The sequence below is a fragment of the Haliotis asinina genome, chromosome 7 (assembly GCF_037392515.1).
Source record: "Haliotis asinina isolate JCU_RB_2024 chromosome 7, JCU_Hal_asi_v2, whole genome shotgun sequence".
Classification (NCBI taxonomy): domain Eukaryota; kingdom Metazoa; phylum Mollusca; class Gastropoda; order Lepetellida; family Haliotidae; genus Haliotis; species Haliotis asinina.
Genome location: NC_090286.1, coordinates 40,843,489 through 40,987,667, shown reverse-complemented (window position 1 = coordinate 40,987,667; position 144,179 = coordinate 40,843,489). Strand labels below are relative to the sequence as shown.

Sequence of the window (144,179 nt, the reverse complement as noted above, 5' to 3'; positions counted from 1 at the left end):
GCCTAAATACTGCAGTTTAAATTGAGTGAGTGAGTGAGTTTAGTTTTACGTCGCTTTTAGCAATATTTCAGCAACATCACGGCGGTGGACATCAGAAATGGGCTTCACACATTGTATCCGTGTTGTGATTTGAACCCGGGTTTTCGGCGTGACGAGTGAAAGTTTTAACCACTAGGCTACCCCTACTGCAGTTTGAAACAACACCGCGTTGCGTGACACCAGTGTCAAGTACATGTATATCATCATGGAATAACTACTTCTTGTTTGTTTCGATTTCAGCCACCATCTGTGTGCTTTCTTTTGTCTGATAGTATACCAAATAAGATCAAGCATAATGTTATGGCAATTTATCAAGGATGACCATGCATACATAAATATCAAAACCGCTTAGAAACAAAAATGGACTATGAGCTAAGATCTGCAGTGTACATTCTATTTAAAAGTGACTGATTAACACAAGAAGAAAGTCTGCGAGTTAACGATATTCGTTCGGCGAAAGGAAACAATAACATACAAAATCATTTCGACGCATGTTGTAGCCGCATGAACTCCTTAACAAGCAAAAACTTTCAAATGATTGCAATTTAACAACTCATTTTGTTCCTGGCAACTTCCGTGTTTCAGGGTTCTATCAAACAAAGGAACATCTCCCTGGAAAAGCAAAGCTAGAATCATTAAACAGAAGAAATAACACGATGCATTCTCTAAAAAGGTGTCTTCGTGAGGTAATCTCATGAAAGTGACGCAAGTAACTAGGCTCTCCTGGGCGCCCTGTACGACGGATATTACAGATAGCACGTCGACCCATAAAAAAGGACCGCATTGAGTTCGGCAGCTGCATCCGGTCTGACAACAACTCCATGATTGTCCCACAGCAAAATCATTGCCTCCGGAGGAAGGTATTGACCGCATTTGCGTGTCTGACATATTGGTGGAGCACCTGTTCATACTTGCCTCCCTAGCAGAGCAAGGATGATAGGGTCAAACATTTAAGTAAGGCCATGAAAATTTGGACATCCACGCTATTTAATGAAGTCACTACTGCGCCATGAGGTGGCCAACTGAACAGTAAGTTCGAATTAGTAGAGTAGAGTTACGTCCCTTGATCGTGTTGTATTCCAAAACCTCTGAATCGTCCTTGCTTTGTAAAATGCATTCCAAAGCGAGTTTCTGTTGACGGTACTTATCCTATCACACCCCAAACTTGTTTATCAGACACTCAAACACCATTTCTTGAGCCAATAAATTACGTAATATCCTATGTTTCTAATTTCACAATTTCTTTAATCAGTTTTCGTATATACAACATGAAAAATGATAGTGTGAAGTAAGAATAATGGAGGTTTGATAATCGATGTTTTCTTGTGATGCGTACGAACCGCACGTATATCTCCATGGCAACTACTGGTTCTTGGATGCTGTATCTACTGTCCACAAAGAACAGTATCGGGCATATTGACACTGGAACAACTCCAGCAGACATAAATATTTAGTAGGTTATTAATAACCTAAATGTAAATAACATATATATATACTCCCGAGCAGTAATCGACTTCTTTAATGACGCAGAGGGAAATCAAAGTGAGAGCAGTTTACGTTATCAGAAAAATTTCTGACGAGAAACATTTAGATAAAATAAAAGTATTGATCAAATAAGCATCGATAAAGCTCATGACCGAGTAATGTTTGAACAAAAATATATTGGTTACAGTTGTATCATCTAATCTTCCGTCTGTATCTCTTTCCACTTCCCAATCATTCAATTCGAGTCTACTTCATCTGCTCAACAGCCTTCTCCTTCTGCACAGGTCCGTATCCTTCTATTCGAACTCATGGGCTTCTGCTAGACACTATAGATAGACTCATCCTCTTCACGAAACGTGTCGTCATTGGTTTTCATTGATAAATTCATGCTATTTCACAAGTATTGGAAGTTTCGGCAGGTATTTCAGACGGGGTGTTGAGCATATATTAACACTTACCTAACACTGATAGTTTGGGATACCTCTCTAAAGGGAGGGTTATGTCGAGGTGATACAACAAAGTCAAGCTTGTTTTCTGCCCTTATTCGAAAATGGGCTTTCTACATATTCTTACTGTGCTTGATTCTTTTTCAACGCAACATTCGGCAGTTCTCCAACTATATCTGTAAATGTCTGGTCCAGACAATCACGTTGCATAACCAGTATCGATCTACGCAACTGGGATACGACCACATGCATCAAGCGTGCGTCTGACCACACGCCACCTCATCGCGGGCAGTTTCCTTATGCAATTGTTAAAATTGATGACAAGTCATGTGCACGACTCCTTGAAAACGGGATCGTCCAATTTGTCCGGGACTGTAAGTCGCGAATGGGTGACTACAGTTGGGAAAGTGACAACAGAAACTGTGCTTTGGTCTATCCTTACACCCTACGTGTAGGTTTCTCACTAGACAGGTGATATGTTAGAAGTGCGCCTCTGATCATCTCCAACAGTGAATTCGGATGAATGGGATGGTATGAGACTATTCACCAAAACCTCGATATATACTTGTCTATAAGGACACGTGCACCGGAAGTTTATGAAACGAGGCCTTAGTCTCTGACCAATGGACTTCAGCTCAGCATCTATCACAATTCGCAGAACTAAATCTAAACCCAATCAGGTCCAGACTGACGTGCCTCCATTTTCTATTCATCAAATATTTGCTTTCATCAATGCAGATTAACAACGTGGATGTACTCTAGCGGGGTCAAGTTAATACTCGCTCTTGTTCCCGCCCTAAGCTGTCTTGCCGACGGCCGAGGTAATAATTAGAATCTATTGAATGTGTATATGGCTCTATTGATTATTGCCGGGAAAATTTCGTCTTGTTAGAGTTGGTAACGGACACCTGACACTACGCTCGACTGTATCTCAGTTGAAAGCAAATGTTATAAGGGGTCCAGTCGTTTCCACACCTGGTCATTTCGCTACCATGTCAGTTCCCCACCCGGACAATACTCCACCCAAACATATACCTGGCAGTTCATGACCTATTCTTCCCGTTTTTGCTTGATATTTCACTCAAATAAACGAATGAATGAACAAAACGTAGTGTAAAATACATTCACTCTTCAAAGTTCAAACAGATTTTCTTTGCAACAATAGATTTGGTTGTTATTTTACTCACGAAAGAGCTTGTTTTGAATACACATACTCCCGGTAGTTAATACCCAGTGTCCTTCGGTTAATTTCGAAAAGCGCTACGTCTGTAGGAATTCGTTTAAATGCATGTTTTGATCATTTGTCAGTCGACTGTCGACATACTTACAAATCTCGCAATTTTTCAAACACTGTTTGATTATATGGTTTATCTGGCGTGGGTTTAACTGTACGGCTGAGTCGAGCGTTGTAATTCACAGGAAAATTAACAAGGTTTCCGGATTGTGGGTAACTTGTAAGTTTCCGTTTTCCGGGAAACTTGAAGGAAATGTACAGAAACGATCCGGAAACCTAACTGGAACTTAAGTTTCCATTTTGTTTCAGTTAGGTTTCCGGTGTCCGGAAACGAAATTATAATTTCTGTGCTTCTTTGTCTAACTGTACTTCTCTGTCTGACTGTACTTCTAACTGTGCTTCGGGGCTTAACTGTAGCTCTCAGTTAAATATGATTTAATATGGGTTGCAAAGCATGGTTTGCTGAAGATCAACTCTGACCTTTACCTTCACGGATCTTACAAGCTTGTCCTTAATTCGAGCCTATAGGCCAATAGTACAAATACACTACAGTTACATGCACGTGGTGGTGGCGACATTTCTTGCAATGAAAACATGCAACAGATTTGATAACGTCAATGTTCTTAGAATTTAACATACTGGGCATTATTAAATTGTTTGTTACGGGCGCTGATAAAAAATGATAAATATGTACAGGCTTTGATTTACATCTGAGGAATGCCTCTGCATTAAGAATTGGAAATGTGTCACTTGTCTAAAGTTGTTATATATTCAGGGCTGAAAAGTATTATATTTAGGGCTGAAAACTTTTATGCAATCATTGCAAGTATAACAGATCAAGTCTTCTCTGATACTGACATGACAGCTTCTATAATGTCGCTTTATGATCAAATTTTATATATACATATGGAAATTAATTAAGCAACACCAAATTCAAAGACACATAAAAACTTAACAAAGTTCAACGAAGTAATTTTGATGATTGATTATTCAATTTTGATGTATTGACATACAGCATGAGCTTTTCATGGGTTGATATGACGCGCGTGAAGCTTGCACAGCGCACGTGCATTGCTTTAACCTCAACTTTCGAAAAATGCACTTTTTCCCTGGGGTGTTTACAAGCGCAGGTTGTCGATTGCATTCGGTTTTTCATTCATTTCAATGTCATGGCACGTAGGAAATTATCAGAGGCCACTCGTTGGCAAATAATCGGCATGAGGAATGCTGGTATGTCTCTAAGACAAATCGGGACTCAAATCGGACGACATCATTCCATAATTTCAAAACTTTTGAAAAAATACCGGGCCACTAATGAAGTTAAAGACCTGCCTAGACCAGGAAGACCCAGGAAGACCACAGTCCGGGAGGACAGAGCTTTACTGAGACTTGTACGGCGCAGGTCCTTCGACTCGAGCTCTCGGTTGAGACAGGAGTGGCTTCCAGGGAGACCCATCTCGAACAGGACTGTTCGGAATCGTCTGAAAGCTGCAGGATACCGGGCAAGGAGGCCAATCAAGCGACCCAGACTGTCTCCAGCCCATAAGGCAGCCCGACTGGCCTGGTGTAATGACCGTTTGCACTGGAACATTGCCTCTTGGAGGAAGGTCCATTTCTCAGATGAGAGCCGGTTCTTGCTGCACATGGTGGACGGTCGTACTCGGGTCTGGATGCAGAGGAACACAGCAATGGCTCCACGGAACATCCAGGAGACTGTGGCCTTTGGGGGAGGTTCCGTTATGGTATGGGGGTGCATTTCCATGAACTGCAAGTTGGATATCATTACCATCCGTGGCAACCTTAACGGTGTTCGTTACCAACAGGAGGTTCTTGACAGGGCTGTGGTACCTCATTTTGAGAACCATCCTCTGGCAACGAGACCCATATTTATGGACGACAATGCTAGACCTCACAGGGCGCATGCTGTAAATGATTTTTTGCGGCAAAATGCAATTGACAGAATTCCATGGCCTGCCATGAGCCCTGACCTCAACCCCATTGAACATTTGTGGGACTTTATTGGCCGTCGTGTGAGGCAGAGAGACCCACCAGTCCATAATCTCAACGAATTGACGGCTGCCCTGCATGAGGAGTGGAACAGGATCCCCCAGAATCAGATCCGGAGACTCATCCAAGGAATGAGGAGGCGTCTGGAATCGGTGGTGCGTGCGCAGGGAGGACACACTAGATATTGATGAAAGTCGGTGTGCAGACTCTCAGATGACTGTTCTTTCTTTCCATGTGACATTTGTGTTAATACACCTGACAACAACGTCTGTGGATGAATAGTAAATTGTGTCCATTTTTTCATGAATTTAAGACAGTTTTAAGAATTTGGATTTCGTTGCAATAAAGCAAAGTCTTGATACTTTTTCCCTTTAAGTTGTTTGTCAGAGATCGTCTGTTGAATAAAAAAGTGTCAAACTATATCAACCCGGCATATTTTGATTGTCAGAACACTTCAAAGTTGCTCCAATAGAAAAAATTGGGGTGTTGCTTGATTAATTTCCAGGTGTATACAAGAAATAGTAATCCTCACGAATTAACTTGAAATATGTAGTATTTCCTTAATAATGACATGACATCACTTGTAATACATAAATATAGGTTGTGAGCATAGACATGATTTCTTTGGAAGACCGGAAATGCCGTTTCCTGTGTAGCGAAGCATTGATCATGGCTGTGTTGACGGCAATTACAGTAATTGACGGGGATCATCTCATCATAAAAACAATCGATAATCACTAAATATAGACAGTTGATAATACAAGGTCACAGATTGATTTACTGGGAGATTGTTGCCCCTGGTGGCCATCTGCTACTGTGGATTTGTACCTCATGAGATTACACGTTCAATAGTTTACACAGAAAGTGGTGGACCAATAGCTCGCTCGCTTTACTTGGAAATATAGCTTTTGTATCGACCATATGAATCAATAAGATGGCCTAATCTATGGTAATGTCCTGAATGCGGTTGTAATCACATTCGGTGTCAAATAACTTTTTGGATAACAAATACAAACGACGTGGCACTTTCCTTAACGAAGACATGAAGCGCCAAAGTAAAGGCATAGTGGAAGTGTTATACAAATGAATCATGATACCGTTTCAGCTGAAAGAAATATCCAGTTTGCGACTGCATCACTGGCATGCGTTCATGTATCCTTATATAGTAATGATGACACCGTGTGTCCGCAAAAATTCAGGCTTTGAACCATATGGAGCTGACGGGCTTTGTAAACTGACTTTAGACTGAATTATCATGAATAAGTACTGACTTTATTAATTTTACCCAAAGATGGAGTAATGCATCAATGTTAGTGAGTAATGTGGTAGAAACAATTGCAAAAGTAACGGCACAGTCTTTAAGTGTGGTGGTGGTGGTGGGTGTTGTAATAGAGAATGACCATGGTGTGGTCATAAATTTAGTTAGCCATGTGGTGTAGGTTTCACATAGGTTGCACAACTCATCCCCTTCCATAACCTGACCTGAGTGACATGAACGACTGGTCATGTGCAAACATTGAATTCGAACCAACGCGTATTGGTTCCCGACACACCCAAGGGACGTACATCTGTTCAGCATAAGACTGTTAGGGCATTTCAAAAACATTACGAAATGAATTAACGACCAATGCAATTCCGTGTTTCCATTTACCAGAAATACACATTATAACTGCTTGATACTTGACACATGATACTTGTGTTTGAGACAGAATCTCCGGCTCGGCGAACATCTAAGTGTATAACGATTTGATAGCGATTCAAAAACACGGTCTCGGCATATCTCAAGATTCGAATGTGGTTTTAGAAGAGATTTCACAGGGATTTTTGTCCCTCTTTTTAAGCCGACAGGGCCAACGTCTGGTAATGAAAATATACACAGTATTTGATAGCGATTCAAAAACACGGTCTCGGCATATCTCAAAATTCGAATGTGGTTTTAGAAGAGATTTCACAGGGATTTTTGTCCCTCTTTTTAAGCCGACAGGGCCAACGTCTGGTAATGAAAATATACACAGTATTTGATAGCGATTCAAAAACACGGTCTCGGCATATCTCAAGATTCGAATGTGATTTTAGAAGAGATTTCATAGGGATTTTTGTCCCTCTTTTTAAGCCGACAGGGCCATCCTCTGGTGATGAAAATATACACAGTATACAATGTGCTGTTAGATGCTAGCTACATGATCATTGTCGCTCGTCACAGCGCGTGGGGTAGTAATATATCTTGCATGTGTTAATCAGTTTACATGAAGTTCACATTTTGAGAGATCCCCACGGGCGATTGTTTTATTTGATCTCCTCCTTTTGTGCACCCCCAATTTGTGGAATATAACACCCTCATCACAATTCCATGATAGATATTATTACATAATTACAAAACAAAACTGACTTCAAACGGAACCCATCGATTATAAGATTTCGCCATTTGACAAATAATTGCAAAATAAATAAATTTCATTTGAGCATCTTACATTTAAATATTGTTATCATAATTTAAAAAATGATCACGGATTTGGTTTGGGGAATCTGTCGCGTGTGGAATAGTTATAACATCAGCGCATTAATGGGGGAATTGGTGGCGGAGAATTGACTTATTATCATGCTCAACGCAAGGAAATGAATTTGCCCGAGGACACGCCTACACATGGCAGTGCTGTTGTTGGGGGTTTAATGGGTCTTAGAAACCATTTCTATAGCAATAACATGTTTAATTCATAAAAAGAAAACTATTTTCATCTTCTGAGGAAGTTTTCATTGTCCAGGATCGACTGGCTGGGTATACGTTTTACATCACTTTATCAATATTCGAAAAATATCACGGCGGATTACACAACAAAAGGTTTTCACAAATTGTAGCCTTGAGGGAAATCGAACCGTTCGGCTTGACGAGCAGGATCTTTAACCATTGGACTACCCACGGCCGTTGAGCGATAACTAAATATTGCATTTATCTGCATTTCTATTGATACTATTATTCTATTTCTATTGATAAGGTAAATGATTTTGAGTCCAAGGCGTAAGTTACGTCAAAACATGAACTATAATTATTTCATACTTTGTTACCGATGCTCGGATAAATTATGCCATCAGAATACCGTCTGTAAGTAGCATTTAGAAGCTGGTATGATGGAGAGAACCATAAATATGTGTTGCTCTTCTCTATCAGAATACTTAGGGATGAATACTTAGCGATGCATGATGAACACTTACCAATATGTCTCCCCATAAAATGTATGAACATTTGCAATCGAAGCTTTGCTGCAAATGGACATTAATCAGTTATTATTCCCCGGGCAGTTACAACCGTATACACATGAATAAACCTCCGGTTCAGCTGGTATCCAAATGTGATCACGAATTGATTCATCCTATTTATGGAGACTTGTTTACGACTGATAATGCAGTAGATATACTCCGATCAAAGAATGTCGATCGATAAACAGTTACGCAAGAGCGTGGATTCAAGTCAGTACACTTAAATGTCTCCTCGTAAGTGGAAATTTTGGGTTTGGGGGGGGGGGGGTTTCCATCTGGATAGACTGTTATTAATTACGTGTTCGCCGTTCTCGTTCCATCTACACCGGATATACGAACAGGTCACGTGGTGATGTGGGAAGCATCCCTAATCAGACTGGTTTCCTATTAGGGCATGCCATTTTGTTCTCATTTCAACGAAGACGCCAATTCATACCTAATGAAGGGAGCAGGGGCCCAAAGACCGTTGTAATCGAGCCAATTTGCTTTGATTTGCGTCATGTCAATGTTTCTGCCAATTTGGAACCACAAACAGTCGTACCCGAACGTGTGACGTCGGTATAACATGAATGGGATAAGAGCCTCATTCATGCACACGAACTCACCTCAGCCCAACAGGAACGTGAAATACACGGCAAATCATGCGTTCGCTCAATAATCTTCAGGTCTACAACGGGTAGTGATCTGCGACCACAAAATTATTACATTACAAGAACAAAATATGGAGGTGATAACCATAGAAAACACTAATATAATGTATGTATGTGTGTGTGTGCCTATCTGTCTGCGTGCGCGTGCCTGTGTTTGATGCATATGTGTTTGGTGAAATCTGTATATGTTTCAGTGAACATATGTCAAATCAGAGACTTTGCACAATCATATTTTTTTTATATAAAGTAGTATTGTCAAAACAAAGACTGAGAATGCCACATATTCATTTCATGGAATATTGTACAAAGTTGTTGTGATTTTCAGGGATTTTGTTAAATCCCTAAGATTTTGTGAACCAAGGAGTGAACCAGGAATATAATAACATCCCTGAAATTTTTCAGTGATTTTACAAAATCGCTAATTTGACATATTCACTATAACATATGTACAGTCAACAAGATTATATATATATATATATCAATCTTATATATATACAAGAGGATACAGATGTATGTAAATCTGTTCACAAAATCAACAAGCTGGAAATCTGTACACCAAAATCTTCAAGTTAGATACAGATGATGTGAATCTATACTCCAGAACAAGTTTGATATAAATCAGTACATAAAAGCAGTAAGCTGAATACACGTGTATCTAATTCTCCATACAAAACCAAGCATATGTACCTACATCTGTATACAAAATATATGGTTTTTGTTCATGTGTTCATATCTACAAACGCCAAATGTTCATATGCAACTAAACCTGTATGCATAATGAACAAAAGGTATATAGTATTCTATACCTATGTCACGTTTCAACACTTCCATGACATAAACATCAACCCTAGTAGACGCGGACACGTTCCAACACCTACACGTCAACGATAAACATGGAAATTGAAAATCCATTCAAATTCTGCAGTCTCTTATGACTCACAAAATGTCAGCTGCAGACAAATCCTGCTGTCCATTATCAGTGATCAAACGGCATCAACGACTCCCCGACGGCCTGCTGAAGTATACACACACGACGACAACCAGAGCCGTCGCTGACAAAGACGTCATCCAAGACAAGCCGAACCCTTACAACAGGAATACAACATATATGGGCTCCTCATTGATACTGACAGGCATGGGAAGTCAGACAAATTACACCAATTATGGTTCAGGTGATACCCCCATTTTGTGAACGTTCAAAGATGATGTACATATCAAGACGAGCGGAATACTCACCAGGAAGACCCATGACTGGTGCTTGTCAATGTCAGTAGCAGATGATAAGTATGCGTCAGACACTACAACAAGCGTTAACAAAGACTTCAGTGACGACAGACACGCCCACGACGCGTATTGACTGAGATACTCTCCTGCAGATGACAGGGACGGTGCGTTTATTCAACTCTGAAGGACAATGGCGGAGTTGAAAAGTGTCCTCGATAACTGGTTTGTATACGCACCTGTTTTTAAAATGATTAAAGTGCATTAAGATGTTCCAGCTAAGATTACACATCTGTTATATAACACAATTTATTTAAATAGTGCTAAAATTGATCTATTCAGTCAATATCTGACCGCATTTTTAGATCCTACGTGCCGGTAACCGGAGTCATCGTTGACAAAGACGTCATCCAAACTATATCATCTATATCAGTCGTGAGATTTATTTATATATTGTGGCTTGGTCTGAGACGCTTTGTTTGTTGTTCAAGTATCGAATTTCCTTTAGGTTTTTACAATCAGTGAAATATGTAAATGAAGATGGATTACTGCACAGATCTACTCACACCTAGAGAACAAACTTTGTGCATGGTTTATGATCTGGCCTTTGTTTAGGTTTTGGTAGAGGCTCCACATTCTTATATACCAAACCGTGTCTTCCTTCGGTAAACGGACAGGACCGAGGTATGCCGATTGCATGGATTTCCAGGTAACCGTGACACACAGCCGGTTTGTTTTTTGGGTTTTTTTGGTTTTTTTTTTTTTTTTTTGGTTTTTTTATGGTGTTGTTGTTGTTGTTGTTTTTTGTTTTTGTTTTGTTTTGTTTTGTTTTTAATTCTACCCCTTCTGTATCCGTATCCTCATTGCCTCCCCTATCGAGAAAATGGCAGGATATATGAATCCTTGGCTCCCTCAACGGAGTTCTGCGATCTCAGAGACTGACTGTGCACTCTATGTATAACAGTAATTCTTCGTTAGCTCAACCTAAATGACGGACGTGTTGACAACTGCTGACATAAGATATCGTAACACGCAAACCTCCCTTACATTTATGACGGTATCCGCGACGAACAAGCACACAAACCCATAATTGATTTTTGAAATAGTACCCTTTGGGTAAAAAAATGCAACCAGTAATCTGAGCGTCTGTGTTTAGCTATTGTCAAAGGAAATGTTTTTTTTAACCTTATCTCATCAATCAGACTCCCTAGAAGAGGATGAAAAGTGTTCGGGACTCCATCAACAGCTGCTGAAACTAACCTTCGTGTTGGAAGTCAAACGTGTGTGAAGTTACATGACGAGCCATGGCGATATCTTTGGGCTACAAAATAATGGGGGTTTGCTTTGGTTGTTGCTTAACGTCTCAGCTTAGCAATATGGTAGGTTGGTTGGTTTGTCGCACTCAGCAATATTCCAGATACAAGGCCAAACTTCGTAAATGATCGGACCTGCACCAGACAATCCTGTGATCAACAGCATGAGCATCAATCTCCGGAATTGGGATACGATGACCAAGTCGGCGAGTCTGACCACTCCATTACGTCGGGTAATGGGTTACTGAAAACCAATTCTAATCTGCATCTTCATGAGTTTGTTAAAGAAGGTATGGTGGCCCAGCAGCCTAATACAGTGTGGCAGAGTTGTCTGCCTTAGCTATGGTTTCCTCTGATGCTTGGTTCGAATCACGCATTCATTCACTATGTATTATGGTCACTGGACACGGTCTATCGTTAATGAATGCACTGATGTAATATAGGTTTGTCTTGTACCACTGGCTTTAACATATGAGATTTGGCGATATTTTGGGCGGTAGAGATGGTGTTCGCTCTTCATGTCCAGGCAGTGACCTGATAATCTGCATGAGATAATGATTGTACTAGTGTATTCCTTTTCACAAGTTAAATAAAATATGAATCAAAACAAGTTCTTCATAGCACTACTGGGTATGACGTTTTTGTCAAATCTTATGAACACGGTTATGGTCGAGTGGAGATAAACATACTGTTTTGGAAAATCAGAAGCATATAAGGAAATTATAATAGCTCTAATTTTTTTTCAAATCTAACACTACGCTATAATTGCTATAATTGTCTTCAAGGAGGACTGCAAACCCTGCTCCCATCTATATCTAGACGTTTTGAATCTTTGGTGCTTTTTCATATATTTCTAACAACCTTTTTGTGAAATTTAGACATTTCTTACTATGATATGTCCTAAAAGTAAATTACTAAACAAACACTCAAAACATTCAAAGATGTTTGAATGGCAAGGATGAAATTGTCTAAGACTCCCAAAATCGACTACAAACCCGAGGATGCTCTTTAATGAAACGATTAAAGGTATATAAATACTTGTACCTAAAGCAAGCATGGAGAGAATAAGGAATGCAGTCTTAACTGCAGTCAGGTCCTCGGTGATGTTGCAGACTTCGATCTGTCATCTAAACATTAACGACATGAATGCATCATCAGTGGTTTGCTAGCATCAGATCTAAACTTCTTTTTTCGACTTACACTAAATTACATCTCTCCAGTCCAATTCCATTTAGCAATCGGAACTGATTACCACAGTCAATCCGACACGTGCCCAGGAAATTGAATTAAAGACAGCCGGAACCCTTCATTTGAAATTCAGATAAAGCATCCACCAGTAGCAGCATAAAAGACAGAGGCGTCTCGTGTAACTCCGTAAACCAGATTACCTCAGCCCAGAGTGTAAGCAAGGTAATGTTCTTCGTTTCGTCTCAGAATAGCCGCTATAAAATGTCTCGAAGTCAACACCAAGGACTTTTCGTCATGCAATAAACGTCCAGTTCACTGTGCAAGTGATGCATAAAAAGTTGTGTTTGTTTCTTAACCCCTGTTACGCTTTATATGAAACCTGTACAAATTAATAGTGTGAAATTAATGTTGTTTTCTACAACTGGGATAAAAATTTCATGAGTGACGATGAAATGTATTAGTGTGTGTACTTGTAAGCTATGGACACACACGTTTCTCCGTTGTTGCAACGTCAATGAAACTTAATACTCCGTATCTCTCCAACCCAATTCAGTATTAGACACGTGAAGATCAGATTAGATTTGATCTTCGGTAACCTATGTTTATTGTATGAGTCGACTAACGGGGATCGGGTGGTCAGTCTCGCTGACACGGTTGACACGTCATCGGTTCCTAGTTGTGTAAAACGACGCTCGTGGTGTTGAACCTTGGATTGTCTGGTCCAGATTCGATTACTTACAAGCCAGAACTTAAGACCTCTAGACCCATCCATTACATCAAGCTTTCGACTGAAGTTTCTGCACCGACATGAAATTGAGCAGGGAAAATGAAATACAAATTGACTGTTATTATGATTATTATTATTATATGTATATATGATAGATATTAATCAATAATCATGACAATAACAAATGTAGCGACATGTTTCAGCACTACTGCGATTATAATGATTACATTTTCAAGAAAGAAATGTGCACTTACTTTTTCTTTAGAAAATGTCTTAAATGTCTTAAAATACCAGTTAAATATATCAAATGTCTTAGAGTTACTCCCTTGCTTGAACTGAACAATACGTAAACCACGCTTTCATGCGCGCCGCGTTATAGGGTGTGTGGAGAAGAGCGATAACGAAGACGACACGAAAACAATCAGCCATTGATATATACACGTCAAATGTTTGTGTCAAGAACGTCATCACAGTTATTAACAGCATATCTGAAGGCGAGGTTCTGTCACACGTTGTAACACTAGCGTCATAGTTCCATTTGCCTTATCCTTGACGAATACCGCGGCTTCCAAAACCATTTACGACCTCCTTGTCGCACTCACTTATCCCAGCTGTTATAAAAACTGTGAAGGTACGACATAATCCCTGAACAAAGGAAAGCGTTGATTACAGCGTCGACTCATATGTAAACAGGGCCCCGTTCCTCAAAGTCGATCGTAACTCTAAGTCGATCGTAACTCTCATGCTTTAACATTGACTAGCGCTACGATTGTTTTGAGGAACGGGGCCCAGGTAATTACTAATAAAATGTGGGTATACTCTCCGTTGTACCATATACTACAGACAATCCACAACCGTAGACCATCCGTAACTACTCGCCTCTTTCCGTGACCGGAATGACACGAGTAGTTACGAATGCACCGAAGACCAAGCTTCCAGCTATATACGGACATCTCCTATTACAACTGTATATTGATTGGGGTGGACGCCAATCCCTTCAGAACAACGTTTCTAATGGTTGTTTGGTGTTGGCTGACACTCAACCCATGTAAATACGGCAGATGGCAAAATAATAATCGAGAGGGCTGAAACGGTTTTTGATTAACATGCGATGAGAGGTTTTAGACCGGCAAATCTACATGTAATTCCGTTTTAGTGTTTGACGAAGATTAACTTTCTCTACGATGCTTTGCGTCAATCTGATTCAAATAGTGCACTTTGAATCCTCTTGGGTATGGAATTAATTCAAATGACAGGAAATCGACCGATAAAATACACACGATTATTTTTATATTAATTTGCTTAAAGGTTGGTTTGTCCTTTGAGCTAAATCACAAAGCCAGAAAAGTATGTAATGGTCACTTGGAACCAGAGAAAAATATTATTTGGTTTGAAATTGCTGTGACTGTGTTGAGTTTCATTCGATCACCTTCACCAACAGTTAGTCAGGGAAATATATTAATTATCTCATACAAAATCATATATCTACAAAATGCTTCATATTGTCCCAAAGAATCAAGTCTTAATTGCTACAGTTGAAGCTATGAAGACTATAAATATCCCGAAAAACAGTTTCCCGCAAACATTCCTCTTGAATCCCTCAGATATGTTGTAACCCACAAATATCAGCACCACCGTTTCCCATAAAATGTCACACCACTTCATTCCGTAAAGATTCCGTTCCATCACATCCAACAAGCATTTCGCCCCCGTATTCGATAATTATGCCGAAGCATACTATCCCATACCACTGCATCGCGCATCCCACAAATATGCTGTACCACCGTACTGGACAAATATGCCAAAGCATACCATACCATACCACTGCGTCGCACAAACACGCCATACCAGCGTAATGGCGCATCCCACAAATATGCTGTACCACCGTACTGGACAAATATGCCAAAGCATACCATCCCATACCACTGCAATCGCGCATCCCACAAATATGTTGTACCGCCGTATTGGACAAATATGCCAGAGCATACCATCCCATACCACTGCGTCGCACAAACACGCCATGCCACCGTAATGGCGCATCCCACAAATATGTTGTACCACCGTATTCGACGAATACGTAAACAATGTATCCCACGCCACCGTGTTGCACAAACGTCCCACACAAGGGCATCTCACAAACAGGTTGTACCGCCGTATTCGACAAATGTGCCGGTTCACCGTATACCACAAATATGTCGTTTCACTGTCCAAAAACTGTATAGGACCTGGTTAACAGATCAGCATCTGCTTACATCCCATTGTCATATATCAAGCAGGTGTAACCCTAGTAAACAGTGCTTCTTGATTACAGGGATTTGAGGTAGTCGATGTTTGTCATTGGCTACACTGACAGAGTTAAAACATATGGCTTGAAGAAAGCGGTCATGCTAAGTGGCGGATACGGGGGATCCGCCATCACAAATATTCAACAAGCCACATCAATAATATTATAGTACAGGAAACTATAAATGTGCATATCACTGACAGATAGATCTACAGCTACCTGAATAATGAGTTCATTGAAAACACAACGATACTGCTGCAGGGAAGCAATTTGCCTGCACATATAAACATAAAAATGAGTCAGTTACATGAATTTTGTTAATTTTGTTGAAAACATGTTATCAAATAATCAAGATCTGTTTTTATAGCGTCGGCGTAATAAATTTGAAAACAAGACCACGATAACCATACATTCTTGTGAAATGTAAGTAACATCATACAGCGAATGCTATCAATGAATCTACATACCATAATGCCTCTACAGTAAACAAGCATGCGTTCGTCTAACGTCCAGTGCGATCAGTGAGCCTATATAGAGGGTGTTGTAGAATATCCCTGGTGCGTTGAACAAGGGGAGAACAAATAGTGACACGTCGTAACCATTGATGGTAAAACCAATTCACAACGAATGACACCTGCCATCCAAACAATAACCTGTTTTCAAGCGTGATTGTATTGAAGGTCGGACTTGTCACATAAACGAGTACTTTATTATTGATGCGTGTCACGTGAAGATGTAATTTTCGGCCAAGGAACTAGCGAAATCTGTCAGGATGATTCTAGTGGGCACTGGAATTGACGAAAAGGTCGTTAACATTCGCGTTGGCCGCTTTCTATCGTGTCTCTCACAAACAAGTGAGATTTCCACGAATTGATCACATTCTGTGTGACTTAATGGAACTGGGATCGAGGGGAGCAAATGATTGATCAAAGCTTTGGGAATAAAGAGATGATAAAAAATCGAACTTGATTTACCAAAAGGTTAATAGCGATTTAGCCATCAAAACAAGCTGTTGTTTGTGGTGCCATCCATCACCATGGATACGGTTCTAAGATTTCGAATATTATGAAATCAATTAAAGGAATCTCTTACCGGCATTATGATCCTGGAAATTCCTTGCGGTACAACCCACAGTTACACACGTGAATGAAGTTCGGATCACCATACCGTGGTCAGTTCCATGACTGCTGCTACCGTTATTATTCGCCTGGCACTGACCGTCAACGGCACGCTTCTACACCACAGCGAGCGCTCCCGATACGGAGGCCATGCCACAACTTGGCACTTCCAGTATCACAGCAATATCGATTAGGCAGGAGGTTTCACCGCGCATGCGCCACAATGTCCTTGACAAAGGGCGAGGCGTGTGGCAAATACGGCGGAGCTCACTGACCGCCGGCTTCTCAGCGACGCCATGTGAGGTGTTTGTTACAGTTGGTGGTCAAAGCTGGAAACGCGACAGAAATAATTCTCTTCTCACGTCTGTCCTCCGTCATCGGTCAGTTTATGAGTATTTAGCATATTAGGCTGTCACAACAACTTGGAATCCGTTTGGGGTTGGGGTGATTATTTCGGACGATCAAACAAATATGACAGGCTGTCAACAAGAAGGATTCTCCCGCTTCCACGTTGCCCTAATACTGGCAGAGGAAGCCCAAATAAAGGCCCAAATCTGCGATATCAAAAAGCTTTAATCAATAACACAGACCTTCCTTATCAGCAATGAAAACTCGTTGACTGCACACAAACACTTAATGACGTCACAGAGACCCTTGGCAATGTCATAGTAACCGATCGCTATAACAGTGACATATTTCATGACATTCATAATTGCACGGAAATCATTGGAAACAGAACCAATCTCCTCGATAACGTCAAGATATGTAGCATGTATAATCAGTAACAGAACTATCCTTCAGACCCTTCTTAAAGGGTTTTTGAGGGGAGCATTTCCTACCAACGGTTGATCTCAAATGAGTGTCGGCTAGGGCAATCTTACTGCCATACAGTTTTGAAACCAAGTTTGGTTAAATAAAGTGCAGACCTTGGTCAAGCGCTCGTACTGCCATGGCAACGACTTTCGATCAGAGGTACCTTTGTTCATGGAGAGCTCACACTTGTAACGGGGTGATAGGTTAAAGCTTTCTCTCACCAAGACCAAAACCTAGGTTCGCTTCTCACGTTGGCACAATGTGTGAAGCACGTGAAGTCATTGTGTGAAATAAGGTCCGTCTGGCCGCCGAAGACGTCATCACGTCTCGAGGTCCCGGGGTGACTGCTCGGCTCATCTCCCTCTCATTATCCCCAATTATACGGCACCACCCCTCAAGCCATTGTAGACAATTGTGCACCACCGCTACACTGTACTTTCAGCAACTACATGGAGTGCCGTGCAGTATGTCTCCAATATGACGATGCCATGCTCCATGCTCGTCTATATTGTTACCTGGGTGATAGCGCTATGATACACACCTACACGTGCACATCGTGCGTCCATATTCGGAGTCAGTATCAAGAATTTTATTTGGCCGAGTATACATGGTATTACTTACAACCAACCAACTAACCACGACAGATGTCAGTTACCTGTGTGAGTGAGTGAACATGGTTTTAGCAATATTCCAGTACTATCACGACGGCGGACATGTACCCATGTAGGGAATCGAACCCCGGTCGTCGGCGTGACGAGCGAACGCTTTAACCAATACGCTACCCCACCACTTACTTAGACTATCGGAAACATCAATTCAAACGTACAGAGAGCAAGACACACTGATTGACCAGTGAGGATCCGGATTTGAAATTAACATCGACAGTCCATCCAGGTCCAGGTGAAATTGATCGGGTATTTTGGTTCGCTAAATCTGATTTGATTGATGCTTAGGTCGTTACAAAGGTATGAGATACTTCAGATGTTTAGCGAGATTAGGTGTATTTGTTAAAGTGACCTCTTTTGTTATTTACTCGTTTGTTGTTAAACATTACACGCAGCTATCTCCAAGTTCTGTAACGTTAGTCTGTAAATAACTGGGTCGGGACCACATAATCCAGCGATTGACACCATGGCCATCGGTCCCATTAGATGGGGCATGCATCAACCAAGTGAATCAGTGTGATCACCCGTTCCTGCTAGTTACCCCTGAGGACAGACACCGAAGGCCAGGGACTCATTACACGAAGCAGCCTTAACCAAGGTTAACCTGAACTCCCATTCTTTAACATTGCACTACGGTTGCCTTAGTGACTTGCGATAACATATGTCTTTGTAAAAGGAGATCCTGCTCAATGTGACAACAAAGTGACGTTGTTAAGTGGGGGTCACCTTATATCATCCTGACGGAACATGATGATGCTCATAAATGTTATGATGATCATATCACTCCATGGTGCATGTTTTAACACTGATATCACTGTTATTGGTTGTTAACTCCTTTCAGGCCACTATTTCACTCCGAGCTACTATCTAACATTAAACGTCAACACATAATATTGACCATGCAGAACTCAACACCTAGCACTAACAAATTCCTGTTTTTCAATATGGGGTGAAAAAACTACGGTCAAAATCTAGTATACGTTTGAATGATTAGGATCAGACAATAAAACGATAGTAAACTGAACTGGGTGTACCTTTAACTCATCTAATTCTCAGGTGGACAGCGTCTTTAATCAGCTGACGTACACAACGACATCAGCCACGACTTCACATGCGGAAAGCGGGGACATGGTTGGCTTCCGTTTTAACGTTTCCAGCTCCAGAACGGAAATAATATGACACTACTTCCGTTCCTTGAAGATGATTCGTACTAGACGTCCAGTAATTGACTTTTATCACTGCTAATCATTCTCCATTTCTGTCTAGTTGCGGCCCTGAAAACGACCTGGAATATAAATACACGTCAATCAAAACCGATGATTACTTATTCATTGGCTAGTGGTATCCATTCATGAGGGGACAAGATAATTGACTGAGCGTGTGTGTAAGAGTTCAAATTTCCATTTGATTGTATTCTGAAGCTGCTAGTGTAGAATTTTGCTTATGTAAACTGCAGGTCAGAGGAAAATAAACATTTTGAAAAATAAATATGTATATTATTGATAACCATGGGTATCAAAGTTTGGTTTCAGACCCTAAGTGAACAGTATTTCAACTTCAATTATAACATTGCGGCTAAACAATATTTTAAGTGCACATTGTTTTCTGTCTAGCGGGACATTAATAAAAGATATTTCCAACTTCACTTTCGTTACATTAATGATTTGAATATATCTGTAGGACGCGAACCATCAGTTCTGTGTGGTATGACTGTGAACGGGGAGTATATGTCACCGCGTTAGGAAGAGTATAGTGGTATGGACCCACATACAATGAATGTTTAAGCTTAATAATGCTTAATATATCTCTCGTAAGTCGCTGAGAGACTGGTTGCAGCATATTCTATTTATTGCATACGTATACGAAGTCATATATGTTTTATATGTACCACTATTGAGACTTTAATAAACCTGCTTATCTACAATTACCTGTAAGAGTATAGCTAAGTGATTGGGCCTGTCAAGGACGGTAACAAGACTCTCATCATGAGTGGTGTGGCGTGTTAAGCCTGGAGAATCCGAAGTCTAGGTTTGTTGCCACAGGAGACTTATTAGATTGTTTGGAAAGGCTCGGTGACAAGGTGACGTGCATGTCACCGTACCCTAATTATAGTAATCGATGTTCATAATGTCAGTCACGGAATTTTCTGATCAAAACTCCATTAATTACGGGCCACCGTTGAATTATTACGCCCGACGAAAGTTGGATCCTACGGGTGCACTATGTCACATGAATAGCTAAAGGGTGAGTTTCAACACTTGCTACAGACAGTGCCTCTACAGTTTTGCCGTTAACGCCTTAAATTAAATTGGTTAAAAAATTACGTGCAGCTTTCGGATTCCCATCGCACTCTATGGTGATTTCTAAATCTCCATTATCCTGACGGACTCTAGCGCGACTTCTCGGCATTACATGTATAATCTCCAGGAACCGTTGGAGATTGGAACGGAATGTTATGCTTCACATGCCGGAAATAGCCTCCTTGCGTCATGTTCTAGACAGTATTTTTTTTTCAGATAATCGCACACAGCCAGATAATATTTCGGTGTCATATTGTCTGACCGTCCCCTCTGTATGAGACAGTTGGCACGATTATGACTTAAGTATATTTAGGGGGACAGGAAACTATTAATACCCTCCCGTTGATATTACCATGTTTGATTTTCAGTTTAAACGGTTAGCCAGTACTTAAATGATACTTCGACATGGTTTGCTTTAGAAAGTATTATTTTGATTTTAAAGTTAACGAAATTTAGAAAATATAAATAGGCTTATTTCATGCACTACTTTCCACATCATCTACTTCAAAAGCAATAATTTGGTTTTTTCATGGTACACTATAGGGAAATTACAAATTAATATCTTAGCTCGGTCTTTATCAAACCAATTCATTTTACACGCAATTCAACATCCACCGTTACATACTAAACCACTGCTGGAACATGTATTCTTTCAAAGCCCCTCAGTGTATGTGTGTAGATATTCACGATACTGTATGATTTATCCAGTCGTACGCATACAAGAAATACGCATACGCACGCTAGCACGCACCACAGATGTATCTCAGTATATACAGTGCGCACTGTGATTGCTATCGAGGATACTGCAATGAAGTGGCAATGCCAGACTGCTGATGTCAGTTTGGGCCATCAGTTTCCAGTCCAATCCAATCCAGTCTCAATACCACATATCTGAATTCTGGTCACAGCAAGCTGCTTTCTCGAACATGCATCCCGACGAAGACAGATCTCAGATCTCTTCCTGCGAGTAGCTGTGAATACATTGCGTCAGTCAGGTCGGTCAGTTGCGGCCATGGGACTGTCTGTATTTCCTGGAGTGACTGTCTTCTGAGAGTAATGATAAATGATATTCTACACTGCTTGTTCTACGCATCAGATTATCTGTCTGATTCATGTTCTACGCATCAGATTATCTCCTCAGTGTTGTGCTTGTGTCTGCTGTCCGTGCGTGCGAACGTGCGAACGTGTGTACGTGCATACGTGCGTATATACTTACACACGTTGGTAGGCAGGCAGGCAGGTAGGTAAGTAGGTACGTGAAATAGTGTCTGTTTGTCTGTCTTGTGAACCCATTGTGAACATACCATCACTTTTTCTGGTTATTCACGTAAATCCCTTAACTATTTTGCCTTACGCTTTGTGGAACATGTGTCTTACGATAAGCTGTTCTCAAGCGGTGAAGATATATGTTAAACCAGCTCTCTCAGTCTGTAGACGGTGATTACCGGTGTGCTCTTAGAAGATTGGTATCACGCACCGAGCGATCAGATTGTCGAAAGCAATTTTCTGGAATTGACATTAACAGTATTGCTCCATGGCTGCGACATAATAATTTTACTTTATTTGGAGAGGCTATTGTGTTTCAAGGAGGGGTTGCTTTACCGTTATCCTCTTTCACTTGGTATGGCTGCAGTAGTCCAGGGGATACCAACATGACTGTTAGGTCAATATACTGACATGCTTTCGCAATCAACAAGCATCATACATATATTCATAAATATAACTTATCAAACACTTACATACTAAAATTGCTTGATAATGCATCTTAATTTTAGTTCGAATGGGATTCGAATGTCCATTGCAGTTTCAAATGGCACCAGAAACAGGATTTGGTTATCATGTTGTTTAAAAACACTCACCAAATTCCCAGCTGTGTATCGGACACAAACAGGAAAGTGCTGAATACATTACATATCTGCATAGAAAACATGCATTGTGCTCAAGTGTAATGACCGTCAGCGGTTCGGTCTCCACTTGTCTCGTTTCATAAGGGAGTGAGTGAGTTTAGTTTTACGCCGCACTCAGCAAATATTCTAGCTATATAGCGGTGGTCTGTAAATATTCGAGTCTGGACCACACAATCCAGTGATCAACAACATGAGCATCGATCTGCCAACTGGGAACTGATGACGTGTGTCAACCAAATCAGCAAGCCTGACCACCCGATCCCGTTAGTCGCCTCTTACGACAAGCAGAGTCGCCTTTTTTGGCAAGGATAGGTTGCTGAAGGCCTATTCTACCCCGGACCTTCACAGGTCGTGTCGTTTTATAAGACGTTAAAAGATTGTATCTGTTCTACCTGGTGATCGGCATTAACTGGACACAACAAGGAAGAGACAGCTATGTGCCTGCCTGGGTCATCTCAATGTATATTATTTAGTTTACACCGGTGTACGTAGAAACAAACACTAGCAGACACAAATCGCACACAGCATGAAAACGCCATTTCCCTTTGCTTCATGTTGAACAGCCACTACTCAACTAGGCAAGTCAACAAAGTTATCAGCATCACCGTTCACCCAGCAAATAAACACGTAACCAACAAACCCGAACAAGGAACATCCGTATTTAATAATAATAACCCTTTTGACAGCAATGTGATTGGCAAGATTCAGGAAAAGTATCATAAATATGCGGACCTTTGAAATGTCTCGCTTGCATCCCAAGTACACTGTCGTCAGGCTCCCCATTGTTCTCGGTGCCCTTGGTTTGGTACCTCCTGATCTCTTGATGCAGATCAGGAGAGTGCCCGGGTTCTCCACCGGAAGCACAGCCCTTCTGACAATCTGGGTAATGCAGAAGGCTGCAGTGTTGGGGAGCCTCCATATTCTCCGGAAAGTTCTTGGTGGGTTCGACTAGGCAGTGTTTCCTGGGAGAAGTCCCATTCGCTATCTGGGCTGCGTGTAGAGGGGGTGAGGGTCCTAAGCTGATGATGAGCCTTACCGGCATGACTGTGCCAGGATCACCCAAACCCTCTCTGCTGCATATCAATCTTAATCTGTAAAATATGATAATAATAATAATGTGCATTTCTTTAGTGCATCTATTCACACAACAGTATGCTCTGTGCGCTGCTCAGACAATGTGGTTGTTAGAGAATGTCCTTTGAAAGAGATAAGTCTTAAGATTGTTTTTGAAGGAAGTGACAGTTTCAGACATTTTGATGGATGCAGGCAGCTCATTCCATAAGGTAGAGGCAGCATAGGCTAAGGTTCTTTTTCTTCTTTTCTTTCCCCTTAATAGTAAGACTTCCCATCACCTCAGCCGTCTCCTGACGCGACGAGCAGGCATCCAAACCCTCTTACCCAGCTGTACACCAGTGAAAACCTTACTGACATCTAATGGCAGGAACACCTCCAAACAAAAAACGATCCAAAGATGTTGTCTACAAAATCACCCGTGGCGAGACATATGAAGGTGCAACTTTCGGTCTCATACACCTCAGAAACAAAGAGCCCTTATCATCTGCCACAAAGGCAGATCGAAAGTCGGGCATCTCAGACCATCATCCACTGTCCTAACAACAGCATCACGTGGGAAAATGTGGAAATACTATCCAAATATACCTCAATGACTACACTAAAAGAAAATCGACATCATCACATTATTATATTTTGATCCCTACCCACTCATGTCCCCAATTCAATAACAACGGTAAATGGAAACCTCACCTCCATCAAACTCCTCCCATCCCCATCCCTCTCCCCCTCCCATGCCTTTCTCCTTACAACAACGGAACAGTCATCAGAAGGTAGCCTAGGCTTCACAATTTCACTTTTACCAGATGAGTAGTACATGTTCAATTCAGCTCAATGCATGCGAATGGACCTCAGTCATTAGGAAAATTGGATCACCTTCATTCAAGCAAACGTTGTATTCATTGAAGCGAACATTGCAAGTCCTAATTTGAAGTTGTAGGTTATCGTCATACCCGTCGTAATGATCTAACTCAACAATGACCATCATTATCTCCTGTCTGAGTGCTTGACGTTCTCTCCATATGCCAGCCCTGCCATACAGCAGCAACCAGACATAAAATCCCATTAGAAAAGACCCGACCGTCTCTGTAACGCGACGGAGGACGTCAAGACGCTGTATAAATGTAGGAACCTAACTAAAGTGTGGCGGCGGTACATAAGCGTCTACCCTGACTTGGGGGTGGTGCCGTGTAATTGGGGATATTGAGAGGGAGGTGAGCCGAACAGTCGCCCCGCGGCATCAGGACGTGGTGGTGTGTTTAAAACGTCGTCTCCTGCGTCCGTGTTTGCTAAGACATGTTCACACGGCTGCACCTGAATAAAGGTATCCGGCTATAGGAGATGCGAAGAAAGCGTCGGTGTAAAATTCGTGTTGGGAGCGGAAATACTGATTAATGGACACTCTTGTGAAATGTTCCCTTTTTCAAGTGGCTACTCTATGATGGTCGCTTAGACTAAGTTCTTGCGTGGCCTGCTAAAATGTCACTTAAGACTTTACTGTTTATTCTGGTTTGTATGTTTCTACTTATGATTCGATTCATGAAAATCCGGGTTACGACTGGCCTTAAGCAGCCCATGCTTGTCGTAAGAGACGACTAACGGGATCGGGTGGTCAGGCTCGCTTACTTGGTTGACAAATGTTATTCTATCACAGTTGCTGAGATCGGCGCTGTTGGTGACTGCATGTTGTTGTGTGCAACATTAAACACCAAACAAACAAACAATCAAAAACAACATTTATTAAACTGAAAGTTATTATATATAGAAATAATCGTCAGAATTGATCTTCAGCAATCCATGCTTGTAAGAAGCGACTGACGAGGTCGGGTGGTCAGGATGGCTGACATTCTTGACACACGTCATGGTATCACAATTTTAGATCGATGTCCATTCTGATGATCACTGGATTGTCTGCTCCTGGCTCGATTATTTACCGACAGCGCCTTATAGCTGGAATATTGCTGAGTGCGTCGACGACTAACCAACCAAAGGAATGTTGTAGGGAAGACGTGCATTCCACTCTCGGTCGTAAGGTTGATACGCCAAACAACGGCATACCACAACGGAATCTGACGAGCGTTAACGGAAACGAGCTGGGTAGACACGGTGGAACATGTTTTAGGGATTTGAGAAAAACACGATTACATTCTATCCATAGCTATCATGCATTGTAACCACTAAGATCTGTCAGTCCTGACACAAAAAACTAGTGTACAGGGACAAATTTTGTTCTGGACTCCACTCGGGCAGCATTTGTTTTATTCATTTATTTATTTTTACAACATATGTCATATTTGGGATTTCACTTTCTTAGTAAATATGACATATGTTGTATTTGACCATTTTCTAAATGGCATTGTGCATGTGTAATGATAAATCATATGTATTTTTAATTGCGCGAGAGTCCAGATTTGATCCACTTTGAAATAGGAAACCATTGAGCTGATTAAAACCATTAAGTCAAACTAAGTCAAATGTTGGTTATGTCTGTGAATGTCTTCTCACTCTGCTTGGTAGGGTAACATGCTTAAGAGTGAGTATCATGGATGGAGGTCAGATAAAGAAGCGGGTGAGAAGTACGATGGATTATATTGCCTGCATGTTCAAATGTCTTTATCCGCTTCTTCGGACAAAACCGGGGCTTGGGTAGGCCTAGCGTAGTGTTCGTTTCCAACGACTGGCGTGGAGTCTAAAGGCCTATTCATGGGGTCACCTGCCATAACATGATTATAAACCGTTACAGTGAGCTTAGTGAGTGAGTGAGTTTAGTTTTAGACAACAGAAACAATGGCCGTGAAGTTGGAGCAGAAGGTGACATGTGTCGATATCAAGTCAGCGAGCCTGACCACCCGATCCCGTAAGACATCAATAACGTGCCTGATGAGTCTTTCAAAGTATTAATTTAAAATTTTGTTATTTATTTTTGTCAGGTGTATCACAACTTGTCAGAATGTTCAGACATTTCATAAATAAAGTAACAGGTGTTCTAAAATGTCCACAAACATGTCTTCCCTACCAAATCTGGATTCGTTGCACCGCAACCGATACACTATGTAGAGTGTTAATCTTAATAAAAGATCAATTACAAAGACCACCTCTGGGTCGAAATGTGCTTACCACCCACGCCCTACTCGTTACCGTGGTAACCAGTGGGTTAGACAGGCGGAAAGGAGACGTTACGTCTCGTTCTAACCATGCCCTTGGAATGACGAACGAAGACTTTAACCGTCTCCGGGTAGTGTGAGTGATGGGTCAAAGCCTGCACCCAGCATTATTTCGGTAGTAAGCTTGACGTGGGATCATAATCTGTATGGGTTTTGAATTCGAACCCATGATCAACAAATCCAGACAAGTTACTAAAAGAGAAAACGAAGTATGACTGCAGCCATGGTTGCAAGGAACACAATGACCGTAAAGTTGCACCAACCATGGAAGTAAAGTCGCAGTAAGAAGGGAAACAATGCCTGAGTAGCCGAAATAACAAGGGAAACAATGTCTGAGTAGCCGAAGTAACAACGGAAACAATGCCTGTGAGGCCAAAGTAACAAGGAAACAATGCCTGTGTAGCCGAAGTAACAATGGAAACATTGCCTGTGTAGCCGAAGTAACAAGGAAACAATGCCTATGCAGACGAAGTAACAAGGAAAACAATGCCTGTGTAGCCGAAGTAACAAGGGAAACAATGCCTGAGTAGCCGAAGTAACAACGGAAACAATGCCTGTGAGGCCAAAGTAACAAGGAAACAATGCCTGTGTAGCCGAAGTAACAATGGAAACATTGCCTGTGTAGCCGAAGTAACAAGGAAAACAATGCCTGTGTAGCCGAAGTAACAAGGAAAACAATGCCTGTGTAGCCGAAGTAACAAGGAAAACAATGCCTGTGTAGCCGAAGTAACAAGGAAACAATGCCTGTGCAGACGAAGTAACGAGGAAACGATGCCTGTGTAGCCGAAATAACAAGGAAAACAATGCCTGTGTAGCCGAAGTAACAAGGGAAACAATGCCTGTGTAGCCGAAGTAACAAGGAAACATTGCCTGTGCAGACGAAGTAACGAGGAAACGATGCCTGTGTAGCCGAAGTAACAAGGAAAACAATGCCTGTGTAGCCGCAGTAACAAGGGAAACAATGCCTAGTATGTAGCCGAAGTAACAAGGGAAACATTGCCTGTGCAGCCGATGCAACAAGGGACAATGGCCGTAAGTCAAATACAAAGGAGTGAAGTTGCTACAACAAGAGGAAGAATACACAAGTCGCGTCAAAATATACAATGGCAGTGAGTTTCTAATAGCAACATAAACAATGTTTGGCATGCCTCAGCAGCAAAATACACGATGACGGATGCACAGCAGCAAGAGAATCTGGCAGTTGAAATAGCCGTTCTGTAAAGATAATATTGCCAGTGATGACACTGAAAGGAGCGAGGTAAACAGCGGATGAGTTATTTATTACCTTCCAAGGACCAACATTTGTTTATCACTTATGTTTATCACATGACATTATGTGGGGCTTAAACAAGCAGTAGAAATCTTTGACTCAGACGCCGTCGTTGATTCGCAAGTCCTACACTAATACATATATAGGACTACTGTTTTTTATCCTTTGTTTTAGTGCACTATTCGTTCGAAATGAACTGTTGTCAAATTACCATGACGAATGGTATTTTTCCGAGTGTCTTTCCCGTTCACCCCTTATACGTTTACCTTGATACTCAAAACACCTCGTTTCAACCTGTGGCCTTTGAATCGTGTCTGATCGTTTCGGTGTTTAATACAAGCGCCCACGTGCGAAGCGTCTTAATAACTAGGCCTTTCCAAGCAGTGTAAGACCAGTCTGTCTATAAGCTCATTGTGTGCTTCAGCAGCTCCAACAATAATGTGTATCGTCATTTGGCAGCTATTATCATCCAAGACTCTATGTCCGCCAGCTTATTTTAAGTATCTACGGCAACGAGCATGGTCGTTCCAGCCGTCCAGGAGGCCGCGGGAAGGGAGAACGCCGACGATTGCGGGAAGGTTGCGTTTCAGAGATTCAGATTGTGAAACAGATTCAATACGCATTTGTTCCATGAGTGAATGAGTGAATATGGTTTTGACCGCTTTTAGCAATATTCCAGCAATATCACGGGGAGAACACCGAAAACACATTAATCCCGTGTGGTTAAAAAAGAGGGTTTTCGTGTTGTGGTATTACTTAACTTGTTACCTGTCCCTAACGGCAATAGTTCCTTGTTGTTACGACTTCACGGCCATTGTTTCCCTTGTCACCGAGCCTTCACGGCCAGTGTGTCCCTTGTCACTGCGATTTCACGAGCATCGTTTCGTTACCAGAGCGTGTTTTCTGTGATCTGTATTATAATTGATTTCATGATAGTTATCACTGGGTCGCAATGTTTAGCGTTTTGAATTATAGTTACTATGGGTCAGATTTCACATCACGGTACTAGTATTTTAACGGCATGCCTCTTATGGCAGTGCTTTAGAGTTGTCTCTCTTTAGGCACTCTTCCGTGTGTTTTGACTGATGGTAAACACGAGGCCGAACGCAAAAGTCCTAAGTTAATAGCGATGTGGTGGCACAGTGCTCGAACGTTCAAGAATCTGTGACTGTATATATAAGGCTGGCTGTTGTGTTGACGGCACACACACTGACTGACACCAGAGACCATATAATAGATCTCTGCTGACACTCGGAGTCATTCTGGAATTGTGTCATCATACGGCCTGTCTACATCTGTCTGCGTCTTCGCCAACGTTCGCCCTACATACAAGAAAGCCGGCTGTGAAAGATTTTGTAGAACTTTTTCTCACTGAAAACCAAGCCTTTGGTGAGTTGATATTATATTTCTGATCCATTACTTTAGATTTGACTCAGTTGCATTGTCCAAGAAACCTCTATTGTGAATCGTTGTATCTTGCTACTTGCCTTATCAATTATAATATTGAATATTTTAGGCTTTTCTGTGTTATATTTTGCTGCTTCATGTTGGATTTATTATACCTTTGGTCACGGCAAATCATTAATCATAACACGTAGATCAATGTATTTCGTTCATACGTGTTTGTTTTTAAAATATTGCCAGTTACAAAAAAAATGAAAACGATAGGAATTATCTAGACAATAAAGAAATAACGAAAGTACTGTCGGAAATTGGAAAAAAATCTGTTTTAGGATCTTACTCTATGTCGCTGAAATGTACACAATTGCAAATAGCACATGTCGACATAACACACATCGGCATAACTGGGCATTCAGAATATCCAGAAAAGCATGTTTACCCGTAAAGTCGGACAAAACGTAATTACAAATAAATCCTGAAAACATCAGATCGGACTATAGATGGCAATTTCACTTTAAGCGAAAACGTAAAAGCTGTTTAACAAACGAATCATAGATTCAATTCGCTATTATTTGTTTGTATCACACGTTTTTTTAACTAATCTCTCCTCAGTGAAGTACTTTATCTACGTTCCCGGTCGCCCTACCACCCAGACTGTAGTTAGGCCAAACTGTTTAATTAACAGATAATTCACACTTTAGCATATTTACTACATAAAATGCACATATACCTGCGAAATAATAGGGCTTTACTTTACTATAATTATTTTAACACCACCTTTGATTTCTAGTTTCACCATGGCAGTACACGTGAATTACCTTCACCTCTTTCCCAGAATCTGACACTTCGTACAGGGCAATAATTACTCGACACGAATCACATGCTATTTACGAATCGCATATCCATATATGGATGAAACTCCCGATGGTGATGCTTTCACGGAAATGTTGGTTCACAGAAATCGATACATATATTTTAAGTGCTATGCTTTAGTTCAAGACCCGTGTTCGTTTTCCCACATGGGTGCAATGTGCCAGTTCCTGGTGTCCCGTCGTCGTTTTAATGACTAAGTGATATTAATGGAATATTGCTAAAAGCGGTGTAAAACCATGCTCATTCACCCATTCACTTGTATGCCGACATAAAGCTTTCTGAAATGAAACTAGTAAATCGCTCGAAATATCAACACTAAATGGATGATTAAATAGCTCCTTACGCCAAATATATCCGACAGTGGCAACCACTTGCTGCACGGTGCTTCTCCTGTGGTCTATATTATCTGAAACGCATATAGTTAGCTCAGCAAGTGAAACAACACAGTATTGGAATATATCATTTCTGAGATAATAATTGTCCCGGATACATTTTATTCTGACTATTGCATTAAAAACGTATGACATGACATTAATTGGCACTCTCATCACCTGTAGATGACGTGTGCACAGCTGTTTCTTGCATTGTTTACGAGAAAACACGCTGAAATCTTACTCCCTGCCTTTGAAACAATGCCTAGATAAGCACGAAATACAATAAATGGTAAATCATTGTATCACGTGAAGTTTAATCGCAACATTCTGGGTTTCTTTTCACCTGATTGTTCTCCCGAATTTGGCAAGCGGATTGATGTACAGACCCGTGCAAAAAGTGTTCGGACACTTGACGTAATTTTCATGGACTTACATGTTATTTCAGTGTAGCATAAATAATTTTCATGAAGTGAGTTTACGGTGGATCTTTGTTAAACTTGACCGGCAAATCGGAAATCATCTGTGCTCTGTGCACATACTTTCAGTTCAATTTTCCGACCACTATTTAACTAATGACATCACATTTATCATTTACGTATGGTTCCACAATACACAATCCCCTAGGCCGCCATGGTAAAGGACTTCACGGCACTGTTCACGTTGATCAAATTGTCGCCATTTGATAAATAAGCAACGGAATATAATGACAGAAATTATGTGATTGTAGGTAAGATGATTCCCCACTGTGCAAAATTTGACTTGGGTCTTAAGAAAATTAAATCCATGAACATTATTCTTGAAAGAATCTTAATCAACTCCTTGATTAAATATCAACAGTTGCTTGTCTCGAAATGTTATATATTCTTAGTGGTGAGAAAGCAGTGTTTAAAGTGTTCGCTCGTTACGTCGAAGACAAAGGTTCGATTCCCGACATGGATACATTGTGTGTGTGTGTGTGTGTGTGTGTGTGTGTGTGTGTGTGTGTGTGTGTGTGTGTGTGTGTGTGTGTGTGTAAAGCCCATTTTTTTATGTCCCCCATAATGTTGCTGGAATATTGCTAACAGCCACGTAAACCCCAGCTCACTCACTCACTCTTGTATATTCACTGGGGAACGATATGATCAATGCATGCCTGTACAAGTGAGATCAAATTAAAATTTACCATCAGATCCCGTCTATTCGTTCAACCATAACGAAACACTTAAAATATATTAGCTGGATATATGAAAATAGACGCCGTCACTATTTGGCCCAGTCAACACGCTATGATATAAAGCAGTCATTATGCTATATTTGGCATTTCGCGTTCACTAAACAGAATATCAGTGTTCCCGGACACGGTATTGATTGCATCGCCCAAATGCATCTAGTAAACCTCAATGAAGATAAATAGTCATAGGTACGTGGGCGGATGTGTCGCACGTGGATCACTGTTACCATGGAAACAAAGAAATGGTTTACTCTTAATGCGATTTATTCTACAATTAGTTCGCTTCAGCCCTGTCCATCTCTGTTTTAGCTGACCGTGCTCGCCAATACAGGTGTCAGAGATTTGATGGAGATCTTATGTGAAGAGGAGGTTCAAAGGCCGTAGTACTCCGCGTGTATAAGCAGATTGCTCGATGACGTCAGTCGAAAGACAAAAAACCTTTATGTCGGATTGGTTTTGTGGCCATGAAGCAACCGTAAATAATTTCTTATTCGTTTTTACGATATTGTTAGTACTGTATACTATCCGACGTCTTAAAGGGATATTGAACATTCTTCATACTATAGACATTCACAAGATACATTTTGGTGCAATGTAAAGTTTGAAGAATACACGTGATTTCACCAAAGCTCAGACACGTTACGGCTGAAGTCAGATGTGTCGTTTACGCTCACCAACTGTTTTTATTTCTATCAGAGTAGTATCTGCATACCCCAGTATATTTCCTTCGTGATATCATCCATCCGTCAGCTTACATACGTCCTTCACGTCACCATGCACCATTCACCTTAATCCTGTCCTTCATGTCACCATTCACATTCTACTCTACACTTGTCCTTTACGTCACCATGCACTTCTTCACCCTAATTCTTCCCATCAAGTCACCGTCCACTCTCAACTCAATCCATTTCCTTCACGTCACCATGCAGCCTTCACCCTAATTCTGTCCATCAAGTCACCGTCCACTCTCTACTCAAGCCCTCTCCTTTACGTCACCATGCACCCTTCACCCTAATTCTGTCCATCAAGTCACCGTCCACTCTCTACTCAAGCCCTGTCCTTAAAGTCACCATGCACCATTCACCCTAATCCTGTCCTTCCTGTCACCATTCACATTCTACTCTACACTTGTCCTTTACGTCACCATGCACTTCTTCACCCTAATTCTTCCCATCAAGTCTCCGTCCACTCTCAACTCAATCCATTTCCTTCACGTCACCATGCAGCCTTCACCCTAATTCTGTCCATCAAGTCACCGTCCACTCTCTACTCAAGCCCTGTCCTTTACGTCACCATGCACCCTTCACCCTAATCCTGTCCTTCATGTCACCATTCCCTCTCTACTCAAGCCCTGTCCTTCACGTCACCATGCACCCTTCACCCTAATTCTGTCCATCAAGTCACCGTCCGCTCTCTACTCAAGCCCTGTCCTTCACGTCACCATGCACCCTTCACCCTAATTCTGTCCATCAAGTCTCCGTCCACTCTCAACTCAATCCATTTCCTTCACGTCACCATGCAGCCTTCACCCTAATTCTGTCCATCAAGTCACCGTCCACTCTCTACTCAAGCCCTGTCCTTTACGTCACCATGCACCCTTCACCCTAATCCTGTCCTTCATGTCACCATTCCCTCTCTACTCAAGCCCTGTCCTTCACGTCACCATGCACCCTTCACCCTAATTCTGTCCATCAAGTCACCGTCCACTCTCTACTCAAGCCCTGTCCTTCATGTCACCATGCACCCTTCACCCTAATTCTGTCCATCAAGTCACCGTCCACTCTCTACTCAATCCATTTCAATCACGTCACCATGCACCCTTCACCCTAATTCTGTCCATCAAGTCACCGACCAATCTCTACTCAACCCCTGTCCTTCACGTCACCATGCACCCTTCACCCTGATTCTGTCCATCAAGTCACCGTCCACTCTCTACTCAACCCCTGTCCTTCACGTCACCATGCACCCTTCACCCTGATTCTGTCCATCAAGTCTCCGTCCACTCTCTACTCAACCCCTGTCCTTCACGTCACCACGCGCTTCTTCACCCTAACCATTTTCTTCAAGTCACCATCCACTCTTTTCTCTACTTCACCCTAATATTGTCCTTCACGGCACCATCCACCCTAAACCCTACTTCCGCCCACTTTTTACCCGAGAAGATCAGTGCTGGTCTTCAGCAATCCATGCTTGTGGCAAGAGGCGACCAACGGTAATGGGTAGTCAGACTCCCTGACATGGTGGGTCCGACTCATGTCATCAGTTCCCAATTGTGCTCATGTTGTTGCTCATTGGATTGTCTGGTTCGGACTCAATTATTTACAGACCGCTGCCATATAGCTGGGGAATATTGCTGTGCACGGCCTTTAACAACCCTGTACCATACTCATGATCCGAGTTACAATGGTCTTCAGCAACCCATGCTTGTCGTAAGAGGCGACTAATGGGGTCGAGTGATCAGGATCGCTAACTTGCTTGACACACGTCATGGTATACAATCAGTAGATCGATGTCCATTCTGTTGATCACTAAAAGGCCTGACTCCATTATGTGCTGACGGCCGCCATATAAAGCAGGAATATTGCTGAGTGTAGTGCTCAGCACCAACAAAAAGGAAAACAATAAAACAGCACCCTTACCCATGTCACATCCATTATTCGTCAAGCGATTTATATATTGTAGAGAGGTCGGAAGCACTATACGGCAGTAGGCTGCAGAAACATGAGGGTGCCACCTTCCGGTCAGACGACTGCAGACAGAACCAGCATGTTGCACTATATTTCGGTCAGAGGACACGCTGGTTGTTTATGTTTTGGGTTGCTCTGAAATTTAGGAGAAGCTCAATATCTTCTGATCTGATATGGACGTGAGCGGACGGCCTCCGGAAATCGGCCAGGGCTGTAACCTTCATCTGGTTATGGAGGACGAGAGTCTCATTACCGCCATGGGCGCCATCCCGTGTCCTTCCCCCTCGTCTGAGATCGATCACCTTCATCTGCACCCACACTCAATCACGCAAAGGTTGCGGACCATGGATGTGTTTACACTGTAAACCCTTACCGTACATATTACAGAGAACGTAAGGCGATAGCTGGAAGTAATGGCAGTATAAATGCTTCGTAGCTCGAGTCATCTTTTAGAGTGTGTGAGTGAGTAAGTATGGTTGAATATGCAATGTTCCAGCAAAATCAAGGCGGGGACACCAGAATTGGGCCTCACACGTTACCTATGTGGGGTATCGAACCCGTGTCTTCGTCGTGACGAGCGAACGCTTTACCCACTAGGCTACCCTACCGCCCCTCATCTTTGAACGTAAAACCATTATAATTGTCCGATGGTTTGTCATTATTTGTGGTTTACAATAATTGTTACTGGACCGTAATAACGAATACTGGAGGACACGATGCCTCACAGCTTGATGTTATTTTTGATACGAGGCAGTGGAACAGCACGCTAAAGAGCTGGGTTCAATTCCCCACTTGAGTACATTGTGTACTGGCCCGAACAATTGACTTGCTTGTGTGTGTCACGTGACACCAGGGAGGCTCTCGTTTTCGTGAACACCGGGTTTCGTCACTGTTTGATTGTGATTTATAATTGCAAGCTTTTTACGCTTTATTTTCGCTTTGTGATTCGTATTGCATTACATATGTGGGTGGGGGTATGGATATAAAATTTAGGGATGCAAGACCTCAAATGTTTCGAGAATGACCCGAGAATGGGTTATACGAAGCTTGCTTGGGGCATGTTGGCAAATGGAAATAATGATCCTATGTTCTTTACGAAACTTTCAAGAACCATTAATCAGACATCAGATGTACAAGCGAACATGCACTCTCAACGAAGGTGTTAGTAAACATCCAATAGTGTTTATTGAGAGTGACTGAGTTTTGTTTTAGCAATATTCCAGCAATATCACAGCGGGGGACACCAGTAACGAGCCTCACACAATGTGCCTATTGGGGAATCGAACCTGGCTCTTCGGCATGACGAGCGAACGCTTTAACCACTATGCTACACCACCGCCTAGTAATAATATGGAGTAAAATATATTGAGAATGAAGTTTCTTTTGTTATTTCCTCTCACAGGTTTGTGGACTTTAGGGCAGAACATCTTGGTTTGATTTCCCACATTGGTACAATGTGTGACGTCCATTTCGTGTGTCCCCCCAGTGATATTGAAGCGGCGTAAAGGTAAACTCACTCACTCACTCATTGTATAGAACACTGGCGCAATTAGCCGTTTCACTCAATACCTCCCCTGACAGCGAAGATGTCTCTTATAAATAGTCTTGTGGTGGCAGAATTGTGGCATGCGTACTTTCCATTCACGCTACGCGCAATGCATGTCATCTCGGGTGCAGACATCTCCAATACAATGTTAGATATATCAAATCAGATACAAGCTATCTGCTAATAGACATATCAGTTACAACCTGCTCGCCAAAGGCGCCTCGACATATACGTACTGATTTCTTTTCGGTTAACAAGCTTATTTTGATCTCAGTATGTGACGGTGAATACGGCGCAGAATAGATACCATTCCTAAGTACGTCATACAGTGACTGGAATAGGAATCGGAGAGTGCATCTCAACTCATGGCTGATTGAAGCGCGGACTCACGCTTTGTCTGGGAAAATACATAATTTTGACGGAAACAAATAACTCGACCGGGTAAGCTAGGATTTATGTCCTGGGACAGACTGAAGCCTCGTCTCTGAATATATATGATCTTGATGGTACAAATCATTCTCTTCCTATGACTCAAGTCATGTCTTCCCCTGTAACATACTAATATATTACCCATTTAAATTAAAAGGGAGCCCTAGATAGGCTGGCGATTCTGAACCTGGATAAATCTAGACTTGCTTTATGTAGGACTTTACCATTGCAGGGCGGGTTAGGCTGTAGCTAAAATAATTTGGTTCGTGGACTGTGAGACGGGCTAAACCTGCGAGGATCTAGCCTTTTTTTCATTTTGGGTTTCCTCATTTCAGACTTATTGGAAATTGATGTGGTTCAGAAACTGAGACAGACCAACTGAACCAGTACTTTGATCGATCAGTTACCACAAGCTCACCTCACCTCGATATAAGGTCTGTTGAAAATGTTCGGTTCCGTGAAATAAACAACCTGTCGGGGAAATATCCCAACATTGTTTTCAAAAGATAATTCCACGTGCTACCATATACAGAGTCAGATTACCAGACAACATTACACCGGAGTTCCGTCTTCTTCTCTTTTTTAAAATTTTCATTTTTGTTATTATCATATATATATATTTGCCAGTGGGAAAAGAATACAGTCGTGGCTCTAGATAAAAGCTGTTACGTTTTGCTGTGAGTTACGTGAGTGAGTGACTTTAGTTTTACACCGCTTTTAGCAATATTCCAACATCACGGCAGGGGACACCAGAAATGGCCTTCTCACAATGTACCTATGGGGAGAATCGAACCAGGCTCTTCGACGTGGCTGGCGAACGTTTCAACCACAAGGTTACCCCTCTGGATATCACAACAGGGAAACACGAGAAATGAGCTTCACGCAATGTACTCATGTCGAGAATCGAATCTGGGTATTCGGCGTGACTAGCGAACGCTTTAACCACTAGGCTACCCCACGGTTCCCAAAAGAGTACAACCCAAAATGTACTTTGTACTTTACTGAGAAATGGTAATCCCATATATATGTATAATCTTTGTTACATGTGACAACTTTCGGGAAGGCAGTGTGCATTGATAATCAAAGAACAAGATCTCGGTAATTTCCGGATGAATCGTGAAAACTAGAACCTCTTCCCGAGCGCGATACTCAAATTGTTTCTTCTAGACAGAACTCAGTCATGTCATATTTGTTTCTCCACATTGCTTGCATTTATCAAGTTGAATCTAGGTCGATGTAACACGTGTTCTGATTGGACAGAAAAAAGGGAGATACATCTGCTACCATTTTTTGCCACTACGGTATTTTCTGAGAACCGATAAATATGGCCGTATTAGAACAGAGGTTCGTAGGAAGATATGAAAGTAACCTCTGTGGGAAGAGAATGGGGTGGGGTGTGCTTGGTGCGGACGTTAAGAGTAGGTGGGGGTCATTTACTTAGTAATACTTATTTACATAAATCATCACTCCCTAGCCTTAAATTATGAACGCTTCCTAAAGGGCACAAAGGCAATTTGTATATCTGTCCCACATCGTGTCCCCAAACCCCGGGTGAGAACTCTACTATGTTTAACTGCGCTAGTTTCTTGTCCATTTGATATTTACGCAGCCAAGAGCGCCATCCAAAGGGAACATTTGTCTTCAGGCTTACGTAGGGATGAAAGTGAGGCATTTCCAAATATGTATCCCTTTCTCCACGAGAACACGCTGTCCGGCATTGTCCTGATTAGCCAAACTCCTTAAGCTGTATGTACCAGCAGGGTGGCTAAACAAAGACTAAATAGGCTCCCTGGTGCCAGTAATGATGTGCCCCCACGTCAAGGGGTGTGATTATAATAGGTCGGGGGTAAACACTTGTGGAGGCATTAATATATATCACAACATATCAATACATCAGGCATGTCGTGTTAATTAACTGTGTTTTGTTTGCCCAAGTAATAACAAACATACCACCCATCAAATTAGGCTCGCTGGTGTAAATGTAGTCACTTACTTCTGTCAACTATTCTAAAGTAGATTTTGCAAAATATTGAATACTGTTTACACATGAACGGATGTACTGTAAAACAAATTTGTAACGTTGAAAAGATTACTGTTATGAGTTCAATAAATGATGAAACTGGGCGAATTCTTAACAAAACTTCACACCATATGCATATGCTTTCCAGCAATTCCAGTGGAGAAATTCACCTTCGACGTAACCATATATAAATAACATATAGTGAGTGCTTCAGGTCACTGTAAGCTTTTGGCGGGTAGTATACATATTAGTATTATATTTGAAAGTATTGGAACAGTGAAGGGAAAAAATATTTCAGATCGCATATGTGGACTAGTTTCTCTATATGGGTAAGGCGATAGTTCAAGCAGTAGTTCGTCAAGTCGAAGTGAGCGAGTATGGTTTTGCGCCGTTTAGCAATATTCCAGCAATATCACGGCGGGGGACACCAGAAATGGGCTTCACACATTGTAACCATGTGGGGAATGGAACCTGGGTCTTCGGAGTGACGAGCAAAGGCTTAACCAACAGGCTTCCCCATCGTCCCGTTGCCGTAGGTGTGTACAACATGGGCAGACCATTCTCACTATCTACCGATAGATTATAGTTATATTGCTGATAGCTCCAGCTGGCGTAACACGATAATCACACGTACGGGGTATGTATATTCCACCACCTATTACGCAGTTGCATATATTGTTAATATTTGTTTCGTAAATAAAACATACATGCGTAGACGGTTGTACTCATTGTAATCGGCTTGATGGAAGAGTCCAACTATCAATTCGTATATTTGGGAGTGAGTGAGTGAGTTTGGTTCTACGCCGCACTCAGCAATATTCCAGCTCTTTGGCAGTGGTCTGTAAATAATCGAGTCTGGACCAGAACAACAACATGAGCATCGATCTGTGCAAATGGGAACCGGTAACATGTGTCAACCAAGTCAGCGAGTCTGACCACCTGGTCCCGTTCGTTGCCTCTTACGACAAGCATGGATTGCTGAAGGCCTATTCTACCCCGGACCTTCACTGGTCTCGTACATTTGGAGGCATATGTAATGATTACAATTATATTGTACATAAATAACGAGTCATGTTGGTGATGATTTGCATATTGTATCTTCGACTTTGGAGGGAGACAAGACTGTTTGTGTCCATGTGTGAGACCCGGCTAATCTGGGGTTATTTTCTGATTAATTACCACATTCCTCGGTCAAACATCATTCCGCCAGGCTTACAGAAGGCAGATAACCCACCATATCATATACTGTTGGAACGGAGGTTTTGCTGGGTCTGCTGACGAGGACAGTGTTTATCTCACTCTCTGAGTCAGTGTTCCTGTTTAGATTGTTCTCGCTGACATTAACAGTGGTTAGTTGGGGGTGTTCTTTGTACTATGCCACAAGCATAGTTGGTGAAACGTGCTTTGGTAATCAATTTAGTAATTATATTGTGCAATTGCCTATAGTTGTAAATTTGTGCTCGTGAACTTCACTTGCGCTTTGTGCGTGCGTTTGGCACGTTTTGTTCGTGCAGAACCTACTTCGCGGATTACGTTGTCGACAAAAGTGATAGTGTGTGAATTCAGATTTTGATGGGGAATTTACAGCCGACTGGTCGGCTCCTGATGATTTTGAGGAAACTTCCACTCTTGCCAAATTCGCTGAGAAATATAATGCTATGTTGGCTAAACGTCCGAAAAGAAAACATGATGACGATGTTCAGACAAAAGTGAAGATAATGAACATAATCTGAGACCCATTGTTAGTTTGGAATCCGTCAACCCCTTTGCACTCGCTAAGGACATTCAAAAACATGTTGCTGATATCCATTGCCTGAAGAGATTGGATAAAGGTGACATTGTGTTAAACTGCACACATGCGAATTTGTGGGAAACAAATCAAAGCTTATGTCCCCAAAAGTCTGCGAGAAACAAAAGGTGTTATTTACAATAACGATCTGGATATTTCTGAAGATGAAATAGTAGAGCATTTGAAATCGTTCAAAGTTACCGATGCTAAACGTTTGACCAGAGGTAAGGAAAAAAGAGCAGACATTATCAGTTCTGTTAACTTTTGCAAGTACTACACTCCCTAAGCATGTATACATGTACAATCAGCCCCTCAAGGTAAGAACGTATGTATCACCAGCCCTCAGGTGTTATAAATGCCAGCGTTTCGGCCATACATCAACCAATTGTAAAAGTACAGTCCAGGTTTGTGCTCGCTGCAGTGGGGATCATGCCTATGATACCTGCCCATCTAAAGACACCTTGAAATGTTCAAATTGTGGAGGAAAACACAGCGCTGCCTACAGAGGTTGTAGTAAATACAAGGAAGCGGTTGAAATCCAACGTGTAAAAGATGAGAACAAAGTTTCTTATGAAGAAGCCGTACAAATGGTCAAAGAGAACAACACCACTATGCCTATGTCATTTGCAAATGTTGTCAAACGTCGTCCTAAACAGCCAGTCGTTTCATCTTCTCAGCAAGTTGCAATAAGTCAGCCTTCAGTGACGGTTACTCGGGGTTCGAACAGAGCAAAGAAATGCTCCTGTCAGTGTCCTATCAATGATGATAGATCGTTGGATCATTCACTGTCTACACGTCTATCTGGCGAACGCAGCACATCCAGAGTTGAATATTCAGCTGAAAATTGTTGCATTCCTGTTAGAGGTTATCAGAGTCATCTTTGGTGCTACAAACCGTGATGACCAAATATATCGTATTATGTCCGCTGCAATGTCTCATCTTCACATTGATATATCTCAAGATATCTTCCTTTTCCACTGATAAATCATAATGGATAGTGCCATCTTGCTACTAACTATTCTGCAGTGGAATGCAGAGAGTTTAGTAGCACACGGTCCACATCTTAAGGCGTTTCTTGGAAAATTAGAATTCAAACCGGATGTAATATGCATTCAGGAAACCTTTCTCTGGCCTGAGTGTCATTTCAAAAGTAATGGTTACGTTTGCATGCGAAAAGACCGAATTGAATATGATCCTAAGACTAGAAATCCCAAACGTGGTGGTTGTGCCATTTTTGTTAAATCGGATTTAACATATAATGGCCATTCCTTGCCGAAACTTAATTTTGAGGCAAATGCTGCGGAAATTGTCTCAGACGAGAAACAATTCCTAACCATTGTTAACATATACAACAATGGTACGACATCTTTAGATGATTATAAAATGCGCAAAGTTATAAGGATTAGTGGGAACCGCAATAGATCGGCTATTCCTGTTTTGGATCAAAGTGCTATTTCCCGTGAAGAAAAAGACAATCTTTTAGCAGATCAGTTTGAGGCTGTTAGCATCTATGAAAACCTTTCTACTCAGTTTTAAAACGAAGTCACATATTTAGAGAATGAGATTGTCCCTAAAATTTCAGATTCTTTATTGCAACCTTTTCCTGAATATGATTTATCCTTCCACCTGGGAGAATTGAAATCTGCAATATCAAAAGGCAAGAATACATCTCCTGGTACCGATGAATTGTGTTACAAACAGTTTAAACATATGCCAGTTTCATCTTTAGAAGTCATACTTAATATCATAAATCAAAGCTGGATATCTGGAAAGTTACCCGGCCTGGAACTGGAAACATGCTGTTGTTATCCCTGTTCCTAAGCCTGGTAAAGATCCATCTAGCTCTGTTTCATACAGACCAATAGCCGTAACGTCTAATCTGTGTAAAATCATGGAAAGGATGGTCACAAACTGTGTTTCTACTTAGAATCAAATGAATTATTAGCGAGGCTACGGTGTGGGTTTAGGAAATCTCTTTCATGCATAGATCACCTAGTTCGACTACAAAATGAAGCACAGAAAGCACTAGGAAACCAAGAGTATATGCTGTGTGTATTTTAAGACATTGAAAAGGCATATGATATGTTGTGGAGAAATGGTGTTTTATTTAAACTGTAAAGTTTGGAGGTAAAGGTACGTATGCTACAGTGGATAAAATCCTTTTTAACTGATCGAACCGTACAAGTCGTATTGGAGAATACGTGTCTGCCATGCGAATTGTTGTAGATGGCACTCCACAGGGCAGGGTTATGAACCCTTTGCTCTTTAATATTAATCATGATGAATGATTTCTTTTCTGAACTTCCGTTAAATATTGACGCATCACAATTTGCAGATGATGGTGCTTGTTGGAGACGTTTTGGAAACATTGAGTTTGTTCACAAATCTATTCAATTGGCTCTAAATTCTATCGATCTTTGGTATTCAAAGTGGGGGTTCAAGGTATCAACTTCTAAATCAGTTGCTCTGTTCTTCACAAGACGTAAACTTCCCCCAAATCTGAAGCTACACATTGGTGGTCAGGACATAAAATATGTTTCTGAATTTAAATTCTTGGGTGTAATCTTTGATAAAAAACTCACATGGTCCTGCCACATCAACTACAGTTTCATCAAAATGCACTAAAGCTCTCAATTTACTGAAAAGCGTGTCTGCCACAATCGTCCTTGCTTCTTTTGCACAAAGCACTCATTTTGTTTAGGTTAGAATACGGTTGTCAAGTCTTCATGAATGCTGCAAAATGTCATTTGGCTAAACTTGATCGTGTTCAATTTAAAGCTCTTCGGATATGCACTCGTGCCTTTCCTACTACACCAGTTTCTGCCTTGCAATATCACCGTTTTAAAGTGGCTCTTAAGTACTATTTATCTTTAAGAGCTTCATCTAGGTATCAACCAGCAACTGATATTTTGTGTGATTGTGTGGAATATGTCATGTGTGATTGGAATCATGGACAACCACCATTTGGATTACTCGTTCAACAATTTGCATCGCACTACGAGTTGAACAACCTTCAGCTGAATGCTGGGCAATCTCTACCTAAAACATTTCCATGGACTTTAAACACTCGATTTCTCATGATTTATAAGAACTTGTAAACAAACAAATGTCACCAAGTGTTATTAAAATCCTAACCCAAGACTACATTCACACCAAATATAGCAATTTTACTCGTATTTACACTGATGTTTCAAAGGATCCCAGAACCGGTCATGTTGGTGGGGCCTTTTATATTCCCGATCTTGGTTTATCTAAAAGGTTTAGATTGACCGATCATCAGTCTGTGTTTGCAGCAGAATTGACAGCCATACTTCAAGCTTTAAAATGGCTAAAAGATGAGCTCGAAGCAATAATTCTGATTCGTTATCAGCTATACAAGCAATTCAATCAGGTGCCCAAGGTCCACACAGTGACATTATATATGACATTTTGTATCTTGATACTGTTCTAAACTCCATATACATCAGCTATGATATTGTTTGGATTCCTGCACATGTTGGTGTAGCTGGGAACGAAGTAGTTGACACACTTGCTAAGGTGGCTTGCAACAGCCACAGCCAGATATTCAATCGATTAAGCCCATTCCAAGAGATTACTGGTTTGTCATTTCATCGTCAATAAATGCCTCTTAGCAAAATACATGGGACAATGAAACTACAGGTAAACACATGTACTCGACGTGCAGTAAACAAACATTTTGAAATTCGTCGGCGTTGCCGTAGAGATGAAGTTGTTTTAACTCGCCTCAGGCAAGGACATTGTGGATTAAGGGCATATTAAAGCATTTTAGATACAGACATTTCCCCTATGTGTGAAAGCTGTAACTTACACTGCCTAGAAACAGTTCAGCACTACCTCATTGAATGTCCAGCTCATGAAAACCCACGTAAGGCTCCTAGAGACATTGTGCTTAATAAAACCAAAACTAATTTTACACTGAACGCAATTCTTAGCGACAATTTAATGTATGGTTGCATACAAAGAGCTGTATTAGACTTCCTCGTTAAAACGGAAAAGTACGACGAAATTTAACTGGACAAGAATATAGCTGTTTGTTAAGTGTTGGATGCATATAGGCCTTTTAAGGCCAAGGTCGCCCTAAAACCTTACCTACCTACCTACCTACCTACCTACCTACCTACCTACCTACCTACCTACTGTTGGAACTAAGAGGCGTAAAATCTGTGACGCCATGAATACTTATTTGCAACAATGCACAGGTAGAAACTGAAAACTCGGAAACTATTACACAAGGAAACAATACTGAAGTAAACGACTCGACATCACCTTTTTGTTTATTGCATAGAGCGACGTTTCGGTGTGTACTCTTAGACTGTTATCAATCTCTTCCTCTTGACATCCATGCTACATTAATGACTGACCCGTGAAGGTCCCGGGGTAGCATAGGCCTTCAGCAACCCATGCTTGCCACTAAAGGTGACTATGCTTGTCGTGAGGGGCAACTAACGGGATCGGGTGGTCAGGTTCGCTGACATGGAAGACACATTTCATTGGTTCCTAATTGCGCAATCGATGCTAATGTTGTTGATCACTGGATTGACTGGTCCAGACTCGAGTGAGTGAGTTAAGTTTTACGCCGCTTTTAGCAATATTCCAGCAATATCACGGCGACACCAGAAAATGGGCTTCACACATTGTACCCATCCGCCCCGTACAGACTTGATTATTTACAGACCGTCGCCATATAGCTGGAATATTGCTGAGTGCGGCGTAAAACTAGAATCACTCACTCACATTAATGACTGACAACTTCTAGAATGCCTTTCAAATAAACAAAGAAGACAGTATGCGTCAAGACTGTTGCTGTCAAATGAGACTGAAAATAATAACCATGCTTCAAGTTAGAATATTCTGAGATCATGTAGATGATGTTATCGGTTGTCTAGTTCAAGCCAATAATTTTAATGGCATGCAAGTAGATTATTATAAGAAAACGTAGAGCAAAATGTGTTTGTCTGATTATTCGTGAAGACAACTCCGCCGTACTGTAGTTTCAAAATGTTGTCAAATAACTCGTCAGTGATGTCATCAACAATCAATATGGCGTAATCTTGCGACTTGGCATGTAACATAATGGCTCTTCCTGTGGACTGTTTCTCTCAATACAATGGGACAATCGGGGTGGGTACACCAGTAGTAAAGCTACAATGATGAGCGGAATTTCTATTTCGACCCCCAACGGGTACTGTCCAGAATTCTCCACCACTAGATGCAATCGCCCAATAAACGTCATAACACCTGCCACCGTGTTTTCCATTACTCCTTTCGTGTTAAAAAAATATTAGTTTTCCATATTTGAGTTTATGTTGTTAAATTGACCATCGATCTGGCTCATTCCAGTTTATTCACATCCATTGTATTGTTAAGTATTACCTTGGCCTATTCACATCTCTAGATTCGTTTGGAAAATCTCACGATCAGTAACTTGATTTTATTTTTATTTATTTTATGTGAGTAGAATTTGATTGAACAGCTGTTTGTAACGTTTGGCATCTCACTCAAAACAAAAGAGAGAGGCAATGTAGTATGGCCGGCAGTGAAATGCGGCAGTCGGTCGCCGAATTGGAATTTAGATGTTGTTTTTAATCTGCAGTTGCCATGTGGTACTTTCTTCAAAGTGAGTGGTTTTCGTCATCGTCACCGAAAACGCAGTGATAACCATGTTGCATGCCGATGCAACAAATTCCTCGTCATCGCCAACATTTCCGCCACGTGAGTCTCATGAACACGTTCCCTGAAATCTTATTTCAACAAAGTGTGGATATTTAACGACCGCATCTTTCACTTCACGTCACAACGGTATTCAGTGATGCGGCCGTTAAATCACCCAACACAATACGACCACGCAAATGTCAAGAGCAAACTGGCATGAGGATATCGTCTCAGAAATTTATCGTATTTCCTCTATTTTCCCCTTATAAAGACAGGTAATTAAACGTCTTATTAGAGACCTGGAGCGTATTAGACGCCCGGTGCATTGCGTAAAACCCCGCGCTTAATAGAGGAACTATGGTAGTTATCAACAAAACAGAATATATTTAAAATGGGGAAATGCAGAAAAGAGCTGTGTTGAACTCGTGATTCAACAAGAGTTGGATTCCTCTTCAGTTTATTTTATAGGGACAAACTTAAGTAATGTCGGTTTTTAGGCTGTTACTCTGTATCCCTCAAATTTAAACAACTGCAATATGTCGAAGTACATATAACTCACTAAGGCCTGACTGGGCATTCAGTGGGATGCGTAAGAGGGTATCCAGAAAAGCATGTTTACTTGTAAAATGGGGCAAAAACGTACAGAAAATACAAATAGCTGCTGAAAACATTAGGTCAGACTATGGATGGCAATTAGATGGCTCAGCCGGGTATGACAATGGACCGTCGACATAAAATGCATGCGCTGCCCACCAGTGCTCATGTCTGCACTAATCTCTTCTCAATTAAGTCCCTTTTTCTCGAGTCCTATCTCCCTTTCATTTGAACTGTAGTTGGGTCGAACGTATTTTAACAGATATTTTACGCTTTCGCATATCAAGTACATAAATTGCAGAGATAAACGTGAAAAATCAGGGGGTTTTCATATTTCCGACAGTACTATAGTAAAAGAATTCTTATTTCCGCGAGACAGCGATGATAATGTAAAAAGTTTACTAATACCGGACACACAGCTCATAAATGTACTTCAGATAACAATCAAACAAACGAGGACATAGTCTGGTGAATTTACTATAATTATTATTGTTGAGAGAAATATTAATTGTTTTCAAGGTCAGGGTCGTGACCGCCCAATTAGAATGATGCCTTATAGATAAATTGTGTCAAACACAAATTGCTTCACACATTCAACATACCGTTCAAATGTGACTGTGTCAATTAACTGTTGCTAAGACATTCGTGGGCTTAATATCATTAAATCGAGCAGGCGTCTTTGATATTTTGAATTTTGCAATATGATTGTTGATTCGTGCACATGCCTATAGGATCTGATGGATGATAATAAGATTTAAAGCAAGATGTGCACGTGTACTATAAACGCAAATATTTCCATCAGGGAAATGATCTTCATCAAGTATCCAAAACAATTACTGTCCCATAGAAAACATGCCATTCATGACGCTTCGATACAGTAACTGGGAGATATAGTATGTATACGGTAAGTATGTGTATACGGTAAATATTTTTATAACCTATCCATGTTTCGACAATCAATCACACGTCACCTCAACCGTAACAACGTACCGAACCGTGCATTTCTCGCCCGGTCCTTCAGCGGACATTCACCGGCCATAGTGGCTGACCGACGCTGTCGTGGGTCATTACCGTTGTTAGTGGTACTGCATACGAAACAAACAGTAACCCATATCGGAGCGGTCAATCAGGCCACTCTAGAGTCAGTGCTCCGAAATCCGTACGGTGTCCTAAGTTCCGTACACTTCATATAAATAAATATACTGAATAAACCCTTGCCTCGATGTTTTTGTTTCAAGCCGATTACTTTTCCGGGGATTCCTGGTGTTATTTATAGCACGCAATCGGTCAACTATCACGTGATCACACGAAAGATTTAATTGGTTAATTTTACGGTCGCCTGCGCAGGCTCGTTCTTTTCGCTCGCACCCGAGATTACCAGAAGCCACGCCCTCGTATCCTTGGACACCTGTTGATTGATAACGGTATGTACATAAAGTGAACACAGACACTTGAATACAAACTAAAACGACCCGTTTGAATAGGATTAGATTATATTAACGGTTAAGGAACTTTCATACAGATGAATGAAACATTTTTGAAAAAAAGAAGTGTACGGTTTTAGGCGGCCGGTTGTGGCGAAATAAAAATACCTTCTCCTAATATCGTACACTATTCTCTAGCTTTAATTATCATGCATTTGGTTATCTTATTGAAGAACGTACAGGTAATTAGTGTAAAATATGGTTGACAGATGCTCCATTAGAATCTGAAAATGAAATTGAATACTAGCAAATTTAAGGCATATTTATTATACATCAATGTTCTTTTAACGAAGACAATATATATGCTATATTGCAGATGGCAATGCCGATCAAAATTAGAGAGCAAGAACTGCATGGGAAAATCTTTACGGGTGTTGATTTTGGAAAGATCGCTATCAAAAACATTCTAATTGACGATGTGTATTTCGAGTCAGAGGCTGAAATTATAAAGGAACTGCTTCTGCACAGCATGGACAACATGTTTTACGGAAATGCTGTGGCCCTTGTAATTTGCCATATACTAAAACACCAGCAGGAGATACACGGTGAAATGTCTATGATGCACCTTGCGCGTCAGGTCTTGTATTATATACAAAACCATTATGATCTCCAACAGGATATGAAAACCATTATGGAAGTTTTACAACACTGTGGTTGTTACTGAAATAAATGAATATCTTGTTCAGTCATGAAGGTTTTGGTCTTTTTATTAGAATTAAGCTACTATTGTTACTTTTCTAGATGGGGAAGAAAAGAACATATACAAAAGAGGACCTTCAAATGGCAATTAACGATGTACATATGGGCATGTCGTTCCGGAAGGCGGCCAAAAAGCACGGTGTGCCCGTCATGACCATATCAGACCGCGTCACAGGAAAATCTGAAGGCGACTTGCATCTTGGGCGTCCACCAACCATCTCCGCAGACCTTGAAAATGACATTGCTAGAAAACTGAAATTAGCTGCGTTGCAGGGTTTCGGAATTACTCGACGTCAGTTAATTATAAAGGTGTCTCGAATTTGCAAACAGCTGGGTATTAAAAATCCATTTAAAGGGGGTATTCCTGGCAAGAAGTGGATAGCGGGCTTCCTAAAACGTCACCCTGACGTGAAGCTCAGAACTCCAGTGGCGTTATCCACAGTGAGAGCAAGGATGTTGAACCCCATCATCGTGGACAAGTATTTTGAAACTTTAGGTGGTATCATAGATACCCTAGGTTTAAGCCAGAAACCACAATTAATCTGGAACATAGATGAAACTGGGGTCCCTCTGACTCACCGGCCAGCGAAAGTTTTTGCTGAAACCGGCATCAAAAACATTCCTGGCCGAGTCGGAAATGACCGAGACCGAGTTACGGTGCTGGCCTGTGTTAATGCCACAGGGAACACCATACCGCCAATGGCCATTGTGAAAGGGAAAACCCAAAGAAGTTTGGGTGCCTATAACACAAAACTCGGTGTTCCAGGTACTGTGTATACATACCAGGAGAGAGCATGGATGGAGGATCAGCTGGGGGAGAGATGGTTTGAAGACCATTTTCTCAGGTATTGCGGCTCAGAGAGACCCCAGCTGATCATCCTTGACAGCCATTCATCTCACGAGACGCTGGGTTTTCTGGAGAAGGCACGCGAGAATAATATTACAGTTCTCGCGTTCCCTCCCCACACGACCCAGTGGCTCTGTCCGCTAGATAAAACTGTATTTAGTTCGTTTAGTAGGGAATGGAGCTTTGGATGTTCGGAGTATATGAGCAGCAGCCCCAACAACATCGTTTGTAAGTGGGAGTGGCCGAGGTTATTCAGAGCTGCTTATGACAAAGCATTCACCGCCAGCAACATTATCAATGGCTTCAGGAAATGTGGGATATTTCCCTTCAATCCCACAGCCATCCCCAGATCAGCCTTTGCACCATCTCAACCATTTGATAAAGCTTCCACATCAAACTCCAAAGTAGCCAACCCTGAAACCCCCGAAGCTGCCAATGATGCAGTTACACGTAAAGTTGCAGCGACTCCCGATCAGACACCATCAACATCCGCTCCGCAGGAGCCTGACCTTCCTGAGGGAGCAGAGGTCTTGACAGCTGAGGAATTTATACTCTCTGTTCTCAGTGGAGACGTCCCTTCTTCATTTGATGAATCTGGCAATATGATTGTAGAGATTGCAAGTGATGAAGGGATGTCTCTTAGACAACTGGAGGCAGTAAACAAGGAATTTTCTTTGCCTGAAACTAAAACTTCAGAAGGCAAAGTCAATCCCAGAAAGCTGACCTCACACAGAATATTGACAAGCGATCATATCATTGAAATGAAAAGAAAGAAAGTTGAGCAGAAACGGAAAAATGAAGCAGAAAAAAAGGCCAGAAAAGAGCAGAGAGAACTTAAACAAAAACTTAAAAAGAATGATAATTGATTCTCCCACAGTGACTCAAAGTGTGTGTAAAGTATGATGACGAGAAGAAATTGCTCTGTTTTATCGTTTGGGATAAAAATTATTATCATCATCATTCATGCCTCCACGGTTTCATTTTGTACATGTATTTCACTCGTTATTAAATAATGTATGATACGAATTTTGTTTGTGTGAACACAAAAGCTACCTATAGCGAATTATTTCAAGTTTCGCCATGTCATCATTGGCAACAACACTATTACAGCTCCTTGATTAGTGGGTGGGCATATTATCCTGTCAGTCAATGAAATATCTATGCACGCCTCCAAGAGAGACACTGTGCGCTTTATTCACAAACGCTTACAAAGTGCAGTACAAAACATTGTTTTTGTATAGAAATTCAATATTTGATAATATATAATTCACTACACTAGCTGTGTGTACGGTATTGAGCACCCTGTACGATATTGAGGGGTTAGGTGTACGGTATTACGGTGAATCCGTACGGCATTAGGGGCCTATACGTTTGCGTAGAAAATTTAACAGGGACGATAAACTGAAACCCATATAATGAACCGGTTTCTATGTTCAGACTCCCCATTGGATAAGCTTCATTCTGGTATACGACGCTCCCAAACTGGTACTGCAAGTAAGCGGCGCATTCGTTTGACAACCTAGACCGTACGTACTTAGGAGCACTGACTCTACAGGTTCACTGAACCAGTGACGCTCTCCACCTCTCCATGTGATAGTCAAGGTTTTCTCCACGCGCATGCGCATTATCAAGCCGGTCGTGAGGGGGAAAATATCAGCCCAACCCATAGAGATAACCTGAAGTGCAAATTCCCAGACCTTTTGTCAGTTTTCATCAAGATTTGGTAAGTGTTCCAGTCCTAGTATTATTTCACCACACGCTAGAGTTCCCATCATGATAAAATGAAAAGTAAACGACAATGATTGTTCGTTGAAGACTTCCCCACGAGGACGAATCACGTTGACTTGAAATGCCATGACGATGCCCCGTTTCTCAGTGTATATAGCCTGAGCAGTGATAGTTCAGTTCGTACACTGCAAAGGTCGGTTTTCTGATTAAGACATGTTCTGACCCATTTTGCCATTGAAGGCTGGACACAACATTCCAGTCTCTTGTAACCCAGGAGATCTTCAAAATAAACGTACTCCGGTCTGCTCAGCGTTGGCCTACATCTAAATTCCAAAGCGGGAAGATCAATTTTTCAGTAACAGTTACTTTTTTAATAGTAACAGTTTTGTATCAGTTAACCTATTTGTCGTTGACATGGTAACCAGATATGTAATAATTGTTTTGTGCCCCGACATCAGTGCGCAATATCCATCATTTATTGCTTAGTAACTAAACTAAATATACATTCATTCACCCTCTGTCTCTGGAGGCACAAATGTTAAAAACAGTAGATGATTTTATGCAAAACACCCCATCGCTCTTGACTGTCATAGAGAATACTAAAATGACCTTCAATGTAATTCCATTTGTATTAAACGAGTGATTAATTTTTGTAACTAAATCTTTCATGAGTTTTATAAAAGTGGTATTTCAAAGCAGCAAGTTTAGTATAATGTCTGTTATGCTTCAACATAATTTGATAGAAACTGCCCACATTGTGATGACTCAGCTCTCTGCAAGTCAAGCAGAGTCTAATACCATTGTGACAGATGTTCCATGACATACATTCAAATTGTAACATCATAACAGTAAACCATTATGACATCATACATCTAGCGGTATTATTACTGTAGTGTACTATTGCTGTAAAAATTACATCTGTAGTCATCAAGAGGTCACATACACATTGTGTAAAACAGCAAACCCAAGCAAACAGTACGAATTGCTAATATTTCTAATGTTTTATGTTGTGTCCTCAGATTGATCGAGTACTTCTTGACAGTGGTGGAAATAACCACTGTCCCGGTCTAGTGGGGTTCTTTTGGCTTTTTTTTTCGTTGGGCAAGCAGATTTGTATATCATTTTGTACCTGTGTCCAGTTGACTTTAGAATCTTAATTATGTTGATTTTTAGGAAATCAACAAGAAAATCCGCTGGTATAGTGGAAAAGTTATCAAGGCAAGTGATTTTCTGTGGGCCACTGTACTGGAGTACAGGAGCAATTTCAAAGTTATTTCCACCCATGCCTCATTCTCTTTCCTTTCATTAGAGGCAGCCATGTTGTAACAATGTGTGATCGAGCTGATAGTGAAAAACAACAAACTCATACAGATGAATAACTAACGATTTTAATGTTTTCTTTATCATTTGTGTATGTATGTATAGTGACTCATGACAAAAATGAGTTTCAGTCATCAGATTCATATTTTATTAGCCCAAATAGGGCATCTGGTGGACACACACTGTGGCTGGGCTGATTGTGTTTTATCACACCCTCATCGGGTAGAGAAAGGGAATTAGGAGATAAACATACTCTGTTTCAAAGTACATACTGTGTTACACTGTTAGAAAAAAATACATACTGTGTTTGAAGATCAGAAGTATATAAAGTGATTATATACCTGTGACTGATTTGGATTAACAAATCACAATCCAGTATTTACAGAAGTCATAGTAGAATAAGATTTTACCCTGCTTTTAGCAACATAACAACAGTATCACAGCAGGGGACACTTAATATGGGCTTAACACATTGTAGGGATGTGTTGAATTGAACCTGGGTCTTCGGCATGACAAGCGAAGGCTTTTACTGCATACCCCACTATTGATGCATCTTAAATAGATTGATAGTAACTGATTCAAATATGATAAATTTAAGATATTTGGTGCATTCTGTGATAAGTTCAATATCTGATGCATCTAAGGTGAATGGATGATATTTGATACAAGGTGAATCACTGTTATCTTATGGATCTAAAGGTGAATCATTCATATCCAATACATCTTAGGTGAATTGCTGATATTTGGTACATCTTAGGCAAATCACTGATATTTGATATATCTAAGGGGAATATCTTATGCATGTGAGATAAACTGTTCATGTATACTAAATCACTGATATATCTTGACAGATTACGCATGTGAAATCTGTTCATGTATTTGTATAACTAACATATGATATAGTTGTACATGTTGCCTAGTTTATGACCAGAATACCCATGAAGGTCCCGAGGTAGAATAGGCCTTCAGCAACCCATGCTTGCCATAAGAGGCAACTAACGGGATCGGGTGACTTGGTTGACACATGTCATCGGATCCCCATTGCGCAGATCAGTGCTCATGTTGTTGGTCACTGGATTGTCTGGTCCAGACTCCATTATTTACAGACGGCCACCATATAGCTGGAATATTGCTGAGTGCAACATAAAACCCAACTCACTCACTTATGACCAGAATCTGTTAAGTAAGCAATAGTGTAATTAAAGTAATAATTAAAGTAATGCAGTCTAGAGCACCTATCATGGTGGTGTATGTAAAGTATGCTACAGAAAACCCAATAACCCATATTGTAGTTAGTGACATATGAATGCAAGTAGAGGTTTCATTGTAGTATTCAGTATGAATTATAACACTGCCTAATTACTAATACTGTTACAGTTCACATATAAAATTTGGTGAATCAAAGTGTATCACTCTATAAATTCAGTTTGTTCTTCAGGAACTCTAGAATGAAATATTTACAAATTATTTTAAAGAGATTTTATTGGTTTTGGGTGTTATGTATGAACACAATAAGTACAAAATAGAACATATCCAAGTCAGGCTGTATGAATACCTCCGCTCTTGTGTATATAGTTTGATTGTACCATGCTCACTGACCATTGTCATGATAAACTACTAGTCAGCATGGTCAGAACACATGAAATACTTTAATTTCTTGTTATTTCATGGAATATAATGAATGCTGCAACAACCGCTGACTGGTTATAACGTTATTGTATTTTTTTATACAGTACTGCCATATAGCTTGAATATTAATGACTGTAGTGTTACACAACAACTAAATTGGTATAGTGTATATCATATATTCACCTCATTGTGTATTCATTTCTGGCCGTAATATAATAGAATAGAATAGAATTAAGTGCCCACTATCCTTTCACATCTGTATTTATTATTAATAGAGGTATTGTCAGTTTATGAACTCCACTGCACAGAAAGTCTTTGTTCCTATTATAGCTGAGACATGTATCACTGTCATGAGCCGAGGAAACATATGGTTTGGATAGCTTATGATCAGAAGCAAAATAGTTCTACATGAAATGTCATTGTAACTTAATATATGTAAGCAAACGTCTTTCTAAAATGGCTTCATATTGGTTTCATAATGTTCAATAGACCAGTACCAAATATGTGGAACTATAATGAGTAGTGGCAGTGTGATTAATTGTAATAATTGAAGATTGGTTGCAGTGCCTAAATGGCCAAGCAATCAATGATGTTTTCTCATAATCAAGCACAGGCAATTTTGGAACACATATTTGCATTAACAATATTTTGTCACAAGTTTAGTATTGTCTGTTATATTCTTTCTTGTGCATTAACAAAAACGAGGAAAATGTTTTGATAAATAATTCTAACCAATTATTTTCGATAACTGATCAGTTGTAATCTACCAATTATCAATTTTGAGATTTTAACCAATTCTAAATGCTAAAACTGAATACTGAAAGAAAACCATCAATACCCAAAGGAAATAATAACATATGAACAAAAACACAATGACATAAAACAATATCTGTAGCCCAGGTATTTTTATCCCTAATGTTTTGTTTTACTCGCAGCAAAATCACTTGAAAATCACTAAAACACGGATTGTAGGTTCGTGAGAAACCCATATATTATGTGCTGATAAGTCAGCATAAAGGTGGGCTGTTACTCAAACAAACAATATTGATGTGGTGACCATTGATCGTTGATAAGGTGTGTTGACAAGGACGTCCAGCTGACTTAACCATAGGTCATACCTAGACACACGTTTCTTACATAACTGACCACGCCACACCATGCCAGACCACGCCACGCCACGCCACACACATGCTTTTGAAATTGATTAAATCCACATTGAAGTTAATGTTTATGCTCCTCCTCCCTGCCATTGAAAATTCCTAGATCCAACTATGTTGTGATTTAATTTCCCATATGGCTACACAGTGTGGAGGTCATGTCTAGTGACACTAAAAGTGTCTGAAGGATGTATGCATTCATCCTCTGCAGCACAACATATTATCATTGTCCATGTTTTGTGACACATACGTTGTGGAGCAGAAACATTATAAGGTCTGACAGTGAAATATTCAGCCAACATGCTAGGCATCTCTTATGTGCAGCCTTTTCATACTTTATTGCTTTTAGTGGCAACATCTGAGATGATAACAGCTGGGTATCATCATACCAGGCAATGGCGTGAATTGAAGTGAAACTTACAATCAATAACTTTGTATACAGGGGTGGAAATGTTTCACTATGTTAAGTCAAGGATCTTTTTTGTGATGCATGTGTGTTTAATTAGAGTTGACAACATAGAGCATAGGAGATCACTGTAAACATGGTAAAGAGAGTGGCATATTCATAAAATGTATTGTCTTAATTAGCTTTCATGATGATCTAATGAATGATTATTGTGTCTTTATTTTTACTAAATTTTTTTTAAGAAAAAATGATTTTATTATATTTGTTTTATTTATGAAGCACACATATCCATGCAACTAGTACGTGCTGAAGGCACTAAATGTTTTTCCTTGATCACTGAATTTCAGTTTCATCAGCACATCATATTGCCAATCTCAACTCCCAGGGGAGGATTCATCTCTTGCAGCCACTAGGCACGAGTTATATCCGCAATAACTCCAATGTTTCACATTTCATCACCATGCCTAGAAATGCCAGACTCATTACCCAGATCGTTGCTATAATATGATTGTGCGAGTAAGATTAATTTATCGTTCACCTGTCACTCTAAATGTGTCTTCAAAGTACTATTTGTACGAGTTCTGTTCTGCTCAGTGGACATAGACTTGTACACATGGTATTGCATCTCATGACTCCATTCATTGTACAGACAAGGTTTTAAGACACTGATGAAATTATGGTTCACCAACATGTTGCATATTATGCAGAGTACCTCATCTTACATTTGAATAATTTCGCTGTTTTTTTTCTAATTTTATTTTTCTGCTTGTTGCTTATCATCATGGTTAAAGCATCACACTATATCATAGCTATATATCACATTACGTAGTTTGATTGTATTGTTGCAATTTGATTCATGATTTGATAATGTAACCATGGCAACATTGCTTTGTCATCCCGACAACTTCCGCCAGGTAAAACCTGTTTAATGAATGAAAATGTCACTGAATACCTGAGATAACGTGACTTGGAAAGAATTTTCATATTTCTACTAGTCACCTTTCCATATACCAATAGTGAGTTTTTTAACCAACCGTCTATATGCTAAAATTGTCCTGCTTCATATAGAACCACCAAAGAGCCAATGCATGTTTTGCTGGTCAGTGCCAGATTTCATCAGTGTTGGAATATTGGTAAAAATGACATTAAAGTAAACCCACTCTCTCACTCTCTAATTTTGACCAAAATCTTCAGTTCTTGACTTACAGTCACACTTGTGGCCCAATAATAAAGCACAGTGATACATCAGGACATGACTGATTTCAGTGTGAAGTGATGCAATGGTTTGGGTGACACTGTCAACATGACGTGTAGTTTATCTACAGGTCACATGATGCTCTCTGTGCCTATCATGATGTCCATGTGTCCTTGCAGGCTTGACCATTGCTGAGGGTTGCTGGTGCCAGTTTCAACATGGCCAGTCTGATAGCTGAAGCTGTCAAGTCCTATGACAACATGATGTTGAAAGCAGGTGAGTCTGATTTTGAACTTCAAATTTTGCTGCAGTCAGAATCTGTAGCCACTGTCTGATGCAGTCTAAGTAAACTTATCTTCAGTACTTTTCGTTACACTCCACCACTGAGTCTAACAAAACCTTATGGGAGGTCGCGTCATGTAACCTTTGAGATTGACCAATCAGAACACAGCTTACCAAATCGCGAAAGTGCACATTCGCACATCCCTTAAGAACTTTTTTTCTCAAAAAGGTTCATACCCGAACGAATCCGAATGATATATAGCGTACCCTCACTTCCGGGTGCTGCACACTGCGTACGTACAGCCATGACAACTGTGAGTAAACAGTCGCTGAAAATGGTGTTTTTTGGCTATATTCAAGGATGTCATCTTGCTGAAATATTAGCTAATGGTAACGATGTCAACAGAAACCCCAAAGCGTATATACTGCAGGTCAAATAATTGTGTTATATGCGGATTTTTGTTTGTGGAGAGATCTGTGTGAGTGACCTGAATATTTTTAAAGTCCCTCCGACCCCTAAATAGTAGCTGTTGTCTGATTGGTTAAATCTATTTATCCATCTCGCATTTGATTGGACTGTCATTGGTCGCTCAAAGGTTACCTGACACGACCTTCTACTAGGTTTTCTTAGACTCAGTGGTGGAGTGTAACGAAATACACTGAGACGTAGTTTACTTAGACTGCTGTCTGCTGTCAAGGGTTTATTATTGTCCATTGGTAGTATGTATATGAAGACAATGTGATTGGGACCATGTTTGATGACAGTATTTGCTATTCTATATGCCGATCGTGGATATGTAGCAGCTTTTATTAATTTATTGTCATTAAACCATTGAATATATTGCTGGTTAGGCATATATCTGGGCCAGGGCAGTGCACGAATTTGGTTTTGTGGTCCCTGGCTAGTGAAAATTCATTTGGACCACTAAATACATTTGTAATGGTCCTGGTGGTCAATGCATTTTGAATTGATACTTAAGTACTTCTTTGAATGTTACTTTGGACCAGTGAAGTGCAGACAGGATCACTGATTATTGCCCTCTCACCGGTCCTGTGGTCAAGTGGGACATATTTAAAGGTTTCTTTCCCTGCTGAATCAATCTACTGTGAAGGGTTATGTGCCCTTGACATGCCAGAAATGGGCTTGAAGCTTACTTCGCCTCAGATTATATTTACATGTTTGAGACATGCATCGCTGCATGATGAGACCCTCCCATGTGGGGTTGACATGCTGTAGTATGAATTCAAATATCTCTCACAAACTAGACATCTCATCTATACTGAATGCTCTTGCTTTCCAGACCCGCGTGTGGCGGACTGGTTCATGATGTCCACACCGTGGCCCAGTCTTTTCATCTGCATCATGTATTTCGTCATCATCAAGATGGGGCCAACCCTGATGGGCGACAGGAAGCCATTTGAGTTAAAGAAGGTCATGCTGGTGTACAATTTCTGCATGATACTTCTCTCAGCATATTGTTTTATTGAGGTTAGTTGATAACAGAAAAATATCTTACGCTGTTGTCATGATATACAAACATGTCTCTGTGTTTCACCTAAATGTTGGATACACTCATTGCTATGATAAGGCTCTTGTCAGGTTTTAAATAAGATCTGTGACAGGACACTACTGAAGACTGATGCTTCTGTTTGAAGAAAAGAAGATTTTGAAAGAAACTTCATTTAAACTGAAAAGGAACTCCAGTGAGAAGGAAAATTCAGATGTGGAAAAATAAAGGCATGCTTCACTGAATCATTAGAGCTGCAGCACTGCAATGAAGGCAACATGCTACTGGTGCAGACTGTCAATATGTCATGTGAAGAATCTTCATCATTCTCAGCAGTATGCTGGTGTCCACCGCCATGATGTTGATGGAACATTGCTACTAGTGGCATAGAATTAAACTCACTCAGCATTATGATCAAAAGCTCATGCTGTCGACCACTGGAATGCCTGTCTCATATTTTATTATTTACGTTGTGCTATGTGTAAATTAAAATATACTGTGTGCTGTGTTAAGCCTCAGACAGTATCAGCCATTCCCCATCTAATTTACGAAGTCTGTTCCAGTTTGCAGCATCGGGTTGGCTGGCAGGGTACAGTCTAGGTTGTCAGCCTGTCGACTACTCCAACTCTCCTCAAGCAGTCAGGGTAAGCTTGTGTCATGTTTACATTATGTAGCACAGGACGATGCGTTGGGAGCAGTGGGGTAGTCTGATGATTAAAGCATCTGCTAGTCACCCTGACAACCAAATTGATTCCAAAATGGGTACAAAGTGTGAAGCCCATTTCTGGAGTCCCTCTACCATGATATTCCTGTGATATTGCTAAAGCTGTGTAAAACCTTACTCACAATCATGGATTGACCATCATCCTCTATGCATATCATAGATGTTTATAGACTGTATGGCTGACTGGAGTGATAGATAATCAGAAATAAAATTTATCGGTAATTGTCAATGCCCCCTGATTGTTTACAATTACCTGTATATTGTTGTTAAACTTTGACCCATGAAATAGTTTAAATTTACTCAGATTGTATGCAAAGATAGGTCGTTATTCAATGCTTTGACATTCTGTTCATGATGGTATTTTGTTAGTAATATAAATATTCACCTCTCACTAGTGATGTAAACTATGTTGATTTCTTTGAAATTTCTGGGGCATTTTTGCTCAAATTTCCTAAATTTATTGATAATATGTCAATTTTCAGACATCCTTTGACTGTTACGTTTGTTTCAGATGGCAAAAGTGTGTTGGATGTTTTACATCTCCAAGTTCATTGAACTTCTAGACACGGTAAGTATGTCTCTAGATATCAGCTGAAACTACAGTGGGACTCTGATGTCTGACCCCTCTGTAACTTTAACCTAGAGGTATCTGGCCATTTGATATTGCTTAGCATGGACAGCCAGACTCATGAAGCATGGAGGGAAAGTAATCTCCACATCCCCACCAAGTATTTTAACGCCACACGCCCTTGGGATATCTTTTACCTTCTGAGTAAAATACAGATTCTTCTACTTTCGTACCAGTGTGAAGGTCTGGGGTAAAATAGGCCTTCAGCAACCCATGCTTGCCATAAAAGGCAACTGTGCTTGTCGCAAGAGGCAGCTAACGGGATTGGGTGGTCAGACTTGCTGACTAGGTTGACTCGTGTCATCGGTTCCCAATTGCACAGATCAATGCTCATGCTGTTGACCACTGGATTATCTTGTCCAGACTCGATTACTTACAGACTGCCGCCATAAAGCTTGAATATTGCTGAGTGCAGCATAAACCTAAACTCACTCACTATAGTTATTTTTATGTTTCCTAGATATTCTTCATCCTGAGGAAGAAGTACAAGCAGGCATCCTTCCTTCATGTCTTCCATCATGGCATCATGCCAATCTCGTGGTGGTTCGGAGTCAAGTTTGTTCCAGGTCAGTATTGCTATCTCTGTCACTTGGTCGCTGTGTTCTTGCGTATTTCTAAATGAAATGGGTTGAGAGCTGCAACTCAAATTTTTGAAGTCCTGGGATTATGTAGCAGTCAACATTTGGCGTAAATCATCCAGCTTAAAAAAAGGCAGACTAGGGGTGTCTGTCATCAATTTTGTCCACATGTTTTTAGGGGTCACAAACCTAATGTAGGAGTATTGTCATTGATTTTGAACATAACTTCTTCAGAATAATCATCATCACCTCCCAAGCCATAAGTTATGATAGGTTTCTAAACGTGAGTTAGGGTTTTTTTCTGGGCAGCAAAACTTTAGGTTTATTTTGTTATTAGGGGACAACAAGTGATTTGGCAAAATGGTAAAGTTGGTAATGCTTGGGGACTTGAGGAATGATCAAAACATATTTGGTTATCGCTCTATATGTGCAGATTTGCATAACTGAGGTTCAGTTGGCAAAGTGAGTGTTTGAGTTAGGTACGCAGTGTATATTCAGTGTATATAAATCATGGGATGATTTGGTAGCCCGGGTTCCCTTCCCCACATGGGTAAAATGTGTGAAGACCATTTCAGGTGTCTCTTAGCTGTGACATTGCTGAAAGAGGCATGAAACTAAACTCAGTTTCTCATGTGAAAAAGGCATGGGAACAGAAATTTATACCAAGGGTTAACACACTTGTATCAAGCCCTGTATTTGGTAGTGAATGAGACATGATAATTAACATGTTCTCATTCTAACAAAAACAGCCGTTTACATAGTCCCTAGATGTTTTTCATACATTGCAGAAGGGTTTGGGACGTTCCACTGGCTACTGAATTCCTTTATTTATTTTATGATGTAAATAATCCTTGGATGTTTTTCATACATTTTGCAGGAGGATTTGGGACGTTCCACTCACTACTGAATTCCTTCATTCATTTTATGATGTACACATACTACTTCCTGGCTGCCCTAGGCCCTGCATTCCAGAAGTACTTGTGGTGGAAGAAATACATGACTACCATGCAACTAGTAAGTCAGTCTTCATGTGGTGATCACGGTGAGAGATGGTCCTAAGCAGCATGTCCCCTTCTGTGAAGGTCCTTGCAAGAGGAGGTTCTCTTGAAACCATGCTTCTTTCCCCTCCCTATTTAGAACCACACCATCCACGGTGTCATCCCACTTCACCTAACTTCTACCTGTTACGTATGGAAAATTAAATAGGGGTGATGTGGGTATGTCATGCCTGGTTGATTTCTCAGGATTAGGTGAAGTGGGTATGGGAGAGTCCATGTATTGTGATCAGAGGCTGTTTAGCAGCCATGTTTAGCATGACAAAACTGAGATAGAATTAATGGATGTCTTTTATATGTCATGTATGTATTTTATATATTCAGTTGATAAATGTCTGCATCACTGGGCTTGCCTCGCTTCCTGCTCATTCTCTCTGAACATGCACATTTACGCCCCCATTTAGGAACTTAACCTTCTCTAGTGAGATGTTATGGTTCAGTGGTTCAGAGAGCATTCTGGGATCTCTGCTTATTAGGTGATGTGGGAGAAGGTTAGGAGGAAAGTTTGGTGATGTGGGTATGGTTCATGGCCCGGAAGGCTAAAATCATGACTCTTCTCAGTTCAGTGAGTGTAGCCTACATTGAATTTCCAACGCAGTGTGATGGCCAAACAAACATGGTGCACCTCGCACGGAAGCTCTGACAAATTACAAAGAAACAGAATTAACATGGACGCTCTTTAATTGGGGAACATTTAAAAATATGAATAAAGTTATTTACACATTTTCATGTCAATTCTTTGTCAAATTTTGTTGTCAATTTTTGTGCAAATGGGATGCAGGAATTTGTGTCCTGTAAATCCCTGTGCGTTATTTGATAAGACAACCTGCTGGGTGTCTGTGTCATAATTATCATATTTTGATCATAATTCTTTCAGACACAGTTTTTCGCTGTCACCATCCACTCAACCCAGCTGCTCTTCCGAGAATGTGACTACCCCATCCTATTTATATACTGGATTGGAGCTTATGCAGTCATTTTCTTCATCCTGTTTGCTGATTTCTACATGAAGGCTTATATTAAACCCAAACCTAAATCAGAAAAGGTGGAAAATGGCTCCGCTGTGAGAAATGGACTGAAGAAAGAAAGATGATCAAGGCACTTTTACAATGAAAAGTCTAAAGATGTTAAGTCAAGATGCGCCATCCAGTTATATCTGTTTCATCATGTCCAGTCGTGTGTTTACCGGTATATTTGTTATTGTATTTCTCCACTGGTTCGAGTATAGATCAAATTTGAGTTTGTGTGATTACCTCATTATCTGGTATCGTTTGTTCATTTATAGATGGGCTGATTGACTCAGAACATGCAGGGAGTACAAAAGTGTGTATAGTTGGTACATCACTCTGTAGATCGATTTTAGTATATTAGTTTCACTGGGCTGTTGTCGAGTGCTTGAATTACACGATACTTTTTCTCAGTTTTAGTTCAAGGGCTAATTACTCTGTGTTGACCAACACTCTAAAATGCCAACAGTTAATCAGTAACACTCTAGATTCACTATCATGCCAACCTCAATATCTCCAGGGTATACGTTCCGATAAGTCTCTGCTATACCTTGGATGCATCAACTACTCAGTCTGATGAATTTATTACCTCCCTTGGCTGGCTTTTTATCCAATCAGGCGTCTATACTGGGAAATTGTTAAGACTAGTCACAAGTTACTTTCGCTTTATATATTATCTAACCAATTAGACTAGGCAACAAGTATGATGTAGCGGTACTCTGAAAGAGGTAGAAGGAGTTCTTGCATATTTGTAAACATTTTGCAGCTGTCAGTGTGTCTGTATTATTTCCCCCAAATCTAAGTCTCACTGCGAACAAACCTTCACAGCTGCAACTGATATCTTGACACTGGCAAGCTCTAACAGTGGCTTAGCTGATTAGCCACTGTGAGAATGCAGAGCCAGCAAAGGGAAGAAATAAAATATTGGGCTGAGCCATAGATGCATCCAGGGTATAGTGGGAATTTATCGCAAGGTATACCCTGGAGATACTGATGATGTCATCATGCCAAAATGTTCCTTATCACCTCCCATTTAACATAATTTGGCATAATGTTTGCATTTATTTTCCATTCTAAGTAAGCTACTCAAAGGAAGTTCAGGACAATCCCATTCTTTCATATTATCAAAGGAAAAATCTGTCCTTACATGACAGCATTTTTTGGTTTTTAAAAAAATGAGTAATCTTTAACTCTTAGTAGTATATATTTTGGTTACTTTAGCTGCCATAGACAATGCCATTGGGTTGGGTCTGGAAGCAGGTACATCTCAAAATCATCATATTCCCTGTATACTATATTTTTGAGTACACAGAGGCTTGTAACAAGGAAAACTGGCATCAAGGTATATATATGTATATGTATATATATTGTCACTGACAGGTCTTAGAATGATTAAAATATTGTGCTAAGACTCTGTCAGTGGCAATATATACCATGCTGCATTACACACCCTTGTGTCTGAGTATAGTATTTAGTCCAGTATGTGCGTTTACACCTGTCTTGTCATGCTAATGAGTACAAATCATTGATAAACATGAATTCAAACTCCACAGAATCTTATTAGAGGACAGGTACAGATGACAGCTAATATTTTATAATGAACATGAAACAGTGATTCCCAGTTGTTTTGTCTTTGTGGTTTTCAGAAATTTAGAGATTCATTTACATGAGTGGTATAGCTCAGAGCCTTGCTTTTTATCTTTTCTCTTGATACAATTGACTTTTGAAAAAATGGACTATACATGTCATAGCCCCTTGTGGGAATGAATACTGAAGCAATAAGTAGCTGTTTGGGCCTCTTCATGATTAATATTTTGAATAATCTTTGTATCTTCAGATGTGCACTAAGTGCAGAATGATGGCTACAGGCTTGACATAATATTACAAGCATATACAACTGATGTAGACGCCAAACATTGTGAATACAGTGTGTTGTATTTTGTACTGTTATATCTATCCATTATACCGGTGAACATGCTTGATATATTTATTTATACACCATGAAATGTTTATTGTTGTATTGCATCATATACCATTGTTCTGTGTTTTGAACAGTTACCTCTTATCACCTGATTAAAGCTGTGTTGAATTGTCACAATGGGCCATACATTGCAAGACATTTGAACCTACCTATTAAGTTTGTATTAACAGTCAAAGCTTGGGAAGGGTGGTAGGGTAACCTGGGGGTTCTAGTGTTCACTCATCACACCTATAACCCAGGTTTGATTTCCAACACTGACACAATGTGTAAAGCACATTCCTTGTGCTAGAATAGAAGTCAGCAACACATGTTTGTTTGTGGATGTAACCAAAGTTGTAAACAGCAAAAGTCAGCTGTTCAGCCTGATCAGGGTTAGAATTGATCTTTAGTAGCCAATGTTAGCATAAGAGGCAACTAACAGGATTTGGTGGTCAAACTCGCTGACTTGGTTGATATTTGTTATCGTATCCTAGCAGTGTAGATTGATGCTTATGCTGTTGATCACTGGATTGTCAGGTCCAGACTCGATTATTTACAGGCTGCCAAATACCTGAAAATGTTGCAAAGTGCAGAGTAAAACCAAACTCACTCGCTCACATAAAGCTGACACTCAATAGAACTTGAATACTGTTCAAATAGACATTACACCCAGTACCAACAGGACTGTCAGCTTAACGTGTGGTTGTAAAATATATTCAGTGGTTTGTCTGGACCTGTTTAAGCCGACCTTGGTCAGCTGGAATACTGCTGAGTGCAGTGTAAAATACCCCTACATCTCCATGTCCCTTTAAGATCACAGTTGGAAGAGGTTTCAGCAGCCCATGATTGTTATAGGAGGTGACTATCAGGATCGGCTGGTCATGCTGACTTAATGTTCATGATGTTAGTCACTAGTTCGTCTGGTAAAGTCCAGTTATCTCACAGACCACCAGAATACAGCTGGAATGCTACCAAGTGCATCAATTATAACAAACAAATGAACCTTTAAGGGCCTGTGCCTAGATCTTCAAATCTCTTGTAATGGTAAGAAAGCCGAAGTTAATGTTAGTGTATGGCACTTACGACTAAGCAGCAAATGTAAACATATGAACCAATGTAAACATATGAACCAAAAGGTAGTGTTTAGGGTAAGTTCGGCACTATATCAACCATATCATAACTCATAGACTGAATTAATGAATAAACCTGTTACCACTAAAACTGACATAGTATCTAAGCCCTAGTGCTGAATAGAATGTTGCCTTTGCTCACCCAGTGTTTAATGGGCCTTAGTTTTAGGTGCAGGGTATATTCAATTAAAATATGTTCTGCCAGGAAAAAAAAATACATCTGTTGATCAAGGGGACACTCAAGCACCTTGAGCATGTACTAGTTGCATGGATATTGTCTGCAATATAAATAACCTATCCTGTTAGTTACCTCTAAATGTATTGTACAGTACCATACTTCACTACAACGCTGACACATTATCAAGTTCTTGTATGTGTTCTATGTGACATTTGATATTGTGTTCAAAGATAGTTGGTTCCCCTGTACAAGTGCAAAAAACGGGATCGGGTGGTTGGATTTGCAATCTTGATTGATGCATGTGATTGTGCTGTGACTACATAATGACCAGAAAACAAGATTAGGTAAAAATAATGTTTTGTAGTGGTACGAACTACCAATAAAGCATTAAGGAAATATGTTTATTTTGAGTTTTGCTGTAGATGAGCTGCCCATGACATTTGGCAGGTACATCCACAGGGGCATTCACTGTTACCCAACTTCTGTTGAGATGGTATTCACACTTCACTATTAATTTCATAGACCTGCAATTAGTAACCATACACAAGTGAAAAAAAGGACATATAAACTTTACCTCAGCATGTTCAAGTGAACAAATATTCACATAAAACTTTTTCCATTACTCATCCTACCATGAAAGGAGTCTCTGTCCAAATGCACCACTTGTGTATTCAAATTTAATATGAGTATGTTCATTATTTCATTACATCACCAACTGTACCCAGTATTTATTATCTCCTTTGATCATGAAGATTTGCTATATTATGAGTGTGTGCAAGAGGCAAATGTTGAAACATGTTTTTGGCTGGAACCACTTGTCTTATGTACTTCTTTTTTACTTGGCTCATGTATTGATTTTGTTAATTTGTAGATCTTTGCCTTGAATTAGTGTTAATGGCAATTGTAATTAAACTTATTTTTCTACTGAACTGGGTCTTTGTTTTCTCTGTTAACTGAATGATTGAGTCAATCTAGTTTTACGCAAAACTCTGCAATATTACAGCTATATGGCGTCGGTCTGAGAGTAAATAAGTCTGTACCAGACAATCCAGTGATAAACAGCATGGGCATCAACCTGCAAAATTGGAAACCGATTATATGTCATCAAAGTCAGCCCGGTTGACTCTCATACGACAAGCATGGTTACTGAAGGCCGGTATTCTAACCCGGACTTAAACGGGTTTGTCTGTTAATAGTGTTATCTACACTTTAGACATGTTTTCTTATATGTTCTGGTGCTAAGGTTCTAAATAGGTTAATGACACAGCAGCTTGTTGTATACAGCACCATGATCTAATGAGTTCGGATTTGAATTCAGGTTGGATTAGTAGGCATAACTGTTCATATTCTTCTGAATGAAACTGTCTAGCTACGCCCCCTTTCCTTACGGTTTCTGAATAGATCATGTTTTATCTATAGTTTGGTGATCCAGATCAGTGTGGTTCTTGCCCATGAAGATTCGAGTCCCATTTGGTATTCAACATCCCATACTTGTCACAAAAATCAACTAGCAGGATTGGGTGGTCAGGGTGGCTCACTTGGTTGCCACATGTCATCATATACCCACTTCATATCTCAATGCTCATGCTCCTAATCACCAGATTGTCTGGTCCAGCCTCAACTATTTACTGACTGCCGACACAGCTAGATTACTGCTGAGTGCGACGTTAAACGTTATTCTAAAATGGTAATTATGCAAATCAACATGTTAAAGAAATTACATATTGAATCGTTTTTTAATCTAAAAAATCATAAAAGAAAAGGCAGATAATACAAAATCACCCTGCAAAGAATGGAATGACAAATACTAGTCTAAATGAGATGCTAACCACAGCACAGAAGTTGAGTGGACGATGGAAATATTGACTTCAGGTGGAGTTGGGAATAACAGATGTTACATTTGCCTGAATTGTGTCATAATAGGTCACAATCTATGATAAATCAGGAAGAAAGTCACAATAGCTTGGGAAGTAATACAGGGATCAGTTTTAGGTCGGGTACTTTTTGTGCTGTCTGGGAAGATCCTTAAAGGTTACGTGGAACCAAAAAATCAAACATAATTAAAACAAAATTATCACTTATTCACAACATATACATTACAAAATGTGTGAAAAAAACTCCTAAATTATAAGCTTACCATCGCAAATCTAATGGGTAATATTTTGTCCTTGGGTATAGTCCCCTCAAAATGAAGCACTCAGGAGACAGAACTGGTAGGTGTGTACTCAAGAGTAACAAAGTCTTTGGTTCATTTGCTGATATGCAGAGGGCTCATTGATATGATGTTTGATTGGGTATGGATTCACATAACCACACCAAAACTTTGAGTTTGTTATTTGGGACTTTATTAACTAAGATCCTGAAACCGTTGTGATCCTTGTGGAAGCAAATCTGTGAGTTGTCATCTCATTCTGGCATTTCTATGATATACACAGTACTACTGGCTCTGGTGGACACCTATTTAAATGTTCTTACCTACAGACTTCAATACTGTCACCCAGTATGTGCTTTGAGCATGTACCTTGTGGATAGATACCAGCCCTACTGGGTTCCTCCACATCATAATTATCATCTCAACCTTTTAATAACAACTTGTAGGAAATGTTGACTAAAGAAAAAGAAAATGATGTCATTGGCAACAACACCAGCCAGTGATCATGGTTATCAGTGTTCGAAAACCTGGTCAAGGTAAACTCCAGGTGTAAGGGCAGTGGGGTAGCCAAGTGAATAAAGTGTCCACTCATCCCACTGAAGGTCTGGGTTCGATTCCCCACATCGCTTCAATGTGGGAAGCCCATTTCTGGTGTCCCCTGATGTGATATTGCTGAAATGTTGCTGGAGTAGCATAAAACCATACTCACCAATTCACTTACTCCAGCTACACAAGCTTGCACGCTAAATGGAATTTATACTCCACATCAATACAGTACAGATCATTTATTCACCACTGTGATTGCCGTCTCTCTTATATTTCCACAATTAAGAGGGATAAGTATCAAATCCATGGTAGTAGTCCTTAAATCACATGCAAATGACTCAATTCGACTTTGCAGACAAAGACAAATGTCAGATAAGCTGGGTCTATTTCCTGTTGGTAACAGACAGGCAGACACTTATGTTATTGTCGAGCCAGACAATTCGATGGGTGTTTGTACTTCCAGCCATTTAATATGATTAACATCAGTTTCCATTGTTTTCCCATTTATCTAATATTGAAGAGGCATCATGATGAACATGACACTAAAATCATCACAAATGCGGTCATAAGTTCAAAATAATATATTTAACAGCACTGAAGAAACTCCAAAAACTATCCAGTTTCTCTGTGTCATGTCCACATATAACACAGAGTGCCTGGATCTGACAGTCTACACACAGTCTCATGTATACACTTGGATATATCCTGTATGTACAGTTCATAAAACAGGTGCCCAGTCCTAGCATCAATCTCCTAGTTCCTCTGCTGCATCTTTCTGTTGTATCCTCTTCTGTCTTTCCAACAATCGCTTTTCTCTCTCATATTCCTTCATCCTCAAGACAAAACTGAAACAATTTATCAATAATTTCAGTCATAAAAATGCCCAATCAGATATCAAAACACTAGACACATTTTGTCATCACATACCCCTTGTACAAATTGTTTGGTGATTTTAATGCCAGAACAGCGAGTGAGCCAGATTTTATAGTAAATGACGGTTCTGACTATATACCCGTTGGTGACGATTACGCGCAGGATAACTTTGATAAACCTCGCAGTTCATATGACACTGTCACAAATATGTATGGAAAGTGTTTACTCGAGCTGTGTAAATCGATGAGTATACACATTGTGAACGGTAGAAGTTTGCCTGATATCCCTGGAAGTTTAAGTTACATTTCAAAGACTGGCTGTAGTACTGTTGATTATGCGCTTATTTCATCTGAGATGTTCAACAATATTGATAGTTTTGAGGTTAAACCTCGTACAGAGTCGGATCATCTCCCGATTGTTTGTGTAATCCATGACATAATCGCTTCCACGCCTAGCGTAAGTATTGATACAGTAATACCCATGTTCAAGTCCGTAGGGTATAAACTACGGGAGGACCAGAGAGATAGTTTTCATACGTACTTGGTAGATGGCATAAAGAATGGTATCCTGAATGATTTCAGAGATCTACTGTATATTGATGTTAACTCTGCCATTTCAAAAATTACATCCCTACTTCAATTATCCGGCGTTAGAGCAGGAGCCATCAGACTCACTTCACCTTATCACCGTCAATCGCGCCAACCTCCTTGGTTTGATCAAGAATGTGGCAAACTTAAGTCTGAAAAATACAGACTTTTAAACTGTTTCAGAAAGCATAAATGCGATTCTAACCTCGATTCCTATTTGAATGCAAAACACAATTTTAAAAAATGTTGCGAATTAAAAAAAGATAACTATTTAGCCAAAGCTGCAGATGATATTAAAATAGCAGCAAGAAATCCTGACTGTAAGATATTTTGGAGCACGTTAAAACGCTATCTTCAGAAAACAGTTCCCACAGATAATATTTCTCCGTACCAATGGTATCATTACTTCAAAGGTCTCCTTTCCTGTAGAGATACAAAACAGCTTTCAGATTTTGATAAATCAGTGTACGATTTCGTCTCAACGCATAACTGTGACGATTGTGAAGAGCTTTCATTCTCGCATGATGTTTTGTCAACTCCAATTACCGAAGAGGAGGTAATAAAATCTATAAATGAATTGAAATGGAATAAGGCAGCGGGGCATGACGGTATCCCTCCCTCATTTTACAAATGTACTTTTACTTCTTTAGTGTCATATTTGAAAGATTTATTTAATGCAGTTCTTGACAGTGGTAAATTCCCATCGGTATGGAATATAGGCATGATTGTCCCTTTATTCAAGTCTGGAAGTGTATCAGAACCATGCAACTATCGTGGAATATCTCTTCTAAATATTTCTGGAAAATTATTTGCTAATATATTAGAAAAGCGTTTACGTCCCTGGGTTGACCTAAACGAACTACTTGACGAGGCTCAGGCTGGTTTTAGATCCAATTATAGTACAACTGATAATTTATTTATATTACAGTCATTATGTACAAAGTACCTCTGCAGACCTAAAGGGAGATTCTATTGCGCTTTCATCGACTTTAAGAAAGCCTTTGATTTTGTTGACCGTAAGAAATTGCTATTTATGTTACATACCAAAGGGTGCCATGGCAAAATGTATAATATTTTAAGAAGCATGTATGACTCTGTTGCAGCCTGTGTTAGAACTAATTCTGGCAACACTGAATCGTTTAATACTTCCGCTGGTGTGCGACAAGGCTGTGTATTAAGCCCCGTACTCTTCATATTCTTTATTAATGAACTTGTAGATGATATGTATAAATCATGTAATAATGGAATATTTGTTACTCCCCAAATCAAAGATTTACTTTTGCTTCTCTTTGCAGATGATATTGTTACGTTTTCATTTATGGTAAACGGACTGCAGAGACAGATAAATATTCTTCAATCATTTTGTGACACATGGGGACTAGAGTTGAATATGGAAAAATCTAATATAGTTGTCTTTAGAAATGGGGGCATAGTGGCACATTCTGAAAAATGGTTATTCCGGGGCAAAAGTATGAATGTTGTTTCATATTATAAATATTTGGGTCTTTTATTTTCTAGCCGATTAAATTGGTCCATGGCATCTAAAACTCTTGCAGCACAAGCTAAGAAGGCATTATTTCCCATTTTCAAACTCTTTAAGGCTAATAAATTTATTTCATTTGACTCAGCTTGCTTACTTTTTGACACTAAAATAGCACCAATATTGTTATATGGATCTGAAATTTGGGGAGTAAACTACTTCGAAGCCATTGAAAATGTGCATGCATCATATTTTAAAAGATTTCTTACTGTAGGTAAATTTGCTTCCAACAAAGCCGTACTTGGCGATACAGGACGCTATAACATGCATATTGAGAGTCAAATGAGAGTTATCAGATACTGGATTAAACTTATCAGAATGCCCGATTACCGCTACCCGTATCAAAGCTATCAATTATTATTATCCCTAGACAAACGTGGAAAGTATTCTTGGGCTTCGGGTGTGCGAAATGTGTTATTTTCAAGCGGGTTTTCTTATGTTTGGTTTAAGCAAGATGTTGGTGATATAAAAATGTTTCTGTCAGCATTTAAACAACGAATAAAGGATATATACATTCAGAATTGGCACGCATCAGTAAATTCATCGAGTTTTCTAAGTCATTATTCACAATGTAAATCGATGTTTGGACCTGAAAAATATATTAGGGTCCTTAATGATAAGTCCCTTTTAAGACATTTTTGTAAATTTAGAATCTCTCTACATGCCTTAAAAATACAGCGTTATAGAAAAGATAAAAATACACTAGAAGATTTATCATGTTCTTATTGTTCTTCTGGTAAAACTGAAGACGAACGTCACCTATTATTAGATTGTGAGGCATTCTCTGCCGGACGAAGGAAGTATTTAAAATGCTTTAATGATTCCCCACAAATGATATATAAAATACTTAAATCTAAAAACGATGACACTATTAAATCAGCTGCCAGTTTTATTAAACATTTGATGTCCATCCTTAAATTACATGTAAAACCATAATTTCGTGTCACGTGACCAATATTTGTTAAAAAGAAAAATTAACTGTACTATGGGCCACTGGGCCTTCACTACTGAATAAAACCTGTCTGTCTGTCTGTCTGTCTGTACAAATGAAAGTTTTATGATGATTTCGGAACTGTGTCCAAGATAGCTATTAGAAACATTCAGATTTGTTTGTCAACCAAACTTGTTTCTAGGTTATAAGAAATGTGAGTGAATGTTGTTTTGCATTGTGTAATATTCAAAATTGACAACAAGAGCAAACAGCCACACTACTATGCACCAGTGCTTGTAACTAGCCTTGATGTGTACAAACACACATCTTACACTTTGGTGCCTTGCACAGGGCAAAGGTTGCCCATTCGAAGGTAATCTGCCCATACACATCTACAAATGTCACATATGGCTCTTGAACACAATCTCTGGAGAATTTAGTACTACTAGTATTACATGAACTAATATTCAATAGATCATGAAGGTTACATTTGTAGAATATGTTTATTTGAGATTACTCTTTCTTAGTACAGTACAGATTCTAGTATTTACACTGGGAAAGTGTAATCCTTGATAAACCATGTTACATTTGGCCACTTTCTAAATGGCATTGTGTATTCTCAACAGATCTCAACCTACTTATCAACATAGTTAACTTTACATAAAGACATCAATTCTTTACCTGTCATCCAATCAAACGAGTTAAACTAGATACTCACTCCTGGTATTCACACTCCTCATACACATGCCTCTCATGAGAACACTTTGAAAGGACAAATGGGAAGTTGCTGTCTCTGCATTTCATAAACGCCATGAAGTCGTCTACACAGTAGTCCCTTTTTTCTAGGGGTATCCTGGCCTGATCCAATTCCTCCCTTGTTGCCTTGACAGCTGAAAAATCATTTTCATCTGAATATCTCAACTCGGCAAGTTGTAAGATAAAATCATGTGTTTTCAAGATAGGATTGCACAAAACAACTGTTTGTCTAAGAGCAAGATGAGATATTTCCACCAATGGTCATTATCTATAAATTGCCAAGGCTAAGTAAGACTCTTTGCTGAATGTATGTCATGTATTACTACCAGTAGCTATGCAGCAATATTTATCAAACTCTTACTGTCATCATGGTTGTTTCGGGCCCAGGATCACCTAAATGTCAGCAGTCTGTGCCAGAACCTGTTGATTCTAGGAGGCAAATCCTTGGCAGGAACTTAGTGTTGATTTCAGGGTTTTTTAACTTCATTATTATTGACTGATCTTACTACTGGTCAAGATGTAACTGAATTATACTAGAAGTGGGATTTGAACTTCTGGTTAAAGCCATATTTACATAATAACAACTGATTAACTGGGAAAAGGAAGAAATAATAGTATCACAATTCACAGTGAATTCTAGCAGGATGCCAAAGACATTTTGGAAATTTATTAATAAGTTATGGTTATCAGCCAGTTATTTCTCTCAGCGCTAAAGATAATACTGTGAAAACTATACTGGCTAGCGAACAGTTATCACCATATTTTAGCGGTATTTACACAAAATTAGTCCACCTATAGTTAATTCAACGAAACAAGATTAATGATGATACCTAATCAGCTGTTCACCAATGTGTACAGCAAATTCACTGCTGCCGATCTGCACATGTATGATACTGATGTATGGCGATAACTGTTCGCTAGCCATTAACATTTTACACCCACATCATCATTCAGTATGAGTACTGATATTTGTAGGCAGTACATTTGTACTGCACTGGTCAAGTCCATTGGACATGTTTAAAACATTTAGCTGATCTGATGGTCAGTAATTTTATTAATTTCACAAATAATCATCATAAAAATATTAAAACATTGTTCCATGTGACTTCTTTCATCTATCCATATTATGTTTGTCGTCTAGTTATATATGATGGACTAACAGTGAGCCAGTACATGTCAAAGTTACAATGATCAAGATGTAGCACTTTTGTATTTATAATATACGATGACATGCACTTTCAAAGTCTGACCACCAGATCCCCTACTCTCACGACAAGCAATGATTAATCATTTAATGAAGAGCAAATCTAACCATGGTTATTTTATCACCCGATAACTCGAATAAACATTATCAGTGTCACTAATATGCAATGACAAATACTCACTTCTTTCTTTCCGTCCGTTTTCAAATCCCAAAAGGGGATCAAATGTTGGAGGTTTGGTGATATTAGGAGCTGTGTCTGGATGCGAAACATATGCATACATCATATTCCCCATTTTTCATGGAAATAATGTTCTCAATATCTAACCCCTATCCGTGTCCTCAAAACTCTCTGGCGAAGGGCGAGAGTTGAATAGAAATCTCGCAATCAGCGAGACTGCAACTTGATGTCCTCTAAGTAACTGTAACAGTGGCACGCTGTCCCTTCAAAATAATAGAAACTTAACTGTATGTAGTGGAGTGTTGTGATGAATAGTAGTGGCAAGTAACACACAAAAATAAATTATTATTGACAGGGACGCGACAATATTAATTATTTATTTAGGACATTATTTGACAGTTCTATTTCCGCTTCCTGTGTTTTCTTATTGCACGTGTTTACTGTTTTCCTAGTCGGTCTTCTCCTTAGGGGGTTTGTACGAATACGACCGCCATCATGTCAGATTCAGACTCTTCAGATTACGAGAGCATGGATACGGATGAAGAGGTAAATCGAGTAAAATTTGCGTCTCGCTTGGATATTGGCCAACTGGGTACCGAATGGACATGGGTAGCGTAGCTTGTGGTAAAAGCTTGCTCTCGTCACTCCGATGACCTGACCTGGGTTCGATTCCCCACATGGGTACAGTGTGTGAAGCCCGTTTTTGATGCTCCCCGTCGTGGTGTTGCTGGAATATTGCTAAAAGCGGTGGATTGTGGATTATGTAAACACTGGGCTTTAGTGCAATCCCGGCAACTGCCTCTTTGTAACTAATTCTTAAGCGATACAAAGAATCTATCTCTTGAATATTCCTCTGTGAAAAAAGAGACATAAGCCGGTTACTCGGTACAGTACTTGGCTTATCTGCCTTGCTGTGTAGAGCTCCATTGTTGTGATGTAGGAAATGAACTGTGTATGTGTAATGGGGTTATTTATTATAGGTGTTTCTGATGATATAGTGTTAGTTTTGTTAGCTTACTTGGGTCAAAAATATTATAAATTCTGGTAATATTAAATGGATATTCTTACCAATGTTTGCGGAGACACGTGGGTTAAGGCTATCGCTGGATTGTTTTGGAGTAGGTTGCATGCACTGGACGGTTCCATTCCAAGGGTAGGGGTGTGCACTGCGCTTAGTAGGATAGGCCTGATATTGTGTATATAAGGAACACAGATTTAATTGTCTGAGTTGGAGACACCAAAGGATAAGTGAGCCCTTGTTTCAAGATGAAACAGCTTTCCCATTTGCTTTGTGATGAAGTAGAATTTGTTCCGATACGGACCAGTCCTGATTTCGTGATAAAACAGATGACCCCCACCCAACACAAACACTCTCACAGCAAAGCACTTAAGTCATAGTAAGGTGGACATAGGTATAGATAACTGGGCAGGAAATAAAGGCATTTAGTGTTAGGGGTACATTTAGCAGTAGTATTGGTTTGGGAATGGGAAATACTGAGGTGATCTTTTCATAAGTTAAATTGCAGAGTTATCTCCCTTAGACCATTTAACCCTTTGTCCTGTGTGTTACATAGTTCTCCTTGCCTTTTCAGCTCCAGGCAGCTTTTGCCAGTGGTACACTAAAACCAGGCTTAAATGTGGTTGCAGAAGAGCCGAAAACATTCATCAATGACACAGTGAGCAATCTATAGCTAAGATTCTTGATTCCAAGCTGATACCAGTAACTTGTCTTAAAAAGTAGTGTCTCATTTTTTTATTTAAGATTTTGCTTTGGAATTTTGTTGCTTTAAGTTTCCCCACAAATCCGACCATGTGATTTGTGAATAGTGAATAAAATCAGTGTTATAACCTGATGTTCCTAATGCGTTTCTTCCTTCTATTATGCTTCTCTGATGTAGTGTCCGATAAATTGGACATTGCAGGCAATGGCTTTACTAAACTCCATTCCTTTGTTGTAAATATTGACAACCAATCAGCTATTTTGGGTTCACTTCAGAAATGGCATGGAAACCTCCTGTTCTGTTAATATCACAACCACCCGTGAAGATCTTTTGTGGAATCGGTCTTGAGGAACTGAAGGCACCTATGCTTGTAAGAGGAGACCAACAGGATCGGGTGGTCATGGTCCCTGACATGGATGACCTATGTCATCAGCTCCCAGTTGCTCAGATCCATGCTCATGCTTTTGATCACTGGATTGTCTGGTACAGATTGCCGCCATATAGCTGGAATATTGCTGAGTGTGGCATAAAACTAAAAACTAAACTCACTCACTCGCTCACTATTATCACAATTATAGTGTTTCTTTTACAGACTGATCTTGAAATATTTCATGAAGATAAACATCTTACTGTTGAATTATAGGAGGGCATGGAGACAAAGCTAAAGGCTTTCCAGCAAAATTTGGAATGGATAGAAAGACTGGACTTGACAAATGAACCAGCTCCACCTCCTCCAGGAACAGACTTTGATGGTGAAGATGACGTAAATGATGACTTCAGGAGGGAAATGAAATTGTAAGTTTCAACTATTGTCATTTAATTTCTGATATTTCTTGTTTCCTTCTTGTTATCCCATGCGTAACTTATTTAACATAATCAGTTTTCTTTACTGCATCTGTCTTATGACAAACAATGCTACGAAAGAACTGTTGTAACAATTATAAATTTGACTGTAAACAACCATGAGTATAATATTGATGGTAACGCCTGCATTAAGCATGGCACATTTAGCATCCTAGTATTACAAACATTGTCAAAAATATTTGATGATAAAACATATATGTCAAAACAAATACCTTGAACTTACCTGATGAAAAGGCTTGTATGAGACTTATACTGTCGAGAGTCAGTGGTTAGTATTTGAATGTTAACATACAACTTTTAAAGGATGTTCCTGAAAAAGGTGACGAAGGGTTAACTGAATCATTACAAGATATCAAAATAGTAGACTTCATGATGCATATAACAGATGTATTTAGTCAGGTAATAAATAAACACACAATCCAGAGTGTCAGTTGCTGTCTTGTGTCTCTCTGTCATTGAAATTATCATCTGCATTATGCTGATGGCTTTGAAGCATGTTTAAAAGTATGACATCTGTGAGGTTCTTGAAAATCCAGTGAAGTGTGCCACATGTCTCCAGTTTGGGACTCTTCTTGCCTTTAGTCCTTTAAACTTGAAACTAGAAAGACCTGAAACAAGCAAGGGCAAGGTAGATCCCTACATCATCATTTATCAATTGCAGTTACTGCCAGGCTCAGGCATCAGTTGTGAAAGGTATGGCCAAGCTTCATGATTTGGGAGTGCCCACCAAGAGACCAGAGGACTATTTTGCTCAGATGGCCAAGTCAGACGACCACATGAAGAAGGTGTGCATTGTATCTCAAGGGTGTACCTACATCCTCTGTATCTCCAGTTTGCACTTTGGTAAACCTACAGTGCCCCCTTCATACATTTGCCTGGTTCTTGCAATTTCAGGTTGCCTGCCCTTGATTTTCATCATCCAGATAGTTCAGATATGCTACTCAATCTAATGGACACATAAAAATTGGAACTACAAAACAGCTTCAGCAACATGGTGCTCAATCTTTTTTCTTAGTAAATGGACAGGCCATGTATTTGCACAGACATGATGTAGCTATGTTTTGTTGGTTTTTTCACCAGGTCCGAGAAAAGCTCCTTGAGAAGCAGATTGGTATGGAGCGATCTGAGAAAGCCAAGAAAATGAGGGATCTGAGGAAGTATGGTAAAAAGGTAACCACATGAAGCATGGAGGATGTGATTACTTCCATTTTTAGCTCAGCAGACGAAAAGTCAATTTACCTGTCATCCAGATTTGTCAAAATCATCTTTGGTTCACTTGACAAAGTGTCAAAGTAGCAATTGATCTCTTGAAAAGTCTTTAATGGTTGATTACATTTATAATATGAGCAGGACATGACTTATGTGCCACATAAGAAATCAAAGCTTTTGTCTCTGCTGCTCTCCCTGGCTCTAAAGTTGATTATACCAAACAGATACCTAGTGTACTTAGATTTTGTCAATTTGAATGACTCCCATCCTCTTTCCAGGTGCAAACAGAAGTTCTGCTACAGCGACAGAAAGAGAAGCGAGAGATGCTACAATCTGTAAAAAAATACAGGAAAGGTAAGTTTGATGAAACTCACTCACTCACTCACTCACTCACTCACTCACTCAGTGAATAAACTGTGTAGATCATTGACTGATCAAACCTGGTTAAAAATAACTCAAATTTGTAATTAGGAGTTTTATGAAAGTACTGTGATTACTGTGCCTAGAGAGAAGCACTATATGACCATTTGTACCGTGCAGGTCAGTTGAACAAACTGGACTTCCTGGATGATGTGGAGAAGGCAGAAGGGAAGAGGAAGCAGACGACGGTACAGAACTTGGACAAGAAGAGGAATCAGTATGCATCTTATTCTAACAACTCAAACTTTATGTAGAGAGAGTAAAGTTTGGGATAGATGTGTTGTAAATATTTGAGATTTCTGAGACACTGATTATAGTTTGACCATTCTTAATACCCATCACACAAACCAATTTCATTCAGTTATCTGTTTCCTTGCCATTCACCAATTCATGTCAGTAGTGATGTCAACGAAGTCCTACCTTTTTCTGTATGTAACCAAGAAGGATTTTGAAAATCAACAGTTTGGCATGCAAAGGCGAGGTAACTTTGAAACAAATTTTGCATTATGTTTTTCTTGGGCACAAATAGACCCCTTATTGGTCAACATTGCCCTAAAGCTATCAAACCAACTTGAATGTTTTCTCAAATAGGTCTGCCTTCACTTTCTTTCTCAGACCTAACAAAAAGCGCCAGTTCAAGAACAAAAAGTTTGGATTTGGAGGTCAGAAGAAGAGGTCGAAATACAACACTAAAGACAGTGCAGCTGATGTTTCCGAGTTTGCTGGAGCGAAACACACCGGAAAGTTTGGAAAAGTGAGAATAAACAGAATAATGCTTTTCTGATTACCTTTGGTCATCTCAGTATGGCTGTGAAACTGGGTTTCTTTCCACAAAATTGTTTGCAATGCCGAGAAAATAGGAGTACAGATAGTCAATCAGAGCACTGAAATGTCTTTGTGGAAGGATTGTGTTTCTGAATAGAGATATAACATCTTAGAAATTTGTTACATATAATTCATTTTGAAGTAGAATTTCTGAAAGAGGGCACTTAGCTAAATGGCAGTTAGCCAGTCTGATGATGGACTTAGTCATAATTGTAGCATATATGTTGTAATGGTGAACACAAAGAACTTACGGAATTATACAGATTGTTTTTCCCTCTTTTTTTCAGAAGACGAAGAAAAGTGGGAGACCAGGGAAGTCCAAGAGAATGAAAATGAAGAACCGAAAGAAATAGCTTCTGTATACTTGTCTTGTTTTGTAAATAAATGTGTATCCATAGTCATTAAGTTTGTTATTCTCAAGTTGGCCTGGTTTGATCTTTTTCTGGAAACAGTACCAACCCAATCACCAAAGTTGTACGGGACCAGTTCTAACACAGAATTAATACATTGTATCCCAGTTGCATAGATCAGTGCTTATGCAGTTGATCACTGGAATGTCTGGTCCAGACTCAATTATTTACAGACTGGACAATCCAGTGATCACCAGCATGAGCATCAATCTATGCAAAGGGGATCTGATGTAGAAAACGTCTGTTCAAACTGCCGCAGATTTGATTGCACCATCTCTGCAGACAGCCTGTGCATGTCATTAGTGGTCATTGGTCATTTATGGATAAGGATACTCTGATGTAGGTATGTGTCTGTTCACAGTATTTGTCACAGATTTGCCTGGTCCAGATTTGATTACATACAGGCCACCATGTTGAAAGTTGAGTGTAGCATTGGTTGGAGTGATGTTGTAAGACCCAGAGCCTCCTTTCTCAAAGCACTAAGGTGATGTCAAGTCACTTAGGTGACCTAAGTGCAGTGTTAAAGAATGGATGTTAAGGTTAACCTTAGTAAAGGTTGCTTCATGAAAGGCGTCCCAAGACCACAGGCCAGTGATGCAGTTATCAAGGTGACTTTTCAAACTCTCAAACAGTTGTTACCAGACCTGAGTCACCATAACTCGCAACTCACAATTTTTGAAAATTGTGTTCCTTTTTCTGTTCAAACTATGTTCCCCTACAACTCCATCAAAAAGCGATCAGGGGATAAGTGATGAAGATATTGGGTTTGCTCAGAGGTGATTAATCAGAGGATGGTCGTGCCTGCAGACTTATCTACCATAAATCAGGAAGTTTGTGTGACATCAAACAGCAACCAAACCAACTGGAGTTGAGTTCTATGATACATGTGCCCTACCTGCTTTTAGATTAGGTGTTCATATGCAGCTGAAACACCATTATAACTGTACAATATAAATCACTCATTGTCCAAGCAGCATGTGTATGTATGTACTGCCCAATTTTTGTTAACGCAGTATCTCATGAACTGTTGCACCCAATATCTTCAAATTTGGTGACAGCCTATACTGGGGGATTATGCAGTCATCAGTCAGTTTTGGTGGCCATGACCTTATTTCAAGGTCACCAAGACACTTTGGCCACGTTTCAGATTCTTGTTAACGCGATATCTTGTGAACCATGATACCCAATATCTTCAAATTTGGTGACAGTGTACATTGGGGGATTACACAGATGCCAGTCAGTTTTTGTGACCTTGACCTTAGTTTCAAGGTCAGTGTTATCAATATTTCATTGTTCTTTAGCTACAGGGGACATTGACATATTTGTGGCAAACACTTAGTTCATGCTGAAGTACTTAATGCTGTGGCATCAGCCCTGTACTACTGCTCAAACCAAGACTAAAATCTACTTAAAATAATTTTTTATTTTTAAAGTTTGGATAAGAAGAACTGAAAGGTTCTGGCACAGAATGTAGTGTATGGAATGAATTTAAACCAGGGTATGTAGACTTGTCCTTATATCAATACTCACACAAACATACAGTCAAATGCTAGACTATATGTGATGGACTACATGTGAACCTACACTAGTATCAGTAAAAAGTCATGATGGGAGCTATCAGTGTACTTTTACAAGGTAACTTAAATTTCAAAGGATTATATGAGTAAGGAACAGTGTGGGTAAAACAAGACTCCACATGGTGCAAGATGAAATTAGGTTAAGATCATGATAATTGCATTTATTTAGCAATGTGAATGCATTTAGTGTGTTGCTACTGGAATAGCCCACCTGTCTTACATTGTTTGTTTGTTTGTTTACCCACTCCAATACCATGTCACAGTTTATCATGGACATCAGACATATTACTGACTGTCCAATCATTTTTTTTCCCATTAGTAGCTGGCACAGTGACAATAAGAACCATCTTTATGGACAAACATTTTAGGTAACAATTACTTTTGTCTTGTGAGTGAGTTTTAACACAGTTGTTGAACTGTTGCAGGCAGGAAATATTTCCTGCTTGACAACAGCACTACAATCTGTATAAAAATGTCGCACTAATGAAATAAATGAAGTTATCTGCAAAGTTTGTCTAGATTGTTACTAAATTGATACTCAAAGGAGTACCATCCTGTTTACAGGTCACTATGATCCTGATGGTATGTTGCAGACTGTGGCATTAAACCATGTTCACTCTTTTGTGATACTCTTTCAAAATCAAGTATGAAATTGCTCTAGAGAAACACCACCGCAATATTTCTAAAGTTCAGCACAAGGAACCCTCAAGTATCACCAACATTTCAGAAGTGAGGTGAGGTGAAACTGGGTTTAATGTTGTACTTAAGAATATTTGATCATATGACATGCATACATGTGTACGTGTGGCTGTATCAGTTCAGCCAAGCTAAGTTTATAGAGCAAGCTCACTGAGATACCATGCTGCAGTTATGCATGAATACTCCACTCAGACACATTATACTGACTCCAAGCCGACCAGTCCTTGTTTTACCCATTAAATGCCTAGCACCAGGCAGGATAGAATAAGTACCATATTTTAATGTCTTTTGGTGTGATATGACCATGGATCGAACCCGCGACAGCACACTCTCCGGACGGATGCACTAACCACTACACCGCAGTGCTGGTCAAGATTTCAGAGGAGTGCTGTCTGTACAACCTAAGCTGCAAGTTGAAATGATCAACAGAAAGACAACAACAGCACCAAGTCTGATAAAATGTATTTCTTTAGTTTGACAAAAGTCCTTAAAATGGGAACTAAAATATACATTCACACAAGACATACAATCAAGACTTTTCACACAGCATCAGTATACACACAAACACGTAACAGCTGACCAGTGCTGCCTGAACCATATATACAGTTGGCATTGTTCAGAGGAAATAGTCATCTCGTATCATACTATCTACATTACATAAGTGAAGACAAAAAAACTAAGTAATTCAAGGAAACATGCTCTTGAGAGCCTTGAAAATGAAAAATTATTGCAGATTTAACTTGAAAACCTGTAACATTTAGTATTTTATACTTCCCAAATGATTGTCTGAATACAAAATACATTGTGTATGATTCAAAAAGAGCTCGATCAAATAGTACACTAAGTGTGATGTTCTCTCACAGAGAACATGCAGAGCTAACATTACATCTAAAACTATAACCCTGCTGACACCAAGTGTGGCGACACAACATACTGGCTATTTACCCGAAATAACATACTGGTATGTAAAATATCAGGAATATTTACTGACACCATTTTGGCATTAGACCAATTCATGATCAAAAACACAGGACATAAACTACAATGAGGTACCTAACAAATTGCTGTATATTAATTTTTAATCTATCGTCATTACTTGCAGTTTGTACTTATCTGCAGCCTAATTCACAAGTAACTTGCTTACCAAGATTTTACTAGACTATAATTACCAGTTCCTTTAAAGAAATCTGATTTTATCAATTTGCAACATGGTAATGAACTAATAAATGTTTAGAACACAATATGTGTATATTTACAAAAGGAAGGAGCTACATTGTGAACTATAAATTATAATTGCATGCGTTACAGCTAGTTCATGTTCTCTCTCTGTTCCTTCTCGCCCCATGCCTTGTCATTGTACTTGGTGATGGCAGTGTTGCACTTGTGGAAAGACAGCCTCTTGTCTGTAGTGTCTCTCTCAATCTAAAATGGAAATTATGGTGTGATATATAGTGAGCTGAGTTTCATGTAGGTAATGTAGCTTGTATTACAGCATGTAGGATCTCATCAGTGATGCATGGCTGAAACATTTAGCGGAGTGAGTGACTAAGTGAGTCCCAGTTACATCACAGCATGACACCTTCATGTCAGAGAACAGATCAAAGTGGTGCAATGTGTCTGACATCTACAACTGTAGTGAAACAGCTGCTCCATGTCCCCACCAATATAAGGAACATACAAGCATGAGACTATTTACTTCATGAAAAACAAGAAAACCTCTGTCTCCTACATGGATCACTCATTTGCCTGATTACATTTTTAAAAAGGAGAAGAAAACAGATATTTTTGGTCCTATCAGCAAAATAAAAAGTGCTGCAACAAGCCTATAATCAGTTTCATTTTCAAAAGTTGGACAAGACAGTTATATATGTGTAAAAGAATGGTGTTTGTATTTGCAGTTTCTTTCATGTACCTGTAACCAAATATTTACAATTATTAAAACTAAAAGTCTAAAACAACCATACCAGTGACTTTGATATCCATCCATACTCCTGCGACTCTGTTTGAGGAAAGGAATATTTCTTCACCGGTTCCAGTGATGCTCTGTTGATGACTGACAAGAAATGACCTGAAAATAGAATTCATTCAGCTTATTTAGCTGTCAAGAGCACAGTGTTTAACACACTGACTGCTTCTCATATCTATACTTGAAGTTTCAATACTAGTCAAATTTGCCACAACAAGTTATCTCACAGTTACAACAGTGGTATTTTGAAACAAGTTTCACACGTTGGCAAAATAGGCACAAGAAACAAATGTCTCCTGGCGTCCTTTGTTACTGCCAGGAGACAAATGCTAAAAAATGTTTAAAAATACCACGGATATCGCAACATGATAACTCGTACTGGCAAATTCTGCCAGACATTGATGGTACGGTTTAGTCTGACTAATCGCCTACATTTCTATTTGTCTATGTCTCCAATCGCCAACAAAAACAAACCTCACTAATGAGGATGAAAAAAATGCAGTGTTCACGAATGGTGTTTCTACTAAGTAACAGGATATTGGGTCCTGTAAGTTTCAGATGTCTGTCTCACCCACTGAAAATTCACAGGACCCACAGAATAAAATTAAACACACATTTCAGATTAACATTTGTCATGACTGACATTGAAATTATTAACATTATATAATGAAAAACATTATAAACATAAATTTATAAACAGTGAACAAGTGTCACATGCCACAAACAACAACTTCAGACAAAGTCATTGTGATATATTCAGTCAGACACTGGGGCCAGCAGGTTGGGGACTAAAATCTGTCTGGCCATTGGCAAATCTGGCAGATTTCTAACAATGAAACTGCCTTACCAGGGCTATAGTGATCTTGACTGACCATTGTTATAGGAATATTTGGTGAAGTAGGAAGATAAGTATATCAAACATGAATTCCATTGTTTATTCAGATGAAGAGCATTGAGGAATGAACGTTCTTCTTTTAGTGGTAACTATTTTAATATTAATGGCCTAACATGTCAAAAAGCAACCAACTTTTTTATCAAGTTTTTATTTCCAAGAGACACATGTTAGCTTTGTCACTGTGTGCAAAGGCAATATATTTACAATCTGTAGTATTTTTTATCTCACTTTTAATCTGGTGAAAGTTTTAAGGTTTAACTCCTTTTCTGCTCATAGCGTAAATATTCCTCTTTACTATTAAGCAGATAATGTTTACAGTGTTGTTATTTCCCCTCTTAAAACCAAATAATACATTTTCCAATGTTAATTCAGTTTGTCCTTCGCCCAGTATCCATAAGGACAATTCAGTCCACACTCCCTTTACAAACCTACACTCAAACAGTAGATGCCAATTACAAACTCTTGTGCCTGTTTACAAAAGGTGCATAATGGTGATTCTCTAATTACAATGTTGTGTAAATAAGCATATATTTTTTGGTACTCTTTTTATCACTGCATATGAAAGACTTAATTCTGATTAGTCATAAATGGAACATCATTCTTTTTTTAAAAAAAAACTTGTGGTTAATTAATACCAAGTGCTTAAAAGCCGTCTGCTTCTCTCTCGCCCCGCAAACGAAACCATAGACAGGTTACGTAACTCTGTCGCCAGAGCCCTGCATTGACGTCATAGAAGAAACGATTTTCAGTTAGTTGTACAGAAAATGTGTAGGAAGCTCGTCATTTTGCTGATTTCTTGACGTCAGCAAAGACATGTCGAATTGTTGTGTTCCCGTCAATTGCTCCTTAGGGTCGGGTGATGGTGTCACTATGCACAGATTTCCACTTGACCCCGTAGTTTGTACTTAAATTGGTTGTTTGTGTGTGCGAAGCGAGCGTTGTGGAAGCCTGTGGTATATACTAAATTGGATGGTTCGCCCCTTACCATGCTTCCAGGACAGAAAATGGAGTTCAAGTTTCATCGAGTTTATAAAATCAAGACTGCATACTATACATTGCTGACCAAAAAGGCTTTTGCATGAATATAACGCTTTCTTCCTTTGAAAGAAGGGTGTTGTTTTCACAGACACAGACATGAGAGAGTGTATTCAGTATAGATTAGTAAATGTACATAGATAAACACTACCTTTTGACAAATCCACATAAAAGTAATTAATCAATCAGCATGTTATTGGTTAATCCTTTGATTGATCCAGACACAAAAAATGCCAAATGGGGACCTTTGTCGGGTAATTAGTGGCGTTACCACTAATTATACCTGTTATAAATTCAATAACTGAATGATGACAAATAATGTGTAGGTTAATACCACCTAACATGGATTACAGCTTAGCAACACCAAGTGATTTTGACAGAATCGTCTATGAAAACATTGGTTTGCAACTCGGAAACTAGGCAAAGCAGGAGACAATTAACTAAATGATAGTAGATTGAGAACATATAGCTTTCATTTTTCAGAACAGCTGTTGCGATTTCAGGTTTGTACAAACCCTGAAACGAAATAGTTTACCCCCTTAAATGTGAATGAATTCTTCATAGACCCTCACATCTGTACCTACTACTACGTCATGGAGACGTGCCACTCTGATTAGTTGAAATTTCATTTGCGGTTGAGATTTGTGCACTGTTGACAAAAACGTCGATTTAAGGTAATTAAAGATCAAAATGGTCAGTTTTAATGACGTGGTTACATAACGATGTCAATGAGTCATTTATGCATTTGCATCCCCTAGAGTATGTGTGATCTGAATGTAGGTGAATAGAGAATAACCAAAGTACGAGAATACTGATGATGGCAGTGAACGTTTTCAGGATGCTTGTGTAGGTCACATATAACTTACACAGGTACTAAAGACAGTGTGAACCAAATATATTTAGATTTGAGTCTTAGCATGCAGTTCAGGGGAAAATACTCATTTTCACATGAGAGCTAGTAACCCAATCATATAGGCACTGGTCCCCTCAATTTGTTCATTACCAAATATTACAATACTTTGCTTTATTCCCTTTAAAATGCAATAATGAGTATACTTGAGTATAAAATGCAATAATGAGTATAATGAGTATATGCCAAATGAATATTGGATAACAATCAAATTTTTCTCTATGTACTAATTGAAACAAATTTATAAACCCCACAAATGCATATACAGATCCTGAAACAAGTTTGGATAATTTTTGTTTTAAACATATTTTATTTCAAAAGAGAGAAAAGGAATTGGCAAACAAGCTCATTGGGCTTATTTAAATGCCTCTCCCAAACGTACACATTTATGGAAGCTAATTTACAAACAAATCAATTGCCAGTAAAGTAGTAGAATGGATTGGACTGCCACACATTTGTTCTTTGAATAAAATTATGGTATTTAATTGTATAAATTTATGAATACTTTCTGAAGTCATTTTAAATCTTTTTGAAAACTTGATAAAATGGTGAACAAAAGAGATCAACTTATTGCTAGCTTCAGAGCCTACATTAGAATTACCATATAATACCGAATATATGTCATATGCATGTTGATAAAAGTACACTGGAAACCATAAGTCATTATACATCACACAGGTGAAGAAATTAGGAGATGAACCTCATGTGTTGCCCAGTTTCTGAGTATTATTGAGTATTTGAAGAATGGGAATCATTTGGTACCGATGGCAGAAATTGGCCAACACATGATGTTTATGTAAACGAAAAAAATGTAAGCCATAGGGTTTTACTGTCTGCACTTGTTTACATCGAGTACAGGTACAGCAGTGAAATGTTATCAGCTGGCCGTTTCAGCTGGTTCCTATGGGAGCATCTGGAGCTGCTCATTTGTGACGTCATTCTGACTTTACATCACACCATAATTTAATTGACCTCACCACTGTTGATGACACAACAAAACAATTGTTTGCAATATTTCTATGTCTCAATACCCAGCAAATAACCTTGCAGATTCTGGGAATCAAATACCATTTGATCATGTTTTTCAAACAATCAGAAGACAGAACACAGTGACTTCGAACATGAAAGTAGAGAGCATGTATTTACTAAACCCAACATCTCCATACACATTATTTATGGACAACAACTTCTTTTTAATTGTATATGATGCCATATTTCGGTACGGATTCTTAAACCATTATCACTCTTGCTTGACAACGGTTATATGAATCCATACCAAAACGTCACATCATATACAATAACAGAAGATGTTTCCCACAAAAATCTTACTTTCTTACCACTCACCATACTTCTAAAATGCCAATCATATAGATCATATCTATATACACACAATGAGCCCTCTGCGTATCGACAAATGACCCAGCCAATGAAAAGACTTTGTTACACTTCAGTGCACACCCACCCGCCCTGACTGGGTTCAGGTGCTTAGTTTTGAGGGAAGTGAAACCCAAGAACAAAATATTGCACTTTTGATTCACAATTGTACGCTTATATGCTTGTTTATTTGATTTTTCACAATCAGTAATGTATACTTTATGTGATGAATAAGTGATAATTGAGTTTCAATTAATATTTGTTTGTTTTTTGTTTTCATGTGTCCTTTAACTGGTACCCATTTGCAGATTGTTAATGGAGTATGGATTCACAGCAAAAGGATATATTATTTACTTAGCCCCTCATTATCCATAAATAATATCTCTGAATTTAGGAAAACTAGTTTTGTTTCACTGAAAAGTAGATAGTGTGGATCACAGATTCACGGTTTGTCATTCACTGGATGTTCTACTACAAACATTCAGAAACCATACTTACTGTCTTCTTCTCCTTCTTCAGTGTCATGTTTGGAGTTAGGTTTCCCTGTTATTACATGAACTGAAAAGAAAGACAAATTGTTATCTTGTAAATAGATCTCTGTCATTCAGGGACATATAAGGGACCCTTGATTCGCAGGGGGATGGGGGTCATGTGTTTTGTAAATAGGATGCATGGGGGCTATTTGTTTTGTCCCAAGTATTGAAGGGGGGCTACCAGATTTGTACAGAAAAAATAGAAAAATCCTCATCGCCCCCCTAGTGATAAATTATGAACGGTCCCTAATCATAGTCACTGACCTTACTAGTAAATTTCCATGGAGTCAAATTGTATAATACCATAAAACGAGTAATTTTCCGGCCTTTAAAATTTTGCGACCTGGATACCTCATCCAGTTTTGAGAAGTGTTATTTCAAAAATGAGAGGCACCCATCTACCAACCAAGGTGAATTTATAGCAGATCAAAAAACTATGTTCAAACAATCTCTAATCACACCACCTAAAGCTAGAAGTCTTAAAGAGATGAACTCAGCAAAAGTAATGTCGGAAATAGAAAAAAGGTTCTTAGGCTCTTTGGCCTAACTTTGCAATCAGTGGGGATGTATAAGAGGATCTCTAGAAAAGCATGTGTACTTGTAAAATCGGGCAAAACTTAGCAAAAATATTACTAGCTACTGAAAACAATAGATCAGATTATAAATGGCTATTAGGTCACTCAGCCAGGTCAGAGGACAGAAAGTCAACTCATCTGGCATGGAATGCACGTGGTGCCTACTGGTGCAATGGGTCATCTCAAAAATATTTTGTGCATTTCATGTGTGTTGAATGTGTTTCATCTATTGATTAACTTGTTATGTGTTTTTCATTCATGAAGCTAATGTCAAGATACATAAAAGAGCATGATACCTGATACACATAGTAAAGCATCGTATTAAGTATCTCAAAATATTTTATAGGTGGAAGATCCACAGAAATGGACATTGCTATATGTGTCAGGACATGCCACATACTTCCCTACTTTAATTCCTCTATGGGATTATCTTGTATACCTTAGCTGATATCTGACCCCTCAAGGTCCCAGGGTAGAATAGGCCTTCAGCAACCCAATGATGCTTGTAATGAAAGGCGGCTATGCTTGCCGTAAGAGGCGACTAACGGGAATGGGTGGTCAAGTTCACTGACTTGGTTGACACATGTCATCGGTTCCCAGTTGTGCAGATCGATGCTCACCGGATTGTCTGGTCCAGACTCAATTATTTACAGACCGCTGCCATATAGCTGGAATATTGCTGAGTGCGGTGTATAACTAAACTCACTCACTCACTAGCTGATATCTCTGTCGACTCGCCCAACCCCAACCATCATCTGCTTCACCCATCCTGGATTTGCTTTTGAGACGACCTCTCCTACCTGTTTCATTTTATACTGACAGCAAGACTCCATGGCAGCTACATCCCTAATAGTTTCAGCATGCATTGAGTTATTATATTTTACAACAGCTATCATTTATAACGAAGCTAAGTCTAATTTCAAAATGGGCACTTTAAAAGTGTCCTTTGTAATAGTATATCACTGCACACTAATTTGCCATGGTCTGTTCCAAACAAGTTGCATTGGACTTTGAAAAAATCTGCATTGATCATTTCTGCACTAATGTCTCCGCAGTAAAGTACTTTTTTCATGTTTCCTATCTGAGGACCCTACCACTGGAACTGTAACGTTAGACCAAAATTATTTTAACAGATATTTCACACTTTCACATATCAACTACATAAAATGAAGAGACAAACGTGAAAAAACATTTATTTTTCTATTTCAGGCAGTACTTTAGATTGGTAAACTCAGTGTCATAACATTGTTTTAGTATGTCTGCCAAGAAATCTCTGCTCAGTTCATGCAGTGGTACGTTGACTGTGTGGCCTAGAACATGAAGGACAAGACTGACAAATATGTTGATTGAAGGATTAGAGAAATGAAACAGATCCATGCTCGATGGGTTGTGATTAGCTATGACTAAATGAAGAAAAACAAAGAGACTGCGCTTCTAGTGAGCATCCAGGCTCCTCAACAAAATGTCTGCAGACAAGTGACTGAGGGAATGAAGACAGTGTTGATAATGTTCTAATAAAGGATAGTGCTTAGTGACAATATGTTTCAAGTATGCTGCATTTTTTTAATATGCTATTTTATGGTAAAATATGGAAAAATGTTTTAAAAAAACACAAAAATGTGTTGCCATTTCTGCATCTTAAAACTTTTGCAAGGTCAGGACAAGCACAAAATTTGCAAAAAATATCCTGCTCAAAAGATTTTCTCATTCTAAAGTATATCACTCTCTCCTACTTGTTATGTTATACTACACTTTTAAATCATGCAGATTATGACCTTATAAAATTGTCATCACATTAACAGGTTAATGATGAAACACATATCATGCCAACAATATCCTATTCTAATATTTTTGCAATCTTTTGCTTAGTTTCTTAGTGAATGATTTGTGGGCATGGTTAGCCCAACCAAACACTTGGCAAATTCATGGGAATGCTGTGGGTACAGTGAACATTCTTGTGCATCCCTCTGGACACAGTGAACTTTGTTTTGTGTCCATTCACTACATTTGTTTGTACTGGATGTACTGATGTACGCCTCTTTGCAGCAATGTTACTCATGATAAGGTATTTTGACTGGAACCCATTGAACTGAATTAGGGTTAGGGTTACCTACCCTAACCCTAACCCTAACCCTAAAGAGATTTCCAAAGATAGGAAATTGCCACCTAAAAACACCAACCTTGTCAGTCAGTAAATAACGATACGCTGGAATCACTATACATGTCTTGGCAGCATCGCGGCTCTCTGCTATTAATAACATAAGTTGTCTCAACAGGTGATAATGCTCGAGGGAAATATAGTTTAACTTGACAGTGAATAAATATGGCTGTATTCTCTCAGAGTAACAGCGGATCGGGAGTGACAAATTCCTACAGCGAGCACTGCTAAGACATGAGCTGCTTATCCAGGGGTGCAGGCTAAAACGTCACCACAGCAAAACGGCACCAAAACGGCACCGTTTGGACAGAACGGAACCTTCCCTTGGCGAAAACGGCTACAAATGTTATGGCGAAAACGTCACCATATACAATTTTTAAAAAGGATGAACATTGATATGATGACTTTATTGTATTGTGAACTTTGGATAAACATTTAGTGTTTCGTAAATAGACTTTGTGAAATAAAAACAGATATATTAGGTAAGTAGACGTTATTGGATTGTGAACTTTGGATTGATATAAATATAAATATAAATAAATAATATATTAGGAATATATCAGGTAAGTATGCCCATCAATATATAACACTACACTCACCAAGCTGCTTGCATCATGTTTAGATAATAAATGCGTCTACTCTGTCGACATTGATTGGAAAGTGCTTCTCGTACCCAAGCTGCATGTAGTATGTTTAGATAATAAATGCGTCTACTCTGCCGACAATGATTGGAAAGTGCCTCTCGTGCCCAAGCTGCGTGTAGTATGTTTAGATAATAAATGCGTCTACTCTGCCGACAATGTTTGGAAAGTGCTTCTCCTACCCAAGCTGCGTGTAGTATGTTTAGATAATAAATGCGTCTACTCTGCCGACAATGATTGGAAAGTGCCTCTCGTACCCAAGCTGCGTGTAGTATGTTTAGATAATAAATGCGTCTACTCTGCCGACAATGTTTGGAAAGTGCTTCTCCTACCCAAGCTGCGTGTAGTATGTTTAGATAATAAATGCGTCTACTCTGCCGACAATGATTGGAAAGTAAAAATATTTTTCTGTTTAGGCTGGCACAGGCGGATGAACAACAAGGTAAGGGAGCAGTCTCTGGGAATTTACCGCCTGGTCCCAGAACTATATCAGGAGGCTAAACTCCTTCCCCTCCAGACCAGGCTCATCCAGGAGGGACGTCTGAAGGCCTATGTAAGAAAGACGTCATCGGCAAGGCAAGATGAGATTTTCTCCCTCTGGAACCATTTCAAGGATGGCGATCTTTCCTTGTCCCAACTCCTGACGAGACGAGATAACAATGTTTGATATATGGTGACGTTTTAGCCCTTTAATCAGTAGCCGTTTTCGCCAATTTGGTGCCGTTTTCACCAAACGATTTTGGTGCCGTTCTGCTGTGGTGCCGTTTTAGCTATAACCCCTTATCCAGCACATGTAGAGATGGCTCTTCTTCGCGCAAATTCATCAATAATCTCAATCATATAAACTATGCTCTTTTCAGTAGTCTTTTACTTACTCTTTTTGTATGGATTTACACTGTAGCTCGTGTAAATCTTCTGATGTCTTTGCTCTTTTCTAATAGTTTCACATAATATTGCATTTTGGTGAACAACGTTCTGGGGTTCTTTCACTGCGCCCTTCCCTGCTGCTGCCATCTTGGATAATGATAAACGTTGCCACCTTTGGTTGCTAAGGAAGTGCTTTTGATCAAAATTAAAACTAGCATATTTTCATACAAGAACAATCCACGTATTTCTTATAATGCAAGAAATATTCAAACTCTAGTATTTTAGTAGCAAAGTAGATTCAGACGTATTTAACGAAAAATAACAAACTCCCATCATGCATTGCAACCGACGCCATCTTGTTGGAGTAGAACAACAAACTTTGTCAACGTAGGAATATTTTTTGTTTTTAGCACATCTGGATTATCAAATAATCCTTTTGGTAAGTTAATAAGGTGTGCATTTGAATTTACTTTTGATCAGTGGGAAGAGCACTTTTTAAAAATGCACTTGTAAATGTGTAATATCTATTTTTCACCCGTTTTCACAGTGAGAATTCAACTTGAAAAACAGAAACACTCTGCAGTTATATTCGATACCGACAAAGTAACGCCTTTTAGTGTTGTGAAGTACTCAGGAAAGATGAGACTGTTTCTTTAGCATTGACGTAGGGTGCATTACGCGTAAAATGGACAGATATTTGAATCTGCTGCATCTGTTTCATATCCCTGTATTTCTGTTTGTTTTTTAAAATGTTCTATACCACTATTACCAGGGAATAGACGCCTAAAGTCTTTTAGTAAAATGTCTAAACCTGAACCCTAGCCATAAACTTAAAACCTAACCCTAACCTCTCGAAATAATCACAAAAAATAGAATACGTTTCAGACGGAACTCTAACCCCAAAACTTGATGTCAACAGTTGCTTCAGTGTATCATCTGATGCCATTTTCATTCACTGTAAAATAGTGGTGTACCCAAGAGTGGCATGTACAACGTTATCAAGTTTCATAATGCATGAAACAGTGCAAAAAATAGCTCTTTCCTGTTATCTCTTGCAATCCTGATGTTAGAGAAATCTCATGCAAACCTGAAGTTTGTGACGTAAATAATACCATTGTCACAGCTGATGTGATTGCGTATTCTTAAAATGTACATATTTTATACCCCCATAACATTTGAGGTGGAATGAGGTGGAATGCTGTCTGATTGAAAATTCCTGGGCATTCCTTGAAATTTGAACTGCACTCTAAAACCTCTACTGCATTCCAAATACATTCCATTTATTCAGGGTATTCTTGAATGTAATGTTACATGGGCAAATGCTTTTAAATGTTCAAAATGTTTGAGATAGAATTGATTCTTTGAAGTGGAAAACATATTTGAGGAGAATGGAAAACACAAGTTACTTAAAATCCTATCAGAAAGTCCTGAATGTGTCTCAAATGAGTCGGAAAGTATTTCAATTGCTGTTGGAATACAGGTGGAATATTCATCAAATGTATCAGAATATTTCAATTGCAGTTGGAATGCAGCATGAATGTACCTTGAAATGGAATACATCTCAAATGCTGTCAGACTCTGAATGACGTGAATACTCTCTAAATGAGCCCTTGCGTCATCAGACTTGTAAGAGCACCATCAGATCACAAAAAAAACCATGTCCACTCATCACTGAAACATCAGATAATATTTTGGAGTCACCAGTGAAATAAGAAGTAATAATAATAAGTGCATTTATTATGTACTATTTTCCATCTGTTGCGGTTGCTCAAAGTGCAGGTATTAAGGGTAATACTTGGAGAAGAGGTGGATTTTAAGTTTGGATTTCAAGAGACCTGAAGATGGTTATGTTTTGATATCAGAGAGAAGGAGCACAGAATGAGAATGATCTCTGGCCGAAGGATTTGAGATTAATATTGGGTTAGCAGATGTTGATCATTGGATCTGATTCATTCTCAGATTTTTGCTTGAAGTATAATTCTAGAGAAGTTCTTTCAGATATCTGGGGCAACATCATAGTAATAGCCTTATGTCAGAGATAGAATTTTATTGTAGCTTGTACTGAGAACCAATGGAGATTCATCAATATTGGTGTTATATTGGATGTCTTCTTGCAGCAAAGTATTAGCCGAGCTGAGGCATTTTGTACTCACTGAGGATTCCTGTGTAGATCTTGCCTTATGTTGATAAGCAAACTGTTGCGAAAGTCAATCCTGGAGAGACTTTGCTAGCTGACTAGTGGCTTCCTGTGTGAACAAATGTCAATCTTGTTTGGGAAAGGATCTGTTTAGCTGTGAGTCATCAGCGTACAAGTGATGAGTAACATCATTGGCATCAAAGGCATCACTAAGAGAGGGTGTAAAAGAGGGTGAACATGATTGGTTAAAGGGGACATGATCTGATGAGGCTTGATCAATAACTGACCACTGACTGGCATCTATGATGAAGATAGGATTCAAACGACTTGAAAGCAGTTCTTGATTATCCAATTCGCGTCTTGAGGCAGTGGATTAACTTGTCCTGTTCGATCTTGTCGAATGATGTTGTCTGGTCTAATAACACTAGCAGATTTAGGTTCCGCTCATCTGTAGAGCATAGTAAGTCGTTTGTAACCCTTAGCAGACATGTTTCTGTAATACCACAGGCTCTACATGTCATCTGATATGTATCAAACAGATCAAATTCTTAAAGATTGAATGTCAGTCGTATTGTCACTGCTGTCTCAAGTATTTTTCACATGAAAGATATATTCGAAACCAGTCAGTAATTTTTTTGAATGTTCACATAGAGAAATGAGGACATTGACGGTCCTGCTAAAAACAACCTGAGGCATGTTCAACAGAATGAGTATTCGATTAGCAAGCACACATGTACACACGAACGGCTGTTGAACAGTAACTGTGCTCGGGATAACCCAGGGAGAACTCCCGTCAGTCCCTTATTGTTTCTTTTGTGACATGGAGCTTACAGTCAGGTTCTTAAAATAAAAATATCAAATAGCAATTTTCCACTTTTTTCATACCGTGTTTATTAGAAGATGGGTTAATAAGTTACTATCTAGCCACATGGTAAGAATGTCGAGTTTTGTTTGGTCCACGTGACTCTGATAAAATACCATGTACATCCATCACGATCCGTGAGCCGGGGTATAAAAGTTGTGTACTCCCTCTATGAAAGTCATATCACCCTGCTACGCCTCGATGACAACGCGAAGTGAGAAAATTCGTGTCTTTCCCGAATTACCATTTATTATGGAAATATCACCTACCAGCACTGGATGCCATGTTAAATCGTTTGGCGTGACTGCTCTAAAGTGGTGATGTGTGTATTTGCTGGTGCGCAAGACATAATTTTCGTTCAGCAGCAGATATCCGCAAATACAAGTATTCATTCTGTTGAAAACACCTCTGGTCATTTGTCCAACACAATTCTAAAACCGTGTGCTTGCAAACTTGCTGGTGTCCTATGCACTCCCTGTGGAGAAGGTACAGAAATTACTTAAGCACGTGTTGAAAGTGAACCCAACAGATATCTAGGTATATCAAATATAAATATATGGTGAACCATTGACCATGATCATGCTTTGTTGCCTGAAAATTAGTGGTGATCTGGTTAATTGAAATAATCGAAGATTGGTCACAATGACCTAAAGAACAAGCAATCAATCACATTTCCTCATAATTGAATACAAACGATTTTGGAACTGTTGTTTTAGTTTTTAAAACGTGTGACGAAATATTTCTTGAACATTCTTGGAAATTTCTGTCGTTGATAGAACTTTAAAGTAAGAAGTTGCATAATTTTACATTAGATGTCCCTTGTGCAGTTTCTTACTTAGTATAACACACAAAATCTCAGAAAATATTTTTTCTTCTACAGCTTAAACATCAAATGGTGACAAGAACATAAAGTTACAGCGCTGCCATTTGCTTGGCAATTAAACACTCTAGACTCGAGAATCTGCAGTGAAAATGGATCCTGATTATGAGAAGAGACTCCTGAGACAACAAAATGGACAATTATCACCATTCTCATCAGTGAGTTATTGTTATCTTTTCATGCATTATTAATATTATGTTTATGGTAAAATGACATGTTATGGGTTATGTTGGTAAACATATCCACACAAATGTTGAGACTGTTACTGTTACTGATGCGAACATGGCAGTGTTAATAGCCACCTGTTTACTGTTTTCTGATTTTCTTTTGTATAATTGCTCATTGACATGCCCAATATTACTATTACCATCAATCAATTTGTCCTGACCTATATTTTAATATCAGTAATCAGCATGATCAATGAATATTTACAAATTATCTTGAAACACACTCTAGGGGTTACGATTTCACATAGGATAGAATGTGTCAGGTAAGTGGACACAGCAGTAAGTAGTAAGTTATATATCATACATCAGTGTACTCCAGGATGTCCAGAATGTGTGCCTGCCAGAGTTCTTTAAAATGGTTTTCAGATGAGACTGGAATACTTCTGGAAGTTGGCAGGAATGTTGTGTACTTGAATTGATTTTTATGCCTTCAGTATCTTTCAGCAAAACTTGGTAGATATATCAAACTTAACCTGAAGTGTTGCCTTTTGCTGTTTACAGATTTTTGTCTTGTTTGTTTGTCATGATTCCCATGAATGTTCTTGACTTAGTCTCAGAAGGGAGCTTGGCATTCATTTCCAGAGAAGAACTAAAAAAAGTGTTCAATATCTTTGAGCAAAATTTGGCAGATATCTGAGGCAGACCCCAAAGTTGTGCCTTTTGCTATTTACAGATTACTACCAATAAGAAATGACAACAGTCTCCCATGCAGCACAACACCATACTCACATTTTGATTATTACTTTTTCAGCCTGTTAGCACAAGTCCAGTAGCATCCCCTTCTAAAGAGAAGTATGGAGACCGCTTCATCCCAAGTCGAGCTGGTGCAAGCTGGCACATCAACTTCAATGTTCTGCCGGTAAGTATGTAATGTTTCAATCACAATGGTTTTTCATATGAGCAGTGTTTTGACACCAGTACACAGTGTGGTACTTCTTGTAGTCTCATGCTTGCTCACCTGCAGTTTAATATGATGATCATGACAGTTATCTTCTTAACCATTTCAGGAAAACACAGTTCAGTCTCCTAGCCAAACAAGGAAAGGAAAAGAAACCAGTACAGAAACGAGCAAGGATGGTTTAGCATATTCATGTTTGTTGAAGAATGAACTACTCTCGGCTGGCATTGATGACTTGAAGGTTTGGTTTCATTCTCACAATTACGTTGTTCATTTACTGATCATGTATGGAGGTTGTCATTTGTCATTATTACAAAAAAATGAAGTATTGTTCTCCTGTTGATAAAAACAGTTTCCCATGCAGTACTATTTATTTCTGTCTTCTTGTTATAAAAACTGATATTTACCATTTATAGGTAAAGATTGTACTGTGTATGTAACTAGTTATAATCATCATCTGTAATACAACTAGTTTTCATTCCTTTTCCTTTTTGTAATGTTTAGGATCAACAAACAGATGAGAGAAGAATACTAGCTCCAAAAGAAAGCAAAAATCTCTTTCGGGTAAGATTGCCTTTTCACATGGTTATTTTGAAGTAATAGTTGAGTATTTTGCTATTTACAATGACCATATTTAAAAAAAACACTCCGAACTGCAAAAAACTTTGGACACTCTTGATATTAGCGTGATCAATTACAATGAGCTACTAGCGACAAGTAATAAGAATCATTCTAATCAAGGTAAAAGATATCTCCCATGTGTTTGTGTACAGTTCTCAATATATTTCTGTCTCTTGGATGAATGTATATGTTGATTGATTACAGTACCATGTTCCGCGGCGAGGTGGAGACTCATGCGATTCTTCACCATACTCTCTATCACCAGTTGGGAGTAAAAGTCAAAAGCTTCTTCGTTCTCCACGCAAGGTCTGTCTGATAAGACAATTTATGTTCCATGTTTACAAATATCAACATCGGTCTGTAGAATCCTCATATGTGTATCAGAACCTAGTCCCAGAATATTGTCTAGTTTCATCTGATATTAACAGAAAACATCATCCCCTGGCTGACTTGGAATATTTGCTATCACTGACTGAAACAAGGGCAAAGACTAGAGGCTAGATAATCAATTGTATACTGACACAAGAACAATGACTAACACAGTATTAGACAAAGTGTTGAAAAGTTGTGTTGGTGTGAGGCTTGGTATGAAGAGCTGAAACATGTTGCAATACAAGCACATTAGGAGACATGTATGTTTATACATAAAATTTAACAATTACGGCCCCAAACAATCTGATGTGTTGGGGAGAGGTGTGATGTCCAGAGGGACAATGAACATAATGTAGCAATCTCACACACTGTAAGTTTCAACAATATACAAGAAAGAGTTCTTCTCTCACATATATATTAACATACTTTAATGTACAGATTATATTCAGTGCTGGTAGGTTTCTGCATAACTGTGAACAGGAAGAAATCTTTCTGTAGGTGAGGCTTAATGTGATGTGTTTGCAGAGATTACAGTACTGAAATATTCCAATTTTTCAGGCTGTGAGGAAGATATCCAAAATTCCCTTCAAAGTGCTAGATGCCCCGGAGCTGCAGGATGACTTCTACTTGAACCTGGTTGATTGGTCATCTCAGAACGTCCTCAGTGTTGGGCTGGGGACCTCAGTGTATCTCTGGAGTGCATGTACCAGTCAGGTTTGTGTAGTAGATGTAGTTCTGAACAGCAATGAAGTCTGCCCAACTACCAGAGAGTTGATTAAGTTTGCTATGCAGACATCACTACCTGTAGTAATGTTTGTTTGGTTGAGTGGGAATACCTACTCATTGTCGAATTCTGACATTTATTAGATGTACATTGCTGGCCCTTCAGCAGCTCTGAATACGTCATTTAACAAAAGATTTCACTAACATACTGTAAGGTGTAGTTGGCAGACTTCAATGTTTTTTTTCAAGGGATTATATGTCAGTCAGTATCAGGATCTATTCAGTTAAATAATGAGTATGAAGAACCTAAGGTACATACCAAGCTTTGTGTTATTGACTGTGGATGAACTGTTTCAAATATCCCCACTCCTAATTTTGCTTTATGCAGTTATATAAATCATGAAATATTTAGAATCATTTTGGTTTCATTTTGTTCATGCTGTACTAATATATTTTGACCCTGTTATAATATCATTCTATTTACCATGTTCAATGATAGACTAGCACTTAACCATCTAAACTTAATACTAACAAGACTGCAAGCACAAATATTGCCCTTTAAATATATCTCCCAGTGTTTTTGTTAAAATCCAGAGTTCATCGGATCATCCAGTAATGTACAAACAGGTATGTACCTTCAGTTTCAAGCTTTGGATTGGTTTGGGATTGCAGGCTTTATTGAAAAGGTTGAAAGAGTCCTCATTTTGTGTATCTAGTCTCTTCCGTATGTATAATGTATGTATGTTTGGTTCAAAAGAGTCCATATTGTTCAGACAAGTACATGTATTGTTACAAGTTGAAATTTTATGTTTGGTATATTGTTTTACAGGTGACCCGATTGTGTGATTTGTCTCAAGATAATGACACTGTCACCTCCGTGTCATGGTCAGAGAGAGTCAGCGTAAGTCATAGTGCATGGGAAGATACTTGACTTAATTGTTGCAGAGATACTTATTATGAAATATATTCTCGTAAATTTATCAGAAACTTATTTGTATACTTCCTAAAGTTTGTATTTATGCTGGACAGTGGGGTAGCCAAGTATTTAATCCGTTTGCTCATCATGCTGAAGACCCAGGTTTGATTCCCCACATTAGTACAGTGCGTGAAGCCCATTTCTGGTGTATATTGCTGATACATTGCCAAAGCAGTGCAAAACAAAACGCACTCACTTGCAAGTTGTATCCATACCTTCAGTACCTACTGGTTCTGATTTTCAGCCTTGTGTTACTGGTAAGCATGGTGGAAAAACAAAGTTGATGGTTTGGTAATCTAACCAGCTTGACAGGGATTACCTATGTTCGTTATGGAGGTGGAACTGTTAATGTTAACAGTGAACAGAAATGGATAGTTTACAAATTTGTTTGTGTTGCACATTACATTGTTAATGAAATGGACAAATTGAATTGGATAGATCATGTTTTGTTCCTTTGCAGCCTTGATGATGTGTAGACATAAACACTGTATTTTAACATGTTCTGCAGGGTAATCTAGTTGCAGTGGGGACACACAAGGGTTATGTTCAGATCTGGGATGTGTCTGTCAACAAGAAAATCAACTCTCTAGAAGGACACAGCGCTAGAGTTGGTAGGTAGCACAATGTCCTTCCTGTTGTCATGTATGATGTGTGCCATCACTGCTGTCACATGCGCCTCTCTTGCCAGACAAAAACTTGTGTTGAGTTTCATTTGCCTAGTATTATCAGACTGAATATATTTTTGTTTTAGGTGCCCTGGCATGGAATGGTGACATTCTCTCCTCTGGCAGTCGAGATCGTCTCATCTTACAGCGGGATATACGAACACCCAGTGTTGCCCCTGAACGTCGGCTTGGTGGACACAGACAGGAGGTAAGGAGTCAGGCTTCTAGCCCATAATAGATACAGAGAAGGTTCCAGTGGGTTTGTAATGCTAAACCTACACATCTTTCAGCTAGACTGTAAATGATAATAGTGACTCTTTCCCATTGCAATCTCCACCCAAATCAATGTACATTGTAAAATGTGTGGTCACATCAATGTTCGTGTTTATTAAATCCTATTTATACTTGTATTTCCTTCTGAAATTTTTAAGCTTTGTATATTGAGGTATTCTTGTTTTTATGTTGATGAGAATTGTAATCTGTGTGATCTTTGTTCCCAGGTTTGTGGTTTGAAGTGGTCCCCAGATCACCAACACTTAGCATCAGGTGGAAATGATAATAAACTGTTTGTTTGGAACATGACAAGTGTGAATCCAGTGCAAACATACACTGAACATTTAGCAGCAGTTAAGGCCATAGCATGGTCCCCACATCAACACGGTCTGCTGGCCAGCGGTGGTGGAACAGCGGACCGCTGTATTAGGTTCTGGAACACACTAACTGGTCAACCGCTACAGTGTGTAGACACAGGGTCACAAGTCTGTAATCTGGCATGGTCAAAACACTCAAATGAATTGGTAAGTTGAATATTATCTGGAATATATTTCTTTCTAAGGGAAGAAACTCTAAAGAGATTGTTACTGATCTAATTTCAACCATATTGTGAAGTGATTCTGGTAGCAGTACCATCTTCAGTTACTGTTAATGCAGATTTTTAAAAGATATAACCATCAATAGGCCCTGATCATGAAGCATACAATACATGTCCTGTGAATACTTGTCCTGAGGGATTCTGGTAGCAGTATCATCTTCAGTTACTGTTTATGCAGATTTTTAAAAGATATAACCATCAATAGGCCCTGATCATGTAGCATACAATACATGTCCTGTGAATACTTGTCCTGAGGGATTTATTGAGGGTTCTTGACTGCCAGTCTTTTTGTAGTCATTATGGATTTTGCATTATTTTCTTGAATTTTCATTTGAAAATTTCTCATTCCAATTTGTGACATTTTCAGCTATTGTTGGCCGTAAAGATTTGTCCTCTGTGTGTGTTGACAAATTCTTGGTTAAATTTGTAACAATCATCTGCCCCTGTAATGTGATTATTCATTTTCAGGTCAGCACTCATGGGTACTCACAAAACCAAATCCTAGTCTGGAAATATCCTTCACTAGTGCAGATTGCCAAACTGACAGGGCATTCTTACAGGGTTCTATATCTGGTAAGTAGTCTGATGATTCTTTATCCATTCTCTTGGATTGCATTACCAGAATATTGGTTATTATTCAATTTTCCACTCATTAAAGTGATTGTACATTGGCTGTCTTACATGTATATGCTTTCTATAGTCAAAGCACAGATGTTAACAGTCCTTAGAAATACATGTGTTCTTACGAGTGACACATTTCATCTTAGAACTTTATGAGTTTTGATAGGGAGTGTCCATAAAATGGTCTTATAATGTCAATACCCAGCTGCTGTCATCGCGACTTTTGCAGTTTTTAGTTGGTGCATGATGCAGAAGATATTTCTGTTGGAGTCTGTATGACATTCAGGACATATTGCCTGAATATGCTATCCTTAGTCAAGACATTTGTTTGAAAATAGAGGTGTAGTTTCTGCTTAACTCCAAGAATGAAAAGTGGAAACAAATCAAATCTGAAATGTTCTTTCATATGAATTGTAAGACAATAACCATGGTATTAAAACTGCATGAAGAAGTGTTATCCCTGAAAATTTATACTGTAATTAAGACTCTTGGCTCATGTCAGTGTGATAGTGTGAATGTCTCTTGCTGTTAAGTCCTTGAAGATGCATTTACTTCAATCTCAATTTGTTACAGGCTATGTCTCCAGATGGGGAAGCTATCGTCACCGGGGCAGGGGATGAAACACTTCGCTTCTGGAATGTCTTTAGCAAAACTAGATCAACAAAGGTGAGATGCTCTTTTGTTACACAGGTTATATGAATTCCATCAGCAATCTCTGTAATAATAGAGAAATGTCTGAGAAAAAGTTGAAATTCAGATATAAATTTGTGTATTTCATGGTTGAGTATTTATCCTTAGATTATCCTGATTCATTTTGAAAGAAACATGAAAAGTTTCAAGTGTTTTCTGGAATCTTTTATCACAATACTGATCGCTGGAATGCCACCATTTGATATTTCAAAGCTGTCACTTATACAGCTATAAATTGCAGAAACTGCCTGATATGGCTAATGATTATGTTTCAGCAAGTGAAGCATTTTATTTTCAATCATACATTAAACGTTCATGTAGTAAACAGCTGAATGTTGTGATAACAAAATTCTCAGCAACTAATAACCATATGTATCCATATTGGATCTCTCTGTTCAGTAAGGAATAATAGATATATATTTTCTTCTTCAGGAATCCAAGTCTGTCTTGAACCTTTTCACAAGGATCCGATAAGGGGAGATAAGCAGTCCATTCCTCTTCATGTCCGTAGCAGTAACTGCCATTACCTACTTCAGTGTGGGTCTTGTGTTCAGAACAGTTCTCACCAACATCATCATTTCACTCAGAGATACAGAACGTTTTTGAAAAGTCAAAATTTTCTGTTGTTTGGCCAAACTGTAGATGTTGATGTGTCCTATTACAATTATATAAGGATCTTCTGGCATTAGGGTTTAAGTTTGGGATCAAGGACTAGCATTTTATGGCATAACCTACTCGTGAACATTTCCTATGATATTGAAAGGTTTTGAATCAAAGTGTATTTACAAGTCTTCTGTGTGTATTATACCTATTTTGACACTGGCCTGTCAACAGGTTTTGTAACTGTGATGAAACAATGTTATTACATATATATGTGCGCTGTTGAAAACTTTATGTTAAGCCGAAATTCCAATTCTTATGTGGTCATTTCCTTGGGTTTTTTTGGTGTAAAATGGAACTCTAAATCAGAAACATTGCAAATTATTTCTTTGAAATTTTAACAGCACTAAATCAGAAGTAATTATTTTATTTTGTTTTAATTTAGTTGAAAGGCTTACGCATGAAAGCCATTTACAGTTTCTAAGAATGTTACAAAGAGGCATTCTTATGCACCCTTTTAGATGCCATTTTATCTTGACTATTTATTTAAAGAAAACACTTTGTTATGATTGTTGTTTTATTTCTTACTATTTACCACCTTTCATTGAGCATAAGCAACTGTGTTGGACTGTTTGGTATGATATGTGCTGATTTGTATTTATAACATTGTATGATCTTCAGTAACAAGTACACATTGTCCCTCCATGAAATTTTTTTCAGTAGGAATGGTTTAACTGGGTGCAAAGCCCTAGAAAAATGTGCAATATAAAACCAAGAGTTGGACGAACTCTTTTGTAGATAGAAATGTATTCAGTTAGCATCCCCACATTCACGTTCTAAGCATGACCAAAGGTTTGAATATCATACAGTATTTCATTGTCCAGTCATTGTTCATAAGTCGGGAATCTCCACATTATCAGCTTTAGGTTGATGTTTTGTGATCAGAGTCTTCTGACCCTAGTGTTCTCATTACCAGAGATGTTTGTATTGTATGTGGCTCTGTATTGAGCCTAGTATCTCCACAATTTCACAGTCTTATGGCATGAGCATAGATGTTGGATTATGTTATAAAAGCTTGTCTGACAACAGGACAGAAGCATAGAACACTGAGGTGATAATCGATCAAGGAATGGTTTTATAACTGCCCACCGTGGATCGTGAGGGCGTGCATTCAGTTGTTGATTTTGAAAGTGTGAGGTAAATACTTGTAAGAAACGAAATAAACATAAATATATAGACTGTTTCGTTTTTACTGTTTTTGATTTGCCTTACATGAGGACACAGCTTAGTAGATACTGTGAACTACTGCCGAAGAGATCTTCCATTCATGACACTCCTTGTCTTTATCAGGTCTTCTTTTTATACTTATCGTGAATTTAGTCATATGGCACTTATTACTCAGGAATGTTATCCTGATTGTTACGCCACGAATGCACAAATAAAATATATCACCCCAAACCCACAGATACGGATCATATGGATGGACAAGGTCAAACTTGACGTTATTACGTTGAAATTTCATAAGAGCGTTTTCAGATCGTGGTGATATCATCGATTACTAAAGACCACTATGAAATGGCATCAGTAATTTCTCTCTAACTGAAGCTGTTCGTTATCTTTTACATTTAAAATAATGCGCCTCGACGTAGTCTGAAATCATTTTGTGATTTGTGTCGGTATGTGTGATAGGAAAACACATTTAACTTGCATACGAGGACTCTGTATTAAGCATAAGAATGGGACCGGGGCTGCCCATTTGTCTGCCACTCGTCACTGGTAGAGCAGTCTAAGTAAATTTAGTCTCCCGAATTATTCGTTAGGAATGTTACGAGAAATACTGAGACTAAGTTTACTTAGACTGCTGGTAAAGCAGTGTCCCACACATCCCAGACACGAATGATTATTGGGGGAGGGAGGAGGTGGACTCTTCAGTTTCACTCGAGTTTGAATGGTCATGGAGCAAAATAACAGATTAGAGTTTATTCATGGTTTCTGTTCATATTGTTCGATGCAAGCACCCACTCTGCTGAAGAAAGCTTTTGGTTATCATAGGCGTTAAATCGTTCACGGGCCACGCCGCAGGCCTGTGCTGTACTTGACAATTTCATGATTAAGAAAACGTCCTCTCTTGCAAAAGAAGTGTGCGAATATTTTACGCCGATGCCAGTCTGTAGACTACTACAGCGAACGCCACGCAGTCAGTAGATGACATTATTTACGATCAACGTTCAAACGCGAACTAAAAGAAGCGCTAAACATTCTGATATTGTTAGATCGCTCGAATATGTGCATTACACATGTGTGTTCTTTACTTAAAGGATGAAACAGCAGGAAAAACCAAAATGTTGTGAATTGTTTCGTGAATGCTCACGAGACTACTCTCAGAACACACACTCTCTTTTCGCTAAAAGCAGATGCCACCAATGAGTGAGTGAATTTGGGTTTATGGCGACTTTAGTAGTAATACATAAATATCACGGCGGGGACATCAGAAATGGGCTTCAGACATTGTACCCATGTATGTTCCCTTTGTGCAGCGTGACGAGTGAACGCCTCAACCAGCCGGTTACCCCACCGCACCCTATACACACACATGTAAATGATTTTTAGTAATATTCAACATTGTTTTGTCTTTTGCGCCCATTGGAACAGGCTGAGACTGTTAATCGAGACAGTTGGCCTTTTTCCTATCTACATTTACAGTGATCTGCCAAATTATCAGGTAATGTTCATCACACCCGTGTACTGGAGCATGTGTCATTATCTGGGCATGTCTCATATGATCAAAAAATATATGTTGCAACGTTTCGTCCCTTCACATGTTCAAAATGTAGATAGACCATGCTCTCGAACGACGTCTGCCGTTCAACATGCTTTTAACAAAGTAATGACTGCCATCCCATTACACTTGGGCAGACCCTTCAGCAATATCCTTGAAACAAAACGAAGCTGAAGACAATACCAATCTCGTTCGTTTTATCTAATGAGATTAAAGTGAGAAATATAAAAATAGTATTATGATCCTAAAGATTTCTTCATATATACGTGCTACTAATATATGTAACTGGTATGTGATATAAGCTGTGCAGGTATAAATGAAAATGCTTTGGATTTTGAGAAATTGTTTCCTTTTCACGTTGACTCGGTCAAGCCTTTTGGAATACGCAGAATTGTATGTATATGGGCCAAATGTAATGAACATTTGATGATGAAATGACGACCGGCCCGCGTCACGTCCTTAGCGTTGTTCTGTTTTTATATTATATAGTCTCCAAGCTGATTATTGAAAGTGAGTGAGGGTGGTTTTCCCTCCACTTTTAGCAATATTCTCTCTATGTCACAGCGGGGGACACTGGAAGTGGGCTTCACACATTTACCCATGTAGGAAATCAAACCCGGGTCTCCGACGTGACGGGCGGACACTTCAAGCTTTACGCTACCCCATTGTCCAAGACCTTTGGAAATCTCGCAACTCCGTTTTGCATCATGTCTGTTTGCAGCAGATTTACTGTGTATAAATGTTGATGGTGGCATTGTGTGTACACGTTATTTCAGGTAAAACAGTTAGTTTGGGGAACACCTTACAGTCAATCAATACACGAGTACATGGTGTTCACGTTAGCGAACGGGCAACGATCCTTCTGCCTCGTACGTGAGCATGAATGTGTCAGTTGTGAATCATGCCCTTAAATACATACGTGCACGTCGGACCTCCGAGCAAACAGTGTCTGTTCTGGAGAGTGTACACAAATCATTAATCCTAAAATTGCTTCTTTCTTCATCTTAAACCATTATGACGACTTTAGGCTATTGTTCCCGTAGGTTTTTTTTTTCAGGAATGTCCACTTATCAATGGTTAATCCATAGTTTTACACATGCATTGATGTACGTATGTATGTGTGCTAGAATTTGGATGTTTGATGTAAGTGCAATATACTTTTTATCTAGCTCAAATGTTTTACCGTAATGCGTGTCTCATAGCCCAAATGACCAGATGCTATATAGATGTTCATGAACGTTTTAATCGTGTCATCGTGTAGTGCTTATTAGCATGTGACAACAGTGATAAATATGTTTTTATTTTCCTGAGATGTGATATATTATCATGGAAACGAATAAAGAACACGTGAAGGTGGAAGTGCTCCTAAACTCTTTTCCGTGTTTCTTGTGTTTTATATTCCACTGTTGGTGAAACTCTGGGATAAAGAGATACTTGTACTTTCATGTATTCCTTTATTCGTTTCCATGAATATATCATACTTTCACTAATACACAATCGTGCGCTCTGTTACAAACAAACATCGTGCTGTCATCTTCGATAGGCATCTTTGAGGTTGAAGTGATGACAAATGATGACATTTTTATGAATATGCAACGTCTTTTTCTGGGAAAGGCGACGTCTCAGTCATGATAATGAGTATTTATAAAGCGGTGTATCCACCCACAAGGTGCATGCTCAAAGCGTATGAAAAATAAAAATAATATCAAACAAAAGCTATGAATGACAGCCTGATATAAATTCTATGAATCATAGCCGGAGAAAATGTTTATGAATTATAGTTCATGAATAATAGGGTGAAAAATAGTTGCGTCTTGAGTATTGATTTGAATGCAATTAATTATGATGAAAGAGGATGTCCAAAGGAAGTTTGTTCCATAGTCGAGGAGCTGCGTGACAGAAGTACTTCTGGCCATATCTGGCAAGATGAAAGTTTGGTGTGTTCAGAAAATTAGCATATTAGAAAGATATGGTGGTGGTCGTATCATTTTGACATTTTTATACACCGTGCATAGAATTTTTTTAAGTTGATTCTCGCTTCAGTGGGAAACCAGTGCAGATCCTTAAGAACTGGCGTTATGTGCGATGATTGTGGCGTTCTCGTCACTATCCTAGCAGCAGTGTTCTGGACTTTCTGGAGTTTGTACAGATGACGTTACTGATTCCTATCAGCAAGCTGTTACTTTAGTCACGTCTATAACTCCCGTGTCATAAGATGGCGTATTTGACTGATACAACGGAGCTGGTAGTACCACATTTTACAAGGTTTGTCTATTTGTAGTTCCATAGTAAGCTGAGAATCAAAGACGACACCAAGGCTTCTTACGTGGTCAGCAAAAAGGATTGAAGCATTCGACAGAGGTAACAGGAATGTCACGCAAACTATGCTTGCTTCCTATCAACAATACCTCTGTTTTCTCGTCATTTAGCTTCAACATATTTGATGGCATCCAGGACTTGACATCTGTTGAGCAATCAGTAATACGTTGTTGGGCCTTCTGAACATTCTCGGGTTTGGAGCTGTCAATCAGTTGAGTGTCACCAGCATAAGACCGATGGCCCATTTTATTATTTTCTATCAAAACTATCTGTATAAAGCACAAACAGCACAGGACCAAGCACATATTCTTGAGGTTCTCCACACGATAGTAAGAAACATTTAGACTCTTCCTCATTGATGACGGCGCTTTGTGATCTATTGCTCAGGTATGACGCAGTCCTGGCAAGCGCAGCATCTGTAATTCCACTCCGCAGTTGAGATCTTGAGAGAAGTAGATTATGGTCCACCGTGTCAAACGTCGCGGAAAGATTTAAGAATGTTAATAACTCAATATTCCCATCATCAGCTCGATTTATTACTCGTAACAAAGCAGTTTTTGTACTCAGGCTCAAAAAAGGATAATTTATTCTTACGTCAACAGTTTCCGATGGTTTTGAGTCAATCACAGAGATCCCGTTGGATGACTTCGATTTTGGTATGAAAATATTCCGCAAACTCCTTAGCAGGCGCCTCATCACAATCATGTTCAGGAAACTTGACATTGACATTCTAACCAAGGAGCTTATTCATGAATTAGTGAAACGTATTCGAGCTATCTTTCATTCCTAATATTCTATGCTTACAATATTTGGATTTCGCTTTCCTTGTGACTTTATTGAGTTCATGTCTACTTTGCCGATAAATCTGTCGATGTAACTCAAGTTTAGACTTAAGCCATTGGTGTTCCGCCACTCGCTTTGCCTGGAGTACGTGTTCACTGTACAAGAAAGAATTTGGTCTCTACTGGACCTTCTTTATCTGAACTGGAGCATGTTCATCCAAAAGGCTTGTGAGGGTTGCATTATACATATCAGCAAATATGTTCAGATCTGTTGATCAGCAATGGTAAATTAATTAAGAATATCCTCCCTAAAGTCCTCTTTGACAATGTCTTTAATATTGCGATATTTGATTTCCACAGGTTTAAGTTTGGGTTTGCTCATATTCCATGCCCTTCTCACAAAACTATGAAGTGACAACTGTTTATCAATTACTTGGACATCAGAAACCAAATACCTCTTTTGTGCAGTAACAACCCAATCCAGTGTATAACCAGACTTGCGGGTAGACTGTGGCACCATTTGAACACGATTGTGCATTTTCAACAATTTCACTATTTTCTGTCTTTCGAAAAAAATCTTGTTTTTAAAATGAACATTGAAGTCACCCAAATACGTTAAAGTGGATTTCATGTTTGATTCCAAAAGTTTTTCAAATTCCTCTGGAAATTCAGCTCGGGTTAGTTTGGGTTTTTTGTGGAAGGGGGTGGTGTGCATTGGCACATTGCTTTGACACAAAGTTGGTATGATATAACGCACACTCATTAACTCAAATGATAATTCATCTGAAAAAAATCCCGGATGGGACTCAACCCAAAAAAGTACTAGGTAATGGAGTCATCAGTTCCTGAGAATGCACTGAGGCAGGTGTAGACGGGTAGGTGGGCTCGTCAATTTGCCTATCAGTACACGACACAGATTCCACTATACATCTGCTAAGACGGTTGACACCAGCACGAGATATATGAATACATTTTAATGTCATTGTCACACATTATCATCATTCTTCAACATTTATGATAAGTGAATCGATTAAAATTTCTAAAACTTGAAGAATTCGGATTACTATCACTTTATTTTTAAAAATAAGTTAATACTTTTCTCACAATTAGATTTGGTCGATGCTTACTGACAGAGTAATTCATGTATGCAGAGCAATCATATGATCTGTCGGTGTACCACCACGGGCGGCATAGCGTCGGCTACTACAGGTAGCGACCTGCACCCGGAAGTTTACAGGGACATACCCAGGTAATGCAACATACATTTTTAATTCAAGTCCAAATTACACGAGTAACTGTGCGTTAATTGTGAAAAGTTAACTGTACAATAAAATACATTTATAGAAATTTGGTTGATGATTGAAAAGGGAATGAGTGAGTTTTCTTTTATACCGCTTTTAGCAACATTCCAGCAACATCACAGCAGGTTTAAGAAGAAAGCATTACAACGGTGTGAGAATCTACATGGGAACGCCGTCTTATTGCGAAACAAAAGACGTTGTCTTGAGTAATTTGGTTCTTCATTTTGAATTGATTTTCGAAACGGTACTAAATAAATATACATACTAATACTTACACAGCTAGTGTATTTCATTACTGGATGTTATCAATCATAACGTTAAGCATAGTTCATAATTTTAGGATTTATTGCAGCTGTGGAATACAGTGGGGTTGGGGCTGTTCCTTAGTAGTTAAAGCGTTCGCTCGTCAAACCGAAGACCCGGATACGATTTCAAACATGGGCACTATGTGTGAAATCCATTTCTGGTGTCCCCCGTCGTGATGTTGCTTGTACTATTGCTAAAAACCAAACTCACTCACTCCGCTGAGCAGGACACAGCAGATGGTCAAGGCACAGTGTGGACATTGATGCTCACCACAAGTTTTAACCCGTCAGTAGGTCTTTTGACATTCATGTGTTTTCTGATTCTTTGTAAAACAGTTGAAGTAACATTTTTTTCGCCAATGTAATTTCTTTCATAATGTGCAAACAAAACTTCACATCATGTTTTGAGGGACTTATTAAACAGTTGCAGTCTCCCCCAAAATTGACATGTGCATTTTTCACCTAGTTACATGTATTCCTGAAGCCCATATCTGGTGTACCCCGCCCTGATATTGATTGACTATTGCTAAAAACGGCATACGACCTCACTCATTTACTTTTATCGACATGTTAGTTAAGTCAAATCTTCCATTGTTCTTTTTCCCCATACCATCATGACGTCACAAGACCGTGTCTCAATTAATGGTATTATCGATGTAGTATATTACCCATGTGGTTTTTACGATTTGGGAGTAGCGTAAGACTAACGTTTACACAGCTTATGTTACTGGATATGTCCAAATTATTCATCATAGAAATTTTAAGAATATTTAATTTAATATCTTGTAATATAATGAAATAAACAATACCATGTAACACTTGTTACAATCCAGCCAGTTGTAAGCGTTGTAGCCAACTACTTCTACATAGTAAAAGACGCATTGGGCATACATGGCATCAGCAAACGCAGACTCATGTATGAATAATTATATTTTAATGTATTGGTGAAATTATATATCAACCAGTGGGTAAGGAACATTGTTCTGTTATGTATGGTACCTCAGTTTTGAAACTACTGAGAGAAAATCTTAACACCGCGAACTGCTTATGCATTATCGACATGGTAGTTCAGGCTATTGTACAGTCCGAACAAATGTAATTAGCTGCCGCAAATATGGAAAATATTCATGACAAAAATGTAAACGATGTAATGATGTTTTCATTTAATTCCAGAGTTGAGTGAAATTGAGCGTAAACAACTTAAACACAGGTGAGACGTAACAATACGACAATCGTTAATCATTTAAATACTCAGGTTAATGGACTCACTCTAACTCGTGTGTTGTAGGGTAGTGTTATTATTCTGAGAATTCGTTAGTCAGGTTGATGAATAATCATTGAAATTTTATTCAGGCATTAAAACAAGTTCGCGCAGAAGAACTGAAATCAATCAAACTTGATTAAAATGACGGCAAATTGCTAATTGACACTCAGATATAGTCTCAAGCTATCGTCTCCTTAAACTTCTTCCCGTAAAACAAACTCCGCAAAATATAACAGAAATATATCCATGCCATCGAATTCTCGTTCAATTCCAATTAATAAAAAACCCTCAGTGCCCCATTCTTTATCCATATTCCGTTTGCGGAAATATAAATGTCGTCTGCGCAGTGCACCACGTGATCTCCGACGGAGATAACTCACGTGATTGACATGCGCAGTGATGCAAACAATTTCTTCCGCCAAACCAAGAGTGTCTATTGCATTGTGATGAACCTCTCTCAAGGTGTTGTCAATAGATAAAGGGATTAGAGGTCGCCTTGTCAATATTGGGCTTTGAGAGACGGTGACTACTAAGGTTTTATTAGCCATTTACTGGAATTAGCCGAGACTCTGCTGAGAGAACGTTGCATGTAATGAATATTGCCTCTCGTTCAAGCAAAATTATCATTTTTTCAAGGAGCTAAGAAGGGAATTAGCTGAATTAATTTGTGGGCGGAAAATTACTTTCCCTGTGCGCAGGAGGTCGGATTGAACTCGTAATTGCTTGTAGCTGGGCGATGAAGAACCTTATAGATACGTGAAGTTTCCAGTTGTTTTTAACATTTTGGAGATAACATGTTTGTTGCAGTTCACGTAATATGCAGTATTGGTGCACACAGATCAGATTGGACTTCTTACATGGTTATGCAAGGTTGTTAATGTTTAAATGAAATGTTACCTTTGGTCGCTGTTTGTGATTTCTTCAAATATTTCCTTTCAATTTGACGAACGTTCGCGCGTAATCAGTTTGTCAGTTGTATAACCAAAAACATTTAGTCCGTTTTAAATATTTGTGGTAATGTACACTCGTGTATTTAGTCTCTCGAGAACATCACTCTCAAAACAGTATGTATACTATCTATTGGGTACGGATACCGGTGAATTTATATGTTATGTTTCCTTCCAGTGAGGCCGGTTGGGTAGCCCATAGGTTAAAACTTTCGCTCCTCACGTCGAAAACCTGGGTTCGATTCCTCAAACGGGGAACAGTGTACGATGCCCATTGCTGGATCCCCAGCCGTGATATTGACTGAATATTGCTAAAAACGGCAGACGACCTCACTCGCATACCGCTACCGATTTGCTAATTAAGTCAAATCTTCCATTGTTCTTTTTTTCACCTATCGACGTGACGTCACAACGCGGTATCTCAATTGAGATCCATGTAGTATATTACCCATGTGGTTTTAATGGAAATATTCTCACATTACACAGTATTACTGAAATATATTTCTGTTATCTTTTACCATGTTAATCTATCACTGGATTGTCCAGTCCAGACTCGAATATTTACAGACATACAGACATGGAATATCGTTCAGTTTAAATAACGAACTAACAAACCCCTGTTAATCTGCGTAAAAAAATATTGCTTCAGTATATTAAAGCCAGTGACGTCTTTAGCCACACAGTACGCGTTTCTATGGTAACCTGGAAAATTCAAGATCCTGGCGAAACAATGTCCATCTTGAATCTTAGATCAGGTGTCACCAGAATCTCGTTTACATTATATCACAAAACCCTGCGTTAAATTTACTTTTCAAAACTAAGAATCAAACCTCACAAACAAAATCAAACATTGCAGTAAACGGTAAAGTTTAACGTCGATTGTCCTTGAAAATGTTTGTTTATAAAGTGTCTTATTGACGGCTCCGTGAGCAATAATCCAGCTACATGACCGATCTGTTTCGTCGCCTGGTACGACAAGTAGGTTATTGTGAGACCCTTCCAAAACGGAACCCCCACAGGGAATCAACATTTGTTTAATCATTAATACACACTAGAGGAATCTTTCAAACATTTCCTTACTTTTTTCTGTCCTGTATAAATTACTCTAATTTTCGAAAGACGCTTATTGCTGGTTGTCGTAAACAGGTTGTTGTTTCTTTATATCAGTGTAAATAATCCCTTTGCTGCTTACTATATCTATATTGTGATGGCATATACTAATCAAACGAAGTTAGAGAAATCCTGTATTTATAGAAAATCGGTCATTTCATTTCTTTAAATGTATATGTGTCTTTTGACAACAAATATTTTCGGAATAGAATATATATATGTACGAAATAAAGATGTGAATAACAACTGGACACATCCGTGTATTTTGGTTTTTACACATATTTCATAACAGTCGCTCACACACCCATATTATAATAATATAGATATGTATTAATTCAAAATGTTAGTGTTTACTCTTTCGTGTGGCTTTCTTTGAATATATTTAGTTAGCATATAATCCAAATTCGAAATCACATTCACCCAGAGATGACTGATAGAACATCTATAAATGTATTTATATTTATCTTTGTTTGAAACAATTTTACATTGACTGCCACCATGTGATATACCAAGGTTGCTATCGAGGCCGCCAGTTTCCACCAGAATCGGAGGCTACTTACTGATGTCATGCGCGAATGTTACAACACTTTGGATGAAATAGTACTGAAAAGAACATTTTAAAAAATCAGTTTTCATACTTTGTTAACGACAGACAATCCTAATAAACTCTCTTCCTATGATTGAGCGAACAACTTTTGCCTAAGTTAAAGAATTTTCGCTGAATCGGCCATAAACCACCGAAACAGCATTATGTATTGTATACAATGTATGGAATGGTCAGACTGGCTGACTTGTTTGATGTCATCGTTCCGTGGCGGTGTGGGATATTGCTTAAGTAATTCACCGGTTTGTCTGGATGGTATTCGTCGTAACGTGCTGGAATTATTCTTCACCACGGAGTGAATAACAAACAAATTGTGTAATCTCTGTCCAAACTCTTGCACTCCCAACATTCCGGTTAGAGCCCATGTCTTAAGAGCGGCAAACGGGATTGGAAGGTCATACTCGCTGACTTGGATGACACATGTCATCGTTGGGTAGATATCGGTGCTCATTCTCTTGGATTGTCTGGTCTTGACTGTCATATTGCTGAGTGCGGTTTTAAACAACCAACCATTCTAGAATATATGATTCGCATAAAGTATTGTTTTTGTTCCTTTTTCAACAAATTCAATCCTCGTGATTATTTTTGTATCAACTCCTATCTGAAATGATGAGACTGAACTCATTTCAAATACTTTGCGCAGGTTTTGGGCATTACCTACTTGTGTTGAACACATGTATGTGTTAATACTTCAGGATAAGTGAAATAGTACTGGGAATTTTTTTACAAGCTGACATTGCGACTAAGCATTATAGTGAGTGAATGTGGTTTTACGCCGTTTTAGCAATATTCCTGCAATATCACGGTGGGGCACACCAGAAATTGGCCTCACATATCGTACCCAAGTGTGGAATCGAACCCTGGTCTTCGGCATGACAAGCCAACTCTTTAACCACTAGGCTACCCCACCACCCAAATGAGAAAGTCGGTGTTATCCCGAAAATGTAATTCCTTCCATAAATAATTATGGTATAGAACATGACCAATACAGTGGTGTTTGAGAAGAAGGAGGAATGAGCCAAGTAGCTAAAGCGTTCGCTCGCCACTCCAAGGACCCGAGTTCGACAAACGTAGTGCCCTGAGTCTCTCTCTCACCGTGGAGAACAAAAACAAAACGAATGATACAAACGTCACTGAACATATTTTATTTACATATATACACGACTGAAAATGAAAATTGTAAATAACTAACATCACTGGGCAAATAATTTAACTCCATCCACGTTGATATAATCTCAGCTAGAAGTTATCTCCCTTTACAACATTTGAGAACGAGAAGTCAATCTATAATCACGAAATTTGTTTGCATATATAATAAGGATATTACATTTGTCAAAAAAACCAAATAAATATGATGTATGCATATCATTATTTTTACAAATTTGTTAATATAGAACAGGAATTTGTTACAGTCCTTCAATATGGGCTAGTACTTAAGACATATCGGCCCGCATTGAAATTATTCGAGTCTCAGGCTTACATTTGTCTCTATGAAGTATCACAGTAGTGGATCGGTTGATATAAATTGTACACAAACAAACCATTATTACATTTATTTGAGAGCGAGTTTAGTCGGAACGTTTTAGCGGGAATAAGTCATTTTTATAACGAAATATTCAAGGACACAAGTTCCCGGAAGTTAATGCTTAAACGGGAACACGGACTTTCAGACATATTTGAACAAAACGAAACCATTCCCTAAACAGCATATTATGAAATATGAAACAACAGAAATTGTCACAACTACAATATTAATATGATCATTCTTATTATACCTGACATCTCATTCAAAATAATAAATATATTTATCGGCAAAATCCTTCATAAATAAGCAGGGGTGTGGCCACTTTACGTTTATACACAATACAGACAGAACAACAATACATTAACGGGGTCATAGATGTACATCACATGTGATGATGAAAGGCTCGGGGTCTATGATGACACGGTCGAGAAATGTTCCTAGCACCCTGCGCACTTGAGACAAGCACCTGCCCTCTCCCTGCACGGAAGGAAGGCAACTCGGGCCCGTTTCCCGACACTCTGAGTCAGGCACGACAACAACTCCAGGAGATTCTCACGATAGTGTCCAATAGGTCATTGATCGTAATGCGTGTTGGGAATCTAACACTAACAAATGTGATGAAAACGTTGGTTATGACAGAGATAAATGGTTGGAAGCATACTGACCAGCAAAAGAAACGCAACTCGTTTTTTGTCGAATTTTCAAATAGAAGACGTAAACATGATCGCTTACTTTATAAGATTTCATTTTTGCGTTTCTTTTGCGGTTCAGTATTCATACCACTACACCTAATTTCCGTCCTTAAAACGACGTATAATGAGCATTTTCCTGCTTTTTCAGGTTTTTAAAAATAAAAATCCAAGTTAGCTGATAACATTCCTGGGTTTGTAATCCTGGAGAAGTTAAATAAAAATTTACCGCGTCACATTTCTTCACTAAGCCTTCGACCGTTTGGTAATCGCGTGGTGCTGTTATGTTTTTACTTATCTGATCCTTAGAACAATCTCCTGAGGTTTTGACGAAATTTAAGAAGTCCTATCGAGTTCACATGCTGCATTATCTATATATGCTTGGGTTCCTCCTAAAATGACTGGATCGTCCTTTCAGAGAATAAAAGTAGCTGCCAAAGATGTACATGATGGAACATAAGGATTTTGAAACAGAACGACATTGATAAAACGTTCTACCATGGAAATAATAGGATCTGTTCTGCCTGAACTAGACACTGAAACGAAAACTGCTAAGCTCATGGTGCGTATCACTACATATACTCTTAAAAGATAGAGAATAATGAACTTAAAATTTGGACAGGAAGAGTAAACGTTATCAAACGTTTCAAGGACAGACATCTTATGAACGCACCACCATTTCCCTCAATTACCACCCCAAAACACAACGCAGTAACCACATACACGTTCAAGGGGTCCCATTTTTGATGTTGACGTTTTTCATGAAGGTCGAGAAATCAATTAGAACATTAATTTTGAAACTCATCTTGCATCACACATTTGTTAGTGTTTGTTTCCAGTCGTTTGTTTTAAAATGAAAATCGTATGCATGCAAATTACATGCCATACACCAATCATCTTTCAAAAGCGTCTACATTCCAAATAACAACTGTTGAAAGGAATTGCAAATGGTGATGCACTCTCAAGACATTCAATATCAGCACTGATTGACTCCGATAAATCTCCTAAATATTTTAATCGTAAATAAAAACAAAATGAAGATCCCCTGCCTTTTTTAAGGGTATATATGGTGTTGGAAACTATACAGTTGGACACCTGTAATGTTATCACGGTTGGTTATGATTGTTATTTGCTGAAGGAGATAAGCGTTTTTAGCGTACAAGGATTGATTGATGATTACAATTACAAAATTTAATGGGTTTAGTCGTATGTCTTTCCATGTAAATGCTCTTCGTTTAACGTCGAATAACTGCTCTCAGCACAAGTCCAGCTACACGGCGGCTGTCTGTAAATAATCGACTCTGGATAGAACATTTCAGTGACTGACACGAACATCGATCTATGCAGTCAGGAAACGATGACATACATGAATTAAGACAGCGAGCCTGACTGCCCAATCAAGTTAGTCGCCTTTCATGAGAGGCATATGTTCCTGAAGACCAATTCGAACCCGGATCTTCAAATGGTAGGCAGGGGTTGGTGAAGATTAAGTCTAAACCGGCTCTTCACAGGCTGTACACATTATGATGACAAAAGCAGAAATCATCACACGGAGGACAATTAAACTGGCTACGACAATGAAACGATAACATGAAAATGTTGATAGGTTGGGGCTAACATATGGAAATGGTAACGAAACACCCCTCTCAAGTCCTAATCACTTGTTCGGACGTTTCAGTCACTATTTCGAGCATCACTTCACTAGGATCCTTCAACAAACACAACAATCTTTGATATACTTAAATATTGTCAAACATTTGTAGAACGTCAACACCGAATTCTCATTGACCTTTAAGTCAAGTTTGAAGTGTCGTCTGCTCCTCTGTCACCACTTACCCCGGTTGAAAATGAGTGGGGTGAAGGGGTGGGTGTTCCGGAATATGGCCGTTGCGCATTTTGGACGTCACTGTCCTGACTAATGTTCATGATGTCTGCCCGAGGGTCGTGTCGGTCAGGTAACTCGTGACCGAAATCCTGTCGACTTTGAAACTCCAGGACTTGGTTTAAAAGATTAATATAACGAATAGACAAACGAAGGATCTCGTTCTTGCTCAACTTCTTATCAGGCGGATGGGTCGGTACAAGTTTCCGCAATTCAGCAAAGGCCCCATTAACATTCTGCTGCCTCCATCTCTCCCGGCTGTTGGTAAACATCCGTCGAGCTATCTTCCGGAATGGAGACGGTGGCCGGTCTTGATCGCTGTATCTTCTCCTTAGCTGCTGCTTCTGTCGCAGGTCCAGAGGTCCGTCCTGACCCAGCGCGGCAGGACTCGAGTTGAGAAGGACGTGCCTTGGCGGTAACAGTGACCTTGGCATGCTTTGTAGACAGATGAAGCCGCCATCTTGAGCCGACTTGTCTGTGTCTGGACTCGCAGGAGAGAAGACGTTGTCGTCGCCATCGTCGTGATGGATAATATCGTCATCGTGGTCATGATGAATGATATCGTCGTCATCGTTCTCATCTGAAGTGGCGTAAGACATCCGATGGTCGTTCTCCTCGCTTCGGGTAGTGTCGGTGTTGTCCGAGTCGCCCGTCCCGTCATCGTAGCGGTCTCTGTAGACGATGAGCGTTTCGGTGTCCGTCGGGACTAAGTCGTACTTCATCGTGAGCTTCGGATCTGGAACAAATCAAATACAATGTAGAATTTACATTTTCTGATAGTAATGTCCCATGGCCTCTTGAAATAGTGTGAAGGGTTTTTGTTACAGATTTGATTACTTTCCCTCAAGTGACAGTCTTCTTGTTCAACATTTTCTAAGTACACCACCGTGGTATGCAATGATCACCATAACTACAAAGACAAGTTTTATGTATGGTAAAAAAAGGAGCCCAGTGCAAATCCGGCTTAGAAATGGTCCTAGTAACTCAAGCATCAGCCCGAGAGGAGAACATCGGGGGCTGGATCTCGACCATGCACTGTCATACTGAAAGACGTTAACGGATGGTACTTAATGTTACCCTGCCTATCGCTCGGAGTAATTGGGATATTAAAACAAGGACTTGTCGGCTCGGAGTCAATAACATGTGTCTGAGAGAGTGTTCATGTTAACACTTGGCCATGGCATCGCAGTAACTAGTACAATAAAATCATCAGTAGTCGAGACTATTACAAGCAGAAACACACATGCACGTGCATGCACGCCGCTAAATAAGTACACTAATTGTGAACTCGATTTTATACACCTCACCCCACCTGACCTCACTAATTATCAAATAGCGTTGCGATGTGCTCGAAGTGTTTATAATTAATTATGCGATGCTAACGACGACATACCGGAATCGCAACTTTCCCTGTAAACAATTGACTTTACGTTATCTATCCTGCTGAACTCAAGTTCTGAAAACTTCAAAATACTTTCATATGTCGACTTCGGTTCCTGTTGTTCCGATACGATTCATCTAAACTGCGCATTTGTTTATTGACGTTCCAAGAAATTTCACGTTCTGGTGAATATATGATTGTATTGCCTCTTCAGGAGAAGACCATAGACATGAAATAACAAAATAATTATAACACACCTGAACAATTATCGTGTAACATTCGCCGCGGGACATCCTATTACATCAACCAGCAATGGTATTAAGTAGCATTAGACGAGTATTGCAATACATTTCATCTTCCATCGGTTAACGTCACTTAGAAAAAGAGTAAGGTTGTCGAGTGGTCACGTGTACAAAGGCGTGTGTGACTTGGGTTTTATGCCGCACCCAACACCAGAATGGGCTTCACACAATGCACACATGAGGGGAAAAGAACCTGGGTCTTCTGCGTTACGAGTGGGCACTTTAACCATTAGACTACCCACCGTCCCTGTTATATAAGAGTAAATATATATAACTGGAAATAGCTAATATTATTCCACCATTCACCATGGTGGCTAAAATGGGCATTTGAAATTCCATCGATAATGGCAGGTCAATGTACTCGCTAGCACAGAAACCAGTTGTAGTGGTGTTTTTTGTTTTTTTTAATTAACAATAACGTGCATTTTCTCACGCGGAAGGCTCTCCGACGACAGACATTGCATCGATAGCCTTACTCCAAGATTGTACTAAAAGTCCATGAGAAGTATACTTAGTAATCCTATCCTTTCAAAATGCAAATCTACACAAAAAGAACAAATGTAATGCATCTATGATCGCATATATATATATATATATATATATATATATATATATATATATATATATATATATATATATATATATATATATATATATATATATGACGACTTTAACTATTAATTATTACCTTAGAGCATTATGCCAATCTATGCCCAAAACAAATTTGTCACTTTACAGTCAATTATTTCAACTGAAGCCCGACTGCACTCATTCGGGCTGACACGGCGATAGATTTATTCAACAAAACCTAAGAATTCACAGCATGATACATGTTTATCAAGTGCTGCTTTCTTTGGTAGTATCATTTGATTTGTTAGAAAACTGATAACATGGGACACATGGTAGACACTATGTAACAATACTCCCCTGGAGAGTCGAACACATTACTTTACAGAATGAATCAGCGCCTTTACCATTGAACAACCCAGATGATTCCGAGAGGAAAATCTAAAAATAACGTTTTTCAGTTTAGAGTTGATCTTTGAGACGCTCTCCTACTAACGATTGTTCGTCCTACTTTAATACTTATTGTACAACCAAATATGTACATAACGACCATATACTTTTGTCACATTTTCATCCATTATCAGTCACAAAGGTGTACACCTAGACAAAGCTAAACATCACTTTGTCTATATTTTCATGTCTCGGAGAATTTAAAATAACTTATGGAACTGTTTACAAATGATATTCATCTCATGTTAATGAACGTCCACGATACCATAAAGTTGCAATAAATGTCTAAGATACCAAGTAGTTACAATAAATGCCCATGACACCACAAAGTTGCAATAAATGTCTAAGATACCACAAAGTTGCAATAAACGTCCACGATACCACAAAGTTGCAATAGATGTCTAAGATACCAAACAGTTGCAATAAATGCCCATGGCACCACAAAGTTGCAATAAATGTCTAAGATACCACAAAGTTGCAATTATGTCTAAGATACCAGAGATATATTACATGCAAGGAATATCGCTCGCCATGAAGTAATTCTTGTCCACATTAAAGTGTGCGGCAGCTTTGTTACTTATGAAACTTTTAGAACCTTAGCAAACCAAATGATGGGCAAGGTGAAAGAATGTCCGAACACCAATTCAATATTTAACGATCATTCAAAGATATACGAAAACAAAATGTTTAGAAAAGGAATTAATTGCTTCCAGATGGAACCGCATACTAGTTTGCAACACATGATGTACGGAAGTCAAGCAAATGCCTGAAATCTACATGGAACTTACATCACTTTGCTATGACATAGTTAGAAAACATTCAAAAATCTATTTCGATTTTTGCATTTCAGTTAGAGAATGTCACGTACTGAAGACGAAAGAACGTGTTTCATCAAAGGATTTTACTCTGGTTAACGATTTTAACATGTTTTTTTTAAATATCAAATGTATTCTGTCACGGCCGAGATTCGTCCCGGGGTGTATCTTTCATTTAACCGTAATGCACCAAACTTACGTTCAGAGAAAGGATTTGGTACGGGTAACAAATCATCACCGTCTCATAACTACTTCATATTTGTTTAAATTTCAGCCACCATCAAAAACAGCGTTGATGTAAAGACTTGCATGAAAAACGTTTATAAAACTGCATATGACCAACAGACTCTAATATTCTACTGAATGCTTAAGATTTGAAATAAAGGCATTACCTCCGCCAAGGGTCTCCTCCATGAGCGCCGAACTCCTCGTTACAAGCCTCTATCGTGTGACGTTATTTATACATCACTTTTTAGCACGTTGTTTGAGATACGCATCCTGGTGTCCGAACACAATAGATACCAGATATGATAAATTAATCTTTCATAAAAAAAATATAATAATATCACGGAAGTGTAAGACACTAGATACCTTGCGGAAGTGTGTACGTCCACACTATGAATGGTCGCACCTCATGTGTATTCAGTACTACAGGGAAACGTATACTTTGTATACAATATGCTTACAAGTAAACTATATCAGTACTGTAATACTAAACAAATATCACTACTTTCCAATAATTTTCATTGAAAGATAAGACTCACCCAAATTACCTAGATACACACAAACAACAGTGCTCGATATGTTTCCAAACACGGGAGGCGATACAAATATTTGTGAACGCGTTACCGTCGAAGACGATGGATCAACTATACCCGTGCTGATTTTTCATCATATTTATAAGAGCAGTGAATAAACACGTATAACGAAATCCCAATATCGACACTTTGATGTATCTCGCTAACCCTTTCATCCAATCAGATAAAACAATCAACATCTGAAGAATTAGTACACTTTCTTTTATGTGTTGAGTTCCGAATATGAACGAGATTTAATGCCTCTTAAGCTTCTTCATCCCTCGGTACACCGGAAACGCGAGGGCCTAATCCGCAGCTAAGGATTAACATAAAGGAAGTGGACAAGACGTTTGGCATCGGTCGTTAAAATGATTTCCGATAATAAATTTATAGTAATTGTTTTGTCCTTGGACGGAAATATTTTCAACTTCTAAATTGTCCGTTGGAACTGGACCCGGTGATTCGATGTGACAGTCAGGCGCGTGCGAGGTTTGGGAACAATAGCGACCTCTCACGTGCCATGGTCGTAATAACAGGAGAAATGATGAGAGTTAAAATTTGGGGTCAAGACTGTGTCTGTTAGGTTTGATGAAAGACAGTTAAAGAAGAGTGAGCGAGTAAACTCTTTTGTGTGTGAACCCAGGGCTAATTCATTTAGACTCCGGAAAGGACCCTGCACAAGTGTTTATCAGCATATTGTTTGCACAGGGGCTCGAGGATGACGACATGTATAAATATATAACGCATTACATGATCAGGAGGCATAACTGATAATGTATCATTCTTACTGATATTTCATTGTGTTCTTTTGATAACATTTTGCTTGAAATGCGATAAAGTGTAATGAAATCTTCTTTTTATACTTTTCTGAAAGACTTTTCAGATTTAATGTTTCCACATTTGAAACAAACGTTATCAATAACTTATTCTATAAGGTAGTTTTTCGCCTCTCATTGTTTGATATGAAATTTGTGAAACGGTTTACAAGTTTGACATATGGCGCATCACTATCCTTATATCCTGGGTAATGCGACCGCGAGAGAGGGAGAGGAGACATGGTGTATATAGGCCATGAGTAGGATGATGAGAGACATGGGGCGACCTAGATGGGTCGGAACACCAAAATGAGAGGCATGGTACGACCTAGCTGGACCGAGAGCAGGATGAGAGACAGCAGGATGAGAGACATGGCACGACCTAGATGGATCGAGAGAGCAGGATGGCAGACATGGTGAAACCTACATGGGTCGATGCAGCAAGATTAGAGATCTAGATGCAACCTAGATGAGCCGAGGGAGCAGGAGGAGAGACACAGTGCGACCTAGATGGGTCGAGACAGCAAAATGAGAGACATGGTATGACCTAGACAGGTCAGAGAGCAGTATGAGAGGCTAGATGGCGAGAGAGAGAGAGAGAGAGAGAGAGGGGGGGGGGGGGATGAAAAACACGGGCGAGTGACATCGGGTGACAAAGATGCCGTGTGTGTCTTTCCACTGCACCATGGAACCATGCACATCACAATACCACAAAGGCATTAAAACAAAACTCCGAAGTAGGTCTGGAAATCTTTGGCAAGTTGAGTATTTATCATTTTCATAATTACAGAGTTCATATTTCTCATCTCTGTTGTAAATGTAACTGCATTACTAAAGACAAACAACGCTGACCCAGCATGTCTTGTAAACAAGACGCGGAACTTCAATATGGGTCAGCACTATCATTGTGTGATTTTCAGGTTTTAACAGTGTTAACTAGGGTGCACAATGACTGCCGGATACAATACACCACTGTTCGTATAATGCCGGATTTGGCACTTCTAGACACAACTCGAGTGAAATATTTGTTAAGAATGGCGAATAAACTCAGAGGGTTGGATACTATCGCACGACAATCTCCGACATAACAATTATTTACGTCAGTGGTCTCAATGGACATGGTGCATCCCGACATCAGTATACGGGTGTAAGTGCATCAAAATGGCCCTGTCTCTGTCGTAAAGACAGGGTAGATAGGGTCACTGATTTTTAAAACCTAATGGTTCGGTTGTCCTGGAACTATTTTCCACGTTATTTTCAGATCTGGCATTGTGCTTAACTGATACGATTGGAATACAAGACACCGCCTTGTTCTCATGACAAAACGATTGTTGGCGACAAAAATGGTTGACTTCATTGATTTAATCTCCTAGCAATGCAGCAGCATGGCGCCGTATTGAGCAAACTAACCAATCATCTTTGAGTATGGCACAATATAACCTCAAAAAACTCAAAAAACAATAACCGTTGGTTCGAATTCGGGTTCACCCCAGTATAGGTTTGTGATCACCATAACTGAACTCGGTTGTTTCCCCAACCCGTAAACACCTGATGTCTGCATCAGGTAGCCTCCTGTCACAGATTTACTGGCATCAGAGAAAAACAGAACAGAGGGTCTCTATTAGTGACGCTCAACAGTGACGTCATCTGTATTGTTTTATGACGTTTCCATGTTTGTAAAAATGTGTTACTGACCTCCCTCCTTTGTTGTTAGCATTAAATGCGCCCAAACCAACACCGTTATTTGTATTTATTTTATTAGAAATTCTATCCGTTTTAGCTAGACGGTTAAGCTATTTTTCAGGATTTTATGATTTGCAGAAGCCCTGGGTCTTTTCAACTGCCCTCCTTCGTAGGCCAGTCATACTTCAATGAAAACCTCGGGCTTCTGCAAATGAAAATACCCTGAAAAATAGCGTTACCCTTATGTCAAACCCAACCGTTAAAATCCGGGTAAGAATCGGTCTTAACCAACCAGGACGCGATGAGCCACAGACCGCCGCCACATACATATAGCTTGAATATTTCGTGCAACAAACAACAAAACAAACACCCGATGAATACCAGCTGCACATTTAACGTTACCAAGACAAGGATTAACAAAGGTGATGTCGACTTAGCATCTAGTTTACGCACGTCTGAAATAAACTTGTAACTACCATCCTTGACGTGACTCTGGTTTCCTGATATAGCCTCGGTGTCATCGACAGTTACCGTTCCTTGTTCTTATCACCTGCGTTTCCAAGGTAACCAGGACATGGTGAATATATTCATTAGGGTGTCGTTAGAGGTCGTGATCAGCAACATTTCAGTTATATAGAGAGAGTGCGTTTAATTTTAGGCCGCTTTTAGTATTGTTCCAGCAGTATCGCGGAAGGAGAAACCAGAGGCTTCACGCATTGTAATCATGTACGGAATCGAACCCGTGTCTTCGGCGTGACGAGCGAACACTTTAAGCACTAGGTTCCTCCGACGCCCGGTTATGTAAAGCGGTCTGAGCCTGACCACCCGATCCCTTCAGTAACTTCCAGTGACAACTATTGATTGAGTTTCTTTTCGGATTCTCCATCTCATTATGATTCCAGGCTGGTGTCATCGTGATCTCTGTCTCTAGGGTGATATCGTTAGGACTGGTTAAAGTGAACGATAATCACAAATATCTTCTATAGAACAGTTTTTAATGACTATCGATATGAAGAGAGTGTCATCGATGATATCATACATGAACTGAAGACAGAAAAAAATTTACTTACTCATACAGCATACAAAGTTAGGTTTTCAATCATGGGCTTCTTCTAAATTATGTTCAGGGCGGTCTTTCAGTAAGCAATAACACGTGTATAAACATTTCAAGGCTTACCACTGATGTGAAATATATTCATTTGTTTTAGATTCTTTGCATTTTTACTCATGGTTATTTCCTAGGCATTTATCAGTAATCGATCGATAATTAGTTAACGATTATCAATATTTATGATCTATATAGACAGCATTTCCAAATATCGTTGCACTGAAATTGCATCTCAGCGCTGAGAGATTCAGACGAATGCCACTTAGCGATGAGGACTGCTACGATACTGACAAACCCTACACTCCTAGTGTGAGGGTGTGTGAGCTGAATTTACGGGATTCGAACTCACGATCAGCGGACCTTGGTACGGCTAGGGGAGACAACTGTATCATAGCACCTAAGATGACTGGATGACCAGATCCAACACTTCTCCTTTTGCATGGAACTTATCCATCTATGTCCAAAAAAATGACTGCCCGTTTGCCTTTGTTGAAGAGCGCCGAAAGAGGTGGAATTTGTCTCGACTAAGACCCTGTCTCTAAATGAAATTAGATTTTGAATATCGAACAGCATCTCATGGGCAAGTAGTTCATCGACTTACACAACATGACGTCAGAGTGATGACGTCGTAAGTCAAAAGGGTTCGGAAGTTCAGTCTCCTTTGATAATATGACGATGACGTAAGACACTGTGTTTAAGTATCTTAAGGGATTGTTTCTTGCTTACGTCCTCCCTAAATATCGCATCTGAACAAGAGGGGGTGGGGGTTACCATGGCAGTTCCACGTGTTTACGGCTTGATTCATCACACATTAATTTATGTGTGTCAGTGAAACAAATACACAATACAAACGTAATGTTTAATTATGGATAGGACGTAGCTATTACAGAAACGTTACTGTCAGCCGACACTATCACTATACCATACGAAGGGAATTTTAAGCACTGACACCTGTCGACTACAAAATGAAGACCTTTAATGATGATGATGATGATGATTTATGCATCAGTAGTGGTCATTTCCAATGCCACTACCGACAGCTATTGGTTGGTGTATAGTACACTGCAGAATATTCCATATGGCATAATGTTTCATACTGACCTGAAACAAATATATCCAAGAAAGCCAAAGCAAGTCTATAATGTATGGCAAGTCTAGACAACGATATTTTCAGAAATAGAAAAAAAAGTCTCTGGACTCCTTTTCATTATATTTTATGGTTACTATTTATAAACAGTCCCTCTGTAAAATATTTCCTTTAAGTGACTAGATTTTAGTCTGGGTATAGTAAAGTATAGTTTATACCGAAATAAAATGTGTTGTTTTCTATAAATTTTGTTCAGTATATAAGTCACAACTTCTAAAATGCTATTAAAAGACGTTATAATGTAGTATACTCTATATACTGAGGTGTAGAATATCTATCGGTTCCAAATTACGTAGACTGATGCTCATGCTGTTGATCACTCGATTGTCTGGTCCAGACTCGTTTATTTACAGATCGTCGCCGTATAGCTGGGATATTGCTGAGTGCGGCGTAAACTAAACTCTGTCACTCACTTACCTGGTCTTCAAATTCGCCGAGGACGTGTTGATGGAATTCATACATTTAAACATTCAGATAACAAACACGCACGTGTATATTTACATTTTCAGTAGTGTACAGAGCATATATACCAGGATTTCCGGGATGTTGTTATTTTCACAAAATGTATGCTGAGACCATTTAAACATACATATTGCTTCTGAATACTAGTGAGGTGTTTGTCCAAAATACATTATTTAACAATTCCTTTGAGTATCAGGATCAGAGATTACAGTGGCTGATATGTGCTTGTGGCGGTTAGCCTCACGATAGCCGATAATTCCTTGTTGTACCGGGACTCGGAAGGGGCGCCTCTTTGGGGAGAGGGGGAGGCGAAGAAGGAACTGTTTACGTTACTCCGAGATTTACCTCATGCGATGAGAGATTCGAGAACCACGCTTTTAGAGCGAAAAAAAGGTACTGGGATGTGAAAATTAATTTGCGATCTGTACGAATGAAAGTTAGTCGTAAGGAAGGCAGGCTGAATCCAGCATGAGATTTCACATATGGCAGGCAAATACGTGGGAATTTACTCGCGTTATTTCAATCAGGTCAAAAACTACAAACACACACTTGCTAAATTAAGATGTCCTTTGCCCCGGTGCGCTTAAATCAAAATATTTTATTGTGAGACGTAACGTGTGTAGCTGTCAAAGTTATTAAAGCATTCTTTTGAAACGGCCTTGGATATTTTAGGAAGTTTGGTATGGCGCTGTTCATGACGCTATGTATGATATGATACTTTTACATATGAATCATATGAAACTGACAATTACATAAAGTTAAGAAAATACAGTGCCAGAAAAAGCGGTGACATTTCTAAATGATAGGGGTTGGGACTATTTTTCGTATTCTTTCTAAAACATTCGAGACATTTTGTATATGTCTGTGAACCAAGGGTTTAAATCCAGGAACAAAATATGCAGATCTCGAGAGGAGGACCCAGATAAAAAATCTCAATCAAGGCTTGAATTTAAGTTTCATTTTATCACCGTGCAATCATATATTATACTGCCTGGATTTGGAATCTGGTAGCTGAGTCATGTCTCTTCACAAATAACTGATATTTCGCTTCAAATCTTAGAAACAATGTCGCCAGTATATAAGATCTAAGAAAAAAAATTATATTCATCAATGCCCAACGTTCTAATATCTCACCGCCGGCTTGTGTGGTTCAGTGCGTCTCAGAAATGTAAATATCGGTTTGTTTTGTAGGGTCGTTTCGTTCAAATGGGAGTTTCAGGCGCTGAGGAAATGAAATTATTATTTTGATTAAGTTTATCCATGGAATCTGACATGTATCCCTGAGTAAATAAACACATTTCTGTTTTACAAGTAACAGAGCTTACAGAAACTCGATACAGTTGGAGATAACTAGCTTAGAGGGGTATAAGATACGTATGTCTCGTGGTATGAAATCAACACCACTTCCACTGAAAAAAAAACGTTCTCAATATCCGAGCAGCAGAAAGCAATAAATGGTAAAACTGTTTAAAGAAAATTGAGACAAAGCATATTATTAATATAAAAGAGAAATTCAATTTTATAGTTTTTATGTCAAACAGTTCGGTGTTTGAGAGTGTTTTTCTTTTATCTAAGGAACTTCTAATAAACTTTCAGTACTGAAGTTTAGCATTTGATTTAGGTTTTTCTTTTAATTTTCTCGCATCAGCTGAGAGGGAATCTGCCAATGATACTTTGTTTATTCATGTATCGTAAATCGTCTGATTCAAACTTATTTATGTGCGTTTTTTAAAAGGCATATAATTTACAAAACAGTATTTGCTATAAAACACATCATCGGTATTGTTTTTGTGTTTGGTACTCGTGCCAAATACAACTAAGTGAGTGAGTGTATATTTGAGGCTAAATCAGACCTGAAAATTTTATCAAATACATTAGCACTTTTCTATGTTACCGCTCCCTTCGCGTATCTCCTATCTATAAACAGTCTAGTTTTAAACATTATAGAAATATTCAAGATGTGTTTTTTCTTCTTCCATTTTCTGCATCTAATGATAAAAGAGCTAGAACGGTTTAAGTGGTTTCCGAGTGTTTTTAGAATTTCCCAAGTGCGCTAAAATGTTGAATTTTCCGCGTGAAACGAAATAAAAAGCATATTTGTTTAGATTTATAAGTCCATAAAATAAATACTTCAACATGGATAGTGTAAATTCGGAAGTGTTCGGCTACATGGCGAACACAACGTTTGATATATGTTATCAGCAGAGTAGCTTGATTCATGTTGAATAATACATACTTTATAAGTAAGGAAATTTGGGATATGAATTTTTTGTTCAAATTTGAACATATCAAAGCGATAATAAATGAGAATGCAGAAATACATTTCAGTTTTCTCCACAAACAAACAATCGAAACTGTTTCTCAATATCAAAAGATTCTGAAGGACGTATAAGAAGAAAAGCAGTTCCAAGTACATATATAACAAATAAACAATATCTTGAAAAATATTTTCCTTTCGAAGTTTGAAGAGTCATATGATGTGATTTTTTTTAACAATGGATATGTGAAGTTGATTAGTATAATTATATGTGCTTTTTCTTGCCTGGATGTGTCCAACAACGCAGTTACATTTTAAAATTGTTCTCTGTCAATTTTTTTGAGGCTATCCACAGATTTGTACACAGGATTCGCAAAGGGCGGTGCCGTCAAACTCGTGAATGACCATATCTTGATAAGAGATAAGGCGCTTGCTCTCTAATCAGTCAGCCAATTGTAAATTACACAGATATCAAACTGTTGATGGACAACCCACCAGCTAGCCCGGATTCGAAAACCACCAAAAAATTGATGAAAAAAAAATTCGTTCATTTACACAGGCAAACCGCCCGTACGTGATTTTGCACACATCTCCACGTGAAATCGACACCAAATCTTGTATATATCACCTTAATCTCCGAGCTGTATATCACTGTGAAAAAATCTCTTGTTGTTAGAACGCAATTCTAAACTGTTCTCTGACACGCTGGACGTGTTAATTGCTGTCAATTAGCAGAACTCGACAACTTTCTCATGAAATGAATTGTTTTCCGATAACATCGTTGACATCTTTACTGACCGTTTGCTATCGCTCGTGCATAAATTTATTCGCTTCCTTTTGATGGGGTGATCAAGAGAAGATAAGGGCGTTTACGAAAGGAAACTCGAACCCAAGAAAACTCAAGCACCTGCTGCGAAAAGACAGGCAACGTTCTTCCAACCACACAGGTGCTCGTTGTCCATATGATGCAAAGCATGGCGTTTCGTCACCTCGTGTTTTGACATCAATTTCAGCACGCGCTATCTAAAAACTCGATACATATCAATCGGGATGGCAAAACGAGTCAAAAAACAGAAATAGAGTCTGAATTTCCCATTTTCCTATTTCCCCGAAACTAGAAAACGAACCGATAGGCGAAAGGTCTTATTCTAAGATGTTTATCACACTGTTTGCCGTTTCTTGTACCCGAAGTTGTGTGCAGAAAGAAAATATTTTGTCCCATTCCTGACAAAAAAGGGTTTGTTTGTTTACTTGATAATTTAAAAAAAGTTCCCAACTATCAACTCCCTTGAAACAACAACTTAAAAGACCATTTCTGGTCGTAAATTGAGCGAAATCGTCTCATCTTTGCCTCAAAATAAGGGGATTCTAGCAGCTTGTCATGCGATATACTTACTTTTAAGAATTCCTTACCGATTTCGATCAAAATCTTTTTGTTTGGACACCCCTTGTTTAGAACTAGTGTCAGCGTAATGTCGCAACTGTAAAAGGATCTCTTTAAAACGGCAAAAACTGGATCCGATGTTATCGCTTGGAACAGACATCTTGATATAGTGCGGACTAAATGAATTACATATTGTACATAGCTTCAATTTTTCAAATATTTCAGTATAGGGAATTTTCAGATTTAAAAAAAACCCGCCTTAAACGAAAAAAAACCCACACCACCACATGAATTAAATTTTAAAGGGATCGAGTTGACACTTAAAACGACGCCCAAACACTTTGTTATTCGTGTTTGATCGAATTAATTAATCCTAGATATATCATCTAGATTTTGTGTTCATTGGTGTTTTGAGTAGCTATTGAACTATAACCCTGAAACGATTAACATTTTCAAAATAACTTTAATGAATAATATCAAAAAGAAAATTAATTAAGTCACTGACATGTAGTTTGCGTTGATGAATAAGAACAGTTGACGGTTTGTGAACATATTTTCCGTTCCTATTCATTTAATTTTTCAATTTAGATTCATACAGAAAGTGAAGACTTATATCTTGAAAATCTGATAGTGGTTAAGAAAGACCCACGTGTTTCGCGTAACATTTAAGTAATGTGTTAAAAACATTACATGGCCTACAGTAATAAGATGTTTGTCGCCTTATCTTCAGTGAAGCATTAAATGACTGCTGATTCCGACAAGGGGGGTAACAATGCCGTCTTTCAGGGTGGCTATCCACTAAAAAGTTTCATTGTAAATCAAGAGTTGGAGAAAAGCAAAAAACAGTCTTGTAAACCAGCCGCCTTGTCGCCAGTTGTGTTTGATTGAAAACAAGTCGTGTGAAAAAATAGTTCAGACTTTATCATAAGATCTAGATACATAAACTAATGCCTATTTTTCTGGGACTAGTCTGCAGTAATTATTAACATGGATGATTACGGTTTTAAGAGAAATTTTAATGTTATCATATATTTTTATAAAATTGCTCAAGGGCGTTTAAAATTCTTAAACCATGTTTTATTCGTTTTAAACAAGCTGCGTCAAAATAAATCACACATTGGCCAATGGAGCCACTGGTTGCTACACAGGAACTAGTAACGGGTTTCTTTGACATGTCTAGATTGTGAACCACGGTAGGAAACACGATTTGATGATGAAAGTGAATAAACCTCGCCCAAATATTTATAATTTCGAAACAAAGGCATTGATTGTGTAATAAAAGACTGCATAAACTAACATATATCGGTCACCAACTTTGTTTGATAAAACAGAATCGTTACAATGTCAATGCAATGCTTTTCTTGCACATTGGAGATTAATGCATGAAAATATAATTCGTCTGTATGTAAATAAGTTCTTGTTTAAACTCTAAAACAATTGGTGTCCGTTTTTATTAAGCATGTAATGCAAGAATATTCTCTTGGGTGTCTAAATGCTCTGATATATACAATCATTGTTTGTATTAAAACACGAACAGTAGCAGGTAAACAGTGGATGTATATGGAGGGTTTGTGCATATTTGTTGTCTGAAAGTTGTTATGTTGCTAACATTTCATCATTGTAACGGTGCCATGACTCTCATTAAACCACCCACATGTTCACTGTTCGCACCTTTCAACCCTGCCAGACAATGAAATTTGAAAAAGAGTTTAAGGTCTGAGCGGAAAATGTCACGTACAAAAGTCACTGATTCACATTCTGCCGCTGAGAAGTATATATAAAATTTATGGACGTAAATTATTATATCTAGTAATGCATTTATATTATTGTATCATATGATATGCTTGTTTATGGAATTATGCTGATTTGGACCACGTTGGTCTATAAAATAAACTGAGATATCTGTTGAAGTATCAACGCGAAATTCACACACTGTCCGCACTAATATGACAGCACCGTTTTTCAAAGAGCCCAGATATTGATAGAAGCAAACGATGCTAAAATTACAATGTAAAAAAATAGTGTAAAACTGAAATTAACATCTACAGCCAATGACGGAGAAAATGAATTCTATCTGCTATCGGCATCAATGTAGGCGTCCAAACACAGTATGTACTTTGTCATCGGGTTGAAATCAGACGCTGGGTCCATAGAGAGAACACGGCGATTGTTGGTCATCCCCCGCCCACGCCATCCCCTGGAGGGAGAATAATGCCCCACTCAAAACAAATCTAGAAACTCCGCAGCTGACGTGCAGTCATGTCGTTAATACTTTGTTTAGTGGTAATTCTCACGTGACCTTATACAGTTATGTGACTGTTTGATACAGTAATAACAACAGTATAAGATATATAAATAGTTCACTGATTAGCCCGTGACTACGTAATATATGCAAATAATTTATGTACAAATGTCTGAAAGATACGAAGATTCTTATTCTCCCAACTATTATGCAATCATCATTTGAAAAAAAACCCATACGTACAAAAGGCAATTACTTTGAAATTATGACTCCACCATGTAACTATAGAATCCGACGAACCCTTTCGCCAAACTCTTCCTGCATTTCTAGTTATGAAAATTATACTTAATTCTAATATCCCTCTTAATTTCAAGTATCGGGCATTCTGAAATCATTAAGAGCATCTTTTGTTAAAATTGGTAATTTAGCCAGTGCATGACAATAAAATATGGTTCATTAATAACAACAGATTCAAATGTTTTAAATAATAACCTATGTAATTGAGCGTACATGTACAAGGACGAACTGATACAAACATAACAATAGACACATGCACCAGAAATTGAGAGCAGGCTGTCAGTGGCTGAGGCTTGCAATAGACACGTTTGAGACTGAAGCCACCATGAAATACCGATAAGATATACATACACACAGACGGAGACTCCAGTCTTGTTAATATCATAAATATTTCTGTATAAACAGAGCATGTTATGACGCCTGGCTCTATATCATTTATCTTATCATAAGAATCATTGTTATGTTTACATTTCTATATCGTAATACATTTTTTCGTTAGCTTGTTTACTTTACCTTAAATATTTTAAAAGTATTTACTACATTTTATTGTCATTTTAACATATATTATTTTATACGATACGATTAGTGTAATGGCATGACATAACCTGACACAAATGTATGCAATATCATACACAACCTGTAAAAAGCTATAAACTCAATTGCATGAAAGATATGAAAGTTTATACAGCAATCGCGAATGACATTTTTCGGGGTCAACACAGGTGGTTTAATAAGAAAAGAAAAATGTTTAAATCGGTATCCCTCAAACATTCCACGGCGCAAAGAAAATCATTTAACATATTCTATATAAACACTCGCCAAAGGAAATAGGCAAAGGGTGTGATGAAAATGAAACTACAAAGCTAGAGCTGGAAAACAAAACGATCTCAAATGACAGGCAAATTTAATAAAATGTATAACATTAAAGTGCTACGGACCGGCGGGATATCGCCTGTTTGACGCCGAGTAGAAGGGAAATATTTTGTTACATACCTTTAATATACAGCTGTTCTACGCAGGGAGTGGTCGCAGGCCCGCGCCGTGACACTCGGTATGCTGTCAGACTCGCTACTACCGTCCTCTCAAATTGCACCCCAAAAACCGGTAGCGAATTTCACCAGGCGAGGAAATGCGAGGTGGAATTTAAGCCTTCAGTAGGCACGTGACTTGTACTTGCCTTGTCGATTCCACAATGGTCGCGAGCGTATCACAGCCATCACGCACCGTGACGTAGTCGATAGCAGATACATTAATATGCATCACGATTTCGCGGCAAATCTTCTAGCGCGTGTTTTGGCGATCTTCTTAGAGGTTTGCTGGGTTTGTTTGAATGACGTTTTCAACAGTCGAGCGAGGAAGGGTTTTATCTGATAAAACGAAAATGGACCTGGAAGACAAACAACGATTGTTTCACGATCTTTACCGTTCATATCGGCTGTAATTATTTTTTCACCAACGCCTCTTTGTATTCCGTCTCGCGATGGAGTAGACGTTTTTAGTTTAAACATTGTTTTTATTTCTGATATACGACAAGATTTGACATGCCCCGTTTGTCTGTAGATCTTCCAGAACATGCTCTCTAAAAATATCCAGGCAAGTCGGATACCAGGCATCAAACACTCTATCACACGTTTGACTTCAAACATCTCATATGTATTTGCTTTGAGAGGTGTTGGATCCAGCTTCATTCGTCACTACTATTTTATTCACCCCAAAATGCAAACCGAGATTACGTGATGTACAAAATATTCATTACACTTTATAAACAAAACGACTTTTGCATTTATTGCCTTCATGTTAGATACTGATTCATGTACCTTGTGAATAAATAGATAGCCAGTGCATATAGAATCGAACACACTGAGTACTAGTATACTGTCAAGTGAAGAAAGTGAATAGCACATAACATCCACAAAAGTGAGCATAGTGAATAGAGGAAAAGAAACTGAACTTCAAAACTAAGAAAGTAAGCATTGTCTTTATAAGGAGAAACACACAACAAACAACAAAACACACAAAGTGGCAAAGAATTTGACCATTGTGAACACAATAAGTACCGATAGGAGAAAAGAAAGGAAATTCACTTTACAGCAAATATATTAACGTTCACATGGCAACATTATGCATTATGAGAAGAAGAAAGTAAAGTTCACATAGCGACCGAGGAAGTATTTATTGTGAATAGAAGAAAATAAAGTTCACATAGCCACCGAGTAAGCATGTATTGTGAATAGAAGAAAGTTAAGTTCACATAGCGACCGAGGAAGTATTTATTGTGAATAGAAGAAAGTTAAGTTCACATAGCAACCGAGGAAGTATTTATTGTGAATAGAAGAAAGTTAAGTTCACATAGTGACCGAGTAAGCATGTATTGTGAATAGAAGAAAGTAAAGTTCACATAGCAACCGAGGAAGTATTTATTGTGAATAGAAGAAAGTTAAGTTCACATAGCGACCGAGGAAGTATTTATTGTGAATAGAAGAAAGTTAAGTTCACATAGTGACCGAGTAAGCATGTATTGTGAATAGAAGAAAGTAAAGTTCACATAGCGACCGAGGAAGTATTTATTGTGAATAGAAGAAAGTTAAGTTCACATAGCGACCGAGGAAGTATTTATTGTGAATAGAAGAAAGTTAAGTTCACATAGCAACCGAGTAAGCATGTATTGTGAATAGAAGAAAGTAAAGTTCACATAGCAACCGAGGAAGTATTTATTGTGAATAGAAGAAAGTAAAGTTCACATAGCAACCGAGGAAGTATTTATTGTGAATAGAAGAAAGTAAAGTTCACATAGCAACCGAGGAAGTATTTATTGTGAATAGAAGAAAGTTAAGTTCACATAGCAACCGAGGAAGTATTTATTGTGAATAGAAGAAAGTTAAGTTCACATAGCAACCGAGGAAGTATTTATTGTGAATAGAAGAAAGTTAAGTTCACATAGCAACCGAGGAAGCATTTATTGTGAATAGAAGAAAGTAAAGTTCACATAGCAACCGAGGAAGTATTTATTGTGAATAGAAGAAAGTTAAGTTCACATAGCAACCGAGTAAGCATGTATTGTGAATAGAAGAAAGTAAAGTTCACATAGCAACCGAGGAAGTATTTATTGTGAATAGAAGAAAGTAAAGTTCACATAGCAACCGAGGAAGTATTTATTGTGAATAGAAGAAAGTTAAGTTCACATAGCGACCGAGTAAGCATGTATTGTGAATAGAAGAAAGTAAAGTTCACATAGCAACCGAGGAAGTATTTATTGTGAATAGAAGAAAGTAAAGTTCACATAGCAACCGAGGAAGTATTTATTGTGAATAGAAGAAAGTAAAGTTCACATAGCGACCGAGGAAGTATTTATTGTGAATAGAAGAAAATTAAGTTCACATAGCGACCGAGGAAGTATTTATTGTGAATAGAAGAAAGTTAAGTTCACATAGCAACCGAGGAAGTATTTATTGTGAATAGAAGAAAGTTAAGTTCACATAGCGACCGAGGAAGTATTTATTGTGAATAGAAGAAAGTTAAGTTCACATAGCAACCGAGGAAGTATTTATTGTGAATAGAAGAAAGTTAAGTTCACATAGCAACCGAGGAAGTATTTATTGAGAAAAGAAAGTCAATTTGCAACTGAACACTAGGCATTATGAATGGAAGATACAAAATGACAGGAGAGAGGTTAAGAAAGGCGAATTTAACTAAGAAAGGTTCAAATAGCAAGAAAAGTTCAAACAGAAGACAAGAAATTCAGAAAATTGAAATTTGAATTGTCCTTTAATTGTCTAACACAAACAAACATTGTCAGATCTTTATAGTGAGATCGTGAATGATGAACCTGATCAAACGACCTCTGAGCAATAGTCCTGAAACACTATTTGAAAACTTCATTGGGGGAGCGAATGAGATGATTATAATCAAGGCACGTATTTAAAAGCAAAACCAATAAAGGCGAATAAGAGCAAAGACGTGGGGTCCGATGACACGAAAACTATCAGAAAATAACCTCCTGAAATGTATATTTAATTACAGTAGCTTTATAGAGAGTTGTGTTCAGGTCTTTGAATTACAGTTGCAGACCGACCAGTTGGCATTCTTTGACGGAGGTAGGCAATGGAGAATACAATATTTCAAAATTTAAACCTTAATTAAAGCCTGCATATGTTCTGAGAAAAATTCTTTTAACAGTCCTGTTTGACGGGCAATGTCTTTTTTGTCAACAACCTAAAGCATAATTATTAATATAACAATTCTTAATTAAATATATGTATATATTGTCTATAAAATGCCAGTAATTGGTCCCTTCGTGATCTTTTCACGCAATGATAAATAGACACTTGGTATGACAGACAGATGGACAGTTTGGTAAGTTCATATGAACTGTTAGAGACCAGACATTCACTTGCCTCTTGACACGGCATATCAAAACAAATGTTGCAACAATCCACACCTTGTAAATATCATCAAACGTGCTTTGCTACGCGTACATGTTTGTAAATATAAGATAAACATATTTATTGCCACTTGACCTTCACATAAAACATGACTCCAAGTATGAATAATGCTTCTGTTTAAAAATCACATAAGCGTTTACAGCAAGGCGCTGACAAAAGTTATCATTAATCATTATAAAATACTGTATCAGAAAGACTATATAATAAAGCTCAGGTTTCAAAGATATTACTCTAAGCACACCAAGAACATTCGATTCTTTCACATTATTATAGAGGAACATACATAGAAGTATATTAGAAACAGGGATATAATACATGTTCCTGTTCCTCGACTTATCCATATTGCGCAGGTTGATGAGCACATGATAGCACAAGTGTGTCTTTATTCCTTGCCACGTTTCTGAAATTCTGGAAAAGAATAAAGCAACACTTGTATTTTCATGTTTCCCCTTATTTGTTTCTATCAGTATATATAGTGTGTTGTGCACCCATCAATATCCGACGATTCCGGCAGCTAGCCGTATAAAGGCAACGATGTCCTTCCATACATGCAGAAACTAAGGTAATGTTAGACTAACAACTAGTCTCTGAAATGAATATAATTTACAGAAAGTTCTTAGTAAAACAATATCATGAAAATGAGCCCTGAGACCTTCTTAATTTCCTGAAGTTGTGGAATTGTATATTTTCCTGACTTACGTGGGCCTTCTTGAATATATTTGCTTCGGTATCTGTATGACAGAGTATGGTAATGCCGCAATATTTAGAGGTTTGAATTCCGATCATGTTGCCATATTAGCTACTGAAACTGTAGTGGGGTTGTCGATCGACCGGTAAAACACATCTTACACAACTTTATACACGTATTAGTACAGTTGATAGAGTTTTTGTGATTTTAATCCCGAAGGTTTTCATTGGAAACTTTTCGCAGTTGTGTATGGTATAGCTATTATATATTACCTGAGTTGGCATTCCATGGGTCTTTAAGGGGCTCAGGACTACTTTGGTAAATTGGGTACAATGGAGACTTGTGTGTAAAACTGCTTTGATCTTTAAGAGGCACTTTAGAAGTTGTATGGGTGAAGGTAGGTACTAACACCGTTATTAAGCAAGCGATGACGGTGTTAGTACCTACACCGAGACGTCGCACTCATTGCAATGAAGAAGTTGACTATCCATAGAGATTGGCTTTGCCTATACGTTCAGTTTCAATATCGCATAGCACCCTTGCTGTTTCCCAGTGGGAAAACCAGTAATGGGCTTCACAAACTGTATCAATGTGGGAAATCGAACCCGGGCCTTCGTCGTGAGGGCAAACGCTTTAACCACTAGGCTACCTCACCGAGAATTGAAGGTCATTGATGCATCAGACTTCTTAATGTCCTCCACAAGTCTACCGTGAAACAATTACCAAGACCTTCAGTGTGAATGATGAATCAACATAAAAACGCTTTGCTTTTATTGCAGTGGAGATGATTAAAAACAACAACATAATGACTGGCGTTAAGCACAACCGGAACAAAGTTGAATTGTATGTTCCCTTGTTTCATTAACGCACTTAGTTTCAGGTTGCACTGAATGAGATTCTGTATTGTTATTAGTAGACACCCTGATACTGCAGGGCAAAAATAGTATACACTTAAAACTGGGTTTGTTCAAAAACATACAAACAATAGCAAACACTGAAGGCTTGAGAGAGTGAGGGAGTTTAGTTTTACGCACTTTTAGTCATATTCCAGCAATATCACGGAGGGACTCTAGAAATGGGCTTCACACATTGTACACACGTAGGGAATCGAACCGGGGTAGTCTGCATGACGAGCTAACGCCTTAATCACAAGGCTACCCTACCACCCTTAAGGGTAGGCTTAAGGTTTGGCTTAAGGCAATGGCCAAACACAACTGATCAAATACAATACGTCCCCATCGAATACCCATTTCCTTGAATTTTTATTTCAAGTCACCGTCAGACATGGATGTATACTTTCTTTTGCAAGGTAGTGTACATCAAGTGTTTACATCATAACGGCTGAGGGTTTTTTTCCTGTCTATTATCATCGCGAGCTGTTGTACTGGCCGAAACACAAATAGTGAACTGGTAGAAAGATTAACGAATGTGTTATTATTATAGGATATTTATATAGCGCACATATCCATGCAACTATTGCTTGCTCAAGGCGCTGGTATTTGTTTCCCTCGATCATTGGATGTCCGTCTCAGCGTCACGTCGTATTATCAATCTCAACTCCCTGGGGAGTATACAACTCTTGCTGCCACTAGGCGCACCAAGTTTATTGTGACTCTCTCATTCTAACGAACTACACAAATTTACAACTGGGTGGACTGGGACACATAGTCACAGTACTTTGTCCAAGTTTACTGCACGTTGCTGTACCCGCAACTGGGTGTATGCACGTATTCATGTGGCCACACAATCTGGTCATATACCAACGGATTCGAGGGTTCTTTTAAGTGCACAGGGTTGTGTACTACACACTAGGGGTTGTGACAACACGCAAAGAGTCTGCACACAAAGTTGACTCCAAGGTATTTACACCCAGTCACAGGTGCGCTCGATCCCGACACCTGAACCTCGCTGGATCAGTAGCCACCGTTTTAGCCACCGCATACTGATATGCTCTATATCAGGGATGTCTTGCATCATTACAAAATAGCTACAATCTCTAGTCATCCTTACGGAAAATAAGAGAACAAAATGACATGACTGACAAGCGTTTCCAAGATAATCGTTCCCTTATGTCTAGTATTCTGTATATATACAGGTTGGTTCTGTTTTAAAAGCTGTTGAGTATTGAAAGGATGTCAGCGCAAGTATACTTCGAATTCTAGAGTTGTTCAATCAGTTTCTGTATACGTGAATGAACGAGTGAGTGAATGCCGTTTAACGCCGTATCAGGAACATTAGATCTACACGTCGGCTTGTAAAGACAGTACACTACGGTTGTAACGAACTCAGCGGGATTTTAGTTCCTTATAACCATAGTTCGTGACCTGCATTTCGACTTTGAATAAGTGCCCAGGTCAAAACCCAGTTCGTTATATCCGTCGGTTTGTTAAAAGCGTGTCAAGTACATGAATGTGTTCTACAGAACATTGTGCACTGTGTAATGATAAACTGTGACAACCAGGGTTACTGCGATCGACTCTGATGTTCAGGGGACTTTTCTGACCCCACTTTTAGTGCTGCAAGCAAATCAAAACATGTAAACAATTCAATTTCGACATTATTGTACCCATGGTAACGATACATGAAATGCTGCGTCTGAATTACAGCTTTCAGTATCTACATAGGGGGCATCACTTGGAAAATCTACGTAGGGGACATCACTAGGAAAATCCACGTAGGGGACATCACTTGGAAAATCCACATAGGGGACATCGCGTTGAGTAAGTTGACAAAGGCCAAGCGTTGAGAGTATTCATTATCGATTATCTGCCGAGAGAGTTTCTGGGTGGAACAGACAAAGTTTTGATGAAAATTATGCAAATGAATGACCGCAAATCAGCAATGACATCAGGTGTTCTCGAAAAGAGTCAGGACGTCCTACTCTACAGGTATCCACAAGAAGAAATACTATACCGTCACACAGCTATTGAGTATTGTCATTTATGACATCAAGTACATTTTATAACCCAGTGATATTC

At 39.0% G+C, this 144,179-nt stretch overlaps 8 protein-coding genes across 8 annotated transcripts in view; 4 read left to right on the top strand and 4 right to left on the bottom strand.

The window, feature by feature from the left end:
* LOC137291827 (neurensin-1-like) overlaps window positions 1-17,173 on the bottom strand; it is a 22,409-nt gene extending 5,236 nt beyond the window's left edge. Inside the window, exon 1 of the mRNA XM_067823363.1 lies at window positions 16,942-17,173. The gene's annotated coding sequence lies outside the window, so the exon portion shown is untranslated. The remainder of the gene's footprint in view (window positions 1-16,941) is intronic.
* A 31,805-nt stretch (window positions 17,174-48,978) lies between these two features.
* Window positions 48,979-50,649, top strand: LOC137291997 (tigger transposable element-derived protein 6-like). The gene has a single exon (XM_067823550.1). The coding sequence runs from the start codon at window positions 48,979-48,981 to the stop codon at window positions 50,647-50,649; it is 1,671 nt and encodes a 556-aa protein (XP_067679651.1).
* A 726-nt stretch (window positions 50,650-51,375) lies between these two features.
* LOC137290758 (very long chain fatty acid elongase 7-like) lies at window positions 51,376-67,197 on the top strand. The gene is made up of 8 exons (XM_067821875.1): window positions 51,376-51,506; window positions 57,398-57,494; window positions 58,802-58,989; window positions 59,572-59,652; window positions 60,244-60,300; window positions 60,821-60,926; window positions 61,816-61,952; window positions 62,871-67,197. Exons 2-8 carry the CDS (start codon window positions 57,437-57,439, stop codon window positions 63,084-63,086), a joined length of 843 nt encoding a protein of 280 aa, XP_067677976.1. The 5' UTR covers window positions 51,376-51,506; window positions 57,398-57,436; the 3' UTR covers window positions 63,087-67,197.
* Window positions 67,198-69,532: 2,335 nt separating this feature from the next.
* Window positions 69,533-75,260, bottom strand: LOC137290760 (NADH dehydrogenase [ubiquinone] 1 beta subcomplex subunit 7-like). Its single transcript, XM_067821877.1, has 3 exons — window positions 75,039-75,260; window positions 73,616-73,787; window positions 69,533-69,811 (listed from the first exon to the last, which is right to left on the bottom strand). Exons 1-3 carry the CDS (start codon window positions 75,148-75,150, stop codon window positions 69,712-69,714), a joined length of 384 nt encoding a protein of 127 aa, XP_067677978.1. The 5' UTR covers window positions 75,151-75,260; the 3' UTR covers window positions 69,533-69,711.
* Window positions 75,223-80,475, top strand: LOC137290757 (probable rRNA-processing protein EBP2). The gene is made up of 9 exons (XM_067821874.1): window positions 75,223-75,581; window positions 76,628-76,711; window positions 77,400-77,551; window positions 78,282-78,405; window positions 78,701-78,790; window positions 79,108-79,183; window positions 79,370-79,466; window positions 79,865-80,003; window positions 80,362-80,475. Exons 1-9 carry the CDS (start codon window positions 75,531-75,533, stop codon window positions 80,425-80,427), a joined length of 879 nt encoding a protein of 292 aa, XP_067677975.1. The 5' UTR covers window positions 75,223-75,530; the 3' UTR covers window positions 80,428-80,475.
* Window positions 80,476-83,207: 2,732 nt separating this feature from the next.
* On the bottom strand, window positions 83,208-93,899 carry LOC137290868 (cilia- and flagella-associated protein 144-like). Its single transcript, XM_067822030.1, has 4 exons — window positions 93,723-93,899; window positions 89,439-89,498; window positions 84,725-84,828; window positions 83,208-84,182 (listed from the first exon to the last, which is right to left on the bottom strand). Exons 1-4 carry the CDS (start codon window positions 93,859-93,861, stop codon window positions 84,069-84,071), a joined length of 417 nt encoding a protein of 138 aa, XP_067678131.1. The 5' UTR covers window positions 93,862-93,899; the 3' UTR covers window positions 83,208-84,068.
* A 151-nt stretch (window positions 93,900-94,050) lies between these two features.
* Window positions 94,051-106,095, top strand: LOC137291884 (fizzy-related protein homolog). Its single transcript, XM_067823431.1, has 14 exons — window positions 94,051-94,153; window positions 97,594-97,751; window positions 98,572-98,679; window positions 98,828-98,959; window positions 99,223-99,282; window positions 99,544-99,645; window positions 100,270-100,425; window positions 101,264-101,335; window positions 101,919-102,021; window positions 102,162-102,283; window positions 102,576-102,872; window positions 103,415-103,519; window positions 104,141-104,233; window positions 104,690-106,095. Exons 2-14 carry the CDS (start codon window positions 97,686-97,688, stop codon window positions 104,729-104,731), a joined length of 1,458 nt encoding a protein of 485 aa, XP_067679532.1. The 5' UTR covers window positions 94,051-94,153; window positions 97,594-97,685; the 3' UTR covers window positions 104,732-106,095.
* An 11,303-nt stretch (window positions 106,096-117,398) lies between these two features.
* On the bottom strand, window positions 117,399-137,329 carry LOC137290759 (pancreas transcription factor 1 subunit alpha-like). The gene is made up of 2 exons (XM_067821876.1): window positions 137,065-137,329; window positions 117,399-121,100 (listed from the first exon to the last, which is right to left on the bottom strand). The coding sequence occupies exon 2, from the start codon at window positions 121,084-121,086 to the stop codon at window positions 120,274-120,276; it is 813 nt and encodes a 270-aa protein (XP_067677977.1). The 5' UTR covers window positions 121,087-121,100; window positions 137,065-137,329; the 3' UTR covers window positions 117,399-120,273.
* Window positions 137,330-144,179: the final 6,850 nt, after the last annotated feature.

Excerpts from the sequence above, each read along its gene's own strand:
- LOC137290757 (XM_067821874.1), top strand. The coding sequence starts at position 75,531 with ATGTCAGATTCAGACTCTTCAGATTACGAGAGCATGGATACGGATGAA. Across the intron at positions 76,712-77,399 it reads AAACATTCATCAATGACACA|GAGGGCATGGAGACAAAGCT; the intron begins GTGAGCAATCTA and ends GTTGAATTATAG. Across the intron at positions 78,791-79,107 it reads TGAGGAAGTATGGTAAAAAG|GTGCAAACAGAAGTTCTGCT; the intron begins GTAACCACATGA and ends TCCTCTTTCCAG.
- LOC137291997 (XM_067823550.1), top strand. The coding sequence starts at position 48,979 with ATGGGGAAGAAAAGAACATATACAAAAGAGGACCTTCAAATGGCAATT.
- LOC137290759 (XM_067821876.1), bottom strand. The coding sequence starts at position 121,086 with ATGAAGTACGACTTAGTCCCGACGGACACCGAAACGCTCATCGTCTAC.
- LOC137291884 (XM_067823431.1), top strand. The coding sequence starts at position 97,686 with ATGGATCCTGATTATGAGAAGAGACTCCTGAGACAACAAAATGGACAA. Across the intron at positions 101,336-101,918 it reads CATGGTCAGAGAGAGTCAGC|GGTAATCTAGTTGCAGTGGG; the intron begins GTAAGTCATAGT and ends CATGTTCTGCAG. Across the intron at positions 102,022-102,161 it reads AGGACACAGCGCTAGAGTTG|GTGCCCTGGCATGGAATGGT; the intron begins GTAGGTAGCACA and ends TTTTTGTTTTAG.
- LOC137290760 (XM_067821877.1), bottom strand. The coding sequence starts at position 75,150 with ATGGGGAATATGATGTATGCATATGTTTCGCATCCAGACACAGCTCCT. Across the intron at positions 73,788-75,038 it reads AAACGGACGGAAAGAAAGAA|CTGTCAAGGCAACAAGGGAG; the intron begins GTGAGTATTTGT and ends ATGATTTTTCAG. Across the intron at positions 69,812-73,615 it reads GAGGAGTGTGAATACCAGGA|TTTTGTCTTGAGGATGAAGG; the intron begins GTGAGTATCTAG and ends AAATTGTTTCAG.
- LOC137290758 (XM_067821875.1), top strand. The coding sequence starts at position 57,437 with ATGGCCAGTCTGATAGCTGAAGCTGTCAAGTCCTATGACAACATGATG. Across the intron at positions 57,495-58,801 it reads CAACATGATGTTGAAAGCAG|ACCCGCGTGTGGCGGACTGG; the intron begins GTGAGTCTGATT and ends CTTGCTTTCCAG. Across the intron at positions 60,301-60,820 it reads TCATTGAACTTCTAGACACG|ATATTCTTCATCCTGAGGAA; the intron begins GTAAGTATGTCT and ends TATGTTTCCTAG.
- LOC137290868 (XM_067822030.1), bottom strand. The coding sequence starts at position 93,861 with ATGGCAGCAGCAGGGAAGGGCGCAGTGAAAGAACCCCAGAACGTTGTT. Across the intron at positions 89,499-93,722 it reads TGTAAATCCATACAAAAAGA|TTCATGTAATAACAGGGAAA; the intron begins GTAAGTAAAAGA and ends CTTTCTTTTCAG. Across the intron at positions 84,829-89,438 it reads TGAAGAAGGAGAAGAAGACA|GTCATTTCTTGTCAGTCATC; the intron begins GTAAGTATGGTT and ends TTCTATTTTCAG.